This window comes from Silurus aristotelis (genome assembly GCF_946808225.1).
Source record: "Silurus aristotelis genome assembly, chromosome: 26".
NCBI lineage: Eukaryota > Metazoa > Chordata > Actinopteri > Siluriformes > Siluridae > Silurus > Silurus aristotelis.
The window spans coordinates 14798746-14941557 of NC_139599.1; the positions used below are offsets into that span (position 1 = coordinate 14798746).

The 142812-nt window shown below is 40.3% G+C and overlaps 8 protein-coding genes and 1 long non-coding RNA gene across 22 annotated transcripts; 3 read left to right on the plus strand and 6 right to left on the minus strand.

Annotated features, from left to right (window-relative positions):
- Positions 1-670: 670 nt before the first annotated feature.
- Positions 671-1715, minus strand: LOC310720217. The gene is made up of 3 exons (XR_014531685.1): positions 1489-1715; positions 1267-1376; positions 671-1175 (listed from the first exon to the last, which is right to left on the minus strand). It is a non-coding gene; the product is annotated as an uncharacterized lncRNA (long non-coding RNA).
- Positions 1716-5618: 3903 nt separating this feature from the next.
- Positions 5619-47054, plus strand: mcama (melanoma cell adhesion molecule a). Its single transcript, XM_083530544.1, has 16 exons — positions 5619-5959; positions 35375-35499; positions 35613-35838; positions 35916-35986; positions 36069-36156; positions 37079-37258; positions 37883-38010; positions 40225-40372; positions 40678-40793; positions 41670-41811; positions 42585-42715; positions 42910-43051; positions 43956-43991; positions 45789-45918; positions 46012-46135; positions 46522-47054. Exons 1-16 carry the CDS (start codon positions 5899-5901, stop codon positions 46540-46542), a joined length of 1869 nt encoding a protein of 622 aa, XP_083386670.1. The 5' UTR covers positions 5619-5898; the 3' UTR covers positions 46543-47054.
- Positions 47055-50634: 3580 nt separating this feature from the next.
- On the plus strand, positions 50635-52568 carry tlcd5b (TLC domain containing 5b). 2 transcript variants are annotated; one of them, XM_083530545.1, is made up of 3 exons: positions 50635-50775; positions 50885-51095; positions 51926-52568. In XM_083530545.1, exons 2-3 carry the CDS (start codon positions 50900-50902, stop codon positions 52444-52446), a joined length of 717 nt encoding a protein of 238 aa, XP_083386671.1. In that variant the 5' UTR covers positions 50635-50775; positions 50885-50899; the 3' UTR covers positions 52447-52568. The 2 variants fall into 2 exon arrangements, with proteins under 2 accessions (XP_083386671.1, XP_083386672.1); XM_083530546.1 differs by having other exon boundaries at positions 50762-50775; positions 50864-51095.
- Positions 52569-55311: 2743 nt separating this feature from the next.
- On the plus strand, positions 55312-98806 carry arhgef12b (Rho guanine nucleotide exchange factor (GEF) 12b). 9 transcript variants are annotated; one of them, XM_083532090.1, is made up of 40 exons: positions 55518-56758; positions 77996-78016; positions 79132-79226; positions 80019-80060; positions 82146-82244; positions 82911-82960; positions 83223-83280; positions 83363-83559; positions 86297-86416; positions 86508-86633; positions 87015-87140; positions 87227-87325; positions 87405-87515; positions 87640-87738; positions 87829-87871; positions 88151-88256; positions 89202-89339; positions 90195-90227; positions 91180-91294; positions 91379-91490; positions 91609-91827; positions 91909-92050; positions 92534-92569; positions 92659-92816; positions 93303-93449; positions 93555-93640; positions 93726-93851; positions 93936-94050; positions 94142-94242; positions 94496-94573; positions 94676-94751; positions 94987-95154; positions 95235-95322; positions 95417-95473; positions 95604-95698; positions 96262-96531; positions 96806-97051; positions 97144-97364; positions 98325-98400; positions 98507-98806. In XM_083532090.1, exons 1-40 carry the CDS (start codon positions 56727-56729, stop codon positions 98515-98517), a joined length of 4338 nt encoding a protein of 1445 aa, XP_083388216.1. In that variant the 5' UTR covers positions 55518-56726; the 3' UTR covers positions 98518-98806. The 9 variants fall into 9 exon arrangements, with proteins under 9 accessions (XP_083388219.1, XP_083388218.1, XP_083388216.1 ...); XM_083532091.1 differs by having other exon boundaries at positions 97147-97364; XM_083532096.1 differs by lacking the exon at positions 55518-56758 and adding an exon at positions 71124-71237.
- Positions 98807-101498: 2692 nt separating this feature from the next.
- Positions 101499-107671, minus strand: cenatac (centrosomal AT-AC splicing factor). Its single transcript, XM_083532112.1, has 11 exons — positions 107475-107671; positions 104997-105163; positions 104819-104917; positions 104676-104742; positions 104539-104601; positions 103792-103850; positions 102721-102850; positions 102606-102636; positions 102436-102531; positions 102209-102341; positions 101499-102127 (listed from the first exon to the last, which is right to left on the minus strand). The coding sequence occupies exons 1-11, from the start codon at positions 107589-107591 to the stop codon at positions 102022-102024; spliced, it is 1068 nt and encodes a 355-aa protein (XP_083388238.1). The 5' UTR covers positions 107592-107671; the 3' UTR covers positions 101499-102021.
- A 194-nt stretch (positions 107672-107865) lies between these two features.
- Positions 107866-112471, minus strand: foxr1 (forkhead box R1). The gene is made up of 6 exons (XM_083532113.1): positions 112239-112471; positions 112047-112151; positions 110532-110761; positions 109864-110132; positions 108248-108480; positions 107866-108147 (listed from the first exon to the last, which is right to left on the minus strand). Exons 1-6 carry the CDS (start codon positions 112357-112359, stop codon positions 108119-108121), a joined length of 987 nt encoding a protein of 328 aa, XP_083388239.1. The 5' UTR covers positions 112360-112471; the 3' UTR covers positions 107866-108118.
- Positions 112472-113645: 1174 nt separating this feature from the next.
- upk2 (uroplakin 2) lies at positions 113646-118115 on the minus strand. 3 transcript variants are annotated; one of them, XM_083531473.1, is made up of 6 exons: positions 118015-118115; positions 117636-117769; positions 117339-117482; positions 114120-114243; positions 113975-114033; positions 113646-113885 (listed from the first exon to the last, which is right to left on the minus strand). In XM_083531473.1, exons 2-6 carry the CDS (start codon positions 117688-117690, stop codon positions 113743-113745), a joined length of 525 nt encoding a protein of 174 aa, XP_083387599.1. In that variant the 5' UTR covers positions 117691-117769; positions 118015-118115; the 3' UTR covers positions 113646-113742. The 3 variants fall into 3 exon arrangements, with proteins under 3 accessions (XP_083387599.1, XP_083387600.1, XP_083387601.1); XM_083531474.1 differs by lacking the exon at positions 118015-118115 and having other exon boundaries at positions 113646-113882; positions 117636-117859; XM_083531475.1 differs by lacking the exon at positions 118015-118115 and having other exon boundaries at positions 117636-117857.
- A 3128-nt stretch (positions 118116-121243) lies between these two features.
- Positions 121244-131129, minus strand: pou2f3 (POU class 2 homeobox 3). 2 transcript variants are annotated; one of them, XM_083530725.1, is made up of 13 exons: positions 130856-131129; positions 130365-130421; positions 126643-126677; positions 125921-126022; positions 125713-125818; positions 124680-124768; positions 124289-124465; positions 124016-124157; positions 123786-123919; positions 123479-123643; positions 123287-123326; positions 123074-123188; positions 121244-122188 (listed from the first exon to the last, which is right to left on the minus strand). In XM_083530725.1, the coding sequence occupies exons 2-13, from the start codon at positions 130411-130413 to the stop codon at positions 122149-122151; spliced, it is 1194 nt and encodes a 397-aa protein (XP_083386851.1). In that variant the 5' UTR covers positions 130414-130421; positions 130856-131129; the 3' UTR covers positions 121244-122148. The 2 variants fall into 2 exon arrangements, with proteins under 2 accessions (XP_083386851.1, XP_083386850.1); XM_083530724.1 differs by having other exon boundaries at positions 123284-123326.
- A 3082-nt stretch (positions 131130-134211) lies between these two features.
- oafb (OAF homolog b) lies at positions 134212-141825 on the minus strand. 2 transcript variants are annotated; one of them, XR_014531696.1, is made up of 5 exons: positions 140989-141825; positions 137945-138079; positions 137602-137782; positions 136158-136940; positions 135830-136126 (listed from the first exon to the last, which is right to left on the minus strand). XR_014531696.1 is itself a non-coding variant. In XM_083530726.1 (4 exons), the coding sequence occupies exons 1-4, from the start codon at positions 141211-141213 to the stop codon at positions 136678-136680; spliced, it is 804 nt and encodes a 267-aa protein (XP_083386852.1). In that variant the 5' UTR covers positions 141214-141825; the 3' UTR covers positions 134212-136677. The 2 variants fall into 2 exon arrangements, 1 of the variants encoding a protein (XP_083386852.1); XM_083530726.1 differs by having other exon boundaries at positions 134212-136940.
- Between the last annotated feature and the right edge of the window lie 987 nt (positions 141826-142812).

Sequence of the window (142812 nt, forward strand, 5' to 3'; positions counted from 1 at the left end):
CCTTAGGGTCCATGTACAGCTCACTATGAGCACAGCTGTAGTTCGCCGCCTTAAATATCACCCTCATTCGCCTTGCCGATTTCGGGGTCTCGCACACAATTCATTCAATTCGAGCACCGGGAGGTGGATGCAATTTCTCCAGGTTCCCGCAGCGTTTCTGTGACACACCCTGTCCCCAAAACAGCTGAGCTATAATTGCTTTCTTCACTCACTGCTCTGAGGGCACTCCAGGGATAATTCTGCTGAGTTGCTCTTGACGTGTGAGAATATTGTAAGCCACATGTCTGGGGCCTTGGAAAAGCTGACAGTCTGACCCAGGAGTAGTGAGCAATTCGTTTTCTTTGTTAATGTGTTTATGCAAGAACAATACAGGATACTGGAAAACATGTACAGTTGTGGATCTTGAGCAAGCTACAACTTGGAATCCGCTACAGTGTGCATCTTTGCACCATCCATAACTTATGTTTAGCATTGCACTACTGTAGATTCCACCCATATTTATTCTGTATATACTGTATCATACAGACATTCCTATCTGTACATATGTATATCATGTTATTTGAGAATAATAATGTGTATACAATTTCACATTGGTTTTCAATCAAAAGTCTAGTATATGTTTAAAGGGGAATGTTGTCACCCCCAATGGTTTTGAGTAATGAAGTAATTGGTGAATTATATAAGTAATTACACTATGATTTACAAAGTGAGGATCGTTTTTTTTTTAAGGATGTGGATTGTTTAAATGATTAAAAATGTGCCACAATTCTTGCTGGATGCTTCTTATTATGTCCACCTGGATCCCTCAGAAACCCATTAGAATTACTAGCAAATCCCTCCTTCCTTCTCGCCAATCCATCCATCCACACATCAGCATCAGTGAGATCTTTGCACCCGTTCAATCAAATGTCAGTTAGCTGTGATTCATTAGCTAATTTTTGACACTTCAGTGACTGGAGGTCGCTTGAAATGTCTGAGTGCCCTGAGGGAAAGACGTCCACACGTCCCCAGAGACGACATTTCTTCTAGAGCAAACAATTCCCACTCAGACAAGGTGGTATCCCTCAGTCCGCTACTGGAGATAATGGCCCTGACGTTGTCATTGAGGAATCCAGAGGACAATGGACTGGAAAAACGACACCCAAGAGAGCGAATTTCAGCCTTTGCACAGGTTACTGTTGGAAAGAAGTCATAACAATGTCACCGGCAGCAAACAAAACTGGTTTTATTGTGATCAATCAGGGTGTTTTATGAATGTTGGCGTACCTGCTACGGTGTGCGTTCGGATGATGCCGATGATTGTTGAGAAGCGGTTCATATACGCCAGGGTTGTTGTCCCATCTTGTAGACATTGACAAAGTAATTGAGTTGCCATTCTGTGTTAGTAGGGAAACGAGAAGACAAAAAATGCAAGGCTTTTACTTCAACGACTAAGCTGGTTTTTGTGTGATGATGTGGAACCTGACAATACATCAAATTTTTTCTCACATGCTATCTGCATCCAAAGCATGTAGTGACAGGAGCCCTGAGGAATAAATCTTGAATTAAGCAACGCATTTATGCCAAACATCCTTTTAGCGATAGTCTTCTTTGGTTGAACTCTCACGTTTCCGTTTAGTGTTTGGCTTTGGTGAGTCTGGTGAGTCTGACACCCCTGTTGTGACAACACACTGCTCCTTGGTCTGTGAAACTCGACCAGGCTGAAGGACTTTCTGTCTTGCTGTGGGCTACAAGGAAGGAAACAACCAACGTAATCACATTACAGTCTCAATCAGTAGATTGTAGCACGTTTAATGTCACTAGATAATCAAGGTAAATGTTTACTGCTAGAAACGCATTATTGGCCCTGTCTTTTCACAGTATCAATGAAAAACGTGTCTAATTTGTTCTACAGTAGCCTCTTTCTTTATCTATATTCAAGCTGCAGGCTCAGAATCTTGTCCCGGTTTTTGTTCCAGGGTTCAAACAGTGTTGCATTTTTTTGGTGGATAACAGAGACAAGAAAGATAATGGGAACAACTGCGAGGGAGAAAAGGGCAAATTTTTGAAATTGAGTCATGAGTGTAAGAATAGAAGTAAATATGGCTAGCCTACAGCAATGGTATAAAGTGACCAGACGCAGGTGGGATCTGAGGTGGCTTTGGGCAAGAAGAATGGCTTTATGAGGAAACAGAACACACAAACACACATATACACCGCACACTTTCCATTCTGCTAGCATGAGATCATCTCACTGGGGGGTCTTAGTCAACCATTGATGCTTTTCTCCGCTGAGCTTGGCTGGGTATAGATGTAAACACTGATAACCGGATAAAGCTGGCACAAAAAAGTGTACACCTTAGTTCAAGCCTTTAGAGCACTGTCTTTTTCTTTTTACCATTTTTTTTTTTTTTTTGAAGAGATACATGCCCACAACTGGGAGATGGTGTAAGAAAAGCAAATAAAAAGTGCAGATAAAAAAAAAAAACCTTTACAGATTGTGATTTGCTGATGATTTGTTTTTAGAATAGGAAGCTGTATTGCATTAGGACCTTCTCTGATGTTTGCAACCTTGGAGATTATGGTACCATGATCATGTTCATGATTATCAGAATACATTTTTCAGGGAGGTGAAATCAAATCGAATTTTTGTTGAATTCATGATCTCAAGAAAACAACCTTTTTTTTTTGAGATGATGAGGAAACAACTTTTGTTATGGCGTGAAAATTATGTTGTGATCACGAGAAAACTCGTTTAGGTTAGAAAATTTAAAAAAAAAACAAGAAAAAAAAAAATTATAATGCATGACTTCTTCGGACTTACATAATTTCCACTATACCACAGCGATGTTAATATTTCAACTTGTTTTTACACATTCCTATTTCAATAGTCACATTTTTTTGTAGGTGTCATGATATGGTGATATGGTGTCGTTTTTCTCTGAGGGAAATCTTGGGCGTTTTTTTGGAATGAGTCTTCAGTTCCAGCACATGATTTAACCTACAGATCAACTATATAGTGTATCGGTAATTGATTTAACTTATGACTGTTTAGAGCTTCTATAATGTAATGCAAGCGATAACAGGAACTCGTTTTGTGCATTTAATGTCATTATAAATTAAACAAATGTATTTGCATCAGTGCAAACATAGGATTGCTATACAATAAAGTGAACATAATCACTCTTGTTGTTTATTTGTTCTATAATAAACAAATGTATTATAGAACAAATAAAGCCAGGGTGTTCCACAAATATCAAATGCATGCCATAATGCATGATAAAGTCCCACCTGTGTGCATTTGCCTTAGATAAAGCCAGTTTACTAAACACTTGCTTGTGAGGACTGGAGGCTCCCTGACCCTGAGGGAGGCTATTGTGGTTTGTTAATGGTGTTTACTTTGTAAATCCAGATTGTTTTCACCTCCTATTATCCCTGTCTCCTGTGCTTGCACTGACCAAACACTACAATGAGACATGCAGATGACTAAATAAGATACAGGAAGAGATAGAAGACAAGTAGAAGTGTGTTTGCCTAATGAGAGGACAGAGAGATTGGAAGGATTGAAAGACAGAAAAAGCTAGAAGTAGATGGGAACTGGATTTAAAACAAAGCAAAGCTGATTGTATACAGAAGGTTTTGCTTCTCTTTCTATTAGAGCACACAGGGTACACAGGGGTCTGGAGTCAGCTTCAAGGCCCTACTCTTTTTATAGAGTCTCTGAAGAAATACAGTTTCCTTCATGTTCCGACTCACGCTTAAGAGCCTTAAGGGTTCACGAGAGGAGGTTTTCTCATTCTGACCTGGTTTTAGAAGCGCTGTCAGGTCTTTGCTCTCATTTTCCTCAGTGCCGTGTCAGTTAAGGGGCTGTGTTTAACTGCAGGTGGACAAACGCAGAGGAAGTGCTGACAGATGGAGTGAACGACTTGGGTGCCCAATGCGCTGCGTTCATCTGGTGCATTTTATGGTTGGCAAAGCGACTCAAAGGCTTCAAATATGCCTCATGAGTCAAATTTGATGAAAAACACATTGCAAGTGTACAGTATGCAAGTGTGCCAGGGTGAAACTGAATCCCCACCAAAAAGTGGTTGTTGGTTAGTCTCAGTTTAAGAAATGCGGCAAAATGTATGGACACACGCATTGTAAAGGAAAATAAACAAACAAACAAATAAAGCCATTTAAGCTTTCGCTCCTTTTTGCCTGGAGGACAATGTGTCTCAGTGTTGGTTTAGGAGCAAGGAGTGATGTATGGTGTGAGGGCTGGTCGGACAGCTGGAGTGACCTCCCTCAACTTAACTCTGACACACACACACACACACACACACACACACACACACACACACCGATACCCACAGCCCTGCAGCTGTTCTCAAAGGTGACAGTGGAGTAGGGAAAAGCAGCAGGGGCTGGAAACAACCTGCGTTTGGAGACTCTCCAGTTCTGGTCAATCCAATCTCAAGAACAACACGTCCTATGACAACACAACTTTCAATGTCTGCAGTAGCACTAGCCCCCATTCAGCTGTGGGAAAATAATAAAGGCCCCATTCTTAGCCTACATGGACTGTTTGTGGGAGACTAAATGTTTGCTAATTGACTTTTATTAGCATTGTGTAAAAAGAAGCTTTAAATAACATCCCATAATTTTAACCTTCTTTCTTATACTGGCAAAAGGGGGAACCAGCAGTCTTAGATGAGATGTCTAATTAGATAGAAGACAGGGCTACATCTGCAGAATATCCGATTGTTTCATCGTTGTTGCTTGACTTAATATTTCATGACCGTGAGGATTTTAAATCAACAACTACATGTGTAGTAAATCCCGCAGGATTCGTCAACATCTAATTACACATATAAGAAATGTATGAAGGTATAAAATCTCCCAAAGCACATTTAAAAACAACTTTTCCCACCTTTATTTGTGTTATACAAGTGTATAGCATAGGGTTATCAGTCTCTCCATGCAGATTCAAAATTATTTTAGATGAATATTATTTGCTGGTATTCGGACAGCACATGCAGGACGTTTTGGGGACAAAGTGAGAGAAGCACGATTGGACATGTGCAGAGGAGGGACATGGGGTATATCAGTAAGAGAATGCTGAGGATGGAGCCACCAGTATGGAGGAAACGAGGAAGACCAAGGAGGAGGTTTATGGATGTGGAGAGGGAAGACATGCAGTTAGTTGGTTTGAAAGGGACAGATAATCTGCTGTGGCACCCCCTAATGGGAGAAGCAACTCACAGAAAGAGGGCCATATTGACCTAAATATTTAATGCAACCATTGTTTACCAAATTACAACAGCCAATACAATCCACTGGTTTTCTGTATGGGTTTCCTCTGGGTTCTCTGGTTTCCTCCCACCTCAAAATGAGTTCAGGTGGGGTGTGTTCCTGCCTTATATGCAGACAGGAGTTCCTGCGATAGGCTTTGAATTCATTGCGATCCTGAGAGACACTTTAATGTGTCAATAAATAATATTGTATCTGGTATTTTTTACGGAAAGTTGGTCGATTGTAATGATGTACTATAGCACTGCAAGGTGGCAAGGATTTCCTCACCCTGGGCCAGTCTTATAACCACACCCATGTTTTTCTTTTTTCCCTGCAAATATTTTGAGTTGGAAAGCCAACTAAAAGAGCATACTCATTTTTCTTCTCACTTTTCACACAAGGAGGTTATAATAAGCACAATGTTGTAGCCAAGAGAGCATTTTTCGTGCAACTCGAGCTGCTCTCCGCCCTCTAACACACACACACTCGCATGCACACACACACACACACACACACACAGACGCATGCACATACACACACACGCAGCCCACGGCGCCCTGCACAGTCGCGTGCTCGGATCGGAACGCGAGCACACTTTGTTTTCGTTTCTCTCTCACCAAATTGCGGGATAAAGCTGAAAGAAAAATGGTGCCAAAGAGCTCGTTTGCACTGCTCGCGCTGTTGACCTGTTTCGTCTCTCAGGAAGGTAAGCCGTTTTGTGTCTAAGCGCGTGCAAAATAGAAGAAAACTTTTGTGAGCGGAACGCGCGCGCACCAAGCCGGGATGCGCGAGAGCGTCCTGAAGCTGAGGCGATTCTGCATCGCGTCGCACGCGCTCGCTCACTCGTGCACGCTTTTACTTCCTTGTGTCTTTTTCTTTCAATGGAAAAAAAATGAAACCAAACAAACATTGTGTTTTTGACAGTTTTTTAAGTTGATCTTGAGTGTATTGAATGTCTTTTCACCCCACACTTCTGGACTATGACCTTAATGAAAACACGTTTCAAGTTCCAAGCTGTTGTTTGGTCTTTACACCAAAAAATAGACAAAGATCTTCAGTCTAAATCTTATACCTTTTCATTTTTGACAGAAATTCACTGGAAGGTTGTGCAGATTAGGTGATAATGCTGTTTTCTTTAAAAGTCCAGCATGTTATTGAGTTCATGAAGCATATAGCATGTGTTTATTGATGTAAATGGAAACAATGCAGTTTTCTGGTACCTCAGGATGCTTAAAAGACTTGAAGGATTTTTTCTAAAAAACAAACAAACAACAACATAGATTTGACATTTTTTACTTTATACAATTTTAGTTTATAGTAGTATTTAGATATGTAATAAAGTGTTAGGTTCTTTGGTATTGATGTTCTATTCAGATAGAGTTAGTTCTACATGAGGAAGTGAAGAAAAGTTTCTTGTTGAGTTTCTTTTTTTGTCTTGTTTGCGGTATCAGGTACCTCAGACTGCTCAGATTTGAAAGATTTTTATACCAAATTTACTTATACTGGCATTAATATTTGAACTTTTTTCAGTCATTTTAGTCACAGCAGTATCTTTGTTATAGTGCCCTATTCAGACGTGGTTAGTTCCACGTGGGGAAGTGGGGTAAAGGAATTATTACCGGAGAATCTTTGGGATTTTTGTCTTGTTTGCGATATCAAGTACCCAAGATTGCTCAGACGTGAAAGATTGGTATTACTTTGGTATTAATGCGCTATTCAGACAAGAATAGGTCTACATAAAGAAGTGAAGTGAAGTGAATTTTTGTCCTGTCTGAAGATTCATATATCCTGTACAAATGTTACAAACGATGTGTTATATCCTAGGAGAAGAGCTTTTGTATGTTTTTTAACCAAATAAAAAAGTCTAGGATGTGATCCTTTCTCTTGTCTGAGTCCAGAGCGAAACCAAGTATTCTCTCTCAAATGTATGCGATTTTACTTTAAAAAATCCCATTTGAAAGGATGTGTCAGAGTAGCATTGATTTGGTAGGTTTTAGGTAAAGACTATGAATACTAGGCACTGGTACAGCCTACCGACATAGGATGGTCATGTGATCTATTCTATTGTGTAGACGTTTCTATCATCTGTGTGATTAATGTAGGCATCACTTGCCTCAAATGTAATTACTGCAGACATCCTCTAACAGGAGTATTTAACAGGCATATGATGGAAAGTTATTACTCAGATACAGGTTTTCATTGAAATCATTTAGATGTTGGTTTTACCCAAAGCTGCTCAAAATTATGGCAAAATATAATTCAATATAATTAAAGCTGTGCATTTGTGGATCAAAATTTATTTTAGATTAATTGCTTTGATTGTTTGTTTATTTATTGTTTATTTTCCTTCTCAATCACATTGTCCTGAGGGCACAGGATTAGAGTACTTAGATAAAACCAGACTAATCCATGTTCCACTTCTCTTCACCTTCCTTCTGTCCATTTTACTCAGCGGACCCCTCCCAAAATCTAGCTCTACCCATTTCTCTATCTTTCCTTTCTTTCTCACCTCATTCGTTTCTCCCTCAATACACTTCTCTTCCATATTAGTTGTTCCCCAACGCTGCGCTCTCCTTAGGCATTTAACAAGTTTCTGTTTTTCGCTTCTGGTCATCTTGGATTAATTAGAACCCCCTTCTATCCTTGCTTTAATTTCAAAAACCTCTCATATGCAGGACAGCCGTCTGTTTTGGGATTATTGAGTGGACCGTCATGAGGTACCCCCCTGGGTAGGGGGTCCTTGTGACGAAGAGGGTCACCTTGTGCACTTTGCCAGAGAATGCTGCTTTTCATTCTCAAGTCGACACAGATACTGTCATCCTGGTAAATGATGTTGGGCAGTGCAGCACCACGGGGTTTCTTAATTGGGTTGAGAACTGGAGACTGATTTACAGTATGTCTCTGGTAAGGTTTCTGCTGATGCTTTCATAAGGGATGGGAAACAAATTTGCCGAGCCTAATGGTTGACTTAGTCTTTTTATTTATCCAAACCTGACACCTGTCCAATATAAAATTATTGGACTTGAGTTTCATTTTAATGTTGCAAAGGCTTGAAAGGAGAAATGTCTCTCTGTCCATATCTGAGAGCAACCATGGATGAAATTGGTTAATAAACATGGGTGTACATGAAATCAAATGGGGAAAAATATAGTCTTCTGCTAACATTTCTTTTTTTTATCATTATTATTTTGCCTGGTTTCCATTCTTCTTGGTAGGAGAAAATCAGTATTTTATTTGAATTTGGAATTGAATCTAATAATAAAAACTCAAAAGTATTCCAAAAACCTTTGTGTGTTCGACTGAAGTAGATAAAAAAGTGTACCAGATGTGATGCGCATGCATCATTAGCAACGAAAAATGTTGTATTTGCCATGCGGTGTCTTAAAAACGAAGCAGCAGCACAAGGTTTTATTTTAAACATGACGAAAATTTGCCAGACACAGAGATTTTGCTGCTTTCACAGCTATTACTGGCATAAGACAAGAAACATGTGGGTGCGGGAGGAGAGCCAACAGTGCACTATGACTATTATATCTGAGCATTCATTACAGTCATGGATGGTGATGTATCAGAAGTCTGTCACTACACTATGACTTGACTAGGAGCGTAGCCAAAGGATGATAGAGACTTATTTATGGAATACATTATGAGGGTGCGTTTCTTTTGATATGTGCACAAAAAAGTCAAAAGCTTTGGGAACATAGCAGTTCAAACTCTTCAATGTCCTGAATTTTTGCCCAAATATATAAGTTGACGGAATACCATGCAGATGGAATACCAATTTTTAGCCACTCGTTTTACTCTTAGATTCACTTTTGCCTTGTTAGTTTTTTTGGCTTATTATTTTCATCATATTTTGAATAAACCTGTGTACTGGTATTCAGATGATGACAGAGTAGGATCTGACGACTCACTTATCTACGATGCTGTTGATGTTGATACAGGAGAAGAGTATCATATGCCATCAGATTGGAGGCACGTATTTGTGAGTCAGGATGATGCTATGAATACACAACACTAATGCTTGATGTTTTCTGTCCCATGGGTTCTATAAATAGATAGTATAAATGCTCGATGTGACTGCAGGAAGAGTCATCCTTAACTTTTTTGGAATCAGCATTTAAAGTATCAGTATTCAGATTTTAAGGAACAGCAAGTATTGGAAATCTATGACCTGTTCAGTTATGATTTTATTGGTGATTGAATTGTTATTTTAGTATTTTCAAGTCAAGTGGGGGTGGTGCTATCAAGGGTCGATCTTGGGTACCTTTAATTTGTGTTCTTAAGCTGTGCTTGGTGTTACCTTTAAATATTACTGTTGCAACTCTTAATTACAAATATTGATGAAAGTTTCAAAAATAAAATGCTGCAATAGCGTATTACACGGAGTGATAATATGTAGTTTAAACAGTGGCTTTCTTGATTGGATTCACCACTGGTTGATGCTGCTTCAAACCCTAACCTTGAAGTGAAATTGATGTTGAAGTCTTGAGTTTCAGTGCTTGGCTCCAGGTCCTGGACATGCAGCTGTGCAGGGGTTTTTTCCACATGCCAGCGCACACTGTGCAGCTGTGTCACCTCGTCCACATCATATTCCTCTATTCGAGTAAATGACAGCCATGTTTAAGCAAAGCCAGGTCTGATGGTGGCCAAGAGCTTTTGTTCATTGAGTTTTTACTTATGTGCATTTCTGTAAGGGTATAACTTCTACATTTCTCTGTTATGGAGTATGTTATAGAGCTATAGGGATCCTCAAACTTTTTTTTAAACTTTTAAACTTTTTAGTTTATTCTTTTGTCAAACACCATACAGACAAATAAGCATTTGGGATAGGGTTAGATAATGCCGGATAATTCTTCATAAATGCAGAATTTTTCTGCTTCCATGTTGCCTGCATCCTCCCACGCAAATAGATGTGTGATTAACAGGATTAAGGGATCTGGTGCGCATTTCCTTTTAGACTTTATTGGTTTTTGTTACAAAGGGGTTTCCTTTACTGAGAAAATCAAAGATGACTGAAGGCTTTGTAAAGACTTGCAGACTGAGAAATTCTTGCATTATGTGTACAACATTGGACCAAAATGTTCAGCCAGGTGGAAAAAAGACCTACTATTGAGTCACCTGTGAAGTACACATAACCACAAGTTGGCGAATATATTATCATTATTATAATCCATTATTATATTCTTTGATCATAAACGTCATTGGTTATACAGTATGTGCTTTACTCAGGCCCGGTCAGCCATGCCAGGTCTCATTCAGTAGGCTTTTTGATCACGTCCCGAGCCCGAAGCTTGCTGTGCCCAGCTCTCTAAGCCTTGATTAGGCGAGACAGCAACTAGACAGGAGCCATGCTTCCCGTTTTTTTCAAATCAACCGCTTCAGAGGGCAGCCAAGACAAAAGGACCTGGGATTCCTGAGCCGAGCGCCACCATGACGCTATTGTAAGCGCATAATGAAAGGACGATGATATTGGGAGTTCCTGTCTGAGAACCAGCTGGTAGGTTTTGGATGAGGGTTGAGATCTTTATTTAAACTCGGTCTTATCGAGGTTGCGCAATTGAACGACAAAAATACCCTCAATATATAGATATACCACAACATTTTTTTGCCTTTACCCAGGAAGATGGGTGTCAATACTTCTCAGGACAAGACCTAGTGGAAAAAGTTGGATGCATGTGATTTGGTTTTGGACTTGGTAGATGGGGTCATTTTATGATTCATTGTATGGCCCAAGATGCATGTTGGATTAAGCTTTGGCTCCGGATTTGCAGTGTGGGTATTTGCCTCTTTTGGATATTACCACTGTTAAGCAAAAAAAGCTCGACAACAGTTAGACACAGTTCCAGCTCATTTTGGTTAAGAAGGACAAACGCAGAGGTTTTGGCCAAATGTCGGATCAGGGTTGAGCGTTGGCTTATTTATTATAGTCAGTCGTGGAGGCTAACCGCAGTAATTGGGCATTAGAGCAAAAGGGGGTGAAGAATTTACAGTGCACACATGCCAGTTCTCGCTTTCACTGTATAATTGAAACAGAACAGAGAAAATATGAGCATACATTCTGTCAGCGCTTCCCCCTTAAACCCCTAAAAGGCGTGAAAGGGAAATGAAATTGGATTTATAACACCGGAACATCCTGTGTTTATTATTGCCTCGCCGGACATCTTCGACTAATCCAATATTGGAAATTGGAATTCATAGTTGACTAGTTATATAGCTGTTGAAGGTGCTGTGTGGACGACTTTATTTCCGGCGAAATACACTGTCCGTCCGAATGATAAAAACAAAAAGCCAAACATAGAGATAAAAGACTTTAATTAGCAGGTTATGTCCCCGGCGATGCTTTTAGCCATATCTCGTTATTATTTGCCACGGTTCTAATCAGCTTAACTCGTTTTTTTACAATATGCAGTATTAAATGGCCAATCAGTTTTTTGAAGGCTCCATCTGGACCATTCAGTCGTGTCTGTGTCTGGCAAGAGGCAGATCTGAGATCTGGCAGAGATCCCAGAGTTGTGTGGAGGGGAAAACACCCCCAATGTAGTCTTTAGAACCCACATCCCCCATAAATCTTCAATACCATCTTCGCTCTAGCCCAAACTACTTTCTTCCTGTCTTTCTTTCTTTCTTTTTTTCTTTCTTTTCAACAGCTGCACACACCTGGTGCCCAAGCTGCTCTAGTCACATGTAGGTGGGTTTTCATCTGTGCAAGTGTGTGTGGGTGTATAGGAGACGCTCCCTCAGGTTACAGAAATCACCCGAGTCCCCATCCTCCACAGTTTCACAGTTCTTGCTCACTCGCTTGTGCCCAAACCCCCCTCCTTCCCCTTCCCGATTTCCACTCAGCACTTGGCAGGGAGCTTGTCCTGCCACTCCGAGGGGCACGAAGCCTTAAGCCCATTGTGTAAATAAAAATTTTACTTCACTTTATTGTAACAGACGGTCAAACTATGTCGTCAATGCTCGATATTTCATCCAAGCTTCAATGCCAATCCTTAAGATTCAATGCTGAGTATGAAACACACTCTATTCCAGTTTTACTCGCCACAAAGCCCTCTGAAGTGTGTAGATGTGCACACATGTGAACGCGCACACGTCTCATTATGCCTTTGAAAAGCATGGGATGAATTTCAGCATTTTTTTGAAATTCAATGCATGACATACTCCATAGTCATAGAACCTTGCCACATTTGAAGTGTCCTTTTTCAACAAAGAAGCTGTCAACATGTAACGTTTAGGTCCCTCTCCAGTCACCTTAGGCAACACTAGACCCAAAACATGACATACCCTCCTTTTGTCCTTTAATATGGTCTAATCCTGTGACCTTCTACTTTCACCCTTCACAGCAAGTTCACCCAGCAAGTTCTCGACTTACTTTTCACTACAGATATGATCTCTCCTCCTGTGATGCCATGTTTCAATAATCAAGTAGCTAGCTCTTTAATTGTACCATCTAAAAGGAAACATTGCTTTTGTGAACATCAATATAGAGTCTTGTTTTTGTTATTTTGATCCTTCTTGTCCCCCAGGCAACTACGAATTTCCTGGACATGATATTCGCTTCTCTGGGGGCAGCCCCTGCCTCAAAATTTTCCTTTCTTCAATCTCAAAAATGTACCATCCATTTCTCCTAACACTTCTTTTGCTTCTGAGACTTGAGAGTTTATACTATCGAATAAATATTGGCCAAGCACTTGTTGCCTCTCTGGCGAGGCAGCCTTTCAAATAAACACAGCATTTGCTTTCTCCAAAATGTCAAATTACTAAATGTCATCCCAAACCACGTTAACCGGCTGCCCTTCTCTTTCCGACGCTTATCACGTTTGAGGTTGGCCTTTAAAGGAGAGCGGCCTGAAAGCCGTAGCAAGCCTTCACAAGTTCAAAGAGTGTGGTTGCTTACTATGCACGTTGCTGCTCATCCTAAAAAAATAAAAAGAAGTGCGGCATGCCTGTTTTCTACCCACAGGGGAAAGTCCTAATCTTGGGTTGGACCAGATTCCACTAACAATGATCTGAAGACTGAAATACGATTAGCGTACATTCAGTACAAGGTAGAAACACTTTTGTCATATTGAGGGATTTGAGTACGAACATGGACATGTGTCGTTTGATTGAGGTCATACGCGAACTCTTTAAATCGCTAAGCAATGAAAAAGTTTGCGAGGACTTGAATCCCTGGGAATCAGTTCTATGTAGTATAAATGCAACTTTGTGAGTCAAGAAGTTGTTGGCCTTGAGATAGAATCTCTGAAAATACCTCTTACTGATATACACAGATCAGGCATAACTTTATGGTCATCTGCCTAATATTGTGTTGGCCCCACTTGCCCATTTTTCTGGCTTCTTACACATCAACTTTGAGGACAAAATGTTCACATGCTGCCTAATAAATCCCACCCACTAAGTTTACTGGTAAGTGGTTATAAAGTTATGCCTCATTGGTTTATAATCTACTTGACCAATGTGTTGTGGCCAGGATTTTGTCCAGTTCTGTGAAAGTTGTTTATCTAGTATTACATTTACATTTAAGTCATTTGACAGGTATACAACTTACAGTGCATACAACTTAGCAGTTGAGGAGTACAAGCCTTGCTCCAGGTCCCAGCAGTTGGCATATTGGTGGTACTAGTATTTGAACTTATGACCTTTTGATGTAAAATCCAACAACGTAACTGGGAACTTAGCTGGGCAGGTTCTACATAAGAACCTTTAACTTTCAAAAAGGCTTCTAACCTTTCCTTACACGTTAACTTACAAAAAAATTAAATAAACGTACTCTAAGAAAGTGTCCGCTAAGATTTTATTTGTTATGAGCAGCCTTTGGAAATTGGCATGGTGGGCAAATGACTTTTTCTGGTAAAATAAACCCACAACAAACCAACAACAACAAACCCTCGCTGGCACGTTTGGCCCCATGCCAACATCCTGCCACCACCATCCATCTCTCCACTCCCTCACAGGCTCCCTGTAGATCTTATAATCAAGCACAATGAGTTTGTAATGGCACATGCGGCACGTAAAAGACGAGCTTACATATGCCCATGCATATTCATGTGTGTTCCCCCCCACACAGACCACTGACTGTTGTTGCAGGAATTCGCTCCCTTTGTTCTAGCTCCACCACTGACAACTGAATAATTACGTCTGGTACGATGGTTTGTTTAGCAAGGCTTTCACAGTGAACACCAAAAAAAACCCCAATCCATATCTGTTTTGTGTAGGAGTTGTTTGGCTGGAAAGTCTGTAGGGATAGGCAAGCTAGCCAATAAACATAATTGGAGACTCACATGGACAACTAAAGCTTTGTGTTGAGACACATACAGCCAGCAAAAACACTATACTTGTGGTCTTGGGTGTGTGCAATCAGTAGCCAAGCCACAAATTATGAAAAAAAAAAAGGCTGTGATTCCATGTGGCTAGTGCACATACATATATATAGTCTGTGTAAGTTAAATGTCTGGGTGAGAAAGACTTCATCTGATCTTTTTCCATTCTTTGACGGTAGCATTTTAGTCAAACCGTGCCTGCGGTAGCCTCAGATTCCTGTTCATGGCTGAAACGCTGTTTTTGCCCATCTACCTCAGGGTTTGACATGTTCTGTCATCTTGAACTCCTCGTCCCAATCTTTTAAGACAGCACGATTTTCAACTAAACATTTCTAGCCGCATTTACACTGGGTATATGATGCCGGATCACTGGATTTCTTTTTTGCTTTTTACGCCATTTTGTGTACACTTTAGAGCCTGAACACCAAAATACCAAACAGGGATGGTAAGTTTCTAATTATGCATCCGCAGAAAAGTCAACGCAGTGGTGCATCTGCGAAAAAACGATTTATTTTTATATCATTATTAGAAGATGCGCTATACTTTTATTATATAGGAAGTGTGTAGATTGATTTCTCCTCGCTAAACAGTTTGTCAAGCTCGTTCTCTCAGCACCGCTGCTGCTACTTGAATATGACGTATCACAACACTGTGAAGACCGGGGCGTGTCCTGAGAGTCACATAGAATACAGATTAACATGGCAGAGGTAGAGCTGGAAACAGAACCGCAAAAGTCTTGTTTCTTTCGCACTTCAAAGGCCTGTTTGTGAAAGACTCATTCGTTAGAAGTGAGAAAACACCTAAGTATATTGATTTGCTGTTTGTTTGAACCAAAAAATATGTACCATGTTAAATTGCAGAGCATCCTAATTTTTCCATTGCATCATATTTCATTGAATAGAATTGTGTTGAATCAAATCGAAAATCGGATCACATTGCATCGTAATAGGGGTAAATCGGATCGCATCGGTAGCTGCTTCATGTGTATGTTTATTGTATCGTATCATGGGCTATGCTTCGAGAGGCGACTCGCATCAGCCTCAGTGATGGAGATGCACATCCCTGATATCAAACAGTGTCACTTACTGATCGAAACCCAGGCCAATAAAATGTAATGTTCGAAAGAGCTTTTTATGTACGTGATAGTGCTCCTAGCTTATTTATGGCCTCCATACATGTCATGTCATGTGCCCTTTTACTGTTCAAGCCCATCTTCCACAGCTGCAAGAAGCTGAGGCAGCAAAGGCTTATAGTAAAGAGAAAAGCATCCTTTTATAGTGGAGATTTATGGCATGGAAACCACATGTACAGTATGGAGACACTCACCTTATCATATCCTAACGTCCTGTTTGAAAAGAACTTAACAAAACTATTTACATTAAGAAAAATACCTGAGGCCAAATGGGTCAATCCACACTACAGCTGGTTTGATTCCGAATTTAATTGTCAACATCTAGACCTTTAATAGCATTTCTTCCAATGATTTATATTTGGACCGTCTACTCTGTGTACCATCACTGCCTTCTAAGTCAAGGAAGTCAGTACATTATAATCAGGCGTGTTTTTCATTGCGGTTGAAGATAATCACTGTGGGGGAAGTTATCTAAAGGTCCAAAGTTACACAGTTCTGTTTCTGACTTTTGGAAAATGGCAGTCTTGAAACCCAACATTCCTTTCAATCGGACAATGTTTAGGACACATGACTCAGAGTGGTGTGTTGATATGAGGTGCAGGCTTAAAAAAAGAAAAGAAAAAAAGATACAGGCACAGTTAAACATTTAAAATGTGATCCACTAGAAAGAATTCCCTACATGGCATTTTTATAGAAGGAACAGATAGTCTGCTGAGCCTTTCTGATATTAATCATGTACACAGAAACAACATGATCGGGTCAATCGATGTGTTTTATTTAATATGTGATGGCTTATGCGACGCTTAAACCACGCTTTTAGATGTTGCTCGGTCGATATATCTGCAGAGCTTTGAAGCGAAACATGCCCTAATGTGAGTCGGTGGTCCTGAATAACAAAGCAGAAGCAGCGCCAGAGCCGAAAGCCGTCAGGCATAATGTTTAACCTTAGATAGTGTTTTGGATTCCGAGAGCATCCACAGAGAACTGGTCCTCCAGGGAAGAGCAACGTTGTTTGAAGTGAATCTTCTCGACTTCTGCAAAGACCACGAACACCAAAACGCAAAGCTTTTGAAACGAGTGTTAATGTAGCTCTGTTTGTTTTAATACAGCGAATGACTGAGAGGTAAATATCACACTTGCGCATGAAGGAAACTTTTGCGGTAGTTTAATTTCTAGGCCTGGAGAAGTGATGTAATTACTTTAGCTGTCTGTTATAGATATACATAATAATCAGTGGTGGAAAGAGTACTGAAAAATCATACTCAAGTAAAAGTACTAGTGCCTGTACATGTTGTTGTTTTCTTTTGTGGATGTTTCTCTGTAAACAACAACAAAAACTGTTTTTTTACATCAGTTTTATTTTTGACTGCTAGCACTAAAAATCCAGGTATGTACTATTTCAAAAAGCAAGATACATCGCTAAAAATGTACGCAAGTAAAAGGTTTTTAAGCTACTTGATAAAGTAAAATTCCTGAGAAAAGAATACTCAGTCACAGTAACAAAAGTATTTGTAAGTCCATATTAATTTTAGCTTGAAATGTGAAAATGTGGAAAAAAAAAGTCAATAGGGTTTCGGCATAGGGTGTCAAAATTTATGCAAGGTTCTCCCTACAGTCTTTTTTTGTTTTTGTATTTTAATTTTTTTCTTTTTTTTCAAGCTCTTAATAATCTGGAAGGAAAAAACACGTAAACACGTACTTTTATATGGTGTGCTTTACTTTACCCTTTCATTTTCTGCACTGTAAAAAAATCCAGGCTTGTTTTTTTTTTTTTGTACACCACTGGTCTCGTCTCATTGGCTGCGACAAAGTGGGCGGGGTTTATATTTGATCTAGGAGGCAAATCTAGTTTGGTTTTTGGTCAAAGTTTAGGAATCTGTCTTATGTGAAGCACTGCATTAGAGACCGAAATAAAAGAGTAGGTTTCAGCAATAGGTCTTGGTTCTCGTTAGTGTTCTAAGTGAAAGGGAGAACGTCTGAGAACAGTCAATCATTGGGAAGTTATGTGCTCTTCACAGTGTGTGAAAATTCCAGGCCTATAGGCTGAAGGGGGTTTTAATGGAGCAGAAAGTTAGCTAAGTTTCACATTAGGGTGAATAAAAGAACCATTTTGGTGTATCCCGTAGCTCGCAAATTACACCGAGACACAGGCCCTGTTTTTTTCTTTTTCTTTTTTTAAAGGGACTGAGGGTTTTTTGGTGGTTGTTTTATTTATGCCTTTTATCTTCAGAGTTGAATCCCTCACCCCGAAGGTGTTAACTTACCGAGACGCACTCGCGGGACTTCCAGCTGTCCTTGGCGGCCTGATATTTACAGCACGGTTCTTGAAACAAGCTCTTACCATAAGAGGGTGGAATTTTTGCTCATCTCAGACATACATGCGCTAGGTGCAAGGGCTCGGACTGGGTGAATTAGACTCCCTAATACCATGTTTCCTGGTGTGTTCTTAAAGAAGTGTGTGAGAATGATCTCGAAATTAAAAAAGTATAAAAAGAAATGTTTTTTGCACTGTAACTCCAGTTCTCTGTCGCTTTCATACAAAATAGCAACAGACGGTCTTCACGCTTATCTTCAGGAATCTTATTTTAATGATGTTTTGAACAGGCTCAGGGTCTTCATTCAGGATTGTTCACACTTGTATGTTTGGCAAGCATTTTGAAAGTCTGTTTGCATGCATTCTAGCTTGATCGCCTAGCATTCGAGTACAATCGGTGGCATCAAGCCCAAATCTTCTGTCTCAACCGTCTGGACACCAGTATCCGTTTTCTTGTTAGGACCGCAGCTACATGGTCATGGTCATTTCATTGTGACTCAGCACATTTGCATTTCCTATTCTTCCTTGGTCTATGAAGGCCAGTCATTTTTCAACCCCAGTTTAAGAGGGTCATACCCTCTGTGGTTGTCAGGCTGGGTCTTCTCATTAAGCAAGCCCATAAACCTCATTTATATGCAAATATTCATTAAGGTAAAGACTCGGAGCGAGAGAAAAGTCGCAGTTTTATAGCCGTTTCGGGATTTAACATGCTTGAATGAACTGTAGATGTTTAAATGCTAATCGTTGGTCATTGCTAATTTGTAAGAAGAAGAAGAGCTCAAAATGAGATTTTCATATGAAGCTGTTGTTGATTTATTTTTTTTTATTCCTCTGGATATATGTGACTTTAAAAGTGAGCTGTAACTTCGTCAGTTATGGGAGCTTAGTGTGTCTTCTTACACAGAGTCTTTTGATGGGTCCACAGAGCGCATAAACCGACCATTCATGATAAAAATGTCAACACAGTCGACATGAGCTTACAGACAGCGCACTGTGATAAAGCCGTTCACCAAAGCCACGTTTGAAGCTTGAAAATGGAACGCAGTCGGTGTCTCACTCGTCTTTTTTAGACCTGGACCTGTCTAGTCATTGCTCAATTACAAGGATTTTCCCCTAATGAATTCAGTGACGTCCTGCATGACCTTTTGGGATCTCCTGTAAACTGATACCATTCCCTTGGACTAACCTGCATTCAACAAACCTGCGAGGTTAATCCTTTAGTCTGATATAAGGCTAAACATCCTAGTCCTGCCCAGGAGGCCAAGTTGAACCCCATAATGCAGATGAAGTGGCTCAGAACCTTTATGAATAAATAAATTGAACAAGCTGTGTAAACTCCAGCTGATATCGGATTATGCCACTTTATTGGCGTTATTGATCACCTCCATGACAGCCCAGATTATGAGTCGTGAATTATAGATGTTTCCAGGAGCGCAACAGTTAGACACCACTAATTCCTTTACCTTTGGGGGAGGGGGGTCACCTACAAGTATATGCCCCATTATGTTTGCTAGGTTGGGGTGCTACAACATTTGCTACAACAAGTATACAACATTAAAATCTGAAACAAATCCCCATTTTTTTTCATAATATAATAATATTAAATTATTACAAACAGTCCATTTATTTCCATTCCATTTTTAAAATGTAAAAACTTATTCTAGCAGTAAAAGAGCCACAGGGTTTCCTCAGGGTTTTTTACATTTAAAAGGGTCCTACTTTGAACTCTAGAAGAACAACCCATTGTATGAACGTTACGGGTTTCCCCAGAGGGACAATGTGAAAAATCTTTTTTTTTTCCCGTAAGCGTGTCGTGTTTCTCGTTGCCATCTGGAGAACATGTTAACGATGGATATTGAGTGATCGAATAAAATGTTGTTCACTTTGTGTTTGCGAACTGCGCTCCGTCACAGTCGTGCTCATTTATGATGTACGATGAAAGATTTCGAAACCTGCTGTAGATACTTCCTGTTAAAAAAATGTCAACAGGTCCAGTGAGCGAGTGACTAAGCTACAGCGCAGCAGGTCAGCTCCACCCCCAACTGACCAGCATCTGCTCGTGCAGCTGACTGAGGGAACTGTAATATTTTCAGGATATCATGCCAGGAACTGTGTTCATTTGAGGGAGAAGCAAACGTAAGGGCTTATAATGAAGAGACATGGCTTAAGATGTCCAGAAATGAGTCAAGGTTAAATGTGATGTTGCCATTTGTAGAAATGTATTTTTTCAAGTTATATGCTTGTGATTTTCTGGTATAAGAGTTGTTGCCTTGGTCACGTCCAGTTCAGAGAAGGTTCCATGTAGACCCGCTTCAGAAAATAGATTTTTGATCAATTGGATTATCTTTGTAGTAGTTTTTCAAACATTTGAATCGAATTTAGATACATAAATCTTGAATTGAGATTTGAGTTTGAGATTTGAGTCATATTTGCCTTTTCTTCAGTTTTTTTATTTTGTACTACCTTACAAGCGAATCATTAAACAGATCCACAGTAAGTTTAATACCCAGAGGCAACACATCTCGAAAGCAAGCGGAAATTCGCTTTAATTGCAGCCTTGATCAAAGAGCACCAATTTTTCCTCTTTTTATCACCCCATTGACATTAATGGTGTTGACAATAAATCAAACCTCAATGAACCGGTGGTACCTAATGACATTCAGAATCCTAAAGTCTTCCCCCGAGGAGAGAGAAGAAGAAAAATAGACATCAGTCTTTTAGGTTTTTGACGGATCCCTAAACAAACAGAATTCTGGATTGGAGCCAGAACAGCAGGGTGGTGGGAGCAGTGCATAGTGGGAATGATGAAGGATATACAAACTGGCAGGACTTCACAGGAAGACTGTTTCACAGTGAGACTGACTAGAGACCTACAGTATCAGCCAAGAACGATGACGATCAGATTTGTCCACGGTGTCGTCCGACTGGCAATTCTTATAAGAAGACTCAGATAGCACTTAACAGTAAAAAAAAAAATGGGTCAAGATGTCAAAGCAGTGATTAACCAAGAGGAACCAAGCATGATGGAATTTAAATCAGTGACATCCCAAATCAGAAACGATACTAAGAGCTCATACCAATATAGTACAAATTCTATTGTTCAGTTTTTAGACTCGCACAAAGGGATTGCTGTCAGGCCTTGATGAAGACTAATGAAATGTTTTCCTTTAGGGTTGCTTTGGATGAAAGATCAAGGCGATCTTTGGTCTTTATCTTTGAACTCCATGTTTCAAAGAGCTACTTGAAGATTAAGGGCCTCTCCTCACTCGCCGCAATATTAGACGCTGTTAAAAGATCAGTTGTGCATCAGAGCAATCAGAGCAGATCGTCCAGAATTGTAGTTATCCAGTGAACATTGATTTTCGGTTTCAACGGCCGACGCAAAGGTTAAAGCGAACGGGTTAATGTGATGATATAAAGCGATAGTAATTGTTGGTGTTGGTTCACGGTTTTTTTTCTTGTTCTTGATTTATTTTCCATATAGAAAACATTCCACACACCCTTATCTTACAGTTATCTAAATAATACAAGTAAGCAGTTAAGGGTTTAGGGCCTTCCTCAAGGGCCCAGAAGCATCATTAAGGAGAAAATCCCTGCAAGAATTCTTTGTATTTACAGAAATACAGACTGCATTCCAGGTAGGAAACATCAGAACAAAAAAATGTCTGCCGCAATGCAGTTTTTGTTAGTGTCTGTAACTTTCACAGGTTGCACCTCGTTCCGTTCCAGCTTCTCTCATACCCTTGCTGTGACAGAGGTCATCGAAAGGAAAGGAAAGCGCAGCTTTGGTCTGAGGCAAAACATGAAAAAAGCTTGCGTTTGTCACTCGTAATGTGTGAGGTCCCCCCCAATAAACAAGGGCTTCCCATGACCTGTTGCTGTCTCAGCAGCCAAAGATAACCTCACAAATCATTAGGCAAGTTTCTCTAGGAACAGGTGTGAAATGGGGCTCAGGCAGCTTCTCCAGCTGCGTCTGTCCTTTACGTGGCAATCCGAGAGGCGGATAAGACTCGACCTTTGTTTCCTGACCGTTAAACTATCTCTTCTTCGGCACATGGTGATCCATCACAGGCCTGTTGCAGGGTTTGCTGGAGAGGGTAGAACCAGGGCTGAAAGTAGCTTCTGTCCCGGTCTTAGCTTCTGCTTTATGTCTTACGTCTTGCCATACAAAGGTGCACATTGCACAAGAAAGTAAACTCAAAGTCTGTCTTCTAATGTAATACTGTGTAGTAATGAGGAACAGGACAAGTTTGTTGGGATTACAGCTGGACATATCACTTCTAAGCGTCAGAAAAGAACAAAATGTCTTAAAATAAGCAGTTTTTGCACTTCTGTTGAACCAAAAGTTTACATCCAGTCAAATGTTTACATGTACAGTATTAATTTTTTTATTTGTATATGGACAATCCTTTTTGGACAACCTTCCGTACTCCTCAGCGCTCTTATGTTACTATTTTTCCTTGTCTCATGTTTCTCTTGTCTTTTTTTGTGCACTTTGTGTTGTTAGTTTGGAGTTCTGTGTTCTTTGTGTTCCTTTTGTTAATTTATGTTGTTTGCCGGGGAAACGTTGTTTCACTGTGTACTGCATTGTATATGGTTGAAATGAAAATAAAGCCTGCTTGACTTGAGATTTAGTATAATTGACTTAAAACTAGCTTGTCAGTTATTTTTATACAGTTTTCTTTCCTTTATTTGTGTAAAAAGATCTTAAAACCAGAGCTACTAAACATAATTCCTCTTAATTTAATTGTCATTATATATTTTGTCTTAAAATGAGACAAACATCAACTAAAAACAAGATTACTATTAAAATTAAGCATTTGGAATAAATAATAATGAACAAGTCATAAGTGTGATTATTGATAATTTTTTACTGGGCATTAAAACCATTTATTACAGCTAAAATAAAGCCTTAAAAGGCCTTGTAGCTGGTAGTTAAGATCATTTTGCAATTGAAATAAATAACTTTAAGTTTTTAAGTATTTAAGTTTCTTCACTAACTAAGAAAAAAAAAATCTTGAAACACTAATAATAATTTTACATAATACCACAATAATAATAATAATAATAATATTACAATAATAATCAGCTCTTGCGTAGTATCTTAAAATTAGATCAATAAGATTTTAATGGCTAGAAATAAGATTGTATGTCTTGAGTTTTTGCAGTGCACTTGGACACATTTGGAGCATAAAGGGGTCAAAAGTTCATGTCAACAGAACTTGGTGCTTGAGACAAATAGCGCTGCCTTAATTTTATCCCACATGGAGTTCATTTAAAGAGGATCCCTCATGAAACATGTGTTTTTAGACAAACCATGGGGTGAACAAGGTTCAGCAGTTAGAATTTGAACTTTGTTTCTTATATAGCAGCACTAAGAAGCAAGTGCATACAGCTTCTTCAGTGCCCAGACTTCTTTCAGAGTAAGTAGAAGCTACCAAGACACCCCTTAGGCCGTGGTCTACATGCTTTGTACTCCAGCATGATCAAAACTGCTTGAGATAAAAAGGCAATCTCGCCAAAGTCACCCACACTACTACCCAGGCTAACCCCAACCCATTAAATTCTAATGGTAATAAAAGATTAGAGCTGAACCCACTGAGACTTTCTCATTAGCCGAGTCAAGGGTTATCGAGCAACGAAGTATTGCACTATCCTCATTAGCGACCGCACGCACCTGTGATCACTCGGCTATTCTCTTTGAGGGTGTTCAGGCCAACCCGGCAGGAGGGCAACATGCTGCTGGAGCAGCCACTTCTCCACCCTCGCGACCCCCACACCCTTTTGACGGATGCGATAAAAGGCCTGGTAGGACATGGACTTGTGCCTTTGTAGCTCGCTCGTTACAGCCTGTCAGACTGGCGTGCCAAGGAGTTAAGCAGGGTCCTCTACGCACTCTTGGCATCATCGGATCTTCTGGGATTTTTACAGAACGTGATTTGCCAGACTCTGAATTGAAACCGAGCACGCCAATTGGCTAAGAGCTGGCTTGCAAGCTGAAGAAAAAAACTCTGGGCCTCGAGTGCTATGGGTTTTCTTTTTATAAAATCGGTCACTTCCTTAATTCAGTTTCAACACAAAAGATCAGAGAGATGGAACTTTATGAAAAATAGAGTAAAGCATACTTTGTTACTGACTGCAAGAACAGGGAGAACTCGCATAATTTTTTTTGAGCCGCTCTGCCACTGAAACGTTCCTCACACCCTCTCTCTCCTGCCGGCTAATCCATCATCATCGAACCACACTTCCTTCAAACAAGAGGCTCTTTTGTTTAAGCCAAGCTATCACGAGAGCTGACGTTGCGATACACGCGAGATGCTATTCCTGGACGTGTAATAACCGAAAAGCAGAGAACGGACGATCTAGGTTTCATATTAGACCTTGGTTGAAAGCTGACCTTTTCTGCTTAACGTCATAGCTCAGCTAATCCATCTTGGTGGGATTCTGAAAGTGAGATAACATGCCCACGGGTGAAGTGGCGCTATTGTGTAACTCTGGCTGGCCATCGGTTCGTGGATGCCGAAACTCAAACTGAGACATTTATAAACAATTAGTGGCAGCTGGAAAAAGTTATGCAGTGACAATTTTGTGCTGATTCAGCAATTGACTTAATTGCGTGGAGAATAAAAAACAATCGTGCTTGCTGTTGTGGGAAAATTATCAGCAAGGAAGTAAAAAAAAACGAGGACGGTTAGCATGATTCAATAGGTTAAACTTGCACCTTCCGGCTATTTAGAATAAAATATTCACAAAGGTATATATATATATACCCCAATAACTCATTTAATAAACGCATTGTATTAATGTTCTAATATAATACCTATACATAATACCAATAACCTATTTTTTCTGCACATCCCGTTCCTGCGACTGGTTGTAATTTTCATCTCAGTGTTTCTGGGTCATTAATTCAACCTCCCACTTGTGCTAAGTATGAAAAAAAACACTTTCTCCGAGGATGCCAAATTGAACAAGCCGAAAACGCTCACTTGTGCTATTTCACCTCATTGCCCCATTAGGCAAATAGCTTTGCCCCTCTTGGCTAATCAGAAGTCTGTTATAGACCTGTCATTATTTCATTTACTCATGGGCATTCTTGATTGCCTCGCTTTGTAATGCTAATTTGGTGCTGATTAGCCTCTTGGGCTTCAGCTTGTATTTGGTGTATTGTGCGGTGGTGCTGCTGACGTCCCAGGCGGTTCCTCGCGGTACATACCGTTGAACTCCCCGAAAACTCAGCGTGCCCAGACATCTACATTTACATGCTCAATTATACATTAAAGACACCTTCTGCGAGTGTAGCGCGAACAAGATCTGGCGAGTATTCATCCAAGCGCATTCTGTAAATAAAACATTTGCTCGCTCCTCAAAGGAGAAACAGCGAGCAGGGAAGACCGCTGAAATATTAATGGCGAGGGGTTAGATCTGAACGAAGGAAACGTCGGGCTCTATTTAGAGGGGCCGGGCATAACAAAAAAACAAATCATGGTAAACATTAAGCCTGGCTTGTAATGAGGCGAGTTTACAAAGTGGTTGTAATTACCTCAAGATGGAATGAGCTTAAAGGTGAATGCCAGACTAAAATGAAATCTACGTAGTGTCATCTCAAGTGCAGCCAAATTAGTTAAATTTAATAAGCCTATGGGATGTTACCACCAGGTTAGCATTTTACCACAACACAAAAGCCAATACTGACTCCATTACAGGCAAAATTTTCCTTTCAAATAGGCGAAAAAAATTTGAGCTACAGTTCATTGCAGCCGTCTTCCTCCCGCTTGAAGTTTAACCCTGAAACTATAATGGACTTTGAATGTGACAAAATGTGACCTTTGCTACTTATGTATGACACCTTCACTTCGTTGTCCTGTTGCAAAGTAAATCTTTGTTTCTTTTTCTGGAATTGTCCTGTATCCTGTCCCCTTCCATTTTTTCCTTATTAGGGTTGCACAAGCCAGTGCACTCTTAGTGCCGGTCCCAAGCCCGGATAAATGGGGAGGGTTGCGTTAGGCGTAAAAACGTGCCAAACTGAACATGCGGATCATGAATACGGATAATACGCTGTGGGGACCCCTAATGGGAGAAGCCGAAAGAAAGTTTTAGTCTCATACAGTGTTACTCCAGCATCTGTTAGTTAGTTTAGCTAATTAACTTTGTCACTTTAGTATCAAATTAAAGAAGCCATCTTAAGCCATGAACATTAATATCCCCAATTCTCTGCCTGATACTATGTGATGCAAAACACAAAACAACTGCTTTCTAGACATAATTTACAATTTAGTGATGGCAATCAAGGCCAAGCAGACTGCTTAATCAAAAAATTGGGACCACCGCAGCTTTGTACGCTAAAAATCACCTGATAACAAAGCTTTAAACTGCTAGGGGGAACCAACACTGAGCAAACAAGGGAGGTGGTTAGTGGTTGACACTTTACTTTGGATTCGACAGTTGTGAATTCTCAGCCACTCCAAGCGATTAAAGGCCCTCAATCTCATAGCTGCTCAGTTGTACAAATGAGATAAATGCAAGGCGCTAATAACTGCTGCTAGCTGAGGAAACAAATACATCTGCAGACAATGCTAGGTGAGTGAAAATGATAGCTTTTAACTCATTATGCCCCCGAGTCAGCCACTAGTGCTTGGAGCAATAAAGACAAAGTGTAATTTATTAGCTCCAGTTATGATAAAAAGGACAAGTAGGTTAAAAAAACGTATGTGGTCATGCGTATTTGTGCCTGGCGACTATGTTAAAACATGTACATGTCTCATCCCGCAGCTTTGTAATGCTTCGTAATGTTTTGGAAACCTGGATCAGTTCTGTGAAGTTTGCTCTCATTGTCCAAGGTCCTGCGCAGGATTGGGTTTGCTACTGGGAACAATAAGGGATTTAAATGTTTGATGTTGACACTCCGTGAATGAGTGTGTGTATTGGGAGGGGAATAAACACAGCATGTGCTACTGAATGACTGTCAGACTCAGGAAACTCACATGTCCACATGAGGATTTGTGCCAGTTTCCAGTCCACGGAGATAAAACGGATCCAGCCGAGACGTTGGATCCCCGAAGCCTCTTTAAAGCAGTAGTCTGGCGTTTGTAAAAGCGAAACCTAAGCACTGTCTCCTGTCCCTTTTTTTAGACACACTTCCCCTTATCTCAGTCCATTGCATCTGTAACATATGTGTCCTTACAATGTACAAGACTAGAATGCAAATGTTCCTTGTCCTGAGGAAAGTCGCAGTGCAGTTTGAATCGACGCATTGAATAATAAATAATATTTTTTTTATTAGCTAATTGGATTATTATTGATGTTGTTTAAATGTGCATTTTTTTTAAGACAGTGATCTGTCTGAATGCTTGATTCTGATTGGCCGAAGGGTGGGCGAACATGTTTGGGATGAAAAGCCTTCTCACATCACCTACATCAGTGCCTGATTTTCCAAACACCCTTGTGGTTAAATGAGCACAAATCTCCACAAAATCTAGTGCAGGTTAAAGCATATACAAAGCTTATACTCAGGAATACACAATAGTCTATTGTTAAATATAGAATGATTGCCGTAAGAATCGAAGTTGTATTGAATGATTGGTGAAAGCTTGGGATTTAGACTCTCAAATGAAAGATTTCAGTGAAAACCACATGTATATTGATAAAGATCAGGTGTAACAATTTAGACGTTTCTTTTAATACGTAATGGCTGTAGGAGTGGGTATATTATGATGATTTTGATTGTGGTGGAATTGTGTATAAAGAGGGATGGATAATAAACGGCAGAGCTGTGATGTTGCATGTGTGTGTGTGTGTGTGTGTGTGTGTGTGTGTGTGTGTGTGTGTGTGTGTTACTGATGTCTCTCTGCCCCCTTTGATCTCAGGTGTTCAAGGAGTGCCAGGTAAATCCCTCGCTGTCAAGAACCGTTACACACTTTGCACACACACATTCTCAGCTTTCTCTCAGGCAGCACAAGGCCAAAAATAGAACGTCTAAAAAGTGTAAAAGCTGAATGTACAGATTAGCTGGCATTTTCTTGCATCTACGTATGATCAAAGCTCCCAAGATGTTTTTTGGAGCAGGTGATGTATAGAAATGACTTCACACTCACTGGTTTTGGGGTTTTGAGACTAGATAAATCTTCTTGGGAGGTCCGGTTTTGCACATTAGAGCCAGAAACGTTCCTCAGCGACTGAGGGAGGGCACCATATTGAAAAACTGCCAACATTTTTTCCCACAGGATGTACAAGTCTCAGTGTGTGTGTGTGTGTGTGTGTGTGTGTGTGTGTGTTTTGGAAGGTGTACACATTCTTAGGGCTCATGCTCACTCTTGCAGCTCACAGGTGTGTTAAAATGGCACTCTACGAATACGCACCATCCAGATAGCAGTCGATTTGCTGATATTTTTTTGCCATTTGGTTTTCAAATGCATGAGAGGCTATAATTTATCACCGATGAGGGAAAAAAAATGCAACATTATTTTGGCATCTCATTATTTTGGCATCTCATTCTAATTATTGTATCACTTTATTTATTTATTTATTTATTTATTTATTTATTTATTTATTTATTTATTTATTTGTCTTTCTTATTTACAGTAGTCCCACAAACACAACACACCATATTATATGGTATTGAACTTTATTACAAAAAAATATTTATTCAGGAAAATGTGATAAATGAAATAAATATTGATATATTCATTATATTAATAAATATTGTATAAAATAAAATATGCATTGAAACTAAAACAGAAAGTAACGCAGAATAAATAAAAATGACACTTTAAAAAACTGCACATACCATCAGTGATTCACCTCTAAAGGCCACTCTCGTACTGTATAACGCAACCTGGAAAAACTATCGGTTAGGATTTTTGCAGATAGCCGATAGTTCCAGCACTTAACTGTCTGTGCCGATTAATCGGCACAACCGATAAATCGGTTGACCCCTACAATTCTAAAGAAATTCCTGCTTAAGATGATCCAAGTGAAACACTTTTTAGAGTATAAATTATTATTTCATTCCATTGGTATTTCATTTGAACTGTTAGTCCTTTATCAGTATCCAAACATTCTGAAATTTCAGACATCCACACACTTCTGTCAGCAAGTGCAAATATTCACCATTTTTTCTTTTTTTTGTTTTTCCATAAGACAATCTTGGCCGACTCCCTTCACCGTTTAACAGCTCAAGGTAGCAGTGCGAAGTAGGCAGCCCCAGGTATGCTGCCTTCCCCTTCCACGTCTCTCTCTTTCTGTCTCAGATAAGAGAATGCGAGCACGACCGCGAATCCTAGCTTGAGAAGCTAGGCACGGCAACTCCGTTAATCCGATTAGCTGAGAGTTATCAACAAGAAACTTCAAAACATCCTTGCGAGGACTGTCACAAAACATTTCAGAAGGCAGGCATAAGAAAGTCAACAACACACTCTGAGGCGATTTGAGGAACTTTTATGTTTGTTTTTTTTTAAAGTTAGCTTGTACATTTGGGAAGAAATAGATATATATGAAGATGTTTGTACAACTCCAATTACAAAAAGGTTGTGACACAATGATTTGCTAATCTCATAAATCAATGTTCTATTCACAATAATATAAAACACAGATAAAATGTTTAAACTGAGGAAATTGACCATTTTAAGGAAAAATAAGGTCATTTTCGATTTTGGATGTCTGCAACACGTCTCATTAAAATTTGGGACAGGGCCATGTTCACCACTGTGTAGCATCACGTCTTCGGTCCATATATATCTGCAAACTGAGGAAATTAGTTGCTGAATTTTTGAGAGATTATTGTTGTCCCGTATGTGTCTGATGCAGGATTATAGCTACTCAACAGTTCTGGGTGTTCTTTGTTGTATTTTTCATTTTATGATGCACCAACTTTTTTTGAGACGTTTTGCAGTCATCAAATTGAAAATTATCTTATTTATTCCTTAAAATTGAGAATTTTCTCAGTTTAAACATTTGATATTTTTCTGATTTATTGTAAATAAAATATTGGCATTCTGTTTTGGAATTGGGGTTGTAGATTGCATGAGAATAGATTGCTTTCGGTGGCTCAGAAAGTTTCTTCCTGATAGAGCAACACCAATTTTGTTGAGCTTCAAAAGAAAAATGCCTCCTACAAACTTTTTTATATGAAATTTATGCAGGTGGTGTATGTTTTTCTATGCAACGTGCCTACTTACTTGATAAACAAGTTGATACAGTGCCAGGTTCACCACCTATTACTTAAGTTCAGGTATATACCCTAGGCATTGTGTTCTCTTGTAAAGATTAACACAAGCACATTTCAGAAACTATCATTTGAAAGTAAAATTCATGGCTCAGGTGCTTAAGCTCCAGAGAGAGAACGGTGTGAGAGTGTGTGGGTTCCCCAGGTGTCCGTACAAAAGCCATGGCTCACATAAGAAGTTATGGCTGGATGGACACATCCCTAGGCCCCCACCTTCTCCTCTGCCAAAGCTTTTCTGGAAAGAGTGAATACGGCCAGGGTTTGGGTGCAGAATGAGCCAGGCGTTGACTCAATGTAGGATGGAGGGAGGGAGTCGGAGACAGGGAAGTGTCATGACAATGGCAAGAGGATGATGAATGGGACCAGTGGGACGTGACTGTGTCTGACTGCAACCGAGTTTAGGAAGGCTGTGGGGGTACTTGTGTGTGGCGAGGACGTGAGCAGGTCGTTTTTGACGGATACGTCTTGAGCGGCACGTGTTTTATGGGCCCGTTTTTAATAGAACGAAAACGGCTTCTTGCATCTCATTCAATTATCTACATCGGAGATATACGACTGGCGGAGTGGACATTTGATAATGCTGTCAGCTGCAGAGTTAAAAATGACTCATGAATGATAAATTTCTGTACAGTTAGTAATTTATGTAGCACTTCTCTAATCAGTTTATGAATCAAAATGTGTCCAAAAAATTATACCGTTGAATAGGTTGATTTATCTATTTATTTTTTAATTAGGGACATTAGTGAAGTAGAACTCTGTGCTGCAATAAATACTCAGAAAGTGTCTGAGGGAAAAACCCTTTTGAGCTGGCAGGATATTGTTCTCAGTTGCTACTCAGTCACTCTTTATAACCGTGTTGAGCAGAAAAGCATCTCAGAATGCCAAACAGCAGTCAACATCAGGTTCTAATCCTGTTTGCTAAGAACAGGATCCTTAGGCTACCGTTAGCATAAATTCACCAATACGGAACAAATAAAGATGAGATAATGTCTTCAAACTCTTGTTCTTGGCTGACAGGACCTGGACACCAAACAAGGTTTTTTTCACTTGCAAAACAGATGCTCTCTAGATGTTATTTGAGACAGTCCAAGTTGGGCATCAACATCCCATCCACTCCATTTTGATGTCCTATTTCTCTTTTCAGTCCGTCTTAACACTAATGTATTTTTTAACACTGCCCTCCTCTTATGAAGTACAATAGTGTGTCTGTCTCCATGGAAACCCTGGAGTTTATTTTTTTTGTCATGTTCTGCCAATTTTGTATTTCAGTTCCTGCATCCTGAGCAAATGGAATATATGTTAGTTATATGTTTAGATAAATATCAGAAGTGCTGAGGAAAATAATATCACAACCCACTTTTTTATATTTATATTGAATACGTAATATGGTTTGGAGTCGTTTGCGGTTCCTGACAACTAAACCTCACAAGACGAGCGGTTGAAGACACATCCCCTGCGTCCCCTTGCACACTCGTTCAGCAGGAGGTTGCTGCTGACCTTTACACTAAGGAAGCTGAGTGAGAAGGTCGTGGTGTGCTGCATCTTCACCCCTGAACCCTGGACTACAGTCCCCCCTCTCCATGCCCGTCACTCACCACGGATTCGGATATCCCATAATAGCGCCGTCTCCGCGGCACCCCGCTACTGCGGCGCCCCCATTTTCCCAGATGTTTCCAATTAAAACGAGGGCCTTTCAGCGTGAGGCTGTACTCTCCATGCTGAGCGAGAGAAAGAGAGAGAGGAAGAAAGACAAGGGCAGGCAGAGTGAGAGAAAAGGGGAGAGACAGACTGACTGATGGTGGGGTGGAGGGATTGCATAGTGGGTGAAGAAGGCTTTTTTTTTTTGGACTGAAAGGGGAGCTTGGAGAAACAAGACGAGCAGGACACAAGTGGCTTTTATAAAAAGTTGTTGGGGAAAAAAAAGGTTGTTTTGGTTGTAGGCTTTTCATGAATGGGATTAGGAGGGTAATCAGTCAAGTCTCTTTAGCCACAGAGCCTTGGATTTAGTTCAGAGCAGTAAACAGATACGTGGCATACAGAAATCGGTGCTCTGTAACATCTGAGAAGATAAGTTTGGGGGCTCTATCAGATGGTCCGGTTGCTTCGCATCTTTCAGAAGCTTTTTTTCTTGGAATGAGAGAGATAAGCGTTTAATCTCTTCTTTTGCCTCTTTTTAAAAAAAAATACACTGGAAATAGCATTATATAATTTCCATGATGAGCAAATCAGTTTAAATTTGGACTGAGGACCAGGACTTGAGCTACACAAACCATGAACTTGAGCTAAAGTGGAGATATACCCGATAAAATATTACTTCAGTAAAAATAAGAAAAGTGCTGGTTTTAAACGTTCACTTGAGTAAAGGTACAAAAGTATTTGCCTTCAAATTGTATCCACTTATACATGAAAAGAAACGACTCATTTCACAAAATGTGGTTGAGTAAAAAGTAAGATATTTGACTTTCAAATGTAAAGTTTAAATAATAGTATCCCTGAAAGTAAATACTTCAGTAAAGTACAGATAAATGAAAAAGCTTATTAAGTACAGTAACAATTTACATTTACTTCCTTACTGTCCACCACTGGAAATCAGTGAACTTGCACACCAGGGAACATCTGTTCAGAATCACTGGGGCCTCTGATTTCTTGTGTACATGAGATAGAGTTTATTTACAGTAAAAAAGAAAACGAAACCTTAGCAGACAACATTAACTATAGAAAATTGCGATTTTAGCTGGCAGAATGTTTGTAACCAACTGTTTGTCCAAACTTTGACCAGTTTGGTACTATGGCTGCACGAGCAAGAATGGTATATAGAAGCATGGGTAGTAAGAGCATAGTTCTCTTAGCAGGTTGCAAGTTCAAGGTGAATTCACTAGACTGGAAAAAATTATCAGGAGAACATCCTTATTAGTGATGAATAAACAGGGTTAGAGGTTTGTGATCTCCATCAACTCTTTAAACTGTTCTTGTGGAAACTTTTTTTTAATTGTGTTTATTGATGGAAGCCGGATGTTTGATTTGAGATCTTAGGCAGCAACTACATAATTTATTTCCCAGACCTGTAGAGCCACCACCGTGTTGTGCCGTTGTTTCAACATCGACGCACAGCCGATTGTGTGTTTAAGAAAGCCAAGCACTTAATTCCACATACGATTGTCTAATGGAGCTGTGATTGACAGGAGAGGACAGCCCTCCCTCTTGTTCGGAGAAGGTTGTATAAAAGTGTCAATTATGCTCTCTTGGGTTCCAGACTTTGGATGGATGGCTATTGACTAGTTTGACAGCAGTTTCCCAAGATGCTAACCAGCAGATATTTTGTGTTGTCAGCGAACAGAGCACATTTAAACCAATTGGATCAAGCACATAAAACTACCCTAGTGAAGCTAATCAGAATATGAAAAACAACACAAGCTGTAAGATGTGCAGCTATGCAATCTGAGGTTCATTCTCTGTGAGGTTGTTGATACATATTATTGTACCAAATCATACTGTATTAATTCAATTTCTCAATGAATGGCTCTGAAATGAGCTTAGCATTATTTTACACCTAGCTGCTGGGATTGGCTTCACATGGGAATCTAGTGGTTTTGTTTTACTTGTTCAGGATGTCATGAAATGGAGAATTGAGAGCCAAGTTAACCATGGATCTTTCAAATAAAGGAAAAGGAAAGTTGCTGTCAAGTTAGAATTGAGCAGAACCCTAACAGCTAACTAATCAGAGTCAGTTATTCTGGAATGGCTGTACAAACACTACACTGCCAGTGGCCCTTAAGTTTTCTTGGAATAGTGTTAGATGTATTAGAAACTGTTAAAAAATTAAAGGATGGGAAATAGACTTGTTTTTACATCAGTTTTTACTTCACGCATTTTGTCTGTTCAGTGTTTCCAAGATGTTTATGAAGTGACATGACATACATTTGACATATAGCGATGCCGCAACGAGTCGTTCGCGGTCTTTCGAGCGGCATACGCGCTTCAAGAGAGCGAAAGAACATCGAGAAATCAGGAAGACCTTCAACAAGCTCAGCCCCTGAAAATGTCGAAACCATTCAGCAACTTGTGCATGATAAACGTCGGAGATCAAGCCACATGATCTCTCTACCTCGCTCACCCTACTCGCAAGTTTTGTCACTTGCTGACTTTGCCCTCATCCTGAAGATGAAGATCCAGCAGAAAGGTCGCCGTTTTGACACCATTGCACAGTGAGAATCGCACAAGGTGCTTCGAAAAGAAGCTTTCCAAACATTCCAGAAGTAGCAGGAACGCTATGAGCCTTGTATTGCAGTGCAAAGGGACTATTTTAAAGGTGATCGTATGTAAACATAAACAAAGTACTTTCTTGTAAACAACGCTAGTCTCAAAACTTTGATACCACTTTCAATAGTTAACTCTTTGGATCCCGGGAAAAGAAAATACTTTATACCCTGGCTTCAGTCGATAATCTTATGTGGATACTGTAATCATAAAACCCGAGTTTTGTTGCCACCCAGAGAAGGATGAAGTTTCCTTTTTTGATACAGTTTTTTCTAAAACCATCGTTGACGGTACAACTGGCAAGATAAGAAATTGACATTCTGATTTTGTGTGGCAATGTCTGTTGATAAAAGTGCTAGCTTCAGGATGAACACTTCTTCAGTACAGTTACAGGTGCTCCTTTTTGGCTTCCCAGTCAGTGCTAAATTGGGATTACAGTTCTGGAACATTCCTAGGATGACATCTTCGACCCTCTGATCTCATTCCAGGGCCCTCGAGCTGTCCAATGCTGCACTGCTAGCAATTGCAAGCATGGGTCACCAGTTACAGGGGTTTGGCCGACCGCGGATCAGTTTGGCAGGGGGAATGTTTCACCCTTGGACAGTCGATGGTCATTCATGATTACATTGTGGTTCAGTTCAAAAATGCTAAGAATGTACTGGCAAAAGAGGTCCAGTATTTCAGTCTCATCTATGTCAGATTTTTCGGATTGGTGGGAAACATTGCAATACATTGTGTCTGTGAAAGGGGACTTCTGGAACTATTTGAGATTAAAAGACAAGTCTGGATGGCTTTATTCATTATTTGAAAGGGATAAAGTAAAGACAGCGCATTCCTTCTCGAACAAAAGTGTATTTTTTGTTTTGCAGTTGGAGCCCAAGTGTTTCTCAATATGGAGGACGTCGTCGAAGTTTATAAAGGTGATTCGGCTGTCATTCGCTGCCAATACAGTTTTGCACAGAATCCCAGTGTGGTCATGGTGCAATGGTTTGTGGTACGTGCAGTCCACTTATTTGGCCAACATTTACACTTTGCTTGTCAACTAATTGGTTCTTCCACCAAAACTGCTTTTGCTTCTATTCTAAACTAAATTTGTCTGAATCTCAGCGTGGTCCTGGAGGCAGAAGAATAAGGATCTCCTACAGCGACCTCACCATGCAAAAGGTGGACCATAACACGACCTACACGGACCGCATCAGTATCGCAGGGGACATGACCGGCGAGAACCTGACCATTGTGGACGCCAGACTCTCGGATGAGAGGGAGTTTTTCTGTCAGGTCAACGGCCTCGCAGCTGGCAATGGAGAGGGCAGGACCCACCTGAAGGTTTTCAGTAAGTACGCTTTTCTTAGACAACAGGTTTGGTTGGAGATCCCTATGGAGTATTTATTTTACTTGCTTTTGATTCAGACCCCCCAGAGCCTCCGACGATAGAAGCAGTTCGTTCGGGTGTTTCAGTGACCAGTCTGTTACCTTCAAAGGTCAGTGCCATTCTCAGACCACTCAGGCATGTCCAGTTGGTTGGGTTTGTTTGGTCTTCATTTGTTGTCAATTTTGATTTAGATCGCAAGTTGTGAAACAAGAGGAGGTTTCCCCAAGCCAAACATCACCTGGTATCGCAATCATGAACCGCTTTATCCCCAAATTGGTCGTAAGTAAATATATATTTTTTATTTCCTTTGTATGCTTTTACCATTATCAGTAACATGTCACATCCACTATATTGTGACTTCACTCTATGTTGTTGTTGCCCCAATGATTAATGTTGTATCTACACTTCTCGTTTTAACCTCTTGATTTTTGATTGGCTATAGAGTTGCAAAGGAGCAAAAAATTTCCAATAAAATTCTGTTCAAACTTCATCTGGGGAATTTTGGAAATATTCCAAATTGGAAACTTACCAGGAATTTATGGGAATTTTGCTAAAAAATTATAGAAATTAATTAGAAATTTGAGGATCAAATACAAACATAAATATAAACATTTTGTTTGATCCTAAGATGACGTGTATGCAAACTAAAACAGATTCAAAAATAATTATAATTTTGACTGATTTAATTGTAAGTAGAACAATTATAAATATTTCCTAATATATATTTTACAATGTTACTGTTTTGTTTTCTTGGCTGGCTAGCGACTGTATAAAAACACATTTTGTATTTGCAAGTTAAACTTTAAGGACGTAGATTAAATATATTTACCCAAGTAATATCAAAACTCACTTGATTGGATGTAATGTTTAATGTTATATTCCAGTGTTAGTGCCTTTGTAGCAAATTGGGGTTAGGATGAATAAAACACTTTGGCACATGAAAAGAACTGATCTCGGGTTGTAACAGTTATGTCCTCCTTGCTTAATAGCACAGCTTGTATTTTTCTTTTTCTTTTTTTTTTACTTTACACAATGCAAGACTTAATGAACCTTCAACATTTATCAGTTCTTCCTTCCATCCAGCTAAATTGGTATAAATTGGTGTAAGCCTTTTAGATCTAATTATATTTGAGTCATTACAAAGAAAGCCCATTTTTTCCTCTGTAACTGTCAATTAAATTGAGTGTGTGTGTGTACACAGAAGTAAATGTGGTTACCCTGGTGGCCAAGGGGCCCAGCGGGCTCTACACGGTCGAGAGCGAGCTCCATTATACAGTTGCAAGGGAAGATAGCGACTCTGTGTTCTCATGCGAGGTCAGCTATTACGTTCCCGGGGCCATACGGACGGCTGAATCCAGAGAAGTCAACATCACCGTGCACTGTGAGCCTCAACGCCATCTTACCTCCTGATTTTTATTTATTGTATCTGTATTGTGTCTACTGATGACTTCTTCTGATGACCAAAACTAAACCGAACAAGAAAAGCAACCCATTTTCAGTAATAATCTATTATTTTTTAGCAAAGTGAGTTTATTTGCAAATGTTTGGAGTCCATAAAATGGTAGAAAATGCTTTGGAGATGCACAAATAAATTGAATATAACTGTTTTAGCAAGAGTTTACCCTATAGTTACCTCAATTACCACTGGTTTCATTCATGCAGTAGCTCATTTTAGCTAGCCTGGTACTTTTGTGCTTCTCGAGCTAGCATTAACATTTGGTCGCTAAGTTAAGACTACATTTCCTGTAACCATACTGTTCGGCCGTGCCACTCGCAAGGTAGCTAATGTGACCTGATTTACACAGAGCTACGTAGAAGATGGTACCATGGTACTTTTGAGAGATCGCTACTCAAAATTTCTCTCATAAATAGAGTCCACGACGTGACTTCCGTCTTTGTCTCTCTCTTGACACGACTGATTAGCGCCGAAGACACACTGCCTTGGTAACGTGTTTCTGAATTGGTGTCCACCTATGGTCTTGTTTTGTGTATGTTTGTGTCTCAGACCCAACAGTCAAAGTGGACATGTGGATGGAATCGCCCATGGGCCTGGTCAAAGAGGGGGACACAGTGGAGATCCGTTGCCGGGGCGATGGCAATCCCCTGCCGACCATCACTTTCAGCCGAGAACAAGTAATAATACCCCCCAGCACACACATTGTTCTAGAGTAGAGAGGGCAAGTCATGAATGAGAAAAGTCTGTGAGCATGGCAGACACATGAAAACATAGATCACTCAGCATGCTTCAACATTTCACCCAGCTTTACACACTGCAAAAAACAACCTTCTAAAGATAAAAAATAAATGCATGATTTTAGAAGATACAGAAACAAGTCAAATGATCTGCCAGTAAGATAATTACACTTGGTAAGATTTTTTGAAATAAGAAAAAATATCTAGGCTTTAAAAAATGAGAATTAAAACACTTATTCCAAGCAGAATTTAGTGGAATTAACTTAAAACTAGCTTGTTAATTCTTTGCTTTTTTAAATTTGCATAAAAAGATCTTAAAACCAGAGCTGTCTTAAAATGAGAAAGCATTTAAACTAAAAACAAGATTGCTATTAACATCAAGGTCATGCATACACGCGTATTGTCGACAGTCACTTATTCGCAGTAGTTAAGATGCAAAAACAAAGCAAAATCGTGCTGCTTCTCAAAAATACTTTAGCGTATTACAACATAAAACATTATTGAATGTATTTTGTCATTACTGAACACTAAAAGATATACAACATGAGAAACTAAAGAGCAAAGATCCAAAAACTAATACCGATAAGGGGATAATGTGATCATAATCTTAAAATCAAAACAAGCTTTTGGAATAAATAATAGTAATGAACAAGTCCTAAGTGTGATTATTGAGCATTTTTTTACTGGGCAACCTTAAAACCAGTTACCAGGTGTCAAATGATTAGTAAAAAGACAAGTAAACTGCGAATTGCGCTTCATTAACTATGGAAAAAAAATCTTTAAAACAATCTTAATACTTTTACACAATCTGCTCGTGCTTTGCATTTTATTGTTAAAATAGGATCAATATGATTTTTATGGCTAGAAATAAGATTCTTGTCTCTGAGATGAATGTAAAGAAGTTGGAATGAAGGCTTATATTGGGTGAAATGGTGCAGGAAAAAAATTCGAATGGACTCCAGAAGATCACAATTTGAGGGCGTGTTTCCGTCTATTCACGTGTGTAGGCATTTGCGGCTCGGAAGCCTCCCTTAAAACTGCATCTTCTTGGGTCATGGTAACATCACAGAAGATGATGAAAGCACATTATCTATGTGTATTTAGTTGTCTGTAATTAAATTGACTGAACAGGACCTCCCATTTCTGTCTCTCTGCCGAGACATGTATTAAAGGTGGGGTCAGGGATTGGTGAGTAACTATTACAATCTAATATCTCTAATGATAAGTATCATCAGAACTGTAAATGAGTTTTAACTGGTTTCCTTCTGTTCTATTAAATTATAATTCAAGTCAAGTTTATTTCTATAGCGCTTTTCACAACAGACATTGTCTCAAAGCAGCTTTACAGAAATCAACAGTTCAGGTGAACAATGTGTGTTTATCCCTGATGAGCAGCCGTGGCGACTGTGGCCAGGAAAAACTACCTTAGATGTTATCAGGAAGAAACATTGAGAGGAACCAGACTCAAAAGGGGAACCCATCCTCATTTGGGTGACATCAAGAGTGTGATCATAAATTTTTAAATAATACAGAACACTGGAGAGTGAGAACAACATGAGCACTGGAATGTAAGATTATAAGTGATGTTCTTTCTACAGTCCTATACAGATCATTTGTGGTTATAAAACTAGGAGCAACACATAAATAGCTTAACATTTGCGATCATCATAGATATAATTTAATATCACATTAAAAAAAAAAAGAACGAAAATATGCTCTAGAGCTGCTTTGTTGTTGTATGCTAACTATGTTTAGAGCTAAGCTAAAGCTAAGACTTGTTTATATGCCATGTAGAAAGCATGTGATGGCCTTCCCCTGGTTGGTTGCTGTTATTTAATAGGGTGAAAAGGAAATTCGGAGATTGGAGGAGTCCCTTCTAAATTCAGAGTAATTCTGCTCTCAGTAAAAGAACTGTTCGGAGGAGAAATTTTGGTCTCGAGATACGGGAACTATCATTTGACCGACCACATAAATAAATAAACCAAACCGATAAAATGTGATATTGTGGATTATGTCTTATGATTTTTTTGTATGATTTTTGGTTTGTTAATTCTGCTCACTGCATTGTTCGTTTGCATTTGCCATGTGTGTCCTTTATAAAGTTTTAAGTAAGTTATGACAGACCTTAATAGACTCATCCTCATCCCTGTATAGGAGGTGGATGTGGGTCTGGAGGCTGAAGGTAACGTGCTGGTACTGAAGGACGTGACACGGAGAGACAGCGGCTTGTACCATTGCCTGTCTTTGGACCTGGACTCGGTAGATTCTGATGTAGGGGCGAGTCTTGAGCTTTCTGTGAACTGTAAGTAAATGCAGTCAAACTATTATTCCACCTCTTTTCACCTGATTTACGGAACGTGTGGAGAGATTTAACATATTTTTAACGTTTGGGACGACATGGTGAACATGAAATAAACTGTAGTGGGCAGAAAAGGTTTTTGTCTAGTCTTTTTGTTGTACATGAATGAAGGCAGCTGTATAGGACACGGCCTGTTTTGTGTTAACACACACATGCTAAATTCACTTTAAAAGGCAGATGGTAATAACTCATGTCCAATAACGTTCTAAGAGCAGGATGTGTGTGTGTGTGTGTGTGTGTGTGTGTAGACCTTGACCCAGCTGTGGTGGTTCCCAAAGACTCGGAGATCATGCTAAAAGGAGAAAGTCTGACAGCAACATGTAACGCTTTGTCCTCTCTAGAGACGGCCACAATATGGTTTAAGGTACTGTACATCACTCCCTCAGAATTTATGGACAAAAGTTTGCGGACACCTCAGCAGAGCCGTATGTGCTTTTTGAACATCCAGGTTGACATTTTAATCACCATTTGCTATTATATTTTTTCACCACTTTCCTAGAACGATGTTCAACTAGATTTTGGAGATTTGGGAAATTTGTGCTTATTCAGCCTCAAGGGCGTTTAGGCACTGACATAGGTGAGGTCTCGGGTGCAGTCATCGTTCCAATCCGTCCTAAATTAGGTGTTTAATAGGGTTGAGGTCAGAGCTCTAGAGCAGGACACTCAAGTGGAGGGCTGCATTCTCACGGGAGCCGGCGGTGAGTCTCGCCGTCCTGCAGATCCCTCTAAGGTTTTGTTTAAAAGTTGTTTAAAATAGTTTTTTAAGGCTAATAAAATAAAAATAAAAAGATAAAAATCCCAAGGTGTTTTGTCATTTGTGGTGCTTTATTTTAGCATTGCTTTATTTCACTTATCAGTTTAATGGTTTACGTCTGTTCTTATTCTGTAAGGTAATCATAGTCCTTACGTTTGTCTACATTTTTGCACAATCGTTATAAGTCGTGCCAGAATGTTTGCGGGAGCAGACGGGAGCGGGACGAACGCGTCGCAGAAGCGGGAACGGTTATAAATTCAGCGGGAGGGGGATTAAGAAAACGGGCAGGGCTCTACACTCAAGATCTTTAACTCTAACAGATGTAAAGCACATCTTCAGTATACTGTATATTTATTCTGTATAAAATACAGAAAAGTCGTGAATGTGAATAGATTATGAGGACTGAAAGTGGAACAATCTATTCTGGTCTTAAATAGAAGGAAAAAGTGATTATATATGTATATGCGTGTGTGTGTGTGTGGTCAGGATGGTGTCCTGTTAAGACGGGGACACGTGCTGCAGCTGCAGGACGCTACGTTTGACACAGCTGGACGTTATGATTGCGAGGTGACCGTCCCGTCCATACCTGGCCTGCATACCAGTGGATCGGTCCATATAATAGTGCAGGGTAAGAGTTCACGCGTACATGGCAAACGGCACAAAACATACACAGGGATCGAAGTAACAGCACCTAAATTAATATATAATATAACTAATGTTTTTGCAAGTTATAGTTTGAGTAATAGTTTGAAATTTTTTAATTTTTTTTTCTTTTTTTATATATATTGTTATTGATCCTTTTTTTTTTGGTTGTATTATTTCTTGCCCAGAACATACAACGTGGTATTAAAAAGTTTCAAGATTAAGCTTCGTAAAACACCAACAGATGGCCGCACAAGGCTGCACACACAGTCACAGGGAGCACCGACCTTCATACGTCAGTGTGCCAAAGTACATCGTCCTTTAAACTCTAAACTTTTTGATACCACCTCATAGGAATAATGGGTTTCTTTTGTGCTTGTTTTATGACTGTTTATCGCTGTTTTCATGAAGGACGCCAATACGTTTTACAATTACAAAAATAAAATTTTTCAATCATTTTGAGTTTTAAGCTACTGCAATAAACCATAAATCATTCAAAACGATCTTTTTACTACAAAAATCCAATTTTTAAGCTTGTAAATCTTAACAATATTATCTTATTTACACACACTACACACACGCTTCCACACTCGTACACAACATCTGGGATTCCCAACAACAAAACATTGTGTACTTTCCATTTGGATTGTTCAGAGTCCAGAAATTGTATATTTTCACTGTTTAAAAGGACCATAAATTTGTCTATTTTTTAAAAATGAATGATGGAATCGGATTGTCGGATGTGGTCTCTTTCTCTAGGCTCTCCTGAGTTGAAAGACGTGGAGAGGGAGGTGGCCTTAATGGAAAGAGTGGGCAAGTGGCTGAACCTGACCTGTGAAGCCAGAGGAATTCCACGACCCATAATTACTTGGAACATAACCGGCAGCCCTGTGAGACACACACAAACACACACACACACACACACACACACATACACACACACACACACACACACACACACACACACACACACACACACACACACACACACACCAATTCAACACACTCTACTATAATCTGCTATAGGTAGCTATAGACGAGTTCATGAATTTTGGTATGCTTCTGTGTGTTTGTGTGTTGTCAGAATTCACGTGAAGTTCTCAAGAAAGAGACAGAGGACGTTGTCCTGAGCATCTTGACTCTGAAGGTGACCATGGATACGGTTGCTACGTGCAGCGCCACAAACGTGATGGGTGCCGAAACTAGGAACTACACAATCACAAGCAGTACGGGTTTGAATCTTCCTCTGAATACACCGGAATACAGAGTATTTCACACTGATAGGACTTCTTTGGTAAAAATAAAGACTATGTTGATCCTTGTGTCTCTTTAGAGACATATACATTTATCTTGTTGCCATATCAACTATCACCATGCTCTACTGGTACTACACGATATGGACAAACGTATTGGGACACATGTGTGTCCCAAGCCATATGTATTATGCCAAACTGTTAGCACAAAATCTGGTGGAACATCGTCCCAGAAGAGTGGAGGTTATTTGAAGGCTAAATGTGGAATGTGATGTTCAATCTTATAGTCAGGTGTCCACAAACGTTTTTCCATATCGTGTATTTGTAGGTTAGAGAACACATGGGCTATGAAGAATTTTACGTCTTTGTTTGGAATGTACGGTAAAAGCTCTTCAGGTTAGGAAATTATCTCATTTTAATGAAAGTAAGATAAAAAATAAATAATATAATGGATAATGGATAAAAAACCGTAACACTCCATGTAAAATAGTACTGATCTTTATTTTTTAAAAAGTGCTGAATCATTAAAATGTGCTAAATGAAATAAATATAAATCTTTAGTAAAATTAAAAAGATAACACTACAAAGAAATAAAAACAATAATAAAATGAATTTAAAAAGAAACCTAAAATAAACTGCATGTGGCGTCAGTGATTCGCCTCTAGAGGCCTCTCTTGTACTGGGTAACGCAACCCGGAAAAACTATCGGTATGGATCTTTTCAACAATCAATGCGGATTAATCGGCAAACCCGATAATCCGGTCAACCTCCAATACATAATAAGGAATAGTAAGGATACCACCTTTCACCAGCAGATATTAGATATGCGGCGAACTCCACAGACTCCTAACAACATTCTCTCTGCATCTCTTCACAGTTCCTATCGTCACCCCGACAGCGAGGAACACTGCAGGTAATCGCATCGCTCGCAGCTTCCTCAGCCTGGACTTCTCATTTCTGTCCTCTCGAATCCATCCTAAAGATCAGCTGACTATTATGAATAATACATGAATATATATAAATATTTTTTTTCATGGTAGAGGAAGCACTGCAAATGTTTGATTGGCTCTTTTCGCCAGCCCCCTGGGCATATTTAAAATTCCGTGTGAAGAAAAAAGAGGCGAACGAAAATCAAGGCAGACATCAGTTAGGAAAACGCATCCCACGTCTGTGTGTTTTTCTCCACATGAGTGTAAAATTTGCTTTTTCTGAAGCGAATGCAGAACAAAAAACATTTTTTCGTAGCACCATAAAGGGGTAGCGAAGCATCTAATTCTCGTGGTACTTGTGGTGGCGACACGCTGTTTCATTGAGAAGATTTAGCTCATAAAACGTATTCCCAGACAATCGTTTGTCTTCGAACAGCGCGCGTATATTTATTGTTTGCTCCCCAGAAAAACTCGATCTAAAGGCTTTTAACAGTCACAGGAGGAGGATGAGTGCACAGGCGTTCATTCATCTTTAACTGCTGTTGTGCATTAGCAAGTCAATTATCCAGAGCACTCTTTCTTCTGGAATGAATGTGAAGCGTCGCCAAAGGACAGATTCATGATTCCTCAAATTTTGCATGTTTGTTCACTTCATTACTAATCACAGATTTTCCTGAGAGGAAAATATTCTGCTCTGACTTTTGATTCTGACATTTAGGCTGTTACTAAAAAAAGGTGTGGATTAGGAGTGGATGTGATCTAAACCTCAAAAAAAGCACTGATAATCTAAATGGGCTAATGGCTAAAATTTACTTTTTTTTTTTTTTTTTTTTTTTTTTTTGACCATTAGGCTATATTTTTCCAAATACACCAACATATAACTTATCAGCATTTTTGTGGCATGGGCAAAATGTTTTTTATTATTATTATTATTATTATTATTATTATTATTATTATTATTATTATTATTATTAAGAAGACAAGGATATATATATATATATATATAAAAAAAACGAAAAATATATGATTCTATTATAATTGTTTTATTATTGTATATATATAATAATTTATTTATATAAAAAATATATACATAAGAAACAACAATAATAATAATAATTATTATTATTATTATAATGATAATAATGAAAATGTCTGGTTTCTTATTGTTCATTTATATAAATATATTTTATATATTTGTATTATATTATATTTTGCTTTTGCTTTTTTTTTTACCTTGTCCTTTTTTTTTTAGAACACCCATGGTAGTCTTTCAAAACAGTTATATATTATATTGTATTAGATTAGATTAGATTAGAGTAGATAAGAATAAATCATATTATATATTAAAATGTAATATAAAAGCAATACAGTAGAAATGTAATTTAATTATTATTTTAAACATTACTTCATAACATTATATATTACTTTGATTTAAATTAAATAATAATTATATCATAACCTGGAATATTGTATAATAATAAGTGTAATAATGGTAATAATTTGTCACAAATTATGAATAGCACATTATTTAAAAGATTATTTCTATACTTTAAACCTCCTAGTAAAGGTTATGAGCAACCCCCTTAACGACACTTTTTGCTTGTACAATGTTTTGTGATGTTGAAATTGTGATATTACATTGAAAATTTAGAATACAGTCAACTGTTCACGCTTATTCATTTCTTTAAAACGCGAGTGGCCTGGAGAGCTTGGCCCTTGTTGACATGGTTGTAGAATATTGACAGCGCAGGCAATCATTCCGTTGTTCTCTGCTCCACCAGTCGATAACAGAGGGGTGATGATCGTGGTCGTAATCATCAGCCTTCTCCTCTTAGCCATCTTGGGCAGCGTGCTGTACTTCCTGTACAAGAAGGGCAAGCTGCCGTGTGGACGTTCTGGCAAACAGGAGATGTACGTTTCGGTTCACTTGATTGAAAACATGCCATGCAGATTTCTCGAGTGTTTGGAAGTGTGTATTGATGTGGACATGTTTAATGTGTCCAGCACCAAAGAGACGACCAATAAGGATAGCATTGTGGTGGAGATGAAGGCAGACAAGACGGAAAAGACGGAGAAGTCGGGATTACTGACGGGTGTCAATGGCAACAATAAACCTCAAAGTGACCAGGTGACTATAGAAACTGTGTGCATGATGAATCAGATTTCTTTCATTGGTTTCCTCTATGCTGGATATTTTTGGTGTTAGGGTTAGCACATGCTAACATGCATATATGCACATGCTCAGCATATAGTCATTTGTCAGTACTTGCTTCAGTCTGCTGAAATACTTTTCTGGTTTTGAAAGGGACTTTAGTCTGCCAGTTGATTCAGACCCAAGTAAAATCTACTTTGTGGTAAACAGTGAAATGGTGCAATGAAAGAAAATGGGGGCCATTTAATAATTGTACATCAACTCAATGCCCTTTATTATAGATGTACTTGACATAAAGCCAGTTCTGGCTCAACTATGAATATCTTTTCTTTCTTTCTCGTCGCATTTCATCTGGATCAAAGCACACTGACCTGCGCAAATGAGGCCAAAACCGAGAACAGAAGATTCCAGCACAACAACACAACAACCGAGAGCTACCCGGATACTTATAACTTCTGCTGGAACAGCTGAATAAAGAGGACATGTTTTGTCCACCTTTTTTTTTTTTTTTTTTTTTTTTTTTTTTTCAAACTAAAGCGAGCTCGTTCATCCACGCCAGTTTTTTATTATTCTTCATTTCGGCCCACAAACCTTTTATTTTATTCTGTAATTCCCATCCACCTGAGGAATTTCGATGTCACATCGTTTCCATGTATGGCCTTTTTATACTCATTTGAAAAGTGTATATAGTATATATAATATTTAGGTAAACTTGAACCATATGGCAGATTGTTGTTTTTTTTTCACTGGATTACGGAATTTGATTACATACGTCAATGGGACAAAAAAATGTCATTTTCATAAAAGAAAGAAACAAAAAAAAAGCTTGGTCAAACAGTATTTCTATAAACTGTGTAACACTGCCGTAGACTCAGTAGAACCACTACAAACATAATCACATTCCTCATTGTGATTTTTTTTTTTTCCCAGTACGATAATGTAGTTCTCATTTAAATTTTATGGTTTATGGATAGTAACTCACAAATCTGCTTGCGTACAGAGCCGATCACCACTGTAGACTTGTTTTGTTTTTTTGTCGATCAGAGAGACTACTGCTTTTGTAAATATCGTCGGCAGACTAAACTGTAGCTGCGTTTTGATTTCTGTTCTCTGCCTCACTTTCATCAGCTGCAGTTAAAACGGCCATGTTTGTTACACTGAGACTTGTTTTGTTAGGGCCTGATTGTGTGTGTGTGTGTATGTGTGTATGTGTGTGTTTTCTTGTTCAAAACAAGTGATTTCACGAGCATGTTTTGTCTCCTCACACTGTTGCGGATGAGTCGTGGGAGTCTAAAGGTTTAAGAAACCAGCTTATGGTTTGTCCTCTTATACACTTATACTGTAAGGTGTTTGGAGGGTAATATAGTAGCTCTGTGCTTCGCTTTGACAGGATTATGGAGTAGGAACTACTTTTTTCAGCTGCCACTGTTTTCCACATCACGTGACCCAATCACAACATCACCGAGCACATTCACAGCTCATTAGCACACGTGCTACCCTGCACACGTTTCACTGCTAATGAACTGTGTGAAATTGTGATTAGGTCATGTGATGTGATGAACATCACATGGATGTCCAGTGGCTGCTGAGAAATCTACAAATCTACATTAGTCTCGGGTGTGTCCCGGCTGATTCAAAACATAGCAGGGAAATTGTTTGGCCCCCAAAAAAAGAGAAAGGTTTGACTGCTGTATATGTTTCTATTACTTTTTTTGAACCCCAGTAAAGACCTAATAAGAAGATAATGGTCAGATCGTTTCTAAATCGACATTCAGCCCACAATCGGCGGAAAAAAGCGCCCTGTTGTTGTAGGATGATTCGTTTTCATGATGGATCACATGCTTCATTTTGGTGTTTTATCCACTGATACCTGGAGAACACTAAATTATAGAATTCCTGTTACTATATTTTTTTAATTCCCTGAACTATTTCCAACAATCAGACGTCCTTGTCCGTCTATTAAATCTCACAGTCTCGCGTCTCTTCCGCACGGCCCGACAAGACAAACCCGAATTTCAAATGTATATAAACCCGCTCACATGTGTGGTTCCTTGTTTTGTTTCGTTGTTATAGTAAATGTTAATGTAGTTCTGCTTATGTGTGTAAATTAAGAAATGTGATTTGACGCTTGTGTTTTTTTATACACTGTAATTTCCTTTTTTTTCTGCAAAAACAATGCCAAATAAAGATATGTTACACTATTATTCTTTCATTGATTTTTATTTATTTATTTATTTATTTATTTATTTTTTTTTTGGGGGGGGGGGGGATTTGGAGCACATATTCTTACCACCTTAAGTGGGTTGAGGGCAATTGCTTGAATGCTGTCAGTACTGCTAAACATCTGGAAATACAAAACATAAGCCATCAATATTACCAACAATGCACGAGATCTTTTTACTTTTTCACCAAGATTTTCTGACTTATTGGCATACAGACTCCGTATAGTCTGTAAAACAGCTTAGGCTTAATTTGAGCTTCTTTTTTTTGTGTGTGTGTAATGTGTGTATTTTGTCTGTGATTCAGATCATAGCTGCAGTTAAATGAACCACTGTTTCCTCTTGGAAGATGGTGACAATTTTAGTATGAAATTCTATTTTAAAGTATAATAAATTTCTTTGTGTAAAAGTCTGCTGCTCATAAATCATTTTCATAAGGAGTCAAAATCACAGTTCTCTTCATTTCTTTCACTTGTTTTTTCTTTCTTTGTTAAGGAATACCAACATTTTTTTTTTGTGAAAATCTTCTATGGATTTTAAGGATGTCGCATGTTTGGGGATTTTCTTCTATTCCTAGGGGTATCGATGACAATCTATATCTTAAACATTCACCACCATCATTATCATCCTCATCAATCATCACCTGCTCTTCATCATAAGACTATGATCCTGTACATGCGTTCTATCGTTCACTCAGTCCAGTCTGTGGCAGAATGATGAGAGGAGGACGAGTGCCCCCTACCGGTTGTACAACCCAGACAAGCTTTTGTTCACCTTAAAGGAGAAAAAACTATTAGTCAAGAATCCACACAAAACCAGGAATCTACTCAGATGTTCAGGTTTTTTTACTGTTGTGTATATACGTGTACAGAAGGGGGGGTGTATGACAATGAGAATGACAATGATAATGAGTGTATGGTAATAATTGTATGGTAAGTGTATGGCAATGATTGTGCAGCAAATAGTGTATGGCAATGAGTGTACAAAGACTTCACACTACTAGTGCACAATAAATCATACATGCAATGATTTTTATTTCAGTGTTGAAATTATGAATTCATTTTGATTTTTCTTCTATTTTTTAATTTGAAACACAAGTAATCTTTTATTTGGTCTTTGACCAGCATCATGTGGCATCATAAAGACATTTGTGTTTGTGCATTCATGTACGAAGTAGTCAGTGTAACATGTATCAAAACAAACAAATATAAGTTTATAATGTCATATAACAAAGAATTCAAAACTATGCATGAGCCATTATTCAAATATTTGTTGTGGGTTTTTATCAATCTGCAATAAAATAATTTTGCAATTAAGTAATAAATCAACCAACCAACCAGATAAACAATATATTAAATACATAAAAGAATTGATAATTTAATTGCATGTGATTCTGGATTTAAAGTCCCAGAGGGCGCTGTTGTTCATGTATGTGTGCTCGGGTGGCGTGTGTTACAAGACGCAACAGAACACTACTGCTCACTGTAGGTGTACAGAGCTACAGGTGACTCACATAAATACACTAAATGTATAATGTTTTTCTACACCCTTTATAATGCACTTTATTAATAATACGTCCAAATTTTGGACCAAACAAACGAACAAAAAACAGCCTTGATTTATGCTCCCAGTTGGCCCAGTCCTTGGGGTTCAATGGTAAAGATGGAAATTCAGAAAGCTCAGAAACATTCTTCCATCCAATGATCATACATTTGACCCCACATTGATTGGAATGTTGTGAGTTCAAATCCCAGCACCACTACTGGACTACCTACATCTCCTGGACCCTTGATCAAGGCCCATACCAGTAACTGGCTCAGTTGTATAAATTATATAATTGTAAGTCAGGCGAGATTGAGATGGTTCGGACATGTTCAGAGGAGGGACATGGGGTATATCAGTAGGAGAATGCTGAGGATGGAGCCACTCGAAAGGAGGAAAAGAGGAAGACCAAGGAGGAGGTTTATGGATGTGGTAAGGGAAGACATGCAGGTAGTTGGTTTGAAAGATGCTGTTTACTTTGCTTTACTTGCCCTGCTCGGCAAAATGGGGTGATCATACACTGGAGGACGAAAGACATCATGCTGGTACCCTCCTCTGACGTCTGAGGCCACTGGGCCGGTTTGTCGAGTTGCTCCATCTTGTTTGGCGCTCGAGAACTGTGACGCTAATCTTTTAAGAGGCTCAGGATACTTGTGCACTTGGGGAGGGGATGGAGAATCAAGAGGGGAAATGAGGTTGTAGTTTGGAGCTGTCATGGAAAATATTAAGATATAATAATAGTACCCTTGGCTGATGAGGAAAGAGCCAGTGCAGGTTATTGTGGACAGGATGTGTCTCCTGGCTAAATGTCTAAATGTCTGATGCAGCAGGAGGTGGGATTTTGGGAAGGCTAAGGTAAAACCTGTGGATTATGAGCTTTGAGGTTATTTAAATATAATAGACTTGCTCATGAAACGGACGAGCTAATTTTATCTCGTAAAAGTATGATTACTGTGTGTTTCAGCGTGTTAACACAGCCATGGCGTTATTTCTAGTCGAGACGAGCTGCAGCCTTATCAGCTGGCTTTTTCTGTACATCCTGCTGTGTCTCGTGAACAGAAAGCGAAGTGCTGAGTGGAACTGCAGACTCATCACCCTACTCCACGGGGTCCTCATAGTTGTGCTAACTGCTTACATCGGGTTTATTGATGGGCCATGGCCATTCACACATGCAGGTAAGTCATCACTGATGCCAAATTTACAAAGTGGTCTTATAAAAAATGGTTGTATGATGGTTAATAATTGTGACTTTCTAAACCTCAAAGCATGTCCGAAACCCTTTAGCATACGAGTATGGTATCAAAAAGTTTCCAGACTAGCCCTGTTTACAATAAAGTACTTTATCTATCTACTTTACGCGTGATTATCCAGCGCTCCTGCCACTCCTGGAATGTGTCCCCGAAAGTCATCTTTTCGAAGCGTGTCAAGCGCCTTCTGCGAATTGTGCTGGATCTCCGCAATGGTGTCAAAACGAAGACCTTTGAGCCGGATCTTATTCTGAGGGTAGAAGTCCCCTGGAGTCACATCTAATGAGTAGGGTGGGCGTCCAAATGAGATCATGATGTAAATTAGATCATGATGTTGCAAGTGGTCAGAATAAAGTACCACCTGTCCTTTGGCACACTGACTTATGAAGGTCGGTGCTCCCTGTGACTGTGCATGCAGCCTTGTGCTGCCATCTGTTGGCGTGTTACAAAACTGGTCTTGAAACTGTTTGATACCAACAAACCAAACAAACAAAAGTTTGACCTGGACAGTATCCGTGGTCCCAGGGGCTTGAGCAAGGATAAGGTTACTACCACTTTGGTGTTAAACAAACTCTTCCCATATCTATATGGACTTGTGTTCCCAGGAATGGGTTGAAAACAACATTGGATTAAGAAACCAATAACAATTGGTTTTTCGTGGCAAATGTCCAATAATGTTTACCACAGCAATTTTAAACTCCAATCAAATAAACAAGTATGTATCTTGTAGCTGTATCTTTTTTATCTCTGATCTCCAGGCTCGGAGAACACGCCACTCCAGATCCTAGCCCTGCTCGTCAGTCTGGGCTACTTCCTTTTTGATATGGCCTGGTGTGTGTACCTCCGTACAGAGGGGCCTGTAATGCTGGCCCACCACACCCTTAGCATCCTGGGGATTGTGTGTGCTCTGGGAATGGGCGAGTCAGGCGTCGAGGCGTGTGCTGTGCTCTTCGGGAGCGAAATCACCAACCCGCTCCTGCAGGCCCGCTGGTTCCTCAAGCAGATGGGGCGCTACAACAGCCTGAGCGGTGACCTCGTCGACCTCCTCTTCATCACTCTCTTCGCTTGTGTGCGCATCGGCGTCGGTGGACGCATACTCTACAGTGAACTGGTGTCTCCAAAACCCAAACTGGTCATGAAGGTGGGCGGGGTGGCCATTTACACCCTCTCCTGCATCTTCATGGTAGACATCGCGTGCTTTGCCTGCCGGAAAACCCGCACCAAGTACAGACGATGGCAGGAACAGAAGACGCTTAATGCTAATGGACATACAGGGTAGTGACCTGCTTAGCTACAAGATATTGGACAATGGAGGGAACATTTTTACTTCGTTGATGATTTAAAATACCTTTTAAATCTAAGTGCAACTTCTTTTCCTATAGAATCACAGGACCTGAGCAGTGAAGTTCTAATAAATCATGTTTTCGGTAAAAACAAACAAAAAAAGGATCTTTATTTGTATTAGGCATGAGCGGTTATCTAAGTATAGGCATCACTTCTGTTTAGCAACCCACTCACGATTCTCTCTCTCTCACACACACACACACACACACACACACACACACACACACACACACACACACACACACACACACACACACACACAAAACAGAAACCTGGTCATTATAATGCACTAAACACACATTTATTCAAGCTGATAATCATTTCATTTGTCAACGTCTGGATTTCTGTCATATATGTGACACTACACTAAAGCAACCAGCAGGTGGCAGCAATGTCCTCAAATGTAAAAAGTCTCAGAAAAATTCAATTGAAAGGACATAATAAAGCATATGGTTTTATATTTTTCTGGTGATTGTGTATTTCTGAGGGTTGGGAACAGCTTTAGTCTCACAGCTAGAAAACTAGAACACTTACACTAGAAAGGTCAGACAGAGAACCTTGAATAAATCTGTGGTTGTGTTTCTGGGGACAAGCTTTAATAGGTCCTGTGTAGAACGCTATAACAGTGTGTTTATTGAAAAGGAAAGTGTTATGGCTTGTAAACTGGAAAGTGAGAACAAATAATCCCAAACTTTTAATAGTGTTTGAGTTGAAACTTATGAAGGGAAGACGTTCTGTCAGAGTTTATTTGTATACCTATAAACTATAGTTTTTGTTTTCATCCCTTTCTAAGAACCCTTTGTAAGTTCTGTAGAACCTATAACAGTGTTTTATTGTAAAACCAACAACAAACACTGCTATAGTTTGTGCATTAGAAGAAGAGTTTCAGTTCCAAACCATGAATAGGGCTTCTCGTAACCTTTTGGAAGAACCCTGCAATCTTTCTTCGTTAGAGTTCTCTCTGTATTTAAATGCATATAAAAAAATCAATACAAATCGAATCTGAAACTCAAGATGCTTTGAAAGCCCCTCTCTAAAATCTTATAATAGTACAGTATAAAACCAAAAACAAAACTATTATTACTAACTATAACATAGTGTTAGTTTTATAGTGTGTAATTTTTTTTTTAATACATTTTAATCTAGAACCCTTAACAGTCCTTCATTTGGGCCTCTCTAGAAACTCTTGGTGTAAATCCCTGTCTTTGAATTACAACAAAAATGTCAGCATAGCCCACTCTAGCAACCCTTAAATATTCTACGTAGAACCATATAGAAAAAAATACAACAAGCAATAACAGTATTACAGCTTAGAAATGTAAAGGGGAAAAAATCTAGATAAAATCTAGAGCCTGTACTAGTGCTCTAGTTGGTTCTCTCTAAGAACGCCTAAGAGATTTGGTGGAGAGCCCAAAAGCAGTGTTTTCTATTCACAAAATCTAATCTAGAACACAACAATATTTGGTGTAGAACAATGTCTAGAACAATGAAGTTCTCAGAAATTAACAACCACAAAAAAAACCTCTAGGAACCCTTGGATGTTCTGTGTAGAGCCATATACCTTTATTAGAAATAAATATATATAACCAGAGTTAACAAAATTACACCTTAAATCTTCGAGGAAAAAATGAAAAAAAAAAAAAAATCTAGAACCTGTATTAGTGCTCTAGTTGGCCTTCTCTAGGAACCCCTAACAGTCTGTAAAGAACGCTATAACAGTCTATTGTTCTGTGTGGAACTCTTCACCTCATTGGAAAACACAACAAGCAATAACAGTAGTATAGGTTAAATATCCATGAAAAAAAATTTGATAAAATCTAGAACCTGTACTATTCAAGATAAAGGCTAGAACCTATATTAGTGCTCTGGTTGGCCCTCAATTGGAACCCTTAACAGTCTAGATAGAACCATAGATCGATTGATCGATCTATCTATCTATCTATCTATCTATCTATCTATCTATCTATCTATCTATCTATCTATCTATCTATCTATCTGTCTGTCTGTCTGTCTGTCTGTCTGTCTGTCGACAGATATAGATGTAGATATATGTAAATAGATCACATCTTGAAGGTTCTTTGATCGGCTCTTTATAGAACTCAAAATTTCCCAAATCTGAAAAGTTTTCAAGTCTTTTAAAACAATTTTAGATTTTTTTTTTCCCTTTATTCCAGCCTGGTGCCTGTAACGTGCTGAATGTAAGACATTGAATGAGCAGATCAGGGACTATCTATCAATTTATAAAGTGTAAAACATACACACATCTATGTATCTATGTCTAGATAGATAGATAGATAGATAGATAGATAGATAGATAGATAGATAGATAGATAGATAGATAGATAGATAGATAGATAGATAGATAGATAGATAGATAGATAGATATTGTAATATATCTATATCGATATAGATATATTTACTGCAGTTAGAGTTATAGAGAGAGCCGATCAAAGAACCTTTAAGATGTGATCTATTTTACATACAATATATCTACATCTAGATAGATAGATAGATAGATAGATAGATAGATAGATAGATAGATAGATAGATAGATAGATAGATAGATAGAAAGATAGAAAGATAGATAGATAGATAGTGTGTGTTTTACCCTATAGATAGATGGATTATTTTGTTCTTCTAACAGTGATGATGTAACTTTATTCCAGCCTGGTTCCTGTGTCAGTTCTGCATGTAGAAAGTTGAATGAGCAGCTCAGGGACTAACAGCAGCAGCACATGTGCAGCGGCGGAAGGATCTTCACCCCCCTCCCCCCCCCCCCCCCGCCCCCCAAAAAAACCGAGGGAGTGGTTCGTTTCCCAGAGCGCAGGAATCTGCCGATCTAATTTTTTAAAAACCTAAACTCTGGGAATATCTGCCGAATTTTTTTTTTTTACAATCATATAAATATATAATACATTTTTCTTTGCAGTGTTTTTTTAAAAAAAATGTAGGAGTACATTTCTAACCAGGATTTGACGCTTGGAAACATATCCGGGAGCTCTTTCGTTTTTTTTTTTTCTTTTTGTTTTGCATTTCAAAGCGATAGATTTTACAAACAGGCTTTTCGGCGAGAGAAAAGGAGAAACGTAAGGATTTTTTTTGGGGAAAAAAAACATGGAAACAGGGAGTAAAAACAGCGGACAAAATGACTGAACCCAAGTTTCCAGTTTGGGGAATACGGCGGATAAACACGGAGTTGGTTCTCGGGTGTTGTGCGGCGGAGGATGGTTCAGGATTAAAGTAGGATTACTTTTTTGTCCATTTTTTTCTTCCATCCAGCAACAAAGTTTATTAGTAAATACATCAAGTGTAAAGATTTTGCCATTAAAGCGTTGAAAAGTTGTTGTGGGGGGAAAACAAAAGTATCCGGATCTCAAGCCAAACGGAGTTACAATGAAACCTTCGGCACGGCGGATGTTTTGAAGCCGCAGAAGATCCTGTATAAGAGACATTGTTTCCAAAAAGGACGAAAAAAAACCCCAAAAGAAAACTGCAATTCTGTTGCAGGGAAAGAAAAACACAAATTACAACTTTATATATATTTCCCCCTCATTGAAATGCGAGATTTTCCCGATGACACGACGTTTTCTTTTCCCACAGAAGTCAACGTTCACGTTGCCTGAAGGGCGACATTACAGAAAAAAGACCCCAAAATAATCAATAAAAACAATAAATACACGATGAAGTCGCGGGAAATTAGCTTTTAATTCATCCGGACACTTTAGACAACGTTGAATTTTTGGAGGAAAAAACAGTTTCATGGGGAAAAAATATTCGCCTTTTTTCTTCCAGCTTGGACTCAGAGACCGAGAAAGAGTCGTGTAATGATTAGACTTTTTAATATTTATTTCCCAAATATTCATAAATTTTTTTACTGAAACTGTTTTGCGGGACTCCTGGATGTTGTTTTTTTTCACATTAATTTTGTATATTTGTGCAATTTTAGTTAAAACGAGACACTGTTTCTGTGCCTGTTACTTCTACACATCGTTGGAGTCGCCTCATGTAAACTCACTTAGCTTAGCATAGTTTTTTCTCCATTCGCAATTGGTGAAATACTTTTTTTTTGTTGTATATTCTGGATAATAAATAACCACCAAAGTTCATTTTTTTGGAGCATTAGAAACACCTAGACCAATACATCAGTGTTTTACTATGGTAAAATGCTAGCTGGATAAAAACCGAAGGTGGAAAAAGGAAAGAAACGGAAGCCCAATGAGCAGCTCACAGTTTACAGTAGCTGACAGGTAAATACAAATTTGTTTGTTTGTTTGCTCACTAATGGGATTTGTTTTGAGCTGGTGGAATAATTCACATCTAATCCATTGCAACTTTGTTGTCAGTGTCTATACATGTGAGTAAAATGCAGTATTTTAATGGTTATACATAAACACACATTACCTAAGAATCACTTATTTGTATATGTGCACACTAACAGTATTGCCAAAAGTATTTGGACACCAGACTTTCTCCAGCCATGTGTGGTTCTTCACCAAAGTGTCACCACAAATGTTTGGAGGCCCACTCGTGCATGAAACTTCTCCTTTACTTGAGCTAGTAGACCCAAAATTGTTCCAGATTTCTGACCATAAGATTCTGAGTTGGAGTGTAAGATCTCGATAGAGATTCGACCTCAAACCCTATCGAACACCTTTGGGACGAAACGGAACAGCACTCCAGGTCTTCACAATCCATGACGTTACTAACACCTTTGTGGATAAACCACAATCTCCACAATCACTGTCCAAAAAATGTAGTGGAAAATCTTCCCCAAGGAAAGTGGAAGGTATTCCCGAAGGCAAATGCGAACCAGGACGTTCACAAAAGCACTTAAAAATCGTACGGGCGGGTGTCCACATACTTTTGACCGCACAGCGTATGATCAGTATGTCAGCTTTCTGTATCAGGACATAAAATGGAAAAATCTGACTTTGCGTTCACACCACACTCGATAAATCCAGTTTGGAGATGGTCGAATTGGATTTCTCTTTTTATTGTGTTACAAGATGTCAGGTTGCGTCCGTGGTCTACGTTATAGAGCAGATGTTCGAATCGATACTAGTAGTGTTTTAAAGCGATAAATCTATTCGGATTATTGTGGCCGTCGCTTGTGATAGCAATCGGTGACATTTTACTCAGGATAATATCAATAGTGTGAAATCAGTTCGTCTGTCAAAAATCCAGATGATTGACATATGGTGCTTATGATTCAAATTCTTATTAGTTTTTATTTTGGTAAATAATCACAGTTTCATCATATCGTCACTTAATGATATTTCATTGAGTGTTTAAAGGCATTATGCAGAATACTGAAGCCAGGAAGAAAGTAGCAGCTTTCATGCTACATGCTTTGTATGAAATGTAGTCTGTAATACGTAAATCACATGCCAAATATTTCTATTTGTGTAACTGGTTTGGTCTGTAACTGTCTATAGAGTCTAGAGCAATAGCTTTCTTACTATTTTCTGGATAAAAAAGTCGTGTGTGAAAATTGGTTCAGAAAAAAAGTCCCAAAACAAACAGCTGGAAACGAGCATCATGGCAGGTTCTGCGTTCAGACCCAATACTAGATGTTATTGTAAAATATGGTGTTGGCAACATGACCATTATTTAAATTTTAAAACAAGTTGCGTAGTAAAATCAGGTCCTGAGGGCGATGATTTGCTTTCAAATGTTCTTTTTATATTCTGGAATTCAGGCTTTACAACTCGACAAAGTAGATATCGAACCTAATTTATGTTTGAGAACAAAATGTTTTTTGCGTATATTTGAGTCATGCTGGTAGACGGATACATGAAGAAAAATAAAACACCTGAGCGACCCCCTTCAAACGACGTATTGCGCTAAAACGAGTGACACGGCTCCGAATTTTGACGTATCATTATGCCGGAGCAGGTGTGAAACAGCTGCGAGGTTTTTCCTCCGAGTCACCTGTCGAGATGAAGAAGGAGAACAGGTGTCACGTAGCGCGCGACCCGACGAGCCGCTATTACACCTCTTTCGCTTTGTAATGAGGAGTGGATTATGGGTTACGAAGAATCACAGGTGACGTGTTCTCTTGCATACGTGTGCCCTGCTCGGTTCTATTGACACGGTGCATAAACCAACAGAAATGCACGTATATCTCACAGAGTCAAGTTCTGACCCGGCACGATGTAATCGTCACATCACAGCGCTTATTGAGACTTCCTCACACACACACACAACCACGCTTTTATTTTTTCGCCTTATCTCTCTGTAGCCTTTGCGTAATCCACATAGAGATAAGAGTCGTGTTGTAATAACACAGGCGCAGGTGCGATGCTCATGTTTTCGATGGGTTTAATTCTATCCATTTCATGCAATCAAGGTCCTATTTTTAATACCACGCACAGCGGCGTGTCTTTCAGCCAGCCGAGCGTGATCGAGTGCACCGGTTCATGCTGCTGAAAGCGAGTCCTTCTCCAGACTCTCCACAGAGCTCCTGAGATTCAGCTCGGGAAGTGATCCTCATGACAGCTTGTCCGACAGCGAGGGCTCTTTCCACTACCGTCTTCCCGTGGTAGGAAAAACTCTGCTGACTAGCCACAATCACTCGCTCGCTCTTATTGAAAACATGACTGGTTTGTACGTTGTATAGACAAAGGTTTTGGAACACCTGACTTTCCCAGCCAGATGTGCTGCTTCTTTATACTGTTAAAACAATGTTAGAGGTGCACGCCGGTATGGGACGTCTTTGGATGTAGTAGCACTTGAACTTGGAGGCCCAGACCTTCCTTGTTTAAAAAAAAAAAAGAAAAAAACAACAGCTCCATGTAGATATGAGTTGGACTGTAAGATCATCAGGAATTGTGCTCTGAACCTCAGCTCTATTGGGATTAATTTAAGTGGCACACCAGTCCTTCTTACCCTTCATCATTACTTGATTTTACTAATGCCCTGCTGGCACAGATTTCCACAGGCACCCAGGAGAGTGGAGGGTATTTTAAGAGGAAATGGGGACTAAAGCTAAATACATACAAAGCTTTTGTGTAGGTGTCCACAAACTATTGCTTTTTCCTCCATCTAAACTTTTGTTGTACAGTGCATGTTAACTTCTACTTGAACAAAATCTTAACAGTTCAGGCGCATGTTTTGTGAGTCGTGAGGCAACTGATCACTTTCTGTTCTTTTTATGGTCACAAGCTTCGGGATGCAAATGTGGGATTTTGTGCGTTGCCCATACGGACAGAATATAGGACCAGGAAATGTCGGTACGTAAATCAAAATGAAAGCGAAACATTAAAATATTTAAACAAAACAAAATCATGTAATGTTCCATCAAAATTCTTGAGAAAGGCGGCTATTGGCAAGAGAAATATTTTTTTGGCAGATGCTACACTGCTCTGCACGCAGGGATTTTGCTTTTGGGCCGATAAAGAAGAAATCTTATATTTCGTGACGACGGTATTTCACCAGTTGATGGTCATCTACAAGGAAGGTGCCTGCTTAGGTCGTGGAAACAACACAAGCTTATTGCTGGAGAACCCAGTTTTCTACACTTCTAGAATCAATCAGCCATTAATTAATTAAACATTCAATTAGCGAGTTGGAAATATCTCCACAACTTGCCCAAATGGTTATATAATCTAATAAGTATCTTGTAAAATAGCGTGTTTCAGAGCAGAAATCTATTTTGAATTTAGATCGAATTTTTTATTATTATTTTTTTTTTTTTTTATGAAATTTGGACATTACTGGAGGCGGAGTCTAGGGGTTTGTAATGTGAAAATTGTTAGCATGCAGCAGAAAATATTCACCTGCGTTTGCTGCGATTTTTTTTTTATGGGAGGAGAAAAATGCCATCATTCACATATCCAATCAGTGGCATCGATGAGCTCATGTATGTGGAAGAGGGCAGATGGCGTATATCTGCATGACTTGAGCCCCGTTGTCCTTGTAGAATTAAAGACTGTTGGCTGATCACAGTGGAAAATTACTAATATTGTATATTAATTAATGTAAGTAATTAAAAAATGTGTATTTTTTTCGCCGAATTTCTTTAAAGAAGCATACATGGTGTGACCTTCGTGTTTGTCCGCACAGCTGAATAATGGCTGGCGTTTGCCCCCGTGGCCGATGTTTGCACTATATATTCGCGCTGTTTTGTGAACACCCCTATGAGGGGAGAGGATTTTTCCACCCGGATGCCATCAGCCTTCGGTCTCAGTAGTAAAAATATTGTCGTTGCTAATTTGGTCTATTTGATGCGTTATTGGTCCAGAGTTGTTCCGTTAAAAACCTCTGGAGAACAGGACTGGATGCTCTGAGGGAAATCGAAAGAAGTTCTTTTCCTACTTTGATATTAAGCGTGAACACGATACGACAGTAGCAATTAGCAGATTGGATTTATGTGTTTTCTTTTTGGAGTGCTGTTGTTGATTGGATTTTGTTACGGCTCATAAGGGTCTCAAGGCCTGCTGTAAAATCTAATGCTGTTTGCTGGGGAGCCCGTTCACGTCAGCCAGTCATGAACCAAATGGCTCGTATTTACCTCTGTATTTTTTATTTATTTTTTTTAAACCCCCCCACAACACACTTTTCCCCAGCACATGTTCACTTATCAAGAGTTTTTTTTTTTTTTTTTTTTTTTACAGACTGCTCTTTGATACTGCAGAACATGTGGCCAATGTGGCAGGTTTTGGCAGTTTTTTTTTTTTTTTTTTTTTATCTCATATTGAGAATATTAAGAATAAATCCTAACAGCTCTGGAAATGACTATATCTATTACTCTGTTGTGTAACTGCTAGATTGTAGTGCAGCATGAAAAACCGGTCTTTTGGTAAATATTTGAATGATCCACTCAAGCAGTATGTCCTAATCTAGATTTAATTTCGAACCAAACCAAAGACTGACAGAAGCGTCTCCCTGGCGTCGCAAAACAACTACCGCGCTAGTGGTGGAAAAAGCGCGCAGGAATGACGCGTATTTTGGCCGTTTTTCTATCCGGTGTGCTCGTGGGTCGTGTGCGCTGCAGTGCTGCTTCACCTTTCACGTCTGGTTTAATTTGAATCCCCTCATTGTCGTCTTATGAGTCGTACTACATTCACGAGCGGCTTTCAGTATAGAGTTGACAAATGATTTTCCGGAAATCACAGTGCTGTACTTCCAGTGTGTTTATGTGGGTTAATGATTATGGCATACCGACCAGGCATAACATTACGAGCGGTAAAGTGAATAACACTGATTATCTCTACATCATGGCACCTGTTATTGAGGGGGATATATTAGGCAGCAAGTGAATAGTTGTCTTAGAAGAAGAAAAAATGGGCGTGCGTAAGGATTTGAAGGGGGTTTGAGGGCCAGATTATGACTGCTAGACGACTGGAGCATCTCCAAAACTGCAGCTCTGGGATGTTTCCTGGTCTGCAGTGGTCAGTATCTATCAAAAGTGCTCCAAGTAAGTAACAGTGGTGAACCGACGACAGGGTCACGGCCGAGGCTCCGTGAATGCACGTGGGGAGCGAAGTCTGATCCGTGTGGTCCGATCATCAAACAGACGAACCAATGTATCTCAAATTAACACTTTAATTCTCAATAGGTCAGGACTGTTTTAACAGCAAAAGAGGACCAACACAATATGGCAGCCGGTCATAAAGTTATGCTTGATCGGCATATAACATAAAGACGAACACATCTGTGTGTCTGTATACGTATCCCTCTGTCTCTCTGAGAAACCGGACAACACTGGGATACCTTACACCATCGTTCTTCTTCACAGTGCTTCGCTGATCTGTTTAACCCAGTCACCCCTGTTTCCCCCTCCTTCTCGGGAAGTGGTGACTTCACCGAGAAACACTCTGTAGACCAGGCCAGGCAGACGGCCACCAGCAAACGTGACGTAAAAGCGAAACAGCGTCTTCATGCCCTCTTGATTCGCATTACAGCTCTGACGTTAAAACCAAACAGCTTATGTAGACTATTATTATCAGCGACACGCAACCCGATTAAATATATCCCCCGAGCTTCTTCAGAAGACTTGTGACTTCGAGCGCAGTCATTGGGTTGCACGCGTAACGCTAGATTGCCTTTACATGACTCAGTAGGGGAGAGATCTCGATGGAGCCTCCCACCCGTAATAACAGGCTCTTGTTATTGTGACATTCGAGCCTGAAATGAGCTCGCCTGGCAGGTCCGACGTGGTCCCGCTAAAGGCTTTTTAGTTGTTGTTTTTTTTTAATGCACTCTAGGACAAGGAAGCAGGGTTGCCAAGTTTTGCGTGACAAAACCAGCCCGATCTCAAAGCCCCAAATGGGTTTAAGGTTAACAGTTGGTTACACCCTTCCAAAGACACTATTCAACATGAATTTACAGCTACTTCTGGCAATGATTTAAAATAACAGTAAATGATTAACGAAACACAAACGGTTCATTTGACCGAAAATGCTCTTCATTTGTACACAAATTTGTCCATTTTGTCAAATTCACTTTGGACCAAAGAAATAGAAAAGTCGACATTTCTGTGCCTATGCTAGCTAAAGCGCTGCAGTGGACGAGCTGCAAGATTTTAAATACTCTATACTAGAGGTCGACCGATTAATTGGCACAGATTATTGCTGAATCTATCGGCTATCGGCAGAAATCCATACCAATAGTTTTTCCTGCTTCCAGTCCACTTTCAGTGCAAGAGCGGAGGTGAATCACTGACACTGTCAGTTTTTGCATGCGAGACTGCGCACTGCCTATTTATTAATATAATTATAATTATTTATTAATTATAATTATAATTATAATAATAATAATTATAATTAGAATAATAATTAGAATTCTCATTATAATTCAGCCTTTCACCGTTTTGTCATCAGTTTGTTTTTTTAGCTCACTGTGAGCTTTTGCTGTGCCGTGAACGAGATTTCTGTTATTCTAGTGCGTGTTGAGTTTGACTTTTTCTTCTGAAAGCATTGACGAAAACAGTTTTGCTAAACGATTCTCACTGTTATAGATTCCGATGAGAATAAAGCACAAAAAGCACTTGGAAAAATCAGAGTAGTCCATCCTTTAATTTCGTACGTGTCCGATAGAGTTAGAAAACTTTATGTAGATATGGACAAAATATGGGGACACCTGACTTCTCCAGAGAGAACTAAACTGATCCAGCATGAGAATGCCCCTGTGCACAATGCTAGCACCATGAAGATATCATTTACAATGGTAGGATGTATGTGGAAGGTCTCCTGCTATAGAGCTCCGACCCCAATCTTATTGAACACCTTTGAGGATGAATTGGAACGGCACTCCGGGTCTCCCCACCTCACCTGCATCATTACCTGACTTTACTAGCACGCTTACGGCTGAATGAATCTCCACAAGCCCACTCCAAAATTTAGTGGAACACCTTCCCAGATGAGTGGACGTTATTCTAACATCCAAATGTGGATTAAATGTTGAATGGGACTTGTCCATAGCGTGTCTGTTAATCCTCACTCCTGCTTTCTTCATTCACTGATGTCCATCTTAGTCATTTACTTTCTGTTTTAATGGAAAAGCGCTGACTGGACAGAGAGCGAGAGAGAAAAACACCACGATATTGATTACCTATAGCACTGGCATCATCTTATTTATGTTCACTGATTTGAAAATCTGCTAAATATCAGGATTTGATTCTAGCAGATGTGATGAAATCGACCTTCAGAAACAAATCAATTCATAGCTCACTCGTCTCGCCGTCCCAGTCTCAGGAAACCGATTGCGCTCCTCCCGTCAAAATTTGGACTGCCTAATAAAAACCCAGTGTGTAATTTTTGCGGACATGCCTCGACGTGTCGGCAGACATAAGCCTGTCCCAGTGGTGGACCACACCTCAGTGAGCGGTGCGACGGAACAAACGAGCTAATAAATACCTACAAAACCTGCAATACTTGCTAATAGAAACAGGCATTACAAACATATTTATACATCTGTATAATAGCTATATAATACTGTAAGAACTGTGTTACAAAATCGGGGTTCTCTATTCATCTTTTTTTTGGGGGAGGGCCTGAATGAAAGAAATTACTGAAGTGTTTTTAGTTTCGCTCAAGATTGAGAAGTTCTGGAGAGTCGGGAAAAGGGTTCTGTGGTGAAATTGGGAGCTAAAAACTAAGCCGTTGCAGGCAGGAGTAATTAAGGGTGAGGTTTGTTGGTTATTATTCGAAAGATGGACTTACTGTGTGTTCGTCCCGAATTAGAAAAGCTTGCGGAAAAAAAAAGCCGATTTCGAACCGTTTGTTCCGACAGAGTGATTCGATTCTGTACGCTGATGGAATTCCTCCTGAAACAGGAAGTTGGAGTGACGGAGTCTGGAACCACCACTACCAAATCCAAACAAGCTAAACAAACTTATTTTTAGCCAAATGCGTCATTTGTACCAATTGAGAGTCGTGAATAGGGTTGCAAAGGGTGGAAAACTTTTAAAATCACTCCGGGAACTTTCTCATCTAGGGGAAAGTTGGAAACTTACCAGGAATTTATTTGAATTTATGGGAATTTATTGGGAATTTATAAAAAATTTGGTAAAAAATAAAGAAAGGATATAAACTGTGAATGAGGAATGCACAGTGCTTGTAGGGGGGGCGTGGCCTCAGTAGTTCTGCAGTAAGTGTGCTGTGGGCACGTGATTGATAAATGTGCAGGGTAGAATTTCAACTGAAACTGCATTAAATCTGGTTGTTTTAACCCATTTTTCCCCCCAACTACATTAAAGTTCCTGTTATTGGCTAACCTACAATTTTGTAAATTCCAATATATTTCAGTGAATTCCAATGGAAAGTTTTTAGTCTTGAAAATTCCTGAAATATTGCAACCCTGGCAGTGAATAAGAATCGAGCAACTGTTATAAAGGTCATGTAAATAGTTAATTTCAAAGTTAAGTTTAAAGACGTTTTAACTCTGGCGACCAGAAATATCCTTCAGAACTATTTTAGATCCGCCAGCGGACAGGTTTCAGGCGATTCCGAGCAGTTGAACACGGCAGAAAAACGAGTGCTGCACATTCCCCGTTTCCGATTGCACTTGATACATCATTGATTAAAGTAATACGAAGCACAGATTCATAGCCGAAAGCATAAATTCAAAACGTCATTTGCCACCTCAGCACTAATTAATTGATCTTATTAATAGTAGCCGTGCAGTACACAATACTGATAATTTCAGTGACTCACAGAAACCACAAGTCTAGACATTTCTTTGACTGTAAATCAGTTATTCATCCAGAACTTACAAAACTCCCAGTTCAAAGGGATTAGACACTGCCTCAGTGTTAATGTCTGCCTAATAAGTAACCCAGGCTTAATATCCTGCCTGTTAGACATACAGCTGTGCTCTGGTGCGTACACACTTACAAGCAGGTGAACAGGACAGCACGACGGTCCCCTATGAGCACGAGGAGGAAATGGCTTTGAAAGGAGCGGGTCGGCCGATTTGGATTCGGGCCCACCGACTCGTCCAGCTGCATTACTATGGATACTGCCAGTAAATCTGCACCAGTATTCCCATCCTCGTCTTGGCAGCAAACCTTAGCTTGGCACGGCTTTCCTGCTCTGACTGCGTCATGCCCGGGCTAACGGAAGGAGCTGATGAGTAAGCTGATAAAGGGGATGACCTCAGATCAGTGGTGTTTATTATTTTTTTCGTGGACGGAATTGTATTTAGGTGTCGAATCAGCAGAACCGGTTCTGGATCAGAACATACATGTGACAAGACGAAGGAAAAAAACAAGCATGGGTCGCCAGTTCATCAGCTTGTTCCGGAGAGATGAACGCAGACGTTCCATAATCCAGTGATAGTGGCTGCTTTGGCGCTTCGTAAAATTTCCTGTAACTGTTCGGCTCGATCGAGAGCTGTTGCATTCAAAAGTCATGGTGTACAGTCAACCACAGATAATTCCCGGTTTGGAACTCGCGGCTCGGAAAATTTGCGGGTTCTCACTTGGAACCTAACGTTAGGAATAACGTTTTAAACTATGTTTTCACTAACAGATTTCAAAACACATTATTGTATTAAAATGACAATGTCTAGACAAATTTACTGAGGTACCATAGGAGCTGCGGGGGAGTGCATCCAAAATTCGCGGATCTTTCGGTAATCGCGGGGGAACTCTTAGAATGTAACCCTCACGAATTTCCGGGGGAACATTGTATACGTTTCCTGTTTCAATCCAAACTGGAAAAATTCATGCAAATCCTACAAAAACATTCACTTTTTTTTTTAGTTCCAACAAGGGGCTTGGATGAATGTTATGAGTTGTTACTAGGGCTGGAATCAAATCATGAGAAATGTCTCTTACTTATAGTAAATGTTATAAAAGCGTGTATATAAAAAAATTCAGTAGTACTTTATCACAATATGAGAACCTTTCCTGGTTGCATTAAACAAAAACAATATTTGCACAAAGCTCCATTGAGTCACAGCTTCCAGATTGCAAAAGTCAAGTGCGTGGGAATACGGCGAATGTGGAAAATTTAGGAAAATCGGGTTGGATGCCGAATCGATATTTATTTATTATTGATTTTTTTTGCATGAACCAGATGGCTTTTAGACCAGAGGTATTCGAAACACGACAAGAAAGACGTGATCAGAGTTCAGTCCAGAGCATATTTAACCAATTTAATGTTTTTGAGTGAATTCTGTTTGTTGGAAAGTGCCAAACTTGCACGAGTTAAACTAGAACGTTCTTCTAAAATAAAATGGAGGATGAGATGACCTTATTATAAATTATATTATTCTACAATTACCTTGGAAGCCACACCCATTGCATTGTATGACCTTCCTTTTCTTGGTTTTCTGGGGATTTCTGTGAACTAGCCAATTACAATAGACTGGACAGAATTCGCACAAGTATCTACACAACACCTGTTGGCTAGGTATTGATTTATTCGTGATACACAAACCTAGTGAGAGAACACAACAGCTGATATTTGAGGTAGAAATTCGCTTGAGTTAAAGACTCCAAAGGCGTCTAAGTGGCAACCTACTTTTTGTTGCCTGTTAGCTGTTGCTTTTTAACCCGGCTCTCCTGGGCAAGCATGATGGAGTTTTCCCCTTGATGCACAAAAGTAGGAGGAACTTATTCCACCCTCAACAGCACTCCTCCTCTCTTAAGATATCCTTCCTGTCCAACTTGTTCGCTAGCTTGTATTTAGCATATAGCAGAATAACCAAGCCTACAAGTCACCCTGTGCATATTTTGGCAGCAACAATACATGTCACGCATGTTAAAGGTTTACGATGTCTAGACTGTGTATGGAGAGATGCTGAACACGCACCGCAGTTTAGGTTCACAGTGCAGGGGCGTACCTGAAAAATTTGATTTAGTATTTAATATGAACAGCTCTGATTTGAGTGGTGCGATGGGGAACTGGAATCCGATCATTTGGGTGAAGACATGATTCGGAGGGATATTTTGCCAAATTGAGTGGATTGTGGGAATATTGGCAAATCATTTTAATTAGCCTAGAAATCGGATGCTTGATTGGACTTGTCTAGTCTCAGGTGGTGTGTCTTGGCACTGCCGATGTTCAAAAATTATTCTTTTACCAACACGAAGTCTCAGGCTTCTCTGTAAACTCCAATGAGAAAAAAGGAGTGACTTATTAGGTTGTTTTTTTGCTGTCAAGTCGTTTTGCTCACGACTCGCAGGAAGAAGTGCACCTGGAGCCGAACCCCCCGTAGTCCCAGCATCCTGCATGCCCTAATTTTCTCCTTTTCCCCCACTTCCTTCCCTCCTCTTTCTATTCCTCCGAGTGTTGCTTTCCCTCGGTTTCCATCTCCGTCCAGGCCAGTGGAGCGAGTCTCAACAAGAGGCGTGCCCGTGATGGCTATCGCCACTGGGCACAGCTGGCTGCATCTGCCCTGGCGAGGAAGATAAGACGCTTGCAGTCAGCCCCACCCTGCTCCACCAATCTTCCACACAACATCCTGCTGCGTTCTATTGTCAAACCCAGTTCTTAGGCATGGCCCACTGCCAGCGTCTAGTGTCTTTATAGCTGAAAGAGTCACCTGCTGTTCTTGTGCATCCAAATCACACTGCTGGACGCTTGATCTTTACTTTATTAAAGATAGTCAGGATTATTCCATCCACTGTGATTGGCTGTGATCAAGAGGTGCAGCTAACAGCATGAACATGACAAGATGCCACTGAATTACTTCACACTCGTGCCCATCCCCCTGTTATATTAGAGATTTACCACATGAGTAGGAATTGTCCGATTACCATTGTTCTGGATGTGCAAGTGATTCCAATATAATAGTGCAGCGATTTCAAATCTCATAGTGAATAACACAAGTGAATACAACATGAAGGTTTTTATTATTAAGGGAAAACAAAATCCAAAACTACATGGCCTTGTGTGAAAAAGTGTTTGCCCCCTAAACCTAATAACTGGTTGGGCCACTCTAAGTAGCAACAACTGCAATCAAGCGTTTGCGATAAATTGCAATGAGTCTGTTACAGTGCTGTTACAGTGCTGTGGAGGAATTTTGGTCCAGAATTGCAGAATTGGTGTAATTCAACCATAATGGAGGCTTTTTGAGCAAGGTTTTTAAGGTCATGCCACAGCACCTCAGTAGGATTTAGGTCAGGACTTTGACTAGGCCACTCCAAAGTCTTCATTTTGTTTTTCTTAAGCCATTCAGAGGTGGACTTGCTGGTGTGTTTTGAATCATTGTCCTGCTGCAGAACCCAAGTTCGCTTCAGCTTGAGGTCACGAACAGATGGCCGGACATTCTCCTTCAGGATTATTTTGGGGAAACAGCAGAATTCATGGTTCCATTTATTCATGGTTCCATTTATCACAGTCTTCCAGGCCCTGAAGCTGCATAACAGCCCCGGACCGTCACACTACCACCACCACATTTTACTGTTGGTATGATTTTCTTTTTCTGAAATGCGGTGTTACTTTTACGCCAGACGTAATGGGACACACACCTTCCAAAATGTTCAACTTTTGTCTCGTCAGTCCACAGAGTATTTTCCCAAAAGTCTTGGGGATCATCAAGATGTTTTCTGGCAAAACTGAGAGAAGCCTTTATGTTCTTTTTGCTCAGCAGCGTTTTTTGTCTTGGAACTCTGCCATGCGGACCATTTTTGCCCAGTCTCTTAACTGAGGCAATTGAGGCCTGCAGTTCTTTGGATGATGTTGTGGGATCTTTTGTGACCTCTTGGATGAGTCCTCGCTGTGCTCTTAGGGTAATTTTGGTCGGCCGGTCACTCCTCGGAAGGTTCTCCACTGTTCCATTTTTTCGCCATTTGTGAAGAATGGCTCTCACTGTGGTTCACTGAAACCAAAGCTTTAGAAATGGCTTTTTAACCTTTTCCAGACTGACAGATCTCAATTATTTTGGATCTCCGCATGATGTGTAGCTTTTGAGGATCTTTTGGTCTACTTCACTTTGTCAGGCAGGTCCTATTTAAGAGATTTCTCGATTGCGAACAGGTGTGGCAGTAATCAGGTCTGGGTGTGGCTAGAGAAATTGAACTCTGGTGTGATAAACCACAGTTTTAACATGGGGGAAAACACTTTTTCACACAGGGCCATGTAGTTTTGGATTTAGTTTTCCCTCAATAAAAACCTTCATTTAAAAACTGCATGTTGTCTTCACTTGTGTTATCTTATATTATTATTTATATATGTGTATATATACTTTTTTAAATTTTGTATTATTTTTTTAAAACTACTTTTGTGGATTTTCCCACGCGGCCTCTACCCCCTCGTTTGTTTCACAGTTTTTAACCACAAGCGCTGGCACTAAAAGCCCGAGCAGTCAGTTCCCACACCTGAATAAGCTTCAGCTGCACGGGACCATTGAAACCACACTGTGCTCTCTAAGTAATGGGCAACAAAAGCAACTGCTGAGCCCAGGCTTTTGTTTTTGTTCCCCCCGAACAAAGTGCACAAGCCGACCTCCAGCGGAGAGGGAGGGCGATGTAGCAGATGAAGAGACTGATGAACTCGAGCAGACAGGCAGGAGAGGGACCCGCCGCTCACTCTGTCTGATAGCTGAGACGTGTGCGAAGAGACGCAAAGTCGTCTTCAGTTTCTGTGGCCATTTTCTAGTGTCCGATCCCTCGAAGGTTTACCATTACAGAGGGGTATTCAAATGAAGTAAAGCTCAGTCACATGTGCCGCGTGTAGTGAAATCAGATCGATGCATTTTGGTAATCGTTATCGAGAATCGAAGCAAAACGGTGGGCAGGTGCCCAGAGAGTCACAGACGCTCATTCCTGACTCTCATAAACGTCTTTATTAGAGGTCATATAGTAGGTACTAAACAATAACTCCAACACTTAGTGTTATCATAGAAACTTTATTATGACTCAATATTGTTTGGTCACTTTTTATTAACCGTATAACCTAAATTTGTATCAGTGCCTAAAACCTTCTCTTAGATCGTCATGCATGCTCGGAAAGATTGATCTTCTCGGGCCTCTGGAGTCTGGCCGTGAAAAAGCTTGCGTTCTGAACATCCCTCAGGAATCTGTCTGGTATTTTCGGCATCCGAGACATGAGAGCCCCCCCCCCCCCCTTTTTCGTAATCAGACTGCTAAAAATAGTGCTGGCACTCTGGTCACTCTCTGAGATAGCATTGTTTTTCTGTGGCTTTCTTCAGACTTTTTTTCCTGATTTGTCTAGAAACGCTTACAGGAACTTACAGAGCACGACGGTGCAGCGCTCTTGATTCGAAGTTCTCGATTCCGATTGGTCGGAAAGGCATCGATCGGATTTTGCCCAGGCGAGTAGTCCCGGCTGCGAGGTAAATCACAGGTTTATGTAATGCATAACGAAAACACTTGTCGTAAACAGATGCTTGTTGAACTTTTTGTGGACAGAGGTTTAATGACAGTTTTCCACCTCTTCAGAGAGAGAGAGAGGGCTTCTGAGTAATACAAGATGATGTGCGTTTTGTTTGTCGTCAAACCAATTATTGCTATATTTGTCCTGGTAAAAAAATAAATAACTTCTTATAAAAGCACGGACTGGAACGTTGTGCTTAGATTGAGCTCATATTGTTTATAGCATGTTGTTTCCTTTTTCCTCAAGTAAGAGCTGCTCAGGTTTCGGGCAATTTGCCGCCCCGAAAAAACATGTCATGTTCGTTTTCACTCCTCCGGATCACAGCCATCAGATGTTTTTATCTCTCTGGCTGCGGCCCCTCAGCAGAGAGGATTATGTCCTTGCCATGTTTACCATAAATCTGTAATTAGCTGACTTTAAGTGCTCTTTGCCGCAGACGCTGTTGAAAGAGTTTGCCAGATCGCGAAGCTCAGACCCTCAGATCCTGTCAACGTCCTCCACGTTGCACCATCTGCTTCCTGAAGCCACTGCGACTCGAGGGTTTATCAGAAAGAGAAGGGATTCTGTAAAGCGTGTGGTCTATGCGCACAAGTTTATTTTACACTTAAAGCGTTCACACATCCATCAGTGTTATGAACGAATGGACATTCGGTGTCGGATGAGGACGGTTTCCCTTTAGAGTCCGATTCCTCTCAAGGTTGTACCATCCTCAGGGAGGTACCCTGGCCAAACAAATAATTAGATAGGGACTAATTTAGGACGGTCAAATTTATATTCGTCGTCTTTGCCAATCTGCTTTGGGACAGTGTCCATTGTTTAAAGCTTTATATAAACATATTTCTACTTTCGAAAGCCACTGGTTTGGGACAAGCCATCCGTCCAGCCTGACCAACATGTTTCCACTTGGTTGCGTTCCAAATACATTACGATGGTCAGTGGATTACTATTCCTGTAATAACCAACGCTTACCCTCTAAACCTAAGATAGAAATATCGTGCACCCAATAAGTTCACTCGATCTCGTGTTAACCATTTGATATTTGTCAATAAGAAGAATCGGTTGTCGCAGTAAAAAAAAAAAAACACATGTCCGTCTCACGCATAAACACGAAGTTGGTATCAAAAGGTTTCGAGACGAGCTCCGTTTAACCAGTGGGTTCGACAATTTTTGGGGGAGGGGTTGAGCTCGTTTGTTTGAACGACCTGTTTGTTCTTTGTTCCAACTTGCTACCTCGTATATTTCATCTCTTCCCTGCACAGTAATAGCTAATGACAGCAGTTTTTTTCGCCCATTCAAGCTTCGATATTTAGTATATTAAAGGATCGTGGCGCGTTCTACCCCGGGGCTAGTGTTTATTCCGCAGTCTAAAAATAAAACTCGTACAATGTTCCTTTTTACGGAGCCTGTGTTGGAATTAGACAATTGAAAAGGAGGAAGGAGAAAAATAGACAGTTTAATATGAGAGAGAGAGAGAGAGAGAGAGAGAGAGAGAGATTCTTTGTCCCCTCAATTTCTATTCTTTTAAGGTGTCTGGGAGTTAAATGGAAATGTCCTGTCACATCCTGCTGATCAAAAGGCTTTCAGTTGGACTTAAAATTTATATCCGACCCGAATAATTGTTGAAATGTAAAAGATGAAACGTTCCGACCAACCATTTCCTTTACAATCTGTGAGGACCTCCAACGGGCACTAAAATATCGTACACTATCCAAACAAACGTTTGTAGACACCTGAGCATGTGATTGGTATGTGCTTTTCGAACATCCTATTCCTCATTTAGTCTGTATTTCCTGTTAGAATAACCTCCACTCTTCTGAAAAGATGTTCCACTAGTTTTTTTAAAGGTTTGTGCTCATTCAGCCACATAGGCGTCAGTAAAGTCTTCTAACCCAGGTAGAGCATATCTTCATGGAGCTTTATTTGTCCTACTAAAACAGGTTTGGGTCTCCTAGTTTAGGTGAAATTCCAGCCATTCCACCACATACTATACAATTCTATGCCCCCAATCTCGTAGAACCACATGGCTGGAAAGGTCAGGTGTTCCAATACTTTTGTCCATATAATGTAGATGTATGTAGAAATGTTCCGTTCCATTCAGAACGTTTCCTCAGTAGCCTTTTATTTGTTATGTTAAATTTTTTATGAACACCAGTTTCAGCTTCACTCGCTATTTTTATTTTTTTTTGTAAGGAAGACTCCATGTCGTTTCCTCTTTTTTTTTTTTTTTTCCTCTTTTTTTTTTTTTTTTTTTCTCCCTCGCTCTCTCTTTTTTTTTGGGCACACAGAGGATGTGGAAAAGCCGAGGCGGTGTCGTCTGGGTTCATGGTCATGCATTCAGCCCTTTGTAACTACTAAATGAGAGAAGGAGAGAGAGAAAGAGAGAGAGATTTTCTATTCCTACAAACGCACCACGTCAAAATTTCCCACAGCATGCGAGATTCTCATGGAGAGATGGAAAGATTGCAGAGCGTTACATCTCCTGGGCGGATTAACCGCGGCATCTGAAACGGATGTGCGTTTTCCGTCTCTCTCTCTCTCTCTCTCTCTCTCGCTCTCTCTCTCTCTCTCTCTCTCGCTCGCTCTCTCTCTCTCTCTCTCTCTGTATCTCTCTCTCTCTCTCTCTCTCTCTCTGACTAATGCTGAAACATAATCTTGTTGTGGTGAAACTGAATCAGTCCCATCGTTCTGAGGTCGATTTTTATACCGTTACACCGTTCATTGCCTTATTTGTTCCATTAAAGCGTTACAACATTGCCAATTCTTTTAAAACAGAAAACCTTGCCATGATTTATAGAAAAGAAAGCGTCCATCTTTAATTACTCTGGGATTCGGGAACCTTCCGCGCTAAAACTGTCTGTTGAGATCCGCACCCCTCCCGCGCTAGGAGTAATAATAAAACGTGAGCGGACAGCGTAGCGTGAAGAAATGTACGTCCCTTTTCTCGCTCTCACTCTCGCCTCGTCGGGTTTATTGGGGCAGAAGGAGCCAAGACTCTCCTCCCTTCAGGGCCTGGAGACGAAAAGCTCGTCCTGAAGAGAGTGAAAGATGAATGTACGAGCACATGAACGAGGTCCTCATATCCTCTGTCCGCTTCTTCCTCAGCGCTGTGATTTTGATGGCCGGTTGGGAGCCGAGCGCTTGTTAATGCACCGACGTGAAATAAAAAATCACGGACATGCAAATGAGGCAGTTTGCTAAATAAAAGAGCTCTCGTTCACTTACACTTCCCAGAGTCACGTGACGCCATTTAAATGTCTGCTTTTCATTTATAGTAAGCTTAAGAGCAGTGCCAAGCAGGTGTTAATGAAATATCATAGTATCAGGGACTTTTTTTAGTTTGTTTTTTGAAAAGAAATTTTTTTTTTATATATACTAACATTTTTTTTTAATTTAAAATAAACGTAGGTGAAAAAAAAACCTGTTGATGTTAACCATCAGCGGTGACTTCAGGAACGGCATTTGACTTCGACAAAATATCCATTTTGAATATTATAATTATCTTTAGTGCTTTTAAAAATTTCTCTCTGCTCAAACACGTCGGTCATTTGCATTTGGTTGCGGTCCAGCGTAATGCTAACGAGCTTAAGAGATTGGAAAGGCAAAAGAGCACAAATCATTCCAAATAACACCAAAGGACCAAAGCGCTGAGTCGGTAATCCTTTGTTTGTGATTTACAGGCACGCCCATATTCGCTTCCTGAACCTCGCCAATCAGCTCTGTGGCCATTAGGTTGATCAGTTTGTTCATTCGATTTCGCTTCATAACTCGGAAACGTGAACTTTTTTAACAAAAGTATCGGGACACCAGATTTTTCCCGGCCGTGTGTGCTGCTTCCGCATAGTGTTGCCACACGATTGTAATTGTCCCTTCACTTAAACGAAGAGACCCAAACCTGTGCACCAGTCAATCTCCATGAAGAAGGTTTCCGTGGGTCGGAAGTATGCAGAAGATCTCCTGCTATAGAGCTCCGACCTTAAACCTATTGAACACCTGCAGGACGACCCCCCCAGGCCCCCTCACTTCACCTACATCAGTTCTAACGCTGACCGAATGTCCACAAGCACCAAAATCGAGTGGAACATCTTAGAAGAATGGATTCTTAAAAAGCACATCGATTTTAACTGTCGTGTGTCCGCAATCTTTTGCCCATTTCGTGTATAGAGTCAAGGCAGAGTAACTAAGAGGAAAGTGTTGTTTGCCGTCTTCCACATACTTGAGCTCACGGGGAACCGTGATTGACTCGTGTCGCGGTGAATGGCGGGAGAGATGAAGGATAGCCATCACGATTGTATGTTTTTTTTTTTTTTAATCATACAATGGTGGGTTTGCAATCTAATGATTTATTATATATCTTTTAGTTTTTGCAGCATTTAAAGAGCCCAATTAACACCCCCATCAACTTATTTCTACGGAGCGTACGCACTTTCCTCTGGCAGGCTCCTTCAAGCTTATAATCCTCTCTCCGTATTGCAATATTAAGCTCTTCCTGTTTCCATAGAGCCCTCGGGGTGATTACCCAGCTTTCCCCTCATCTGCCAAATACAAAAGCGCTCGAGTGGTCACTATGTTCAGCCACTTCCCTTCTGTCTTTTTTTTTTTGTTTGTTTGTTTCTTTCCCCTTTTACTCCTCCTTCAGAGTTTAAAAAGAAGCAAGAAAACAAAACACGAACTATTTTAAGGTTTGCTCTCTGGATTTGTTTTATTGATGAGCACTTATTCGGTTTCGTTTGGTTTGAGTGTGAAATCTGCTGTAAGTGAAGGGGAAAAAACCCTTCAGTGAGGAAAAAAGAAAGGCCTGAGTTTTATTTTGGCCATATCCTGCCCCCTGCCTTTACCCTTCACTACAGCCTGTCCAATCCAACACACACACACATACCCCTCCTCATTCACACACATTCAGGAAGCCGGCGTCGCTGCCAGAAGCGCGCTCTGTTTCCGGGAATCGGACCTGCGGGCCTGCTGTGGAGTGGGACGGCACTGACGCGAGAACCATTGTTCCCCACGTCGCTGAGGGGAAGGAACAGCAACAAAAACAAAAACCACCCATGGAAGGGAGAGAGACACAGGGGGGACAGGGGGTGAAAAAGGGAGACACATTGGGGGGAGAGATAGGAAGAGAGAGACAGGCATAGGAAACAAGCGGAGAAAAAAGAAAGGGGGAGAGACAGAAAGATGGTGGAGGGGAGAGACACATGGGAGAGAGGGGGAGATGGAGAGAGACACATGGAGGGGGGAGACAGAGAGAAAGAAACGGGGGAGAGCAGGGGATGGAGGGAGACAAATGGGGAGAGGGAGAGAGAGATGGTAAGAGGAGAGATGGAGAGAGAGAGAGAGAGAGAGAGAGAGATGAAGAGAGGGGAAGACGGAGAGAGACACATGGGGAGAGAAAGGCAGGCAAAGAGAGACAGGCCATGAATAAAGAAAGAGGGAGAAAAACAGAGAGAGAGACACACAGAGGGGGAGAGACATGGGGAGAGAGAAAAATACATAGAAAAAGATGGAGAGAGACACAGGGTAGAGGGAGACAGGGAGAGAAAGAGAGAGAGAAAAAGGGGGATTGGGGGAAGACATGGGGAGGGAGAGAGAACAACACTACACACACAGAGAGAAAAAGAGAGGGGTGGACAAGACGCCCGAGCTATTTTTGTTAAGAGAGGCTCCTCCACACACACACACACACACACACACACACACACACACACACACACACACACACACACACACACAGCATTCCTGCACTCTTGTGATTAGATAACTGACCACTTCTTCTGCTTGATATAATGTTGCTAATTGCTGCGTTACATTGGTGATATCAGTGAAACGAAAGATGCACTTTAATAAAGTGTCTTAAGGTCTAAAAGCTATTTTATCTTTTTAATACAATAGCGTTTCCATAGAAACAGTGCAGACTTGTGCAGTGGTCGCTCGGCATGTCACCGTGAAGAAATCGCTTTCTGTTTTTCTTTGCGTCTCTCTCTCTCTCTTTCTCTCGCTCTCTCTCGCTCTCTCTCACTCTCTCTCACTCTCTCTCTCTCTCTCTCTCTCTCTCTCTCTCTCTCTCTCTCTCTCACTTGTTTTGGCTCGTTTATGTGAATATTTTCTGATGAATCGTAGTGGGAAATCATTCAGGCCTCCTCGTTGAGCTGCATTGTTATAGAGAATGTGTATATGTGTACAGATGTGTGTGTGTGTGTGTGTGTGTGTGTGTGTGTGTGTGTGTGTGTTTTTCCCCCTTGCTGCTAAGGAATGTATTAATCATTGTGTTTCCATTGAAATTTTTTTTTTATTATGCAATTTAAAGAAGCAGACAAACAAGTGCTTAAAAACTTGTAGCAAAATATACACACACATGCATGCACACGCTTGGTTCAAATGTCAGATTAATCATGGGTGTAAGTTTCTTCCTCTCAAAAGCACGCCATCGTGCTGTAATGTCGCCATGGCAACAAAGTGTGCTCGACCCCTTTAGCTAAAGCAGGTGACGCTTAAAAATATTTTTTTTAATTATGATTTTCAAATGTTTCATTCGAATTGTGCTGGTCTACGGTTTACTGCTTTGTACAATTTATTGGTATTTGCATTAATTTACATATATCATTTTTTACATTCATTGACATTTGAATTCATTTACATTGACCTTTTTTTTTTTTTGTGAATGGATCTGCGCTTTAACAACTTTTCCTTTCTGTCTTGCAGGTTTCCCAAAAAACCAACCAGGTGAGTCGAGAGCAGCGTCCCCTCCCCTCCCCCCTCCCCACACGCATGCTCCTATGCCAAATTTGCGTCAGGCTGCTATTTAAGGAGAAGAATAGCGCGCGCACAGCTAAACGACGAGCCGCTGATAAGAAGGGGCTGAGTCACAGGCTTGTGGGGTTTCAAGCACGTAGACACAACACTGATGTCTGAGATACTGGAGCTCTGCACAACAAACAGTCGCACTCGGGATTCCGACCAGGCATGCAGCTGCACCGCCTCGGGGGTTTAGTGTGCACCGTAACGTGCCGATAGTAACGTTTATTTTTAATATACGTACAGTTCCGCAGGCTGAAGACGCGCAGGGAAGGTGTGTGAATAAGCTTGGCACAGAGTCTTTAATTATCTGGAGTTGTACCGAAGAGATAAACATCGTTCTTCCAAAAGATCTTTCTTCAGGCTACATTCGCAGTCACCTTTGTTTTTTTTGGTTTTTTTTTGCCCAGACTTGGATGCACACATGAGCTGTCTTTAATGTGAACACACCTGTCCCTCAAATCAGCCCACATGCACACACTGACCACATGACTCACCCCCAGGTCACATGACCACATATCAGACACCAATCCGAACTTGGAGTACATTTAAATCTGACTCAAGGTTCTGTGTAGGCTGAAATATGTACATTCACACACACACACACACACACACACACACACAAACACACACACACACACACACAAATATATATATTAGGGGTGTAACGGTACACAAAATTCACAGTTTGGTTACATTTTGGTACGATTGGGGGAATAAATGCAAAACATAAAATTGCTTGTCGTTTATTTTTGATTATTAAATAAAATGCCTCCTTGGTTAAATAATATAGAAAATTGTATAAATTTTTATAAAAATAAAATATAGAAAAGTACAATAGAATAAATCGAATGAATGCAATACACGTATTTTATTATATTTATTAAATTGAGTAATCATTTAAATTGGCACAGATTAATTTTTTATTAAATTTATTTTGTGGATGAAAACTAATAAACATTTGTTGTTTCTCTTTATTTATTTATTTATTTATTTAATCTGAACTATAGTAATCAAGTCTGTGTGTTTGTGTGTGTGCGCAGACCAGGAAGTATTATCAACAAGGACCACCCCCCCGACAAGAAACCCAAGAGCGAGAAGGTGTCCGCACCACCCACACATGACTTTGACCCCACAGGTAAGAGTCTGCTCTCGTATACATGACGGGTTTTATTTATTTAAAAAATAAGCCGAGCGATTCAGATTTAGAGCCAAATCAAAATAGTTTTCCGATTACGAAAGAATCCTCTCACCTACCAATTTTGATTTGCGACAAATAACAAGTCATAGGTGTGAATTCCGACGGCAGAACGTGTAGAAAGCTGTTTATCGAGATACCGAGCATCATACCGGTGGCATCCCGCGACCAGACGGAGTCGTGAGTCACACGTGAGCGCGTGCGCATCATCGCCGAACAGCTGCGAACGAGAAACCGTTTCCTGAGTGTCTGTGTGGAAAATACAACGAGAGGAGATGAGCTCATTAGGAAAGTCCAAGTGCTTAGAATAGTTTTATTTTGGTCCGTACTAAACTGTGCTTTTCATGCCCACGTTGGACGAGAACATAAAGAACTCTTCACCACTAGGGGAAAGACCAAAGAGCTGTCAAAGGACATCAGGGACAAGATTGTAGACCTGCACAAGGCTGGAATGGGCTACAACCAGCTGGGGATCAAATAATTATTTTCCCCACTGTGTATATATATATGCATAGAATCTATTTATCCCTTTGTTTTTAAGTAGAAGTCTGATCACTTTTAGCCAAAAACTGCTTCTGTCTGCTCCTCTGCTCCTGTACACTTGCTACACTAGAAATGTGTTGTGTTGTTGCTTTGTTTTTTCCCTTTCAATGCATTTAGCTTACCTCGCTTACCTCATCATTTTGTGTACTTGTGTGTGTGTGTGTGTCCTGCATGTATCCCTGCTGTCAGAGCTGCCTGTGCAGAGTGTAGAACGAAGGCCCGAGTCGTGTGGTAAGAGTTCATTGAAGGCCGCTGCATTGGGTGTGTGTGTGTGTGTGTGTGTGTGTGTTTTTGCTGTGGTGTTTCTCATTTCTGCATCTTCATCCTTTTCTTATTAACTCACTCCCTCATTTCCTCGTTCGCATGCTTTCCTGTTCCTCTGGGTTCGTAGGGGATCCACTCGGAGGTCTGATCGATGTGGTCGACTCCTGTTTTTTTCACTCTAACTCCGGTTAGCGTAACGCACAAGTGTTTGTGTCATGCTAACGGAACCGGGCTGACTTTCATTCTGCAGCGTTAGCATTTTATGGAGAAGTGTGCATTTAAATTTTTTTTTTTTTATGCTGACTAGAATATATTATTACATTTTTTTAAAATTAAAATCAGAATCAATTCAATCAACCTCGAGGTTTATCTCCGAGCGAAATGCCACCTTGGATACGTACTAACCCGCCTGACTGGTCGCAGTGGTGCTGGGAAAAGATTACTCAGGGATTTAGCGTCAAACTGGAATACACTTGTGAATTCGAACAGGGTGTGACTAGGAAGGAGTCTCCTGCAAGCCGGGACTTCCTGTTCACATTGTGTGCTCCCTACAACATAAGTACACACCATTTGGGGCAGGCGAAATATTAATTTGAATTTTTTTTGTGTGCTAACATTGTTTTTTAATGTCTGTACACGTCCTATGTATTTCCATTGAGATTAAAGTGGGGGTCTAATGCTATTTTATATATTTGGTGTTACGTATACTGTTTAAGAGTTGGATTCTACGGTGGCCGAGAAGTGCCAAACACATTAACAAATTAGAAAACACTAACAAATCCAAAAACAAAATAACAAATCCGAAAAAAAAACCCGACGACAATTCAGACAAACCGGAAAAGGTTAGGTATAGTTTGTGAATGGAACACTTACTGATCATTGGACAAGACGCCTGTCATTCAAGATATACAGGAAGTACAACAGATTCTCCTTGCTTGCCAATGTTTACTTCTTTTATTTTCTTATATATAAAGGTGCACTAATCAAAATATAAAATAGTGTAAAGTAAACAGAGAACTTTCCACTTTTTGGTTATTTTGTTTTCGTGTCTATTTGTTAATGTGTCTTGCACTGCTCGGCCACTGTAGGATTCTTATGCTAAAGATGGCCAAAGTAAAAAAAAATAAAAAAAAATAAAAAGCCAAAGCATTTGGACATATGGTGGAGTATTTCTGTGCTTCCGAGTTTGTATATGTTTCAGAAAGTGATGTAAAGTGATATAATGGCTCTCCATGACATTATTAAGGGCGGAACTCCTTGAATGGGCACACAGCAGCGAGAGCAAAAACAAACCCACCACCATGCTTCATTAGGGGTGGGGTAAATGACTGTGTGGGGTGGATGACTGTGTGGGGTGGATGACTGTGTGGGGTGGATGACTCTGTGTGGGGTGGATGACTCTGTGTGGGGTGGATGACACCAAGTGAAGTGGGGTGGATGACACCAAGTGAAGTGGGGTGGATGACACCAAGTGGAGTGGGGTGGATGACACCGAGTGGGGTGGATGACTCTGAGTGGGGTGAATGTCTATGTGGGGTGGATGAATCTGAGTGGGATTAATGACTCAGTGGGGGCATTGACCCAGCTTTAATCCATGCACTCAGCACAAGATGTGTGAAGGAAGTGTGATTTAGGTCAAGCAAAGTGTGTGAGAGTCTACACACACACACACACACACACACACACACACACACACACACACACACACACACACACACACACACACACACACAAAACCACGCACACCCACACACACTAATGTTAAGTTGGAAAGGGTGTGTGCTTCTATGTGGGGGAAGGAAAGACATTGTATTGTCACTTCACATGAACGAGTGAACACAGTCATGTACACACAAACTGCAGCTGCATAATGAAAGTTATTAGTGTGTGTGTGTGTGTGTGTGTGTGTGTGTGTGTGTGTGTGTGTATACTGAGACTGTGCCTGTTTGGCTCGAAGCTTTTACACTCATCTGTGACCATTCATAAGGGATACTTAAAAGGGATTCTCTCTCTCTCCCTCTCTCTCTCTCTCCCTCTCTCCGTCTTTCTCAGGGCTTGTCCAGAGGTGTGTGATCATCCAGAAGGATGAGAATGGCTTCGGGTTGACGGTGAGCGGCGATAATCCAGTATTTGTGCAGCTGGTTAAAGAGGGTGAGCTGGAGAGGAGATTCATCCCTCTGTTTATTCACTTCTTCATGTAGTGTTTCTCATTAAGGCTGATCAATCATTTATTCATCCTGGAAACTAAGCACAAGCTCATTATCCCCTTTTACTGAGTCCTTACAATGTGTCTTGTCTCTTTGTCTCTCTTTTTTCCTCTACTCAATTTTTCTGTCTCTTCTATATCTCTGTCTTGTTTTCATCGGCCTGTCTCTCCTCTCCACATCTCCTATGTGTCTTCTCTGTCTGTCTCTTTCTTCTGCTGTCTTCTGTGTGTGTGTTTTCTGTTTAACATTATTGACTTCTCTTATACCGGTCTTTCTTATACGTCTTCCCTTTACCTGCCTCTTGTCTGCTGTCACTGTCTCCTTGACGTTTTTCCCCACATTTCCATTTCACATCTCTCTCTTTCTCCTGTCTCTTTCTAAACGTCTCCTCCACTCTGTCTTACATCTGTCCGCTATCTTGCTCTCTCTCCTATACGTCTCCGCTCAACCTGCCATGCTTTCTGTGTTGTCCTCTGTGCATTTCTCTCTCCGCCTATTTTCTGTTTCGCATCTCTATTGTCCCCTCCTCCATCTCTCTCTTTTTCTGGTTTCTCCTCTGTATCTTTCTGTCCTCTCCCTCATCCCCTCCCTCTGTCTCTCGTGTTGTCAGATGGAGCTGCTATGCGAGCTGGCGTTCAGACGGGTGACAGAATCATCAAGGTAGGTTGTATCATATGGAACAAGTGAACTATGAAATCATCCATTCATTTTGCCAGAAGATTTAAGATTCCTCGGGTCATATAAACCTGTCAGATTGAGCTCTTTTTCCCGTTTTACACGCACACAGACTCGCATCTTTACGCCCCCTCCTGGCAAACTGCAGTAACACACAAACATGACTAAATGATCTAGGGTCTTCTGCTCAGTGTTAGTCAAATGATCAGATTTCTTTTTAATTCTATGTATTTATTTTGCATTTCAGGTCAACGGGACTCTAGTAACACATTCCAATCATGTCGAAGTTGTGAAGTTAATCAAATGTAAGTTTATCGGTTACTGGAGCACATCATGTACCTGGAAATGCGACGCCGTGTTTATTATACTGCGCGTGTGTGTTTACAGCGGGTTCGTACGTGGCTCTGACGGTGTTGGGGAGACCCCCGGGTTTGCCGCAGATCCCCTTATCAGAGGGAGAAGGAGATGGAGACACACTCTCGTCCCTCAGCTCCCCCTATTCCCCCGGCCCCACTGTAGCAGAGCGCTCATCCTCTTCCTCAACCTCTCCCTCCGAGCGCATTACCTCCCCTTTACCCGCATGGGTAAAAAACACACACACACACACACACACACACACACACACACACACACACACACACACACACACACAAATCTTGTCTTTTGTTTCAATTACGCACTTGGATTATAGTATTAGGGGTGTAATAGTTTACAAAATTCACGGTCTGGTACGTCGGTTCAATTTCGGTACGGTTTGGGGGAAGAAATGCAAAAAATTGCTTGCGTTTTTTTTTTTTTTTATATTAACAGTTTTTTTTATTATTATTATTAACATTTGTGAACATCAACAGCTTACTTTTTAAGAACAATTCTTAAGCTTGCTTGGTTAAAAATATTTTATAATATTTAATAAAAATTAAAAGATATAAATTGATTTACTGATTAAATTGGCACAAAGGAAAGTGATTACACAAAATAAAAATTAATTAGTATTTTGGTAACACAGATGTGTGTATATAAGTGTGTTTGCGTGTGTTTAATATTTAATTTACTACTGTGACACTGCGCTAACTCTAGTTTCATTTTATACCCCTATTGTGTATGTTGTAATGGGGTGGGGGTTGGGGTGCAGGTCTGTGTCATCTTAGAGGAACATCCCTGGACGTTAAATTCTGCTATTATATTTCAGTCTCGGGATCTTGTTTCCTCTTTCACAGTTTCTTTTATAACCTGCCGTTTTTTGCCATCATGCTGGTCGTAGTCTGTAACTAAATCCAGCTAGCTTTCCATGTTCATGGTGTGGGTGTGGCGTTTCAGGAGGACAGGGTTTGAGAATTTAATCAGAAAGTCGATGTCCCGCGCAAGATGCGGACGAAGGAGCCGCAGAGATCGACTCATGTGTCCTGTTCTCCAGGTCCGGATGCTTTTTTTTTTTTTATGGCGAACGTGGCGTTTTTAATCGGAAAACAAACCTACAGTGAGGAAAATAATTATTTAAACACCCTGCTATTTTGCAAGTTCTCCCACTTAGAAATCATGGAGGGGTCTGAAATTGTCATCGTAATTGCATGTCCACTGTGAGAGACATAATCTAACAAAAGAAAAACCAGAAAACACAATGTATGATTTTTTTAACTATTTATTTGTATGATACAGCTGCAAATAAGTATTTGAACACCTGAGAAAGTCAATGTTAATATTTGGTACAGTAGCCTTTGTTTGCAATTACAGAGATCAAACGTTTCCTGTAGTTTTTCACCAGGTTTGCACCCACTGCAGGAGGGATTTTGGCCCACTCCTCCACACAGATCTTCTCTAGATCAGTCAGGTTTCTGGCCTGTCGCTGAGAAACAAGAAGTTTGAGCTCCCTCCAAAGATTCTCTATTGGGTTTAGGTCTGGAGACTGGCTAGGCCATGCCAGAACCTTGATATGCTTCTTACAGAGCCACTCCTTGGTTATCCTGGCTGTGTGCTTCGGGTCATTGTCATGTTGGAAGAGCCAGCCTCGTCCCATCTTCAATGCTCTAACTGAGGGAAGGAGGTTGTTCCACAAAATCTCGCAATACATGGCCCCAGTCATCTTCTCCTTAATACAGTGCAGTCACCCTGTCCCATGTGCAGAAAAACACCCCCCAAAGCATGATGCTACCACCCCCATGCTTCACAGTAGGGATTGTGTTCTTGGGATGGTACTCATCATTCTTCTTCCTTCAAACACGTTTAGTGGAATTATGACTCAAAAGTAATATTTTGGTCTCATCTGACCACATGACTTTCTCCCATGACTCCTCTGGATCATCCAAATGGTCATTGGCAAACTTGAAACGTGCCTGGACATGTGCTGGTTTAAGCAGGGGAACCTTCCGTGCCATGCATGATTTCAAACCATGACGTCTTAGTGTATTACCAACAGTAACCTTGAAAACGGTGGTCCCAGCTCTTTTCAGGTCATTGACCAGCTCCTCACGTGTAGTTATGGGCTGATTTCTCACCTTCCTTAGGATCATTGAGACCCCACGAGGTGAGATCTTGCATGGAGCCCCAGTCCGAGGAAGATTGACAGTCATGTTCAGCTTCTTCCATTTCCTAATGATTGCTCCAACAGTGGACCTTTTTTCACCAAGCTGCTTGGCAATTTCCCCGTGGCCCTTTCCAGCCTTGTGGAGGTGTACAATTTTGTCTCTAGTGTCTTTGGACAGCTCTTTGGTCTTGGCCATGTTAGTAGTTGGTTTCTTACTGATTGTATGGGGTGGACAGGTGTCTTTATGCAGCTAACAACCTCAAACAGGTGCATCTAATTTAGGATAATAAATGTAGTGTGGGTGGACATTTTAAAGGCAGACTAACAGGTCTTTAAGGGTCAGAATTCTAGCTGATAGACAGGTGTTCAAATACTTATTTGCAGCTGTATCATACAAATAAATAGTTTAAAAATCATATAATGTGATTTCTGGATTTTTTTTTTTTAGATTATGTCTCTCACAGTGGACATGCACCTACGATGACAAATTTAGACCCCTCCATGATTTCTAAGTGGGAGAACTTGCAAAATAGCAGGGTGTTCAAATACTTATTTTCCTCACTGTACATCACAGAAGAAAGTTTTCTAACACTGGGAAAGCGCAATGCAGAAGCGAGCGGAGCTATTCTTGATAATCTGACACATTATCGACTGCGAGTCACTTTAAGGAACATAATAGATGCACATTCTGTGATCCTTTCACAATTTCACATCCTCTTCTGTGGGAACCGGGGTGACGGTGTCGTCACAGACCGCCGGAGCTAATCGCAGCGTCTGCTTCCTCTGTGTATGAACCGTAGGCTATGAAGGAGGAGTACAGCAGAAACCCTACAGCGAGACTACTGAAGGACATCCAGGAGGCCCAGAAGCACATTCCTCTACTTCCGAGCCAGCTCAGCAAAGCTACCACGGCTGGCCAGGTACTTCTCCAACTTCACACACTCCATCCTGATTTAGTTTGCACCTCAGGCCATCGCTCTGAATTGTGTGTGTGTTTGTGTGTGTTTGAAGGATGGCCTGCTTTTTCCGAGGCCGGGGGAAGGAGACTCAGAGAAAGGAGGAGGGTTAGGAGACGTGGACACTTCTCCATACTGGCACTTTGACACAGAGTCCCCCATGAACAGCAACTCGGCACCGGTCAGCACCGCAACACACCTGCTAACACCACACACTCATTCGTTTTCTGTTTACGTCACTTCGGAAGAGTGTTTTTATTTATTAGAGCTGTGTTATGGAACAGCAATGTCATTCCATCTTGAATAAATTTTTTTTATTTTAGTGTCTGTAGATGTAGATTTATAGAATTTATAACAAAATAATGTAAAAATCAATAAAAAAAACAAAACAAGACCCTTTAAATCGTGTCGGTAAATTAAGTATGGGAAACGAGCCATCATGCTATTATTTGGGTCACATGACACCCAGTACTAATCTTCGTCGTAATTTGACGCTCTTGTACGAGTTAACGCATGCTTTAGGTTTAATATCACAATATCCTCTGCCATCACACGCCCACAGGTCACACCAAGTATGATCCAAGAAAGCCCGTACCAAAGAGACACGCCATGCCACAGCCCTAAGTCGACGCTGCGCGTCAGCCTCAACTCGTGCCCGTCTCCCGATGTCGAGGATGCGGTCGACCTGGTGAGCGTACCCTACGTTTCTCATTAAGTCCTAGGGTTTTTTTATCCTAACATCCCTAACAAGGTTATCTCGCATCACATGGGCAGGACTCAAACTATCCGTGTAGCGTGGGGAGCCCGTCGTCCCGTCTGCCTCCTCCCATCATCGGAGCTGAGGACGATGACTTCGACACCGAACAGGAGCAGGTGACGACTTTATCTTTATTTCTTGGGTAGAGGTTTTAAAGAAGTGATTTGATAGATTTCATTGCTTTATTTGTCACAGATGAACGGTCAGTGTAGCTGTTTTCAGACCATAGAGCTGTTGAAGTCTCGACCTGCTCACCTTGCTGCCTTCCTGCACCACGTGGTCTCTCAGTTCGACCCTGCACCTCTGGTACAAAATAAAACACCTTGCCGTTCTCTACCTTTTCGAGACATTTGTTGGGCTTTTTGTTTTTCTTTCTTTTTTCCAATTAAATAATAAATACGGTTAATCTCACTCATTTTTTCCCCCCCAGCTGTGCTACCTCTATGCCGAGCTTTACAAGCAGAGCAACCCCAAAGAGACGCGGCGGATATTCGGGGAGCTTCACTCCACGTTCATGGACCGATCAGCGGTGAGCCGGTTGCAAACACATTCCCGCAAGGTGCAATCTCAGGCTGAAACGCACATCATGGTTAACTTTACTCTTTCATTTTCCACCCAGCAACTGAAAGTTACGGTGCCAGATTTAATCTCAGCTGACATGGGTAAGTGCACGCAGTTTCTGCCTCTGTTATTGTTCCGGGTTTAGATTAGATTACGCAACTTGCACTCCTGGGTGTCGTGGCCGAACGCTGATATGAGTCATAGCAAGGCTTTGCGGGGGATTCTGATTAGACGGAAGGTGGTTGTAGGTTATTTTACTGGAGGTTCCAACTGTGAGACAAAGGGCAGATTTTTACTCTGATTATTTGAAATAATTAAGTGTTTCGGCTTGTCAGTGTACAGAAATGTAAGTGTGTGTGTGTGTGTGTGTGTGTGTGTAGATCGATGGAAGCCTGATTTAATTTCAGAGGATATTCAAAGACAGCATGTGCAACAGATACAGGACATACTCCTACCTGACATCCAGAAACATCTGGAAGACTTCAGGTAATAGCCACACACACACACACACACACACACACACACACACACACACACACACACACACACACACACACACAAACACTGATGTTTCTAGAGGTGGTAACTTAGTGGTCATTGGACTTTGGACTTGAAGGTCATAAGTTCAAATCCCAGCCACACCAAACTGCTGCTCTTGGGCCCCTGAGCAAGGCCTTTAACCCCACAGCTGCTTAGTTGTTCGAATGAAATAAAATGAAAAGCCGCTCTAAATAAGGGCGTCTGCAAAGGCTGTTAATGTAAAGGTCGACCGATAGTGGATTTTACTGCTGATGGCCGATTAATTATCCGTTTATAATATAGATTCGCTATAAAAAAACACATACCCCATCTAAAATAGTACTGACATTTAAAAAAAAAAAATAAATAAATAAAATTACTGAATTATGAAAATGTGCTATATGATATAAATATATATTAATTGTATTGATAAATGTTGAGGAAAATAAAAGACTCACGGTCTCGCATTCTCCAAATAAATAAAACCAGTTACAGCCCAAATTAATAAATAAGGCAGTTCAAGTAAACAGCACGTGGCATCAGTGATTCGCCTCTAGAGGCCGCTCTCGTATGGTTTAACGCAACCCGAAAAAACTATCATTTATTTTGATATATATATGCATATAATATATAAATATATTTGCCGGTAATATTAGCAATCAACTATCAGCACAGATTAATTGGTCGACCTCTAGTTGCTTCTGCTTCACACTGCAGCTTGAAGTAAAAAAAAAAATCATTGTTTGAACCCTATGAAGTAAGTATCAGCACACTCGAATGTTTTAATTAAACCGATTCCACTGTTGCTCATCTCATCCTCATATTTTCATGGGTAGAGAAGTTGAAAATGAATCGTATTAGTATGTAAGGGATCATGTGCACACGTGTAGTTTTTCTTTTTTTCTACTTTAGGCAGAAGCGCAGTATGGGCCTGACTCTGGCTGAAGCCGAGCTCAGCCGACTCGACACGGAGCGCGTGCGAGACCGCGTGGCCCTGGAAAGAGAGCGCTCCTGTTCGGAGCATATCATCTCCAAGATCAATGAAGTCTTGTAAGTGATCATGCATGAGCACACATCTCAAACACACAGAAAGACTCAGGGATGTTGTGTAAAGAGCCGGTTTAGCAACGATAAGTCTCCTGTGGTGCATTCAGAATGAAATCCTGAAGTTTTCTCTTGTTTTTAATTGAAATATACATCATCTTTCAGAAGTACATACAGAAAAAAATGTTGTACGGACAATTTTTATGAAACTTCTCCAATATATTTAAAAATAAAACTGCAAATTGAAAACAACTATACATCTCTTTACTCAACTCAACTCTTCCCCCCCCGGGGCACATCCGAGGCCACGGCACTCTCGCGTGCCGAGCGCGACGGGAGCCGAACGTGTCGAACAGGAAAGTTTAAGGAGCAGATTAAGACAGCTTTCTCGTCTTTCACACGTGTCCTTTCAGAAGCCCGATAGCATCAGAAGACAGAAGCTTCCAAACCTACTGGGGTTTGTTTGTTTTTTGTGTTTTTTTGGACGAGCCGCTTCGCCCTGGCTCTTGGCTCGGAAAGCGGTCCGACGACTCCTCCGGAAACGGATTATCATTGTCGTTTTCGAGTTGGCGACCGCTTGTCGTACAGTTCGCTCACGCAGACGCGAGGCACACAAATCCTGATCCGTTACTAAACAACAGGACCGCATTTAGTGACCTGAGTGAGGTCTTACACCCAGCAGAGGAATATTAGAGTAACAGACCGCACCACAGATATAAATAAAGATATGCAAAGCGACAGTAGGGGTCCAGTAATCGTCAGCCATCCCGGAAAAACCCTGTTCATAAACTTGTTCTTATTTTAGTGCAAAATCAAGAAGTAAAACTCTGATGCCTATGTGTGTTCGCTTTTTTCTCACAGGTTGACGCCATCGGCTACCGAGGAGGAGAAGTGGTAAGGGGAAATATCCTGACGCTTTACACTTGACATCATCATCTACAAGGACAACTGCATGTTTTGTGCTGGTCTAATATTTACTAGTTACTATTTACTACTTTCCTTTTCATTTACGGCATTACGCTTAGTACCGTGATCCACACCTCGTCCATATGGTGAACATGCTGGAGCTGGGTGTGTGTGTGTCTGGGCAGATGGTAGAGGAGAGAGAAGGCTTGTGTTGCTCAGCAGAAGGTTGGGGGGAATATTGGTGCTGTTACCCAGCATGTGGCCAGGCGTTGCGTAATCACCACGACCTCCTTCACCCCACATGACTACATGAGAGCATTTATTTATTTATTTTTTCCCTTAAACTTCCCCAGCAACTGTTACAGTCACTTTTTTTTTACGTTTGACATTAGCTCCCCCTGCTGGTCAGAAATTACAAGACTGGATTCAAGGGCGGAAGAGTACTTAAATGAATTAAAACAAAATATATTTTGTTTAGTGGAATGGTGCTACAATCTCGTCAGTAAATGTTCGTTAAGGAGTCTGTCTGGATACAGTGGAATGCTAGCCAGACAGCTAAACTTAGAGCGAAAATGATCGTTTTGGGATTTTTAAATAAGCTAGCATGAGTGTTTCCCGTTGCGGTACTTCCCCCTCGATTTCGTACCCGGCAGGGGTTAACATTTGAGCTGTAAAACTTGCAGTCTCCGAAAGGAGTTTCAGTCTCTGGAAATTTCCCAAGCAGAGTATTGCACTGAATATGTATAAAAAGTATGAACACGTTGACTTCAATGTATTTAATTCAATTTCTCTGAACGTTATTATTACTCCGAGATTTTTTATGTAACCGTAAGTGAGATGCAAAAGTTTATAGGCGCTTTGTTAAATAAAAAAATAAAAAAATAATCGTATGTGCAGCAAATCCGATACGCTTATCGTTGACGAGTTCGATTTGTTTCAGTACGGCCATGCAGTTCGTCATCCAGGCCTACATGAAGCACCTCGGGGTCAAGGTGAAGGAATCTCGGGGCTTCGAGCCCAAGCCCAAGCTAATCAACCTTCTCCCTAAAATCAAGGTAAGCGTTTGTTCTTTTTTTTGCGCTTCATTTCAGCGTTAAACCCCCGAAGATATTTCCATTTACCACTTTTGCCTTGAGCAGAAGACGATAAAACCGGAGAAGGACGGAAGCGTTGAGGAGAAGCTGAAGAAATCCCGCTTCCAGATCATCCGCGGCCATAACAAAAGGCCCAGCAGGACAGACGTGTCCTCAAGTAAGGAGGAATGCCAGTCAGCAATGAGATGTGTAATAGCATGTACTGGCTGTTACACAAGCCAAATTTTATTAGTTGATAGAAATTTTTGAACGATGGACTGTTGGTGTGCACACAGTTACCAAGGCTCTAGAGCAGAGCAAGCAGCGGACACAAAAGCAGCCGTCGCAGATCTCACTAGGCACGACCGATCCGCCCGAAACACCTTCAGCAGGCCGGACACGGAGCAGTCAGTCCAGCGAAGGGCCGGACGGCAGCACAAGCTCCGTCAGCTCCCCTCCTTTCAGTGCTTCTCCCTCACAGAGCTCCGACAGCACAACCAGAGAGTCAGAATCAGGTGAGGGGTTTCATCGCTCACATAGTTCTGCAGTGTTTCAATTATTGCTTTAGGCGTCTTCATCCTGTTTTTTTTATTCAGGCGCTACTCCGTCATCAGCGTTACCCAGGCTCGGAGAGGTCGGCCCTCAGGGTGAAGGACCGGACTCCTCTACGTCAGTCACGCATTTCGACTTCACCTGTCCTCTGGACCATCTCCAACAGGAGGAGCCTGAAATAGACAGGTGGACTGTACAATCCGCATCTACGAGTGTATAAATAATATAGACAATATATATCATGAGTACATATTAGGCACTTATCTTCTACATTCTTTTATACAAATTTAAATGAACCGAATTGAATAGAACAGGACAGATGTGCAAACCTCTTCATAAATGCAGGGTTATTATTCGAAAAGAAAAGCTTGCCACTTTTGCTCATCTGCTCCGGAGACCCATAGTGAATAAATAAAAGCGTGGTCAGTACACACTGGCGCACTCCCATTTCACTCTTTCTCCAAGACTCCGCCCTCCATTTTCAAATAGTACTTGGTAGGGGTGACACTGAATAGTCTATGCTCCGATCGGAGGCTGATTTGACCACTGACCTCACAGTCGAATCTTCACAGAAGTGTTATGGGACATTAGGACTTGTTGAGAGAGCTAGAGAGGAAAATGGACATGGGAAATGCAGTAACCTCATTCTGCTTGTCTTTATGTACGCAGGAATCCCGATGGAGGGACCCCACGGCCGCTCCGAAGGTGGGCTTTGTCAGCTGCTTAGTATTATTATTATTATCAGTAGTAGTAATAGTAGAGGTATGTAAAAATCACTTGATTCCAATTTGTAGGATGGAGCTGTTGAGCTCGGGAGAGGTGCAGAGCGAGGACGATCAGGCGTTTGAGGTGGAGCCGGAGCAGGACCCTCCTCACTGGCAGACGTTGGTGAGCACAGACGTCCTCGCGCTCCTGCCGCCACATGAGATCAAAAGGCAGGAAGTGATCAATGGTGAGGAATCGCACGAGCATTCAGACATGTTAGTCGCCAGGTGCTACAAAATCACAAATTCCACTTGTTGCGTGTTTTACGAGGTGGTTTTAAAACGTTTCGAGACTAGCACGCCACAGGTCCGGTCGCTTTTGCCGAATGTCCTCTCTTAGACGTCCTGGCTGTGGAACTCGCTATTGACGGTCTGTCCCCCCCTCACAGTGCAATTGTCTCTGAGGCAGATTTGCGAGATGTGGAGCAGAATTTCACGTTTGCTCTTTATTCTAACTTGCTGTCACTGATGAAACGGCAGTGTGGTAACGCACGTGCTCAGAATCGTCACAGAACGATGTCTTTTGGCACATATACCTATGAAGGTCGATGCTCCCTGTGGCTGTGCGTGCAGCCCCGTGCTGCCCTCTGTTGGCGTGTTACCGAACTAGTCTCGAAACGTTTCAATGCCACCTTGGTATGTTTCTCACTCATCTCTCCTGCTCGGCTGTGCAGAACTGTTCTACACGGAGCGCGCTCACCTGCGCACGCTGAAGGTCCTGGACAACGTCTTTTACCAGAGGATGAGCAGAGAGACTATACTGCCCCCCGCAGACATCAAAAACATCTTCGCCAACCTGGACGAGATCGTCCAGCTACACGGTATTGAAAAATAAACACAGAGCCTCACAATAACGCAGTTTTATAATTATAATAAAGACGATGAATATAACATTGGTACGTTTCTTCTTTTTTTTTTGCTTTTAGTGTCTATAACAGAGCAAATGACGGCCATTCGGAAGAAGAACGATACGACAGTCGTGGACCTCATAGGAGACGATTTGCTGTCCTGGGTGAGGAAAGAAATGCACCTTCTCTCTTTCTTCTATCTAAATTATATGTAAAATATAGATGTAGCTGAACTTTTCCTGCATGTAGTTCAGCGGAACGGAAGAAGAGAAGATCAAGCGGGCAGTAGGAACCTTCTGCAGTAACCAGCCCTTTGCTCTGGAGCTTATTAAGAGCAAGCAGAAGAAGGATCAACGATTTGCTGCCTTTGTGCAGGTCAGACTTGAACCTTAACGAAAACCTGTCGATTTAAAGCTTAATGCCGTCGTAATCGAGCTCGTTTTGTCTTCCCTGAGACAGGATGCCGAGAGCAATCGGCAATGTCGAAGGCTCCAGCTGAAGGACATGATCCCTGTGGAGATGCAGAGACTCACCAAATACCCACTTCTGCTCGAGAACATCGCGAAATACACCGGTAGCAAACCCTCCTCATTCCTCCCCATCGTCCCTGACTTTTAACCCCCTTGCCAATGATCCTAAATAGCGTGTGTCTGTTTCGTTGTCAGACGACATCGAAGAGAAAAGCAAAGTGAAACGAGCCTGCGAATGCTGCCGGCAGATCCTCAACCACGTCAACCAGGAAGTCAAAGAAGCCGAAAACAAACAGGTGAGCAGACCACAGCAAGGCTTCACGCCTTATATATGTATGTATGTATGTATCTGTGTGTGTGTGTGTATATATGTATTCATTTGCCACATAACATTTGTTTAGCTGATTTTCCCGGTCTTTTGCGGAGAGCACCATAGACGAAAAAACTTATAGGGAATTGTTTTTATGGAGTTTTATGTTGACATAATGAAATTTGTACTGTATGTATGTGTGTGTATATCAATATATTATTTGTTTTTCCATGTTTTAGAGGTTAGAAGACTACCAAAGAAGACTGGACCTGTCATCACTGAAGCAGAGCGAGTACCCTATGATTGCAGAGTTTAAGGTAAGCATGGACCACTCACTGTTGTTCTACAGTCACATGGCCTGTAGTGAAATTATATTGGAAAAGTCTTTTTTTTTTTTTTCCTTCTCCCCTTTTCTGTAGAACCTCAACTTGACCAAACGGAAAATGGTGCACGAGGGACCACTTTCTTGGAAAGTGAATAAAGACAAGACTATTGGTAAGGAGTGGAAAAAGCATTAGTGTTAGAAAAAAGTGTTGTTGTTTTTTTTTCACTTTTACATCTATATTTGTTTATATTACTGGCCCAGATTTGTGTGTGTGTGTGTGTGGGGAGGATAAAGACTATCTAAAAATAAAAAATAACACAATGCCCCTTTAAGATTAAAACAGTAAAAAAAAAAAAAAAACTCATAATATGCTTTGTCCTAACAAGCATGTATTGTGTTGCTCAGAGCTCTACACGCTCCTGCTAGAGGACATCCTGGTGCTGCTCCAGAGGCAGGATGAGAAGCTGATCCTGAAGTGCCACAGTAAGAATCTGGCAGGCACGGCCGAGACAAAACACATCTTCAGCCCGATCATCAAGCTCAGCACCGTCCTGGTGCGCTCTGTAGCAACAGGTACGCTCAAACAGGAAGTGAAAATAAACAAGAGAACGAAAGAGTCTGTACTAACTGTGCGTTTATGATGCCGTTTACAGACAACAAAGCGTTCTTCGTAGTGTCCATGTCGGATTACGGGGCACAGATCTATGAGCTGATGGCGCAGACCGTGTCCGAGCAGAAGACGTAAGTTTGGTCCTTCCGTGGGAATGAAGTGAATTTTGACTGAAAATGTATTTTTTTTAATCTAGTTTGTTTTTTTTATGTTTCTGTTGTCCAGGTGGCACGACCTCATCGGGCAAAGGGCAGATTGTATGAAGAGCCTGCCTCAGAACGAGTGAGTTCCATTACCGCAACCATTCTTTTTTTACCTGGAAAACAAGTAACACTGGCAGTTGCCTTCTTCTGTTCGCTTACGGTCATCGCTTTAAATCAGATGGCTAATTACATGTCCGACTGGTTTGCAGCGCGGAGCGGGAAGCTGACGACGAGATGAACACTGGTATGCCGAAACTGAACAAAGATCCAGATCGCATCTCTACTGGAAGCGTCCAGTCCCCAGGTACCCGATTGATGAGGCTGTAATTACGAATGAATGAATGTTCAGAATGCATTATTCATTAATCGTTGATAGAATATGGCCTACAATATGCAAATGAGTGCTGTAAAAAAATGGAAGGGCCATGATACTTGGTCATATTTACTTCTGCTGCTTGGACAGGATCAAAGATTTCCTCTGATTTCTTGGATTTTTTGAAACACTGGAATTTATTTGGACGTCAGTTGCATTATTATTTGGAGTAAATCTCTTTAGTTAAAATTAGTGTGTAAAAAAAAAAAAAAAAACTGTTTACTCAGTATTTATTAATTACCCACTTAGATTTGTAATTAGAATGGCCAATTTTATTAAATGCTCTGTAAAACTTGAAAACTGCGAACCACACACTTGATCCACTATTTGGGAAGAGTGCTTTCACCCTTGTGACAATTGTATTCGGTTTGTTGTCCATGTGAATATGATCCATATAATCTATAACAAATTGTATTCAGATGAAAGCAGGAACCATCTCAAGCTGATCAGTTTTTGTTGGTAGATTCGTTTTCAAAATGCTTTTTTTGGCCTAGAAAAAGATGCTACTTCAGAGATCATCCAGCTCCCTGCAGCAGGAAGCAACCCGTTTGACACCAAGTCAGATGATGAGGAAGAGGCAGAGGAAGAGGTTGAGCGCTCGAACTCGGTGCAGGTTCAGGAGGAACAGGAGGAGGAGGAGGAAGAGGAGGCCTTCTTAGACACGGAGCTTGCCGAAAGACTTCCGTTCTTGAAGCAGGGCTCGAGGCACGCCATCGCTGTAGAAGATCTGCCTCCGCTAATGGCGGACGAGGCACTTCGAACCTGTGAGTTCAGTCTGTTTCTCAGTACGATGCGAAATTCGACACTGAGGAACTGCGGTGGTGATGCACAAAATAATCCTTTATTGTATCTAGTACCTCTGGATACAGTAGTACTGCTGTTCATTGTGCCTTGTGTTTACGTCTAGCCCCACCTTATGTACTCAGTACTCTGGAAAATTCAGCACTGGTCCTTAGTTATGTTGATTTTTTTTTCATGCTGCTCTGTTTAAAAACCTTTTAAGCCGCTGTTAATTACCTCTAATCGTCTCTCCCTCAGTGGCTACTCTGAGACAGCTCCTGATTAACCACATGGACGGTCAGGAGGATGTGGACAGGGAGAGGGCAGAGACTCAGCTGCCGGAATTGAGAGAAGGATCTTTGCAAGGCCCTGAGGAAAACGCTGCCCCCAGTGGCTCAGTGGAGAACGGCGCGGAGAGAACGGTGACGGCACACGCCAGGACGGAGAACCGCCACGAGCTGCCTTCAGGAGATACAGGCTTCTTCGAAACCTCAGAGGACTTTGGTGAGGAGATCAGTTACCCCCCAGAACTAAAAGTCAAAGCCTAGCATAGCATTTTTAAGTATCTCATTTCTTTCCCTCCCTCCCTCCGGCAGTAGGTAGTTACATGGTGCTGGAGGGTTACGGCGGTTCTGGCGAGAGCAGCACTGATGACGACGGGCAGCTCTGCAGCACCGAGCGCACAGCAGCAGGAGACTCTGGCATCGACCTGAAGAAGCTACTGTCCTCGACTTCCTCGGAGAGCAAAGGGCCCAACTTTAGCAGACAGGTCATGACCCACTTGCGCCTGCTTCAGGCCAACCTCCAGCAGCTGAAGGTAATCCTAACTAAAAAAAAAAATCTACATCAAATGTACAATCTACATTTTTAGATCTCAGAGATTAGATAAAAAGTACCTTTTCTTTATTAAAGAGCAATAACAAATGTACAAGAGAAAATGAGACGGGTCTCTTTCTTTTATTTTTTATTGCTGAAATTACATCATCTGTGAAAAACTAAACCTATTTAAGTTGCCATATTACATCATTACATCATAAAAAAAAATCTTAAATAAGATAATTAATTTTAAATGACTTTTACGTCCCATTCAACAATGTTCAGTTTTTAACATGTTTGTTTGGTTCTGCACAAAAGCTAACAGCTAATGGAAATCCGGCTCGATTTAAAATATAAGAATGCTACAGATAAAAATAGTCTTGAATGAAAGCATTTGTAGATTTATTTAGGCTCGTATTTCCTTTTACTCTAAACATCCTCCACCTCTCTGTTTTCCGGACTCTCCGACGCTGGAGCTCACTCCGATCGGCAGTTCCATGATAAGGCAAACACTATTTCCATCAAAACCTTGATTTAAATGAAACTCTCTAAGGTTGAAAAACACGATTCTTCAATTCAATTACTAATGCAAAAAGATCCTGAAGCTTGTGGCCAGAAAAGTGTAATAAAAACTACACTCGAAATATTCACAGGCGTCTCCAAAAATGCAGAATTCTACTACTACTTCGTTCCACTGCATAGTAGCTCAGAACACCACATCTCCCTGGGCGTATTAATCACATTTGATTCTTTGCCGGACTTTTCTTGACAGGATACAACTTAATTGTCATTGCACATGTTACAGTAAAAGGCAACGAATTACAGTTAGCATCGAACCAGAAGTGCATTGGTAGCAGGGTAAAATATTTACATATGTACAGGTTGGTATGGCTATATGAAAGAGATTAATAAATAATGATGAATTAATGAATAATATTTAATCAAATATAAATTTTTTTAGGATGTAGAATCAAAATATAACCAACTATGCCAAAGGCACTCGGAGCAACCAGCTACTGAATCAGAAGAAAACAAAGGTATTTATCCGTTCTTTAACATGTTCACTATACACACACACACACACACACACACCTTAAAACAGAGATTAACATCAGCCTTCCTTGTGTTTTTTCCCCCCTGCAGATAAAAGCTAGTGTTCCTGGAGCTGTGGTTTTCCTGTTGGAAGTAGAATAAATCGGGTCAACAGGAAGGATTTGCTGCTCCCTGCTCAACTCTTTGTGCATCTTAAAAAGACCCCCGAAACAAACCTCATACACACGGTGCAGGACAAACCCCGGTTCGCTTTCTGTGGAAAGAACAGGGGAAAATTTCTGGAGACTTTCCATCATCAATTCCTAGTTTCTCCAGCTATTTATTAGGAGTTATGAAGACTTTGATTGAAGCAGCTTTTGACAAAAAAAATAAAAAGGAAAAAAAAAGAAACATGATGGTGGGTGCACGGCTCCATAGGATGCACAGAATCCTCATCTCTTCTAGTTTTTGGTTTTGAGAGCGTAACGGTTTCCCCGGCACCAGATGGAGTCCTTTCGACCTTCGACTGCAATTGACTCACGAAATGTCCTTCATAAGGACTGCGTAAAGCCCGAACCGATCATTCCTGTTGTATATGGATATGAATGTTACCACGGCGCACCTACGCGTCTGACCACTAAACCACACGAGGAGCGGCTACTGAATCGGAGCTTCATAATCAGAATGCGGAATCCGTTTTCTCCTGGTCGGCTTTCGCTAAACTGTTTAAGGAATCGTGATCGGACATGAAAAGGAAAGCCGCTATAGAAGAATCGATGTTACTGCTGTCACTGTGTGCAGGGGGACGTTCCTGCTTTCCCCGTGTCCTCACAGACAAACCGGAAGCCTCCGAGTCATAACCTTAAGCTCTTTTTTTTCCCCCTCCACTACAACATTCTGTTGCATGACGCTACTGAAGATCTCTCGGGTCGAGAGAAAACAACTTTTCTCACCATGTGTCACTATATACAGTGAGGAAAATAAGTATTTGAACACCCTGCTATTTTGCAAGTTCTCCCACTTAGAAATCATGGAGAGGTCTGAAATTGTCATCGTAGGTGCATGTCCACTGTGAGAGACATAATCTAAAAAAAAAATCCAGAAATGACAATGTATGGTTTTTTAACTATTTATTTGTATGACACACCTGCAAATAAGTATTTGAACACCTGAGAAAGTCAATGTTAATATTTGGTACAGTAGCTTTTGTTTGCAATTACAGAGGTCAAATGTTTCCTGTAGTTTTTCACCAGGTTTGCACACACTGCAGGAGGGATTTTGGCCCACTCCTCCACACAGATCTTCTCTAGATCAGTCAGGTTTCTGGCCTGTCACTGAGAAACACAGCGTTTGAGCTCCCTCCAAAGATTCTCTATTGGGTTTAGGTCTGGAGACTGGCTAGGCCACACCAGAACCTTGATATGCTTCTTACAGAGCCACTCCTTGGTTATTCTGGCTGTGTGCTTCGGGTCACTGTCATGTTGGAAGACCCAGCCTCGACCCATCTTCAATGCTCTAACTGAGGTAAGGAGGTTGTTACCCAAAATCTCGCAATACATGGCCCCGGTCATCCTCTCCTTAATACAGTGCAGTCACCCTGTCCCATGTGCAGAAAAACACCCCCAAAGCATGATGCCACCACCCCCATGCTTCACAGTAGGGATGGTGTTCTTGGGATGGTACTCAATCTTCTTCCTCCAAATACGTTTAGTGGAATTATGACCCAAAAGTTCTATTTTGGTCTCATCTGACCACATGACTTTCTCCCATGACTCCTCTGGATCATCCAAATGGTCATTGGCAAACTTGAAACGTGTCTGGACATGTGCTGGTTTAAGCAGGGGAACCTTCCGTGCCATGCATGATTTCAAACCATGACGTCTTAGTGTATTACCAACAGTAACCTTGAAAACGGTGGTCCCAGCTCTTTTCAGGTCATTGACCAGCTCCTCACGTGTAGTTATGGGCTGATTTCTCACCTTCCTTAGGATCATTGAGACCCCACGAGGTGAGATCTTGCATGGAGCCCCAGTCCGAGGAAGATTGACAGTCATGTTCAGCTTCTTCCATTTCCTAATGATTGCTCCAACAGTGGACCTTTTTTCACCAAGCTGCTTGGCAATTTCCCCGTAGCCCTTTCCAGCCTTGTGGAGGTGTACAATTTTTTCTCTAGTGTCTTTGGACAGCTCTTTGGTCTTGGCCATGTTAGTAGTTGGATTCTTACTGATTGTATGGGGTGGACAGGTGTCTTTATGCATCTAATTTAGGATAATAAATGTAGTGGAGGTGGACATTTTAAAGGCAGACTAACAGGTCTTTGAGGGTCAGAATTCTAGCTGATAGACAGGTGTTCAAATACTTATTTGCAGCTGTATCATTCAAATAAATAGTTTAAAAATCATATATTGTGATTTCTGGATTTTTTTTTTAGATTATGTCTCTCACAGTGGACATGCACCTACGATGACAATTTCAGACCCCTCCATGATTTCTAAGTGGGAGAACTTGCAAAATAGCAGGGTGTTCAAATACTTATTTTCCTCACTGTGTATATATATATATATATATATATATATATATATATATATATATATATATATATATAAAAAAAATTATACACACGTCTATTGTACAAAGCCAAACATGAGCTAAAGATTTTTTTCTTTTGATCCGGGGACGAAGTTTAGAGCGGAAGACCCTCTTAAAGGTCTGTAAATTTGTAAAATTATGACCCACACTGCATTTCTTAAAGACCTAATTCCTTTTTTTCTGCTTTTTCCATTTTATATATATAAAATGTTGTATTATTTTAACAGAAACTACTAAAAGAAAAAAAGAGGGAAAAAAAAAAGAATAAATGACTGCAAGCTCTACTTAAATATTAATGAATTCTGTACTGTTTATTGGCTAATGTTCATGAGGTATTCTATTATTATTATTGAGCACTATTAATGATCTTTTAGCTTGAGAGAAAAAGCTCTAATCGCGTCATGATGTTTTGCAAAAGATTTATTGCACAACGTTTCCTTTTTGTTTTTTTACTCACTGAAGAAGTAAGCGCTGAGTGTTTCTTGACAGGACAAAAAAATAAATCGGAAACCACTTCGCCATGTCGCAGATTTATTCAATAAACTGGAAAGACGAATTGTCGATTTGAGTTTTCGTCCTGCTCGCTGCTTTTTGTATCTTACAGCATGTCTGGGAGACGTCAAGAACAAAAACAAAATGAAAAAACTATGGTGCTCTTATAGTTACATTTTTAGCCGTTTAATGTCATCGGATTTTCACTTACATTGAAACAGCTGTAAACCTCCTGTATTCCAATTCCACCCTCAATCCCCCACCCTTCAACCATTATATCTTGGAGAAAACGGAAAAAGTAAAGCCCTCCATGCTGGACGTTTGTCCGTAGTTTAAGTCTCCTTAAACCAAACATTTGTACGTTTTTTGTATGTACACTGTGCTAATCTGTTCACGACATTGCGCTATAGCGGGGAATTAATTCTCAGGTCCTTCTCAATGTGAGAAAGTAATAAATGGTGTCCTGCAGACTCGAACTGCATGTAGAAACCACCTGGATTGCGTTCGTGCTCCTCCTGCACGAGCTGCAGTGTTCGTATGTACGTTCAGACGTCCCCGTTAGTGAGATGTTTCTGCTTCTTGGCTGCCTTTTCTCCACGCTTTCTCCCTCTCTTCCGGCCACGTTTAGCCTCCTCGTCCCTGAACTGATGCCTGAAAAAAGAGGTGGAATTTAAGTGTAATCCCTGTGGATATCATGCTTTGCTCTGCGACGTGTTTAATCTCCGGTCTCACCTAGATTGCCAGCGTCTGCCGCTGTTCCACACCCGACCGAACGACGGAAGCCAGTCGGCAGCGGTGTGAGAGCTGTGGTCGAAGTTGGCGCCTACGCGGTTAGCCGGGAGCTTCTTGAGCTTCTGCTGCTCCTCTGTGAAAATAAAAGACCACTGAATAAACACCTACACCAGGCTTAGAAGTCTGGAAACACTGTTCGAGCCTTAATAGGAAAAAGTAGTTCTCACTGTGTTTAAGAAAATCTTCCAAAGACGGACCGATGTCCTGCGAGTTACCCGCACTCTTATCTTCAGGATCCTCCAGCAGCCACGGCGGCACCGCTCCTACAACACAAACACACACATGTTCCTACACGAGTCTCCACGAGTCCCCCACCACCGTCCCTCATCCAACTCACCGGTGTGAACGTTTCCACTGTTGGCGCAGTCCTTCAAAAGCAAACGGCGACAGGTTAGAGTTTCTCAGAAATCTCAATCGTAAATCTAAGATGCAATGGGTTCTTCAGACGTTACCTGATGGCCGATGAACGTGAGGCCTTGTTCCGGATCCTCCCACTGAATTTGCAGGAAGGGATCTGCACGGCTCGGGCCTGCGTGTTCGTTCAGGACCCTGGGGGAACGTCCTTCCTGCTCTGAACCCACGCTATTGAAATACAAGCGTTAAACACGGCGCAAATCATCCTTTAATGACGTCAAACCAGAACATTTTATGAGGTCAAATACACCGACCAGGCAAAACATTATGACCACTGAGTGAATTACACTGTGGGGTCTGCAGTGGTCGGTATCTTATCAGAAGTGGTGAACCAGCGACAGGGTCACGGGCTGCCGAGGCTCATGATTCCACAGACGAGCTCCTAGTGCTCAAATTTCAGAATAAGAAGGAGGTTAATGCTCGATAGGTTCAGGACTGTTTCGGCAGCAAAAGGGGGACCAACACAATATTAGGCAGGTGGTCATAATGTTGTGCCTGATCAGTGTATGCGGTTTGATTACAGTAAATAAAAATTAAGAACATGAAAATAATCCACTTTTCTCAAATCAGCCACGATCTCATTGGTGTCTTTAGTTTTGCCCTGGAACTAGTAAACTAATGACAAGAACAAGGGCAGGAGAACTGTTTCTGTCTCGTCTGCATTTCTCCAGAAAACCCTAGAAAGTCCAAGTTTTTAACCACTACTAGAAAACAAGACGTCTTGAGCCATTGAAAGAAAGCAAAAAAGTCGCATTGAGTGTTTTGCTGACGATGAATAAAATATCAGTGACAGGCTGATCTGACTAACGTTCTAAAAGCTTTGTGCACACCTGAACGTCAAGCTTCTTCACGATCCTGTTCCCAGATTGAATCACTTATAATAATGTCCTGTATGTGACACGATACCCTGAAAGGAGAGCGATTACTTTCCTACACTCGAGATCCTGATGGACCGATCCAGCACTGATTGGTTGTGAAATGAGGAACGTTTCCCTATCAATTTTCCTAAACTTCAGCAGGAAGGAACAATAAAAAATAAATAAATAAATTAAAAACACCAAAAGGCTGATGGACCACATTTGATTGGTAATCTAGTCTGGATCTCTTACCAGGACGTCTGGTTGTTTTGAGTCTCCAGTTCAGCAGATGGCTGCAGCTCTGGATCAGGCTGGGTTTGATTCAGGAAATGCCAACAGTAACAACCAACATTCATCATACATGGCATTCATCACATTTAAAAATAAACAAAAAACCCACAATTTTATACTAAAAATAGCACATGATGGGGGGGAAAAAAAAATAAAAATTATATATATATATATATATAATATAAGTTATTGTTATTTCTCAAAACCGAACCCCAGATTTCTGTAGACCATCAGAAAGCGCTATCCACCATTTTCCTTGTGCTGCAGTTACATTTTTGAGCTCTGTGTGTGTGTGTGTGTGTGTGTGTGTGTGTGTGTGTGTGGGTGGTTTGTCAGGCGGGAAAATTTTTAAAATGGTATTAAAAACCTCAGGAACACACACGTGCTCATTTGTGGCTCACAGATCAGGGCTCTATACACAAACCTAAAGTGTGTGCGGACTGCAATTGCGAGAGAAGGTACGGCTTCGTCGCCTTCCAGAAGGGAAACCGCCTCAAAAACCTGAATTTAAAGGGAAACCATTTCTTTTTCAATTCCCTTAGCGTGTGATTCGTGTAGGAAACAGGCGGATAAACCACCGGAATGAAAACGGATGCGCCTACGATACCAGTTAAGATACGTAAAAACCCGTGGATGGAGTGTGTAGGCCACACCGCCAGCTCTCCCAGTGAGATATGGATACAGTAGCTTCATTCCTGGAACACAAACCTCTATGAGAGCCTGAAGAACCTCCAGCCTGTGTAGCTCCTGCGCCCGGATTAAAGCGGCTTTCTGGGGAGAAACGGGAAACTCTCAGAAATCGTGTAAAAGACGACAAACGACCAGAGAGAAGAAAAAAAACGTACTTCTTTAATAAGTGTGTCCTCTCGCTCTTCGTAGTGTTCGAGAGCTTTCGCAACTTCTTCCTTGAATCTGAAAGCGAAATAAAATCCAAATGTAAAAAAATAAATAATAAAAAAGACGAGGTATAGGTAATCGTCTGCTCTACCGGTCAGTGTCCTGCTCGGTGATGATGAACTTGTCTTTGTGTTTATGGTCTGCTTTGTTCCTCCACCAGAAGGCGTTGGTGTTTTTGCGGTGCTCCTGACTGAAAAGAAACAGCAGCGGGTCACACGCCGACTCGCTCTAATCCTCCATCAGGAGATGCGCAGTGTGCGAGGTCTTACGTGCTCATGTGCTCCAGCAGTCCTCCGTGAAGCACGGCGACTCTGCCGTCCGTCACGTGTTTGCGCACCTCCGCCTCGCAGCAGTAACACCAAAACTTCGCTTCGTGCAGCGTGGCATCGAATTTCTCCACCTGCGGACATTTGAGGGTTCGTCGTGCTTCTTTTACCTGCAAACAAAACAAACGGACCGCAACCTTATGTAGATTTATTCATTGATGGAGACTCCAAAGCGCTTCGGTATTTCGCTCTGGAGAACCGTGTTTCCGGAAAATCCTTTTCCCAGACTGAATCCCACTTTGCTGTTTCTAATAATCTCCACTCTTCTGCTGGATTTGTGCTCTGATGGGCGAATTGATATGCTGGAAGTAGTGCACGCACTTTCCCATACTTTAGATCATTTGTTTTTAATGTTGAACCACAGATTATTTTTTGTGAACGAAAAAAACAAAAAAAAAACCCATTAGAAACAAAGATAAAATATTTTATTACAAAAATAATATTACACCAAAGTTCTATTAAACGTAATGCTTCATGTAAATGTACAATCTATTAATCTATTTTATCCATCCATCCATCTCTCTCTTCCTCTAATATTGTATACACATTAGCTATCTCTATCTATATATCCATCCATCTATTCTATCTATCCTATCTAATTCATCCATCTATCCATCTATCTAATCCATCCAGCCATCTATCTATCCATCCCATCCATCCATATATTCTATCTATCTATCCCACCCATCTATTCTATCTATCCTATCTAATTCATCCATCTATCTAATCCATCCATCCATCCATATATTCTATCTATCTATCGCACCCATCCATCCATCTATCTATCTAATATGTAATATACACATGTGGAATTTGTTTGTTCTTATTGAAATAAAGTGAGTGAAACAAAAACGGAAGAGTTTTGTTGTTTATGGACACGATTTCTCACTGTGTCGTCTCTTGTCTCACTGTGTCTCTTCTTATTTCGGCTTCCCATTAGGGGGCGCCACAGCGGATCATCCATCTCCATACCCCCCCGTCCTCTACATCTGTCTCTTTCAAACCATCTACCTGTATGTCTTCCCTCACCACATCCATAAACCTTCTCCTTGGTTTTCCTCCTTCCTGGTGGCTCCATCCTCAGTATTCTCCTACTGATATACCCCATGTCCCTCCTCTGAACATGTCCAAACCATCTCAATCTCACCTTCCTCAACTTGTCTCCAAAACGTCCTACATGCGCCGTCCCTCTAATAAACTCATGTCTTCTTCTTCTTCGTTCGGCTGCTCTCATTAGGGGTCGCCACAGCGGATCATCTGTCTCCATACCACTCTGTCCTCTACATCTGCCTCTTTCACACCAACTACCTGCATGTCTTCCCTCACCACATCCATGAACCTCCTCCTTGGCCTTCCTCTTTTCCTCCTTCCTGGTGGCTCCATCTTCAGCATTTTTCTACCAATATAATTCGTGTCCCTTCTCTGCACATGTCCAAACCATCTCAATCTCGCCTCCCTCACCTTGTCACCAAAACATCCTACATGTGCGGTCCCTCTAACAAATTCATTTCTAATCTTGTCCATCCTCGTCACTCCCAACGAAACCCTCAACATCTTCAGCTCTGCAACCTCCAGCTCCACCTCCTGTTTTTTACTCAATGCCACTGTCTCTAATCCATACAACATCGCAGGTCTCACCACAGTCCTATAAACTTTCCCTTTCATTCTTGCAGATACTCTTCTATCACAAATCACTCCTGTCACTCTTCTCCACCCACTCCACCCTGCCTGCACTCTTTTCTTTACTTCTCTAACACACTCTCCAGTACTTTGCACTGTTGACCCCAGGTACCTGAACTCCTCCACCTTCACCACCTCTTCTCCCTGCAACCGCATCACTCCACTGCCCTCCCTCTCATTCACACACATTTACTCTGTCTTTCTCCTACTGACTTTCATTCCCCTTCTCTCAAGTGCATATCTCCACCTCTCCAGGCTCTTCTCAACCTGCTCCCTACTCTCACAACAAATCACAATATCATCCGCAAACATCATAGTCCAGGGAGACTCGAATAAACTCATGTCTTTTAGTTAATTTCGTCTCATTGTATGTTTACCACTATATTCTTCAAACCAGGCTGCGTTTTTACTAGAAAATATACCGAGAAAGATATTGAGAAACAGCTCAACATTACTTGTGACGTAAACACATGAATAACCATCACTATCACAACACTACTGTTTCACTGGACCAAAAGTGCTTTCCGGCATGTTGTTCAGTGGCCCTTTCGCTTTACGGCATGTTGTTGATGTGCTGCTTACACAAATTCAGCAAACACATTCCTTATAATTTTTCCGTTGAAACACGGTGATCTAAAACTCCATGATTAAATCTTAGACCTTTAGAATGATATATTACAGTTCGTCATCATTACTCAAGTCCCCGTTCATTGTATCTACATGTAAACAAAGAACCGTTACCTTCTCCAGAAACTTCACCACGACTACTCTCAGCTTGCTCTGGTGGCTTTTCCCGTAGATGTGACCTTTTCCGGAGAAATCCGTTTGTCTGCATATAGAACAATAAAACGCCCCCATTTTCTCCACCAGCTCACAGTAGCGTCTCGGGCTAGCAACACTTCATCTTCATCGGCGGTAATAAAAAAAAATAAAAAATCACTCGATAGCAGACGGGCAGGTGATCTCAGCGCCCTCTAGTGGCCCGGATGAACGCAGAGATATTATATAGCAGTCTATTACTGCCACCTGCTGGATTCTCACTGAACTGCACGATCATCTCTGTGTAATAATTTTTTTTGTTTTATTAATAAAAATCCAAAAGCAGGAATCCTGTGGAACTAAACGAACACTATTTGCAATCATTGTAATTTTAATTTCATCCTTAACTCTGAGTAACGGTAACAAGAACATCCAGACCATATGCTGAAAATTTTGTATTTTCTTTCCCCAAGACAAATACATACATAAAGCATAAGTGACACAGCAAGTTAGAAATATTATGCACACAACAAAATGAGAAACAAACCAAGTGCACACAATCACAAAAATAAAGCCCAAATTATCTCTTTTTTTCCATCTTTCCAGCTGCTGAGATAGGAGAGGGATCACAACTCAAATAGTGCTTCGATCATATCTGTAAGGAAGAGAGGAAGAAAAATGAAAAATAAACATAGAAAGAAATGAAAACTCAGGATTCAGGACACACGGCCTGAACGCCAGCGTGAGAACCTGACCTGGGTAGTTCATGCTCCTCTTCAGCATTCGGAACGAGTCGCCCGTGAGCGTGTGGATCTCGTTCCTCAGTCTCCTGCGACCTTCCAGCGTCAGGTGCCACAGGCAGGACTTCCTCTTCCCGTCGTCGTTCACCTGCTGCGGCGTCTTTCTGAAGCTGTTGCTGAAACACAGGTTGTGGCGGATGGTGTTTTTCCAGCCGTCGGGCGCCGTTAGGAAGAAAGGGAAGTGCTCTCTGGAACAGACAAAGAGAGAGAATGTTCAAGGTCAAAAAGAGGTTCTCAAAGGCTTCATTTTGAAGTCTAACTGTATACAAGGATCCTTGAACTAGTGTCTGTTACAGGGCAAAAACCTGTGATTAAAAAACAAAACCCTGAATATGCAAATTGATGATGTTTCTATTAAAATATTGGTGTGTCCTGGTCTTGTCTCCAGCATGGATGTAGTCGAGATGTTGAACTATTAGATTTTGAGTCTGTTAGCAAAGTAAATGTAATTGTTCCCGTACATAAGTTTTTTTCAAATTTCCATTTGGGGAGACTTGAACTTCACTACATATCAATATCAAATCTTACTTTTTACTACTACATTTGCTGAGATTTTGGGATTGACGAGGATTAGAAATGAGAGGGACGGCGGATGTAGGACATTTTGGAGACAAGGTGAGATTGAGATGGTTTGGACATGTGCAGAGGAGGGACATGGGGTATATCAGTAGGAGAATGCTGAGGATGGAACCACCAGGAAAGAAGGAGAAAAAGAGGAAGACCAAGGAGGTTTTTGGATGTAGTGATGGAAAACATGCAGGTAGTTGGTTTGAAGGAGGCAGATGTAGAGGACAGGGGGGTATGGAGACGGATGATCCGCTTTGGCGACCCATAACTGGAGCAACCGAAAGAACAACATTTCGCGAAATCAGTCTTTCCTTTTTATTTATGAGTGGATAAAAACTGGTCAAACACGCAGTAAACCACCAAACAGAACATTTAGAGAGAAATAAATGATGGAAGAAACTCCTGACTCGAACTCACCACAACATCCGTGGCCTCGTTTGCGTGATTTTTTGAAGTAGTTGAAAAGAAGGTTTTGAGCTCATGATCATTTTTAATAGAAACCAATGAGTGTTTGACTCATTAATATTATTCTATAAATAGATCAGTGTGTTAATAAATCACAAGACTCTAATGTGACTCGTACATTTGAAGGCAAATATTTTTGTACTTTTACTCAAGTGAAAGTTTAAAAGGGACACTTTTTATATTTTACTTTAACTAAAATACATGGTTTGTGTACTTCGTCCATCACTGGATAATAGTATAATTTCCAAAAATTGAAGAAAATCCTGCTAGATATACATTATATAGACCACCAGCCCAAACCGGAATAGAATTTTGAATAGGAATAAATAGAAAATAAAGTGTGATTGTGTTGGAATTGAGTTTTTAAAATAAAACCTTCAGATTGCTTCAATTAGATTTTTTTTTGGTGATCATTTTGCTTACAGGTTTCTATGTGTTTATGCTGCGGCTGTGTGACGTCAAATAAGGAAGAAAATGGGCGAGGGGATTTCCCCCTTGCTAAAAGGGTATTGAGTGTCCTGAGAAACCTCTTCGTTCACCTGGTAAAGTTGTAGATCTGCTGGACGTTCAGACTGCCGGAGCGGCTGCTGCTCAGCGCCATGGCTATGAGGATGCAGTAGTTGACAGGAGGCCGAGGCCATGCACCGCTCTTCAGGTTGCGGCTGTCCTGAAGGACCCTCTGCAGCCTCCTGCTCTGAGCCAGGCCCAGCCTGTGCGACGAAGCCTCCTTGGGGGCACGACCCCTCCGGGTAGATTTTGTCTTCCTGCAGATCGCCACGTCCTCAGAGGAAGCGTCATCATCTGTAAGCTTGAATGACAAAACGAGTGTTGCTTCTATAAAGTGCTATTTGGGGGGAAAAAACAATACAAGGAGGCAAAATTCTTGCAACTAAAACGTACTCTACGAAATCCAGAGAAGAATCTGCGATTACGCAGATCCGTCTGCAATGTTTAGATTTTGTGACGCTGGTAGAAACCACAAACGCTTTCAAATCATTCTTCATCTTCTAGTTATTAGTCTTACACTTCTAATGAATCCATGCAAACCAGAAAAACATTTGAAAAAAATGAGTCCACCTATAAACCATGTCAAATCAGACGATGCATTCCAGATGTTTCTACGTCTACAGTAACCAGTCAAAATGAGGAGTAAGGAAACAACGATAAAAAGGGTGGGTTTTTTTTTAAATCCTTTTTTAGATCTGACCTGATATTCACTCGACAGCGATGCGTCATGCAGCGATTCATCCAGACAGGTTTCATCAGACAACGACAAAAGATGCAGGTCTTGTCCGGGTGCAGCAGGGGCAGGACCTGACATAGATCTCTCAGTTGTTAGCTTTTGAAACGCTGTTTTTTTGTCTCTCACCGGGTATTTGATTGGGCAGGCCAGACAGGGGTTCACCATCAACCACAGATTTGGCTGTAATACAGCTTCTGGAACATAATAGAAATCATCAAAGTTGAGTGTAACACACGAGGGTGTGTCTGCATTTGCCCAACAATATTAGTATCTTTATATTGCTGTCTACATGAACTTCAGAATTGTCCAATTGTTCATGTACACACCATTGTAAAAAGAGTATTTCTGAAATCCTGTCCGACAGGAATATTTGCACCAGTGCATCGCTTTAGAAATAAATTGCTTCGTATTTATACAGGTGGTTGTCATTTTTCTGGAAGACAGACCATTTCTAGAACTTTAATTTAATTCAATTAATTTCTATAGCACCTTTAACAATGGACATGGTCCCAAATCAGTTTTACAGATATAAAGTGGTTCTATGAGGTGGTATCACAAAGTTTTAAAAAAATAATAGTGCTAGTCTGACCATGTGCATGACCACGTCTTCGGTTTCACCATAAACAGCAGGTCAGAACAAACAAAATTCTGCGTGAAACTGGACAAATCTACCACAGAGATGTTGAACATGACATAAGGCAATGCTGCCACGAGTCGTTCGAGGCGTTTCGCGTGGCACGCGTGCCTCAAGAAAGGAAGAACATCACTGGAAGACGACGGGAGATCATGAAGATTGTGAACGAGCTCAACCCCCGAAAACATCGAAACCATTCAGCAACTTGCGCATGATGATAGTTGGAGAACAAGCCACATAATCTCACTTCCGCACCCACCCTACTCACAAATTTGGGCTCATGAGGACTTGGCTCTCTTTCCAAAGATGAAGATCCAGCTTAAAGGTAATTGTTTTGACACCACTGCAGAGATCCAGAAAATCGAAAATTATATTTCCAGAACATGTTCTAGAAGTGGCAGAAAAGCTGCGAGTGCTGCAAGAACCCTTGAGAGGAACCCAAAAGGGAAACTGTCCCCATCTTGGTGGCACCAATTGTCCATTCTTTACAGTTTTATCATTGTTGAGGTGTTCAGTGATACTGTAGGTGGGTAAATGCAACCTGAGCCATTCTAGAGGACTGTTGATATTAATTACAATTCAAATCCATCTTCAAAGTTCTTGAGTTGCTCAGTAACTTCGTGGATCTTGATGGGGAACCATCCCCAGCTGCACAGAGGAGTCTCCACTGTCAGAGCAATTAGTGTGTTCCCCCATAACTGCACTCCAACCAAATCATTTGGTAAACATACCAAAAATACATGGTAAATATCCAGTAAAAGGGATACACAAGGAATCTTATGACTTTTCATTCAGCAAACAATGATAAAACCAAAAATAAGGAAAACCAGGATTATCTACTACACCTTTCCCCTCAGCAGGGTTTTTCTGGTGAAGTTCTTCAGGTAAAGTTCTTCTGGAGATTCGGGCATAATGCCATTGTGCCAAATACTGCTCATTCCTCTTCTCATCTGTAAACAAACGCCCATGAATAAACAACAAAACATCACCAACCCCATTCATTTGGAAAATGTATATCATTTTCTTTTTTTAAATACCCTGATAAAACTGGTCTGTGGTTGTGGTCAGGTTGATCTCCTCATTCATGTCCCAGTCATGGAGACCAGTGGTCAAGTGGAGGTCCAGAAATTTGTCGCTAGCTCGCAGTTTAAGAAACATCTTTCTTTTTTTTTTCCAAATGCATTGACATGTACAGAGCAATGAAACATTTTCAGGAATAAATGAAAGCCAAACATGGTCTGAGTGTTCACACCAGGTGTCTGCAATCACCACCAATTAACGAGTAAGGAGACTTTTTTAACTGGCTTCATTTCAGCTGTGAAGAAAATGCTGGATTTGAATCATATTAGGGAGGTGAAAAAGTGCCAGAAATATCATAATTTCTTAGTATTTGTCAGCTAACATTAAGAAATATTGAACTTTATGTTAAAACTATTGTCCAAAATTCTCATCAAAAATACACCTACATTTTTATCCTGGTCAAGGTTGCAATGGATTCTGAATTGTTGTGAGGCGAAAATACACCACATGCACAAAGCTAGTTCATTACAAAACAGCATCCCTGCTGGAAAACAATCGAATGGTTTCCATTACAAATCCCATTAAAAATAATGTTGTGCCTAATGGTCCCTATTAGTGTCCACTAAACACCAGCATACAGTATAATGTTTCCAATGGTTGGTCCATAATGATATCAAATGGTACAAAATTACATTAAAGAACCACAGGGACGGTTCAACACAAATCCCATTACAACCATCAAAACTTCCACAAGATGATGAGTTTTCAAATAGCTTTAACTCAAACCTCTCAACCATACAGGTTTAAAAATGGATGCTAGCATGTGGCACTTCATGCACTAGTAAGTGGCCTATTAATGATAGGTCACGGGCGAGTCCAGAGACCGTTAATCAAGATGGCAGACAACAGTGTTAGTCCGTGCGTGATGAAGTTTCCTGTGAATGAAGGCGTAAGCACTCACAGATATCTACAGAAGGTGTCAAGAACAGTACGGTGAATAGATGCTTAGTAAGACATTTGAATGGTGTAAACGTTTGAAAGACGGCCGTACGTCCATCAGTGACGATCCCGGTCTTGGTGGTTCCCTGATGGCAAAGTGAAGTAAATGTAAATGTAAATGTAACGGGGGGTACGTCAAAGTATAAATGCAGTTTTCACTGCTTGAAATTAGTTTTTTTTTATTAACTCACAAGTCCCAGTTTGACTTGAACGCCCCTTGAAGTATTTACTGAGGGTATTTAATAAGATATAAGCACACCAAGCACATTTTAATATTTATTATTCAATCTGTTTACAATATTTAGAATGAATAGTTTGTATTAAAATGATTAAGGAAAAATGAACAAGAAAAAAACACCATTTTTAATAAGGCTTATTTTAAGGAATTCCTAACTTAAAAACAAGCTCAAGTCTCGATTAAAAAAAAGAAAAAGAAAAAAATGAACCTATACACCACAGTGGATATTTGTGAAAGGTATAGTGTAATATAGTGTAATTGAGCTGATTTCTGAACATGATGTTCTACTCTTCGCTAGGGGACAGCAAGACGATGATGATACCGATTAGCAGGACAAACATCGCCACAGACAGAATGGATGTGATCACCACCATCGCTGCACTGCGTCCCGTGAAGCCCAAATCGACGTCTCTGTAGTTGACTGCTGCTGAAAAAACATGGATGTTAATTAAATGCGAGTCTTTGTGTCATCGTACTTTTTAGCTCACATCACAGTTAAGTGCTTTGAGGGCTTACCTGTTCTTGTATACACTATTACAGATGTGCTTTTGTTCACTCCAATCTTATAGTTAATCCTAAATAAACACATAGCATAAGTAAGTTTTAACATGTTAGGTTCATGTTGAAGGTTTACACACACACGAAGAAATTTCACACTCACTTGTATTGTGTGCCATTAGTGAGGTTCATCAGCTGGTAGCCGATGTTTCTGCTGACTGCGGTTGATCCTTGCATGTCGCCGACGTAGACACAGCTTGAAACCATGAAAATGTTGGTCAGGATGTCTGTTAAGACCAAAGATCTCAAGTGAAACTCAATATCACTACATAATCAAATGTTGATTAAGAATATAATAAGTTGTGTTCGTATTAAGCATTGTGTCAGTGTACAGGCAAAATTATTTACCAAGAGGAAAAAATATATACAGTGAGGAAAATAAGTATTTGAACACCCTGCTATTTTGCAAGATCTCCCACTTAGAAATCATGAAGGGGTCTGAAATTGTCATCGTAGGTGCATGTCCACTGTGAGAGACATAATCTAAAAAAAAAAATCCAGAAATCAAAATATATGATTTTTAAACTATTTATTTGTATGATACAGCTGAAAATAAGTATTTGAACACCTGTCTATCAGCTAGAATTCTGACCCTCAAAGACCTGTTAATCTGCCTTTAAAATGTCCACCTCCACTACATTTATTATCCTAAATTAGATGCACCTGTTTGAGGTTGTTAGCTGCATAAAGACACCTGTCCACCCCATACAATCAGTAAGAATCCAACTACTAACATGGCCAAGACCAAAGAGCTGTCCAAAGACACTAGAGACAAAATTGTACACCTCCACAAGGCTGGAAAGGGCTACAGGGAAATTGCCAAGCAGCGTGGTGAAAAAAGGTACACTGTCGGAGCAATCATTAGAAATTGGAAGAAGCATGACTGTCAATCTCCCTCGGACTGGGGCTCAATGCAAGATCTCACCTCGTGGGGTCTCAATGATCCTAAGGAAGGTGAGAAATCAGCCCAGAACTACACGGGAGGAGCTGGTCAATGACCTGAACAGAGCTGGGACCACCGTTTCCAAGGTTACTGTTGCTAATGTACTAAGACGTCATGGTTTGAAATCATGCATGACACGGAAGGTTCCCCTGCTTAAACCAGCACATGTCCAGGCACGTCTTAAGTTTGCCAATGACCATTTGGATGATTCAGAGGAGTCATGGGAGAAAGTCATGTGGTCAGATGAGACCAAAATAGAACTTTTGGGTCATAATTCCACTAAACGTGTTTGGAGGAAGAAGAATGATGAGTACCATCCCAAGAACACCATCCCTACTGTGAAGCATGGGGGTGGTAGCATCATGCTTTGGGGGTGTTTTTCTGCACATGGGACAGGGCGACTGCACTGTATTAAGGAGAGGATGACCGGGGCTATGTATTGTGAGATTTTGGGGAACAACCTCCTTCCCTCAGTTAGAGCATTGAAGATGGGTCGAGGCTGGGTCTTCCAACATGACAGTGACCCGAAGCACACAGCCAGGATAACCAAGGAGTGGCTCTGTAAGAAGCATATCAAGGTACTGGCATGGCTTAGCCAGTCTCCAGACCTAAACCCAATAGAGAATCTTTGGAGGGAGCTCAAACTCCGTGTTTCTCAGCGACAGGCCAGAAACCTGACTGATCTAGAGAAGATCTGTGTGGAGGAGTGGGCCAAAATCCCTCCTGCAGTTTGTGCAAACCTGGTGAAAAACTACAGGAAACGTTTGACCTCTGTAATTGCAAACAAAGGCTACTGTACCAAATATTAACATTGACTTTCTCAGGTGTTCAAATACTTATTTGCAGCTGTATCATACAAATAAATAGTTAAAAAATCATACATTGTGATTTCTGTGATTTTTTTTTTTAGATTATGTCTCTCACAGTGGACATGCACCTACGATGACAATTTCAGACCCCTCCATGATTTCTAAGTGGGAGAACTTGCAAAATAGCAGGGTGTTCAAATACTTATTTTCCTCACTGTATAACATTTTTAAACATATGAACATCCTCATCAACATGTGCTGAAGGTCTGCAGGCTGAAACATCTTTTATGAGACCAGAGAAAAAAACAGTCTGGTCTGAGCTGACAGGACGTTTCAAGACTAGTTTTGTAACACACCAACAGATGGCAGCACAACACTGCACGCACAGTCACAGGAAGCACCGACCTTATAAATCAGTGTGCCAAAAGACATCCTCCTGTGTACATCAAAAGCTGTGCAACTGGTGCTAACTTGACCACGTGTACACTCTGTCACTGAGCTCTCCTTACACGTGAGTGAAACAACATGAACCCATCTCTGCACCCACCCTAATTGGCAGATCCCTGCGGACTTTTCCCCTTTTCCTAAAGATGAAAATCCAGCTCAAATGTCGCCGTTTTAACACCATTGCGGACCTCCAGCGTGAATCACAGAAGGTGCTTGACACGCTTTAAATTAATCACTCTATTGCTGTGCAATGGGGACCATTTTGAAGGTGATAGTGTGATACCAAATCGTAAAGAAAGTAAAAAAAAAAGCATTTCTTACAAATATGGTGAGCAGCAAATCTCAAAAATCACAAAACATCAAACTATGATGGGGATGACCTTCAACAGCTAAAACGTACATCATTTTCAACTTCCAGTCATCCAAGAAAATCTCAACCAAACTAAACAACTGAAGACTGGAGAAAGTGATTTGTCTTGTCTTCAACTGTCCAGTTTGGAGGAGTCTGTACCCCTGATATTCATGATTCTTGCTCCTGTTCTGGGTTGACAGGAGTGGCTATGATTTGTTACAGATGTAATGTTTCTTTTATCATTTTTGACACAAGACTCTTTGCTTAAACAACTCAGTTTATGTGAAAAGACTCTGTTACTCTTAACACACTGATCTATTAAAATAATGATATTAATGAGTCAAACGCTAATTGATTTCTGTTACAACGATCATGAGCCCAAAACCTTCTTTTCAACTATAAAAATAAATTGCGCAAACGAGTCCTCGTGTGTCGTGGCGAGTTCGAGTCAGGAGTTCATTCCATCATTTATTATTCTCTAAATGTTATGCTTGCTGTTGAACTGATGCTGAATGCAGGTTCTAAACAAATCTCGACCCTGATTAGTGGCTTGCTTTCTTTGACCAGCTTTTTATCCACTCATAAATAAAAATGACTGATTTAGCAAGAGATAAAAGTAAGATATTTGACTTTGACATGTACTGAAGTTATAGTAAAAGTCTCCTCAAATGGAAATACTTCAGTACTTACAAGTACAGATACAGTACGTGAAAAAAAGCTACTTATGTACAGTAACAAATTACATTGACTCTGACGGTAGACAATACGCACAGCTTTTATTGTTGTTGTAATCCTGGTACTCTAGGTCCACGTTCTTGCCAGCGTAGGTGCATGGTGGCAAACTTAGCAGCAAAGAGTTGAAGAATCGTCCAGTGATGACTGCGTTTTCGCCCGACAAAACGCTCAGTGGAAAATCTGCACCATGAACCAATTCACAAAACACACTATTGTTCAGTTTAAAGAAGCAACATAATAGTACTGACTAGATCTTTAAAACCATATTGTTATGTATCTCTCTATAAATGCTTTACCACTTCAAATGTCTAACACCAGCTTGTCTTGTCTTACCTTGTGCATGGATCAGGGACACTAATCCCCCCATGATGAGGAGCACAGCCAACATCTCTGCTCTCAATGTAGTTTTTGTAAATCCTTGATTAAACAGATCACTGAACACTGATAACGGATGAGCCTGATCGAGCCTGTGGAAGGGGCATACGTAATGGACAGGCAAACAGGTTTCACCAGGTGTATCTGTAACTATACCTCTTTCAGCATACACACCCTGACGATGGACACTGCACAACAAAATCCACCTTAACTGACATGGTGGCACTGTTTACACTCAACTCAAGTTTGAAAGACATGTTTCATTCAGTGCTGACAGCAAATCAAAGACATTCTCATATTTAATAAGTTTAACAGACATAACTTTAAAACTACCTGCCTTAGGTTCTTGTTGTCTCGCCCAGATCCTTACACTTGCCCATTTTTTCTACTTTCAACACGTCGACTTTGAAAACTGTTCATTGAAAGATTGATTCACCGGTTGGCGGTTTTAATGCTATGGGTCTTCGGTTTACAGAAATGTGTCAGTTTCTACTCAAAAGAATCATTTGAATCGGGTCATCACTAAGAGTCGACTCTTTTTCAGTCTGCTTGCTATACTTTCTTTTTTCTTTATGCAATTTTGTAATCTTACAATTACTATTAAGTTTTAATTGTTTAAATATGATGATCATACACATATTATAAGCAAACATCATGTCCTTTCTATAACATCATTCCAGTGTTTTATTCCTTCCTAAATGCACATAAAACTGTAAATCAAAGCCCTGATTTACGTCACACCAGAGACCTGTGTCATGTTGCTTTGCATTATACCTGAGCGCTCTCTAGTGGATGTGAACACATTTGAAAGCGAAAAAGAAAAGCCAGTCTCCGGCGCTATACTATAGGATGCAGCATCTACTAGTTTAAGTTTATTTCAATAGCACTTTTTACAATTGTCTCAAAGCAGCTTTACAGAACTTTTAGAATTAAAGTGAATGATATGTATTTATCTCTGATGAGCTGAGCTACAGATTACATCTGAGATCATCATAGACTAACTCCTCCATGCCAGAGCTTTTAAACATTCAAAGAGGTCCAATGTCCAAACTCTACATGAAGATGAATCCGAATGGCACTGGTACGTCTCTAGATGGTTCTGGATGTTTGCGTACATCTACTTCTTTGAAGGTCCATAATCTTCATTGGATAGAGTGAGAGAAGCAGTGGAGAATAATTAGCGTAGCTATTAATGATATTAACAAGCACAAGTTGATAAATGTGCATTTGATCAGATGAATGAAGATGATTTAAAGACTATGAAATAAATCCCAACTGTGTATCTGTTCAGTTATTAACAATCAGCTGCATGATTACAAAAATATATTACAATAAAACAATTTCTCAATGTGTGTCATGACGGTGGATAATTTAATAAGTGCACATCAAAACAATAATTCAACACAATGAGTAGAAACTAATCTCAGACACACAGAACCTCAAATGTAGTTAGGTGGGCTGATTAGGGGCAACAAGGAACAGGATAAATGATTAGTGACAATTGATGATCATGTGATCATCAGGGGTATAATGGGGACTGTATTCTAGTACTGATTTTGGCCTAATCCTGACAATGTTGCACAATATGGGCCTCATGTTAGCAGCTTTTTCTGCCTTTTCTACACAAAATGTCAATATTAAAAGTATTAGCAGTGTCATGTGATAAAGATAGCGAATGCAAATGAATGTGATTAGGGGTCAAAATAACACTTATAAAGAACAATAATTTATTCTTTCTTACCACATTATCTGTGTAAAGCTGCTTCGAGACATAGTCCATTGTTAAAAGCGCTATGCAAATAAAAATTGATGGAATTTTTTTTTTATTGAATTGATGTTTATTAAATCAAGAGACAAGACAAAACCAAATATGGTAAAAAAAAATAAACAAGTGTGCGTCAGTCGATCAGCAAACAAGATCGAGAAACCAGAACAAGATTAAAAAAAAAATGGGAAATCAAAACACAGAACTGCTGCATGGTAAAAGGCAGAGAACAAAGTTGACTGAACATATACTTCACATTGAGCTGAATCCTTTGAGTGGATGAGTGTGTAACTCTAAACAGGTGTGACTGATCAATATGAGGGTGATTGTGAATGTGCAAGTGTGTTCTAGGAGTTGGAATTTGGGGTGGCCATGTTTGAAGGCCACAATGTCTGATGGAAAATGTTGTCCAAGTCCAGTATTGACCTTAACAAACAAAATATGTAATGCAAATAAAAATATTTGATTTGTTTTAACTACAAACATGCAATATATCAGTAGACACCTCCCAGTCTACATCAATGGAACTGAGGTATAGAGGGTCCCCAGCTTTAAGTTCTTGAAAGTTCACATCTCTGAAGGTCTGTCCTGGCACCAGAACACTTCAATTAAATTAAATTAAATTAAATTAAATTCATTTTTATTTGTATAGCGCTTTTAACAATGAACATTGTCTCAAAGCAGCTTTACACAGATAATACACTTCAGCTCTGGTTAGGAAGGCACAAAAACGCCTGTACTTCTTAAGGAGTCTTAAGAAAGCTCATCTATCCCCAGGGATTCTAACAAGTTTTTACTGCTGCATCATCGAGAGCATCCTGACCAACTCCATCACTGTATGGTACGGAGCCTCCACTGTGTGTAAACGCAAAGCCCTGCAAAGGCTGGTCAAAACCGCCCGACGCATCACTGGCACCCAACTACCTGCTATTGAACACCTTCACCACAGCAGATGTCTGCGCAGAGCTCACAACATTATCAAGGACTCTTCACATCCCAGTCACAAACTGTTTAACCTCCTTCCATCAAAAAGGAGATACTGGACCAGCAGGTTCAGGGGCAGCTTTTTTCCCATCCACCATCACCCTACTGAACTCTACACTTCATCATTAGATCACTGTATAAACACTGTATATAAATTCTGTACAGTTGTCTATCTATCTATCTATCTATCTATCTATCTATCTATCTATCTATCTATCTATCTATCTATCTATCTATCTATCTATCTATCTATCTATCTATCTATCCATCCATCCATCCATCCATCCATCCATCCATCCATCCATCCATCCATCCATCCATCCATCCATCCATCCATCCATCTATCTATCTATCTATCTATCTATCTATCTATCTATCTATCTATCTATCTACAGGTTAAGGTTCAGAAATGCAATCATACTTTATTGATTGTATATACAAACACACATTTTATATATAGCCATTTAAATACACTTATCAGCCATAACATTAAACTTGCCCATTTTTCCTACTTCCAACACATCGACTTTGAAAACTGTTCATTGTTTAGTTCATAAGTTTAATGTCATTTACTTCACCAGTCAGTGGTTTTAATGCTATGGTTTGTTGGTGTCCAGAAAGAGAAACCAAGAATACAGTCAACACCAACTTTAGACATTTTGTGCAAATGACTTGACCCCCTTTTTCTTTGTCCAATTTTTGACTCAAGTCAAAGGATTTTTATAAGATTATAAAAGATTTTTTTAAGATCAAACAAAAAAGAATTCAATATATAATAATGTGTATGTATGTATGAAATGCAAAGCGAGGACCGGTGTAAAGTGTTGAATCTGTTTAATAAGTGTTAAACAGTTACACATAGAGGTCGTATCCAGCATTCAAATATACACAGCATTTCCGTTACAAAACAAACACAACAAAATTACGCTTCGCAAACGAGCAAAATAAACAACAGTGATAGGTATTCACGTCATAAAAAGCAAAAAATATGAATATTACAGCACTTCAATATGTTTTGGACCACTTCATAAGGAAAAGGCAGAAAGAAAATCAAAGAAATCAAACCCCCTTTTCGACTACACATTTACTTTCATTGTCAAAAGCATGTTCATACACATTTAACTTAGAAAAAAATTACAATTACAACAGACATTTATAAAATAGGAAATGAATTAAGACTTAATTCTTGGAGTCCAGAGTGAAAAAATAGTCAGACTGCAGTGTTAAAAATGCTACATAGTGAAGTCAATGATAACCACACGCTGAAATATTGGCAAAAAAAGAAGGTCTGATGCTCAACATATTTGCATATTTTTAAATGGATATTGTCGCAAGTGTGATCTAAATTTATAAGGCTAAAATATGAGTTAAAGACGAGAATAGATATGTAAACATTGTTTTCAAAAAGGAATATCGATATAAGCTTTTTTCAGATTTCTGCCTGTCACTACACATCAATTTGAAATGTCTGAAAAGCCTGCAGTTTGATCAGATGACTGAAATGTATCGTTTTATTTGAAATGAACTGACGTTACAGAGGTTTCTTTTTATGTATACCTGTAAAACTTCAAAACTTCAGTACTTCAGGAGATCGTAACTGTATAGAGTAAATCGTAGCGTTGTTTCCTTTCGTGTCCAAACAAACTGTAAACATTTTTATTTTCACGTTGTGTGTTTGTGTAATGGTGGCGCGATGGAGGGGGCGGAGTTTCGAGACGAGTCTCAGTGGTGATACGTAGTACCGTTCCATCGATACCAGGATCTGGAAGGAAAGGGAGCACGGTTTAAGTCACATTCGCTGTCATGGCCATCGCATTGAGTATGTATACGCTTGTATCCTCTTCACTCATTGTACACCTGCTCATTTCTACAAACAGTTTGAATCAAATCGAAAGCCAAGAGCTTTGGGTTCATGTACAACCATCAATATCGTGCTTTTCAGCTCATCATGGATTTTAAAGAGTGGTTGTTAAAGCTGTTGTAGCCTTTCGGTCAGTTTTTCCATTAACAATAACTGACTCCAACCCAACCAGCCTGTCTGGCACCATTGACCATCACTGTGAGATTGTTTCCCTTCATTCTGATGTTCAGTGTTAACATGAGCTGAAACTGAATCTGCATGAATTATGGTTCTGCCACATGATTGGCTGCTTAACTATCTGCATGACTAAGCAGGTTTTTGGATACATGCTACGTTAATATACACCTATCAGGCATAACTTTATGATCACCTGCCTAATATTGTGTTGTTCCCCCATTTGCTGTAACAGTCCTGACCCGTCAAACATTAACAGCATTAACTTCTTCAGCAATTTATGCTACTCGTCTGCATCAGTTAGCCTCGGCCGCACATGACCCTGTTGCCATTTCACCACTGTTCCTTCCTTGTTTCTGACCACTGTAGACGTCCCAATTTGACCCGTGTCAAACTCGCTCAAATCCTTACGCCCATTTTTCCTGCTTCTAACACATCAAATTTGAGGGCAAAATGATCACTTGCTGCCTAATAAATCCCACCCACTAACAGGTGCCATGAAAAATAGATAATCGGTGTTATATATGTTAATCGCTTCACTGCCCATAATGTTATAATGCCATAATTGTATGCCTGATTTGTGTATATAGTGGAAAATTGCCAATGGTTTACCCTGTGGGATTGTAGGATTGATTGACCCCCTGTGATGTCAGAGGACTGGAGGATGTCGACAGAGTGTTGGGAGAAGAGCCACGACTCGGGCTGTTAGGAGACGAGCTGCTTGACACTGCAATAGGAAAAAAAACACTCCTTACTTACTTTACCGATCACCAAATATGAATTAGTTTAAATAAAAATGTGTGGGCAAAAAACCCATCTCACCACCTCCTGAAGCGAGAGGACTGAAAGGTCGGCTAGATGCAGGCTGGAATGAGAAATGACTTGCGTTACTATGTGTATAGATGTACAATGTCCTAAGGTACAATAAGTCTCATTTGTGATGCTCTTTGGCTAATCCATATTTGGGATTTTATCAAAGGTGGTAGTGATGCAAGTTGATGGAAAAATTGAACTCACCAGTCTGGCATTGTAGTTGTGTGATTTCATAGGCGAGGTGGAGACTGGGCAAAAGATTCTTTTCTCCTTCTGTCGTCGGTTACAGAACCAGACTCGCACCACTTCCTTTTCCATCGACAGCTGCTCCGAGATCAGAGTGATCTCCTCCGAGTTCGGTTTGGGATTCTAAAAAAAAAAAACAAGACACACTTATGCTGCAGCTAAAATCGGATATGACTTGCCAAAACTTGAGCTCACTTCCTAAAAATTCCACTTAATTACAGGTTGGCATTGGGACATTCTGGCTTTACTCGATCGAATCACTCACATCGAGGAAGCGTTTCTCAAGTGTGAGCTTGATGTTGGTCTCGATACTTGTTCTCTTTTTTCTCTTCCTCCCATATCCTTCCATCAGGGGTGGTAAGGTGGCAGGATTGGCCATCGAATCCGAGGGTGAGTTTTCTAAGGGCAGGCAAAGTACAAACGGTTAAAACACTGGTATCTAATCATAAAGTGTTGATATTTCCGACACTGGATCATATGTATGTATTTGTTCACCTGCATCACTGAGCCACTTCTCCAGCAATGGTTTGAGCTTGCACATGTTCTTAAAGCTGAGATTGAGAGCCTCAAAGCGGGAAATTGTGGTTTGACTGAAATCATTTCCATAGAGCTTGCCCATAGCTAAACCCACATCGCCCTGAAAAGTAGAGTCATCCGATTAACATCTCATTTAATGTTCTTACACTTGTTCTTAAAGACTGCCAATAAAATCTTCTCTGGGGCCGGTTTATTTACAAAAAAGGTTTATTTGATTATGTAGGTTATTGCCTGTGTGAAGCCCAGCTTGATGCGTCTTTGTTTGAAGGATTTCGCAAACTGCTCCAGCTCCTCCAGGTCACTCGGCTCGTCCTGCTGTGAAGCTCCCACATGCTTAGGCACCTGTAAGTGAGGCATGTCCAAGTGTGCATCCATGGACGACCCGGCCAAGCCTGTTCGACCCATTGCCTGTGCGGAATAAACACTACAGATCAGATAAATAGATAAATAGAAGTTCTCAATCTGGTCCATGGGAATCCCGCAGCCAGGTAGCATTGTTCTAATGTTCCGGGTTTTTGTCACATGCGATTAGAAATCAAGCAAGTAAGAGTCATGAGCTACTCTAATATCCAGAGTGGACATGAGGACCGGACTGGAATAATGATTGAGTTGCTTTGTTTACCTGAGGCGTGAGGGCCAGTCCAGGCTGGTGCTGCAGGAGACTAGGCTGGGACTGAGAGGGCAGAGACAGGAGATTCGGCTGCAGTAGTGCTATAAGTCAAATATAAGGCACAATACATATAATGAGGCAAATTGCTTTTATTGTACATTACATACCAATGCTAACGGATGCTCGATTCTGATTGGTCAGGAACTTTCTATTCATTTTCTATAGTTTTTATGTTCATGAAAAAAAGGTTTTGATCAGTGCACTCATTTAAACATGTTTTCATTTCTATAGAAAAAGTAATAAAACAACTTGACATTATTTACGAATTTTGTTTATTTTAGAAGCCTATGTAACAATCCTATATAACAAGCTGTTACACTGGATTGCGACAAACTCTGTAAGAAGTTTTGGAGCATTCCAACACATGAAAATCCCCATTTTTTATTTTCACCATTTCGATATAAAAAAATAGAGAAGCTAATAAGGAAGTGACTGGTTATAGCTGCTGCGCTGTGAGAGATAACAGGAACTAACTTGTATCAAGGACGTTCCACAACATTAAACGTTACTACAAACAACTGCTCCAAAAGGATGAAGTGCACAACGTACAAAGCGTTTGTTAACAACTAAAAAACTGTAACATTTATAGAACGAAGGAGTCTCCAGTATCAGTGCTTCATAACGTTTTGATTTTTTTGTCTGTTTTATTACCAAAGAGAAAAAAATAAAGAGGTTGATAAGGAAACGGAAATGAGGATGGGTTCCCTTTTGAGTCTGGTTCCTCTCAAGGTTTCTTCCTCATACCATCTCTGGGGGGGGGGGGACGACGACTAATTTAGGATGCTAAAATTGATATTTGCAACTTTTTTACTTCCGTTCAACTGCTTTAGGATAATGTTTAAATTGCTATATAAATACAATTTCATTGAATTTGATTGAAAGGATATTTTGTGTTTTAATGGATATCACACATATTGTCCAGTCAGAAAACCATTATATAAATAGAATTGATACTCGGTGACTGAATATAATGTAAATGTCTGACCTTGGTGTCCGGTTTGAGGCTGGGAGAGGAGGAAAGGCGAAGATGAGGAAAGGTGTGAGCCGGACATGAGGACCAGCTGGGGAAGTGAGTGCAGCGATGGCATTTCCTAGAAACACATACGATCAAATAAAGCATAACATTTCGTCCATGAGGCGACCGTATGAGCTTATTTAGCATATGATCTGTGGTAGAGGTGTTCATGGCGTACCCCGGGCAGCTGCCCTGTAGGAGCTGGTGAACCCTGCGTGAGGTGACATGTCTTATGCGATGAGGCAGAGTGAGGGGAATCGTTCAGGTCCTCTGTCTTTATCTAGAAAGCCGGAAGTTAGATTAGGACTAAGTTGCAGATTCCTACACAAGCAGTGGTGCGGTTATAATTTCTGACAGGAGAAACTAATATTTAACTCTGGCCTTTATGGTTCCCTATTTTATTTTTTTTTTTTTATATTGGACCTTAAACTATTTATTACTACATTGTATTATGTTTGTGTAATAGCCTGAATAAGCAACACATGTACGCTGGTGTCCGTTTTTGTGCGTGCGTGCGTGCGTGCGTGCGTGTGTGTGTGTGTGTGTGTGTGTGTGTGTGTGTGTGTGTATTCACACCAAGGCTGTATAACTTGTTCAACTGGAGGGAGCTTTTGAAAAACATTCCTTCCCTGCCCTCAGGCTAGAGCATATGCAAATGAGAACCTAAGGCTAGTTCCTGTACATGGGACGCAGTAAAGTCCTCTGCATAGCATTACAGGAGAATAAAGGGGCCAACGAAAACATATAATTAATTGAGGTTCATTATGACTCACATGACAGACCAATCATAATTTATTATTATTATAATTTTTTTTTTACAAAATTACAGTTAACATAAGTACATGGACACCCAAGACAGAAAGATTTAATATTTAATAGACAATTAATATTTATATTTACCTGTCTTGTGAAGTCAATGCCATTTTGTTCGATATCTGCAGAAAGAAAGGAGCATAGGTCAGCAATTACACAATGCATTAAAAAAATTATTTTGCCACAATTTATAGGCTGTCCTTATAAAACTCATATATTCTGTAACTACTAAGTAGTGAACGTCTTAATTCCTGCCATTGGGTCTTAATTCATTGGGTCTTCTGGGGGTCTTTTGTGCTACGTTTTACCATTGTGGACGGCGAGTTTTGTGAAGGCCTCAGACGAGTTCAAAGGTTGTTAGGTCCAGGTAATCTGTCCTGATTTGAAATTCAAATAAGGCAGTGTAAGGCTGTGGTTAGCGCATCAGTGCTAGCTCGTCCCTGCGCTATGGAAATCGGCGCTCCTCCCCGAGCCAAACTTCCAGTATGGAAATGAAGCGCCCATGCAAATTGGAACGTATCCATGACAACCTTTCGCAAGCCCTCATATTTGAATGTTTACAAACCCCCAGGTGCATCGCCGGTTCATTCTTTTCTCCGTCAAAAGTCTTTCTCTTGCATAAACATGATGGACACAATAGAATCAGAAGTAGGAAAGTTTATCGAAACCAGTATCAACAATATCACATTAATGAAGTTAAATATAAAAGACGAATCCCTACGTATTATTCATGATTACTTTATTAATCAGCATCCTGTTTGCAAAACTTTTTCGGAAAATGAATATCGAGTTTTTTCGTAATTAGCATCCCCCCCTCCATTTTTAGTATGCACATGTCCTATTCTTGTGGAGAGCAACAATAATAAAAACGTCTAAACGTTTACGCTTCATTTAACACTCCCTCACAGTTCCCAGTAACAGCAAACAACTTTTCGCTTTGCTGACTCTGAGCTGAATTAACTCTGTGATAAAAAAAAACAAACCTTGCAGTATTGCAGCAGACTCCTTCAGGTTACAACCAAGAAACAAGGAGCTTTTTCTAGGATTGAAAGTCTGAAAGTCTGGTGCCAAATTTAGCCATTCTATTAAAATAAACACTTTCTTAACATTAAAATGTGTAGTTGTGTGTTTTCAGCTTGGACCATAATTGTTAGGATTTCATCCACTCGAATGTAACTAAAGACACAAATCCAAAAATTGTATGATTTGTTCATTTTTATCTCTCAAGTGAGAAATGAAACAATAAAATGATCGATAGGTATAACGAGCTGTAGCTACAATACATCTTATTTTATTATCATTATAGTTTGTGTTCGATTGTTATATCCAGGAATCGTTTTAATTCCTCGTCGTATTTCTTATCCGAGTTATAATTCTAGTACCATTTTTGGTGTATATGTAGCAATAATATTAGCTTTTGTAGTTGTTGTAGCTATTTATATAGTTATAATTATGTTTAGAAATACAGTTTGTGGTTTATAATGATTATGATATATATTTTAATGATATATTTGTTTGTTGTTAAAAAAATCATAGTTTAATTCTAGTTCTGTGAGGCTCAGCAAGAAGCTTCCCCCAGGACCACGAAACACCATAAATGAACACAAGATAATGCAAAACAACTACGAACTTTTTCCAAAAAAGTGCACGTTTGCAAATGAGTGCAAAAGTCGTAGCTAGAATTCGAGTTATAAATCCTATTACAGGTGTGTTTTTTTATTATAACGCACTTATAAGCTAGAATACACCCAGATAATTATAGTTATATAGTTCTATTTTTGATATGGTTATTGTCATAGTCAATGTTATCATTGTAGCACTAGTTATAGTTATATGTTTAGGTATAAATATAATTTTCATAGGTCGAGTTGTTGTTATTTAGTGTGTAATGAAATTGTATTTAGAGTAAAAGGTATTTTCATAGTTCTTAGTTCTCATTTTTGTCATCTAGCTGCATATTTTATAGTGGAAATTTAGTAGTCAACAGTGGAAGAATTTAGAGGAGAATGTCGTAGTAAAGCATTAACAGGATTATAAGTCGCAGTGTAAAAATTATAACTATATACAGGTGGAAAATTAAACAAAACTATACGACAATGTCTTTAAAAACAAATTATAACTCTGACTAAAGCAATACCTTTTACTATAACTATACTAATTTCCATAGGTAGAATTGTTGTTATTTGGTGTATAATAATTAATTTCGGTGTATAATGCAATAGATATATTTTCATCATAATTATCATTATTGTTGTGTAGATAAAATTTTATTACCACCTGTAGTATTTACCAAATGCACAATTAAGGTAATTAGTTATATTTGGTGACTTATAATCTAGTTAATGTGAAAACTCATAAAAACCTTATTACCCTACAAAACCTTATCGTCACCTTGGGAATGAATACGAATATGTTTGCACTTGTGTACAGATATTTTAGTGTTACAGGAAACGATGCTGCACAAAACAAGCCATTTAGTGCGGTGCGCTCTCTCTGAATCCAAGTTCCTCATTTCGGACCCTTGTGTTCCGTACGGAGGCGGCAAACTACGAGTCGGTATGGCCTGAGGGGATGAACGCTTGACTGCAAAAGAGTCCAACATCAACCCCCCACCCCGTGCACATGCACACACAAACTCACACTCAGACACACACACACATCCTGGTGCACTGTTATGTCCCTGATGAACATCACGCCCTAGAGCTGTACGCATCTATGTTTTGTGTGTCTCCTCGCAGGTTAAGGGCTACAAACCTGACTCCATATACAGTAAACAGGTTTCACATAGACGTAACTTTACACATCTGCCCAAATGAGCCACTCAGCGTTTTCACGATGATGGTGGTAAGACATATCTGATGTAGTCGTCACGCTAATACAAGTACTATTGATTTATTGCGGGTAAAATTCAACGAGCTGGTTGTTCCTCCGAACGTTAATTGGAATTGGGGTGGTATGCGTAGGAAAACAGAAACAAACAAACTTTGGGGATTAGTGCAAGACGGTGGTGGGGGGGGGACGATGCCGTCCTGACAGCCGGGAATGTCATTGAGGGTTGTGCACAGACCTGCCTGAGAGAATAAGACCATGATGGAAAAGAGACAAAGAGCAGAACTTACTGGTCAAAACTACAAACGGCTCACGATGGGAGACACGCGGAAGCTCGCGTCTTGCTCGTGAAAACACCTCGGCCGGTGGAAGACGGGCGCATCAACAAAGTCGAGTCACGAACAAACTTTTAAGGCGTTAATAAGCACTAATTTGAAAAACAATTCACTATAATCACCATTTTTATTCCTGTGAACACAAAGCATTTTGATCTGTTTGCTTCAATTAATGCAAGTTAAAAGTATTTAGAAAGAAGAAATTGACAAACACTATGTAGTTCTGGGAATTTTCGATGCCTTGACACCAAATAAGGAAACAATTTAAGCGTTAAACTGCATCACTGGGATACAATGTTTTTGTTTTTCTTTGATGTTTTTAATTTTTTTTAATTAATATTCCAATATCAAACCTGCATTTTTTTATTTAAAATGTTTTTAATAATAAACCGGTAGCCTTCATTCTAAGAATATAACACCATAATAAACTTTTTTGTGACTTTTTTCTTCTCTTCTTTTTACTCATCTCTTATTGTAAAAGCTATGACAAGTTGTAACGGTGTACTGAACGTTTTCCCTCCCTTCACCTTAAATAACCTCACAAAAAGAATCAACAACAACAACAAAAAAAATCCACATTCCTCAGTGAAATTCCAGCAAACTCAAGTAAAGTTGGTTAAAAATAAGAGATGGGTATCTTCTTACCTGCGTGTTCATGCTGAGGATCCCTCTGCTCGACAGCCTCTGTGCTCATCTTAATATCTGTAATGATAAATATAGCTGATTTTCCTACTTTATGCGCACACTGGGCAAATTCATGGCCCGGTCAGGAAAATGAACTTGAGGTTTTATTCTAATGGATCCGACTTTGAAAAGGTCTCCTTTATGTAAAGGGGTTGTTGTAATATTCATAAGGGCTGAGGGGATCCCCGCTCAGCCTCCAGCCTCATGCCCTCCAGCCCGCCAGTCGTTCGGGCCCTCCTCCCTAATCTCTTCTAGTCAAAACCATTTAAATGGGTCAATATGCTGTGCAAAGCAAGAGACCACAGGACGAGATATGATTCTACAAAACGGCTACAGAAATGAACTACAGGAGAAAAGAAAGGAGACACATAGAGAGAGAGAGAGAGAGAGAGAGGAAGAGAGGGAGGGACAGGACACAGAGAGTCATTTGTAAGTCATTTTTAAGTGCTCACCTTAGAGATTCTGTATGTCTTCAGTTTCACGTCTTCTACAATCCCGAGTCAGAGGAGCAGGATGCACACAGGAGGTTACGAAGAAACTTCAACATTTGGCACAAGTGGATTCGGGGCGAAGTATTCACCTTTTTCACGATCCCACACAGGCTGAAAGACAGCTGATTTGCATAAGGCCTACAGTGCGTCCTATCCAGACGCACTCTTTTTGCATAAAACAACACAGGGGGAGACGGCAAACTGCAGAAACTCAGGTGAGTGTGTTTGTGTGTGTGTGTGTGTGTGTGTGTGCATGAGAGTGTGTGCGTGTGTCACTTCTCAAACCTGAAATGTGTCTGTTTCTTGCCTGGAGTGTTTATGTTGACACAAAAGCACGCTTGTAAAGGTTTAAAAGGGCGATAAGGTAGCCAGCTTGCAAATGACTGAAGTTGACCATGATGTTCGCTATAAAGTAGGAAACAAATTTCTGACATTGTTTCATGAGTTTGAATAAGTTGGCGTATTTCGAAGGAAAGAAAAAAACAAACAAACCAACTAAAAGATGTATATACTTGGATTCATGCTTAACATGCTTTACTTTTACATAATACTGCAATTTAAAAGAATAAACTTTCCTTTCAGTACATTTCTCCATAACCATAGTAACAATGTGACCCAATGTAAATAAGAACATGGCCTGTAATTAAAAAAAAAAACCTTCACGTACTTTATTTACCTCAGGCATTTGTACTTTGGTGAGATAGCAATTATTATTCAATTACGTTACCACAAACAAATAAACAAATGAATTGATTCCGATTCGCTAGCTTTGTCTCAATCTAAAGCGCCTTCTTTCTCATCAGAAGTCTACAAGCCTTTATTCCAAATCAATCAAAAGTGAACTGGAAATCATCCCAAGTTATGGTCTTGCTAGCATTTGATAAGGTCTAGGTCGCAGACCTACGCTCGTAGGTACATTTCCGCTCATTTTACACGTTTCGAGAAACGCAAAGTATGATGTCATTGGCTCGCTTTCAAACTGTAACTGACACTAATCCGTGGCATGAGAACAATGTCTCTCACAGGCCTTTAAAAAAATCATTTCTGCTTTTTTTTTTTAACATCGAATGTCATGATTTTGGCAACAACAACAAAAAGAATCCTTGCATTTCAGTGCAGACAAATATCATTTCAAAAACAATGTTTTCCCTATATTTCCCCAATATCATTCTTGTCAAGGCTTCAGTATTTAGTATTGCATTTCAGACAGGTTACTGTAAAATAGTACTGTTACAATACTCCCATAAGCTGAATATCCTTTCTTCTAAAGGCTCTTACTGGCTGTTTACTTTATAGTATTTCCTATCAGGTGTCAGAAGATTCTCAAGAAGAGACGTTTCCTCCGAATTGAACGTTAGAGATCAAAATGTAAATCTAAAAATCGACATTCAGATTTCTGCACTGTGTGTTGTGGCTTTCGTTTGGTAACTTAATATGAGCGTACGTGGTGGAGATCTTTATCTCCATTCCCATAACTGAGAAACCATTGGGGGGGGGGGGGGGTGTTCGGGGTATGGCTGGGACTCAAACCCACTGATCCACAGTCCAATGCCTTAACTACTAGGCTACCATCTCAATCTATGCATACACACAATATATATATATATATATATATATATATATATATATATATATATATATATATTGTTCGCTTATATACTAAACCCTTGGACAAAAAACCCTTTTGTAATCAATTTGAGACAGGATAATGAAAAATAAGTACTGTATATAGAATATTTTTTTGTAAAAAGCATACAAAGATTCAACAGTGCATTTGCAGCATTTCGGAAATTCAGACTGGCATCACTTATAACCACAATATTCTCCTTTGTTCTGAAGAGAAACTTCCTCTGAAATGATCGTCAGAGCTCTCAATATAAATCCACAAATCCAGATTTATTGCACTGTTTATTGTGGAAATTGTCAGACTTGGGTATTTATATATAGTTGTAAAAAGCAGATGCAAAACTCATAGGAAACGTATTAAGAACCCCACAATGAACATCGGCTTTCCACTGGAGCTTGTGTGTAGTGCTGGTTATGATAGGGCTTTTTTTTTTTTTTTGTTTGAACAGGACATCCTGATAAGTGAGCAGATGCCTAAGGCCTACTCTCACAATTGTGTGTGTGTGTGTGTGTGCACTGAGCTACCAAACTGACACTAGAGGGCAGAGTTAAAAAGTAAAACATAACGGAGGCAAAACAAACCTCGTGAATTCATACACCCTGTTGAACAATGGCGTCATCGTCATTAAAGCATTTAACACTGAATAAACTTGCTACCGTTTTGAAGTAGATATTATATATATAATAATTACAGTGCAATTACGAGAAGAAAGTGACAATGAGGAAAAAAAGTTAGAAACTCACCAAAGGACCAAAGTGTGTGAAGATCAGCTGAAGTTCAGTAATGATCATTTATTACACAATTAAAATTGAAACTAAACAGATTGAAACACACTGAAAAAATAATGAATTAATGGCAAATAGACATATTTCTGAGTACAAACTGCTAGATTATATTGGAGAAATTGTTAATACAATTTTGGTACAGTTTCAGAAGTTCAGTTCATAGGTTGTTTTTTTTTAATACTAATTACAATATATTTTTGTGCTTGAAATATAGTAAGAAAATGTCAAAGTATTCAATTCACTAAATAAAAAAATTTTAATAAAATAAAAGCCCACTGATATAAAACTTCTGACACTGGAGACTCCTTCCTTAAATCTTCACTATATCTAACAATGCAGCTGATCATATATGCAACTATGCTCATCTTTATTATTAATAATAAAGCATAATTTAAGTAGTTTACATTTTCAGCCTTTTTCAGACGCCTTTATCCAGAGCAGCATATAGTTATACAGCTGAGCATTTAAGGGCCTTATTTAGGGACCCATCAGTTTAATGGTGCTGGGATTTGAACCCATGCCCTTCTGATCAAACATCTTATCCACTGAGCTACTTTCCAAGCAGCATTGGAAGTAAGGCCAATATTAATCCTTGCCTACGTATTACGATGAGCACATTAATAATGATTACATTTCTGGCAGTCAAATGAATTAAGAATTCGTTCCGTCCAATCAGAATCAAGAACTTAACATCATGACAGTATAAAGAACTTAAAATACTATGGTCTATCGAGTTAATCCATTCTGATTCGTTAGAAGCGGTGAATTCTTTCCGGTTGTTCCCCTGCAGTCAAGTCATAGAAATCTTTAGGAATAGGAATCTCATAGTGGTTGCTTGTTACGTCATTAAAGCACATGTGAACCCCAGGCCATGTATAACAAACTCACACACATACATGGAAACATACTGAAATATAAAGTTTATTTTCGTTATTTACACTGGCCTAAGAAATTAGTTCTACATGCTGTTTGATATCCGATTCGCTGTAAAAGAAAAGCGAAACATGGTACATGCTTTTAAAATCACATTCGCAACACTGTAAGACTGTAAGTGTCAGTAATTCATCATATACAGCAATAAAAAAAGGAGAAACCTGAGCATATGCGTTTTTCAGTACACCAACATACACATATTACATAAAACACATGTAAACACATACCTTTTTATATATAATGTCATAATCCTGTACCAGTACCATAGTGTGGTGTAATCTGTAATATATTCACTAAAGACTAAAAAAAATTCAAATGCGATCCTTATAACAATATTGCATTGTGTACAAGGTTCATCCGGCCGCCGTGCCGTCCCCGATCGTAGCAATGAGCTTATTGAAATGTAAATGAGATCATTAGTCAGGGTCAGGGTGAGTATGAGCAGTGCGTCTGGCATCACTTGAATATATTTAGCAATAAATAGACAACAGAAAAAATAAAAAATAATAGTAATAAAGATAGTAGTAGTAATAATAGTAATAAAGCTGCCAGTGTAGCTTGTTTTGTTCGTAAGTCTGAGCTTATTATACGGCTAAACCTTCATGCGTAAAAAAAAAAGTTGGAAACCGGGGCCTGTGCTTTTCTCACAGTCTAATGGTCACAGTTTAGTGTAGAGTTTGTGTGTACCTTTAAAACGTAACAAAACTGGTGTGCATGTCGCCGAGGCAAAAAAAATTAAATACAATTATATAATGATGATATCACCAAATAATACTATGGTTGAGTAAGAAAATTCCACATACTTAAGCCATATCATAGACACCCAGTGACCACTTTAATAGGAACACCGGTACAAAGGAAAGTATAATAACACAATGATCTGTACAATGCGTAAAATAATGCAGATTCAGTGCTTAAACTGTTTAATGAGTTCAAATCCACGCACTGCCTAATGTAGTTGAAGTTCATTGCTTTAAAATGAATGCCTTCTCACTTGTGTGTGGCAGGTGGTAGAGCATTGGTTAAGACTCTGGTTTACTGATTGGAGGGTCGGGATACTGCCACATACCCTTAACCCTCTGAACTCGTATCATTGCTCTCCCCATCTTCCAAACATTGCTGGGACATGCAAAGAGAGAATTTCACTGTGCTGTAAAGTACATATGAGGGGTAGAACCCGATGTAGTGTTCTGTTGGTGCAGCTCATCCACTTGCTGTAGTGCGAGTTCGGAGAATTCTTACTGTTAAGTGCTTACAAGGAAGTACCAACAGAGGGCAGCACAAGGCTGCACGCATAGTCGCAGGGAGCACCGACCCATAAGTCATAAGTCAGAGTGGAAACGTGGGACTGTGCGACCGGTGTTGTTCCGACCACGTGCGTTACCACGTTTGCTATTCGGACCAAGGGCGAACCTAGTCACTGAGGTCTCCTCACACGTGAATTTCTCGCCGGAAAACAATATGATCTCACTAACACACCCACCCACCCTGGATCTTCCTGAAAATAAAGATCCGTCTCAAAGGTCGCCGTTTTGACACGGTTGCAAAGATCCAATGCGAGCAGCAGAAGGTGGTTGACACACTTCGAAAGAACGCTGGGAGCGCTGTATTGCTGTGCAAGGGGGACTATTTTGAAGGTGATCTTGTGTAAACTTAAATGAAGTACTTTCTTGTAAGCAGAGTGAGTCTTAAAACTTTTTGATACCACCTTGTAGTTTCTATAGCCTTTTGATGGGTCTCCTCTGACCCTTACCATGCTGCCACTGCTGGGCCCTTGAGCAAGGCCCTTAATCCTTAGTTGTAAGTCTCACACTACAAGGGTGTCTGCCAAATGCCATAAATGTAAAATCTTACCACTGGGTGGATGTTTTTGTTTCGAACCCACACCTGTATGTGTAAACCATAGAGGTTTTTGCACGTCAAAATCCGTGTGAAAGTTTAATGTAAATATTAACTAAAGCTCTTGAGCTGCACCATCATGGTTCGGATAACGGCATGTATTTGTACATGTGCGTGTTCCTAAAACAGTGGGCAATTTGTGTTTGACACTAAAAGAAAAAAAGAAAAGAAAAAAATGACTACCTCGGACTATTAATCCATTCTATTATACACGTCCTTCCCATTCCAGATGCAGAAAGTTACTAAAAGACGGTAACATAAAATACGTGACGTTTACAATGTCAACAAAGGAGTTCATGCAGAATCCGAGCAAACACCTCTTTCCTGAGCCAAGGCCAGTCATGTGAATCTCTGCCTTGAGGCCAGACTTGATAGAAATCTCTCTCCCTAAAGGCAAACCTGAAGATATTAGAGTCTAAAAACGCATACATGCGACAAGAATACAAATCATCCTGAATACAGCGAAGCAACACTTTGTTACCATTTTACCCTTAAGAACTATTTGAAGGCACCTCGTAACACTGGTATTCGTTATGCGGTTAGCTCTCCTCGTCCCACATGCACTGCTGCTTGCGTGGCGTGTGGAAGTCGAAGCGGTACGCCTTACTGCAGCTCTTGATCCCGCACTTGTAAGGGCTCGGCCCGTGGCCACGGCAGTATTTCAGCATACACGGGTACCACTCCAGCCGCACGGTGTAGCTACAGGAGCACGGCTGCCACGGATCCGCAGTCGCGCTGCAACGCGGCAGGCCTGCGCTCCCGCCGTTCTGGGGGAACGCCTTGAATATGGAGCCTTCGACACCTGCAGAGATTAAAATTTTAAGACAGAATGTAGGTGCATTGTCGGAAGGAGTCTCCAGTTTTTGTTTTTGGGGACTCCTTCTATGTTTAGGTTTATGATATCCAACACAGGAAGGTTTAGCGGACAAGCTGTGTTTTTTTTTTTTTTTGGCTCACTATTTATGAATCTATATGCCATAAAGCATTGGGACCCCCGGCTGTAGTACTGGTAATGCATCGGTGTTTAACTCTTTCAGGGTCGATTTCTTTGAATACGTCTTTAAATCTTAAAGTCTCTTGAGAAGCATAGCACGCGGATGTAAACTTCGATATCCTCGACCAATGGTTGCCATTTCAGACCGCGCAGGAGGTTCGGTTTCGTTAACGTCCGTCTGATTGTTTTCTTCTGAATAAACAGAGTTTCTTTCATAACAGCTGCAGTGTCCGTTTCCTAATTATAACTCCGTGCTGATGCGCCAAAATACAAAGAATTTCCTTATTGCTAAACCTCGAGTAGACTTAAACCCTCCACGTGGTTTCTCGCAAATCTGATTTTTTTTTTCTAAATTCGAATTATTTGGATTTTATTCTCGTACTGCTACGACTTTTTGTAATCTTAGATTATGGCAGGTATCAACAATGAAATTTCCAATGAAGGACTTTCCATATAACAAAACACCAACCCTTTTCTAGCCAGTATTTGACGTCCTGCTCGCGCGTGTAGATGAAGTCTTGGGCGTCGCGGCACATGCTGCGGATATGGGCGCTGAGGTGCCAGGATAGAGTCAAATTCACCGCCATGTTCATGCTCATCCTCTCCAGACCACGCTTCTCTTCGGCGGTCCGCACCACATGAGGGTTTTTCTAGAAGGTTCAGTCCGGAACAAGACATTGTATGGCATATTTTAATGGATATTTAACGGACTTTGGTTTATTAAAATAATAATAACCAGCAATTTCTTGTTAAACCAATGTATCATTATGATCAGTGGGATTAGTGTATCAGTTCATGTCTTTATGTCTGACCTGTCTCAGTCTGACCATGGCCTCACTTGGGATGATCTCTCCATGTTCTAGCTTGCTGATGAAACACAGGCCCTGGTACTGTGTCTGGCCCCTCTCCGGTTCCCCCAGCACCAGCACCCTCAAGATCTTCACATGCTGAGGAAAAAAACCCAAAATAAGGTCTGTTACAGCGTCAATCGGCGGTAATGTAGAGCTGATGAATGTTGCACAATGTTGGGAGACTAGACATTTGGAAATATTAACAGCACTACAGATGTGTCCTTCTAAGTTGTTTATGGAGGAATCTTTTAGCTTGCCAAGATTCCATCCCATATCGGTAAACTCAGCCTGATTTTAATTTAGCAAATGCAAATACGGTGGTTCAACTTGTTTAAATAATGATGCTACAACTGGCATACAGACAATTCAAATCATGTACAAAGAAGGATATGTTGAAATCTGTAGCAAAATATCAAGCAGAAACCAATATTGTAAAAAGGGGAGCCATATCAGTTACGTAAATGGATTTTCCGACGGCAAATATGCTGCTCAATTAACCAGAAGGCTTTTAGGCTTGAAGTCAAACATAGGCATAGACTCAAAAGTTTTGCTTAAAACATCAAGCAAAAGGCCAGCAACAGGTTTTTTTTTTTTTTTACTGTCCATGGGAAAGCATGAGAGTATCTTATTAACCGTTTCCCATAAATCAGTTTATACTTTTAAACACACGATGGAAACTTTTTCTCTTATTGTCTCGATGTTGAGCTGTTGGTCACGTCTCATTCAGACGCCAACGGATACTTTTAGTCAAACGGACCAGTTATTTTCCTGTCAGAATCGAGTATATAGCACACGAATACAACAGATTACAACCCCTACAAGCTTGTGGGCCAGCTAAGTGTACAGCAAGTATCAGATTCTCTGTTGTATGTGGGCGGAGCTTTTCAAGCAAAAACCATCAAGGACCTAAAGTTGCAGACAATCAAGAGCTCAAAGGCTAACAGCTGATTCGGAAACATGAAACTCAAACCCATACTCCTTCTCTGACCCCAAGGGCTTCAGCTGCCCTACAGATCCCATAATGCACTTTGAAGCTGCTTTCTCATTACAACCCAAAGTGCTACATTCGTACTAAATCCAGCGAGCAGCGGCTTTCAGGGCGAAAAAGAAGGTTGAGAGCGGTGACATTCTTAAGAGCTAATATTGGACCGTTTAGCTTTTACGGAAGGAAGGGCCGAGGTTGCAAAATGAGACATGTTTAAGCACAACCGATTTTGGAGGGGTTTGGTGGGAAGTCATGGTGTTGAAGCTCTTTACGCTATGGTCAGTGAGAAGAATTTGACCCTTGGTGCCATAATACTGGCTGGTGGGGCAAAGACTTGAAGATGAATACTGACTTTTTAGGGGTGTCCCTGGTGCACACCCCAATGAAAGCTCTGGTATATAGAAAAATATTAGATGGCTAAAGAATAACTGAACATACTGGGAAATCGATTTGTTTTTGAGGTTGTGTCAAGCAAAAAAATTTGAATTCCGACTGATCAGCGTTTTAACAGGACACCAAATACTTTGAACTGTTGTTTGGTAGGGCGGCTCGTTTCTCTTTAGCGGTTTGTGCGGACACCTGAACCAGGAAAAATGGAGCCGGATTTGAATTAAAAATACCCTATGTAGCATTTAAATGACTGATGTACACGGTGGAAGAGGGTTTTTACTAATTGACCCAACCCATTTGACTAGGTTTGACTGACACGTCACTACACTCAGGCTGTTCAGCTAGTGAGGGAGAACCTTCCGGATGTTTCGTGTCCTATCTATTGCTCTCGAATGGCTCAAATGTGCAGCTCAGTTATACTACCACGATCTTCACATGAAGCATTAAACTTGTAACGGAAATTCCTTTGCGGTCGCTGAATGAACCAGATGAGAAGTTGGAAGAAAAGAATCTCTAATTCAGGAAAGTCTGAGGATAATATAATACCAGCTCCAGCTGACAGGTTAAGGGGGGAGATTTTTCATATTACGTATGCATGATTTAGGTGTCGGATTTGTCGTACTGTTTTGTTCAGATCTTTGGAACATCACTGAAGTACATAACTGGACCTGTTTAGCCGATTTTTATCTAGAATTTTTTTTTTTAAACAATCTTTCTTTGTAAAGTTTCTGGAAAAAAAATCATAAAAATAAGAATAATAGTGAAATTATTATTATCATTATGTATATATATATATTTTATATTATAATTAGCAGTAGTAGTAGAACCCAATGTGTTATTATATAATAGTACTATTTATAGATAAAAGTATTTTGACTACTTTGATAGTAAATTAATATTTCGAAAAAAAAAAAAAAGATTTTGTTTATAAATACAGTCTTTATTATATTAACAATAATATTAATAATATTAGTGAAATAACTGCTATTATTGTATAATTATTAGCAGTAGTAGAAACCACTGTATTATTATATAATTGTACCATTTGATCCTAAAGTTTTATGGTTACTTAATTATTATTTATACATTTTTATTTTCTACATGTTTACTTTGTAAAGCATATTTACAGTGTTTATAATAATAATAATAATAATAATAATAATAATAATAATAATAATGATGATGATGATGATGATAATAATAGTGGTAGTAAATTAACTCTTTTTTTTTTCTTTTCTTCTTCCTCTTAGTATGAGTAGAATTTTCTGATGTTTTCATCATCATCATCATCATCATCATCATCATCAGTGGAATATCAATGATCTCAATAAATGTTCTCTTTCTTTTTCCTGCCTTTCCATCTTTTCTCTCCTTATTAGTTGTATTTTTTTAATCCATACACACTTTATTTTGTACATTTCAACGTTTGTGAGAAACATCAATCCAGGAGCACAGGATCAGTCTAAACTGCTCAGATTCATGGTGTCAGGATTTGGAGTAAAAGTAAGACTAATGAAGATCTGGATTCTCCATGTTTATGTTTATGATCTGTGCCCCTTATAGTCTACAGTACTTTTTGATGTTCTTGAGTATTTCCTGTGTGTGTGTGTGTGTGTGTGTGTTCACTCACCCGTTTGAAGTCTGCCAGGAAGGTGGTGAGAGTGCCGTCTGTGTGCCTGAGCTCCACAATGATGATGTCCCTCTCGCTGTCCGACTCTAAAGTCTCTGCACTGATCTGTCCATCGTCCAGTCGCACCAGGACTTTCAGCTCTGCACACACACTCCCCGAGAGCAGGAGAGCCAGAAGCAGCACACTGACCCGGACTGAGGCTGAAAACACACTGCTCGGGGACATTAGGACAAGCCGAAACACTGGGGAGGAAAGTCGCTCAGGGCTCGTTCAACACAACAAAGGTTCATCATGTCGCCTGCAGAAGTGCAAAATCTCACAGTCGAAAATCTCTCATCTTTACTGCAACTCCTCTTCTTTCACACACTCCAGGCTTTCCTTCACCCCAACCTGCACGCGCTGGGCTCTTTCCCCCTGTAGATTAGTATTCTGGAGTAGTTTTTTTTGGATTTTCCCCTCACTCCGTCTGTTGGTTGTAAGAGTTGTAACTTTGTCCCCCCTGAGCGCCCACTCCCCCCCACTTCACTCCACTAACCCCCCCCCCCAGTGCAGCTCTCACGCGTCTCTCCGCCGTCACTTCCTCCGGACCCCGGCGGCCACGCGCAAACGGGAGCGCGCCGCTTTTAAAAGAAATATGAGACTTTTTTGTTTTGTTTTGCTTATTAGTTAATTACAACACTGATTAAAAAATAAAACAATCATTGATAAAATTATATTTCATTTCTGTTTCCTATTAGGTTGCTGTGCTTGGACTCAAGAGTCTGTCCCTTGTCTTTTAACCAAAGCAAATCATTGTTACTCTTATTCTCACACATCTCACATATTCCTTATTAATTAATTAATTGATTAATTAATTAATCAATTAATTAATCTGTCTGTCTGTCTGTCTGTCTGTCTGTCTGTCTGTCTGTCTGTCTGTCTGTCTGTCCACCACACTAAAATGCATTATGTAGCTGTGTACCTGTACTAACAATCTATCTATCTATCTATCTATCTATCTATCTATCTATCTATCTATCTATCTATCTATCTATCTATCTATCTATCTATCTATCTATCTATCTATCTATCTATCTATCTATCTATCTATCTATCTATCTATCTATCTATCTCTCTATCTATCTCTCTATCTATCTCTCTTTTTCTCTATCTATCTATCTATCTATCTATCTATCTATCTATCTATCTATCTATCTATCTATCTATCTATCTATCTATCTATCTATCTATCTATCTATCTATCTATCTATCAATCACTGTGTTGCTGTGTACCTGTACTATCTATCTATCTATCTATCTATCTATCTATCTATCTATCTATCTATCTATCTATCTATCTATCTATCTATCTATCTATCTATCTATCTATCTATCTATCTATCTGTCTGTCTGTCTGTCTGTCTGTCTGTCTGTCTGTCTGTCTGTCTGTCTGTCTGTCTGTCTGTCTGTCTGTCTGTCCGTCCGTCCGTCCGTCCGTCCGTCTGTCTGTATAATAAATACAAAATCGGTTCATGGATATTATTTGTATTCTTCACACTGTAGTATACGATGTGTAATATACAAAAAAATCTACAAGATATTTGATGCCAAAATAAACTTTGTGATTTGTTAACTTTAATCCGATTAAACAGCTAAAAATAAACACAAATACATTCAGCAAAAAAGACATCTAAATAAAAGGGTGGATAAATAATGAATGAACTAATTCTGATAATAGTCTGATTTACAATTGCTTATTATTCTGTTATAAAAGGAAATAATATTTGCATGTACTTTTATTTTTCTTTAAACACAACCACTAGTATGTGACTGATGTTGATACAG

What these genes read in the sequence shown, in the direction of transcription:
- mcama (XM_083530544.1), top strand. Translation starts at nt 5,899, where the DNA reads ATGGTGCCAAAGAGCTCGTTTGCACTGCTCGCGCTGTTGACCTGTTTC. An exon ending in TCATGGTGCAATGGTTTGTG is followed by an intron (nt 35,500 to 35,612) that starts GTACGTGCAGTC and finishes TCTGAATCTCAG; the next exon opens with CGTGGTCCTGGAGGCAGAAG. An exon ending in TCACTTTCAGCCGAGAACAA is followed by an intron (nt 38,011 to 40,224) that starts GTAATAATACCC and finishes ATCCCTGTATAG; the next exon opens with GAGGTGGATGTGGGTCTGGA.
- tlcd5b (XM_083530545.1), top strand. Translation starts at nt 50,900, where the DNA reads ATGGCGTTATTTCTAGTCGAGACGAGCTGCAGCCTTATCAGCTGGCTT. An exon ending in ATGGCCATTCACACATGCAG is followed by an intron (nt 51,096 to 51,925) that starts GTAAGTCATCAC and finishes TCTGATCTCCAG; the next exon opens with GCTCGGAGAACACGCCACTC.
- arhgef12b (XM_083532090.1), top strand. Translation starts at nt 56,727, where the DNA reads ATGAGCAGCTCACAGTTTACAGTAGCTGACAG. An exon ending in TTTAATCTCAGCTGACATGG is followed by an intron (nt 87,872 to 88,150) that starts GTAAGTGCACGC and finishes GTGTGTGTGTAG; the next exon opens with ATCGATGGAAGCCTGATTTA. An exon ending in GGACGAGGCACTTCGAACCT is followed by an intron (nt 96,532 to 96,805) that starts GTGAGTTCAGTC and finishes TCTCTCCCTCAG; the next exon opens with TGGCTACTCTGAGACAGCTC.
- cenatac (XM_083532112.1), bottom strand. Translation starts at nt 107,591, where the DNA reads ATGGGGGCGTTTTATTGTTCTATATGCAGACAAACGGATTTCTCCGGA. An exon ending in TGGTGAAGTTTCTGGAGAAG is followed by an intron (nt 105,164 to 107,474) that starts GTAACGGTTCTT and finishes TTTTGTTTGCAG; the next exon opens with GTAAAAGAAGCACGACGAAC. An exon ending in TCACGTTCATCGGCCATCAG is followed by an intron (nt 102,637 to 102,720) that starts GTAACGTCTGAA and finishes TTGCTTTTGAAG; the next exon opens with GACTGCGCCAACAGTGGAAA.
- foxr1 (XM_083532113.1), bottom strand. Translation starts at nt 112,359, where the DNA reads ATGTTTCTTAAACTGCGAGCTAGCGACAAATTTCTGGACCTCCACTTG. An exon ending in CGCTGTCGAGTGAATATCAG is followed by an intron (nt 110,133 to 110,531) that starts GTCAGATCTAAA and finishes TTGTCATTCAAG; the next exon opens with CTTACAGATGATGACGCTTC. An exon ending in CAGATCTACAACTTTACCAG is followed by an intron (nt 108,481 to 109,863) that starts GTGAACGAAGAG and finishes TGTCTGTTCCAG; the next exon opens with AGAGCACTTCCCTTTCTTCC.
- upk2 (XM_083531473.1), bottom strand. Translation starts at nt 117,690, where the DNA reads ATGTTGGCTGTGCTCCTCATCATGGGGGGATTAGTGTCCCTGATCCAT. An exon ending in TTACAACAACAATAAAAGCT is followed by an intron (nt 114,244 to 117,338) that starts GTGCGTATTGTC and finishes TGGTCTTAACAG; the next exon opens with ACATCCTGACCAACATTTTC. An exon ending in AATAGTGTATACAAGAACAG is followed by an intron (nt 113,886 to 113,974) that starts GTAAGCCCTCAA and finishes ATGTTTTTTCAG; the next exon opens with CAGCAGTCAACTACAGAGAC.
- pou2f3 (XM_083530724.1), bottom strand. Translation starts at nt 130,413, where the DNA reads ATGAGCACAGAGGCTGTCGAGCAGAGGGATCCTCAGCATGAACACGCA. An exon ending in GAAGTGGCTCAGTGATGCAG is followed by an intron (nt 123,920 to 124,015) that starts GTGAACAAATAC and finishes GCCTGCCCTTAG; the next exon opens with AAAACTCACCCTCGGATTCG. An exon ending in ACAACTACAATGCCAGACTG is followed by an intron (nt 123,327 to 123,478) that starts GTGAGTTCAATT and finishes TTCTCATTCCAG; the next exon opens with CCTGCATCTAGCCGACCTTT.
- oafb (XM_083530726.1), bottom strand. Translation starts at nt 141,213, where the DNA reads ATGTCCCCGAGCAGTGTGTTTTCAGCCTCAGTCCGGGTCAGTGTGCTG. An exon ending in TCCTGGCAGACTTCAAACGG is followed by an intron (nt 138,080 to 140,988) that starts GTGAGTGAACAC and finishes TTTTTTCCTCAG; the next exon opens with CATGTGAAGATCTTGAGGGT. An exon ending in CCATGGTCAGACTGAGACAG is followed by an intron (nt 137,783 to 137,944) that starts GTCAGACATAAA and finishes TGAACCTTCTAG; the next exon opens with AAAAACCCTCATGTGGTGCG.